The sequence below is a fragment of the Chrysemys picta genome, chromosome 24 (genome assembly GCF_011386835.1).
Source record: "Chrysemys picta bellii isolate R12L10 chromosome 24, ASM1138683v2, whole genome shotgun sequence".
Classification (NCBI taxonomy): Eukaryota; Metazoa; Chordata; order Testudines; family Emydidae; genus Chrysemys; species Chrysemys picta.
Genome location: NC_088814.1, coordinates 14,769,563 through 14,891,458, shown reverse-complemented (window position 1 = coordinate 14,891,458; position 121,896 = coordinate 14,769,563). Strand labels below are relative to the sequence as shown.

The 121,896-nt window shown below is 52.0% G+C and overlaps 3 protein-coding genes across 24 annotated transcripts in view; 2 read left to right on the top strand and 1 right to left on the bottom strand.

The window, feature by feature from the left end:
• The first annotated feature begins 8,536 nt into the window (after positions 1-8,536).
• On the top strand, positions 8,537-52,362 carry GJC1 (gap junction protein gamma 1). 20 transcript variants are annotated; one of them, XM_065577904.1, is made up of 8 exons: positions 10,085-10,364; positions 12,627-12,817; positions 14,768-14,879; positions 19,663-19,791; positions 29,168-29,352; positions 32,557-32,632; positions 32,763-36,907; positions 49,649-52,362. In XM_065577904.1, the coding sequence occupies exon 8, from the start codon at positions 50,232-50,234 to the stop codon at positions 52,038-52,040; it is 1,809 nt and encodes a 602-aa protein (XP_065433976.1). In that variant the 5' UTR covers positions 10,085-10,364; positions 12,627-12,817; positions 14,768-14,879; positions 19,663-19,791; positions 29,168-29,352; positions 32,557-32,632; positions 32,763-36,907; positions 49,649-50,231; the 3' UTR covers positions 52,041-52,362. The 20 variants fall into 20 exon arrangements, 19 of the variants coding, with proteins under 19 accessions (XP_005282929.1, XP_065433977.1, XP_065433976.1 ...); XR_010594817.1 differs by lacking the exon at positions 49,649-52,362 and having other exon boundaries at positions 10,039-10,364; positions 12,803-12,817; positions 32,763-34,895; XM_065577911.1 differs by lacking the exon at positions 49,649-52,362 and having other exon boundaries at positions 10,160-10,364; positions 32,763-34,348.
• Positions 52,363-83,512: 31,150 nt separating this feature from the next.
• LOC135977343 (uncharacterized) overlaps positions 83,513-121,896 on the top strand; it is a 371,747-nt gene continuing 333,363 nt past the window's right edge. The window contains exon 1 of the mRNA XM_065577762.1: positions 83,513-86,909. Coding sequence (XP_065433834.1) covers positions 83,594-86,380 — 2,787 coding nt within the window. The 5' untranslated portion in view covers positions 83,513-83,593 and the 3' untranslated portion in view covers positions 86,381-86,909. The remainder of the gene's footprint in view (positions 86,910-121,896) is intronic.
• The window catches only part of ADAM11 (ADAM metallopeptidase domain 11), a 65,379-nt gene continuing 40,895 nt past the window's right edge, over positions 97,413-121,896 (bottom strand). For 2 of the 3 annotated variants that reach the window (XM_065577763.1, XM_065577765.1), the window contains exons 12-26: positions 120,832-120,916; positions 119,717-119,807; positions 118,925-118,976; positions 112,996-113,095; positions 112,236-112,307; positions 111,578-111,670; positions 110,987-111,067; positions 110,606-110,656; positions 108,758-108,821; positions 107,106-107,205; positions 106,508-106,627; positions 105,142-105,310; positions 104,456-104,570; positions 103,182-103,272; positions 97,413-101,486 (exon numbers count right to left, since the gene is read on the bottom strand). In XM_065577763.1, the coding sequence (XP_065433835.1) occupies positions 101,438-101,486; positions 103,182-103,272; positions 104,456-104,570; positions 105,142-105,310; positions 106,508-106,627; positions 107,106-107,205; positions 108,758-108,821; positions 110,606-110,656; positions 110,987-111,067; positions 111,578-111,670; positions 112,236-112,307; positions 112,996-113,095; positions 118,925-118,976; positions 119,717-119,807; positions 120,832-120,916 (1,333 nt within the window). In that variant the 3' untranslated portion in view covers positions 97,413-101,437. The remainder of the gene's footprint in view (positions 101,487-103,181; positions 103,273-104,455; positions 104,571-105,141; positions 105,311-106,507; positions 106,628-107,105; positions 107,206-108,757; positions 108,822-110,605; positions 110,657-110,986; positions 111,068-111,577; positions 111,671-112,235; positions 112,308-112,995; positions 113,096-118,924; positions 118,977-119,716; positions 119,808-120,831; positions 120,917-121,896) is intronic. The other variant, XM_065577764.1, reaches the window with a different exon arrangement.

Here is a 121,896-nt window from a genome sequence, read left to right as displayed (position 1 = left end):
GCGGGGTGTGAAAGGGCTTGAGGGTGCCCCACAGGGAGGAATTTCAGAGTGCGCTTTCTGGGTTCCAAGGGGTTTTGCATTTGGGTGGTGGCAGCATCTGCCCATCCAAGGTCAGAGAAAAGCTGTAACCTTGGGAGTTTAATACAAACCTGGAGTGGCAAGTATTAATTTTTAGAATCTTGGCAGGCCCCACATTCTGCACTCAAAGTGCCCGAGTGGGGAATCAGCCTTGACAGGTACTGAAGTTAAGATGACTGGTCTGTAATTCTTCAGATTCCCCTTTTTATAGATGGGCACAATATTTGCCCTCTTCCATCCTCTGGAATCTCTCTCGTCTTCCATGACTTTCTGAAGATAATCGCTAATGGCTCAGATACCTCCTCAGTCAGCTCCTTGAGTATTTAGGATATATTTCATCAGGCCCTAGTGACTTAAAGACATCTAATTTGTCTAAGTAATTTTTAACTTGTTATTTCCCTATTTTACCCTCTGATCCTACCTCATTTTCACTGGTGTTCACTATGTAAAATGTCTGATCACTACTTCTAGTAAAGATAAAGAGGTGTTAGTACTGTTATACAAGGCACTGGTGAGACCTCATCTGGAATATTTTGTGCAGTTCCGGTCTCCCATGTTTAAGAAGGATGAATTCAAACTGGAACAGATACAGAGAAGGGCTACTAGGATGATCCAAGGAATGGAAAACCTGTCTTATGAAAGGAGACCCAAAGAGCTTGGCTTGTTTAGCCTAACCAAAAGAAGGCTGAGGGGAGATATGATTGCTCTTTATAATTATATCAGAGGGATAAATATCAGGGAGGGAGAGGAATTATTCAAGCTTAGTACCAATGTGGACACAAGATCAAATGGATATAAACTGGCCATCAGGAAGTTTAGACTTGAAATTAGATGAAGGTTTCTAACCATTAGAGGAGTGAAGTTCTGGAACAGCCTTCCAAGGGGAGTAGTGGGGGCAAAAGACATATCTGGCTTCAAAACTAAGCTTGATAAGTTTATGGAGGGGATGGTATGATGGGATAGCCTAATTTGGGCAATTAATTGATCTTTGATTATTAGCAGGTAAATATTCCCAATGGCCTGCGATGGGATGTTAGAGGGGGTGGGATCTGAGTTACTACAGAGAATTCTTTCCTGGGTGCTGGCTGGTGTGTCTTGCCCACATGCTCAGGGTTTAGCTGATCGCCATATTTGGGGTCAGGAAGGAATTTTCCTCCAGAGCAGAATGGCAGAGGCCCTGGAGGTTTTTCGCCTTCCTCTGCAGCGTGGGGCACGGGTCACTTGCTGGAGGATTCTCTGCACCTTGAGGTCTTTTTAAACCACGATTTGAGGACTTCGATAACTCAGGCATAGGTTAGGGGTTTGGGTGGGTGAGATTCTGTGGCCTGCGTTGTGCAGGAGGTCAGACTAGATGATCATAATGGTCCCTTCTGACCTTAAAGTCTATGAGTCTACTAATCTTTTTGGTGAAAACTGAAACAAAAAAATCATTTAGCACTTCGGCCATTTCCACATTTTCTGTTATTGTCTCCCCCCCCCATTGAGTAATGGGCCTACTCTGTCCTTGGTCTTTCTCTTGCTTCTTAGGAAGGAAAAATTGAATGCACAACTACAAACTGGGGCATAACTGGTCAGGTGGTACTGCTGAAAAGGATCTGGGGGTTATAGTGGATCACAAATTAAATATAAGCCAACAATCTGATGCCGTTGCAAAAAGGCAAATATCATTCTGGGGTGTATTGACAGGAGTGTCATATGTAAGACAGGGGAGGTAACTAATCTTCCCTCTAATTTTTTCCATCCATGTGCGGAATGAATTTTGTTATGTGCACCGATATCAAGGTGATGTGCGGATGTGCGCCACCAGTAGAAACAAAAAACCTAGATATAAATCACCCTCACATATTATATAGTATAGTTTAGCCCAACTGTTTTTTTTCATTAATGGTAATGCAGCAATTTAAACTAGGGCCAAAGTCTGTGCTCCTCACTTGAGCAGAAAGCCCATGGGGGCTTTGCTTAATTAACGATGGCAGAATTTGGCCCTGGAGGTGAATACTTTCAAAAATCTACAATCAGCAGCATATTTAAACCTGGATTGTCACCTTCAAGTTCAACACATTCAGAAATTCAGTCCACCCGCTGTCTGGCAACATCAAATGTTCAAGCTGTCAGTTTGAAAACAAAACAGCTGGAGTATAATTGTGCAGTGAAGTATTTATACACGGCATTCTATTAATGTGAAATCTGAAAACAAAATTCAAATCTTTATGTACAAGCTTCATAGCTGAGACCTGCTAGCAACGCAGGCAATCTGAAAATTAGAATCCCTATTAGTCCTCTTTAAAGCGAGTTCCACACAGAGCATATATTTGAAAGGAAATTACTCCAGTACAGTACTAACAGCAGTAATGCACCGTTAAAGTGTTCTCTTCATCTTAAAAAATACATAGTGCATTTATAATCCAAAGGAGAAAATTACCTGAGTCTAACACAGTGGATTGTGAAACTACATGGAGCTTATAGAAACGCAGTATTGATTGTTACATTATCTCAGTGGGTTGCTATTTCTACATATTAAGCTAATGGTCAATATTTGCCAATGTATTCAGCACATTAGAGTTCATGGGAGTTTTTGCAACAGGAGCAGGAGTTAGCATACAATGAAGAACCCAAATAGATTAATACTAAACCCATTTATTTAGGAAGGGTTTTGAGGAAAGTTTAAAGAGTCAAAATTAAACAACGTACGTACCACAAAGATCAGGCTTTCCCTGCAAAAATTCAGAAGAAACCACTTTCTTTGGATGTGCAAGTTGTTTATCTCGACCAGGGGCGGCCAAACTATGGCTTGTGAGCTGCAGGCTGCTCTTTTACAGTTGAAGGGTGGCTCTGTGAGCCCCCCATACCGGCCCCCCGATTCTCTGCCTACCTGACTGTTTTGGGGAGCGGGGGGGAGAGAGGGGTAGGCTTCAGCCTGAGACCTTTCAACCCGGCAGAAGCCCCTAACCCCACCACAGGGCTGAAGCCCTGAGCCCCGGCAGGCGTGCCCTGGCTCTCGAACTTCTGAAGATTGTCGTATGTGCCTCAGAGGGTCAGTAAGTTTGGCCACCCCTGCTCTAGAAAGATTATCTACAGGTAGCCCTGAATTCGTTTCCAGCTGGAAACTTCCAACTATACAGCAAAGGGCATCTTCCGTTTCTTTTTTTTCTTTTAATTCTTCATCTTTAAAAAAAAACACAAAAAACCCTAGTTGCATGATTTTTAAAAAGCACAGACTTGTGCTACTAAAATCTACACAGAAAATAACTGCTGGGGTTTTTTTTGTTTTTTGTTTTTGGAAAAGCAACAGTTGAATCCTTTTTTTTTCAGACTATGTTGCAGCCGAATTCCTGATGAAGTGGATTGATTGATTTATAGCCACTTTTTTGTTAAAGTACTTGATAACAACTCTCTAAGGAATTGCAGGAGCTTTAACAGAAAGAAAGCAGGAACGAAAAAGGTGGGGGGGGGGGTCGAGGGAGCAATGCAATGTCCAGAGTTGAAGAGCAATTAACATTTTGCTTTAAAAAACATCATCCCCAGCTGTTTCAGCAACCTCCCTCCACTTCTGCAGAGTGCAAACCGCATTGGTAGCCCAGAATCAGACCCAGGCCTTTGTGCCCAGAGAAGTCGCTCACTCTCTCCCCAGATCCAATACCCCTGAGCCCAGGATTCCCAGCTCGGGTTCCCTCGTGTGTGCCAATCACATGCTGGTGCTACTTGTTGCTGGTGCTACTTGTGACACTCTATACCTTGGGGGAGACAGAGTCCTGGAACCCCATATTCCTCATTTTTGTATGATCATGATCTCACATATAAAGCAGGCCTTGAAATGTGTCAGGGGAAAGGTTATGACCTGCTGAAAGTCATTTCTCTATCCATAGGTGTGTATCATTAATGCATATGAAGTTATGAGAATTGTGTTGTATGGTGGTCACTAAAACATGCTGTAAATTGGGGAATCAGACAGACATTAGCTCTCCAGAGGCAACAGCAAGGAAAGTAACCAACATCCGGGCGGGTGTCAAACAACCATCACCAGCCATTGTCCAGCAAGGGAGCTATGATGCAATGACTCACTGCCTAAGGTCACACCTGGGAATTGCTCAGCCTGGCCTGGGGACTCAGCAATGCCCCCGGACAGGCCTGGACTTGTGTTCTCCAAGCACATGGACTGAGGGTATAAAACAGACCCAATGGCCACGTGCTGGGCCTTCTCCTTCACCCACTACGCTTCAAGCAACAAGGACATTCTGAAGCCAACTGAGGGGACTGGCCCAGATTTCAAGGGTGAAATCTGTGTACTATGGACTGCAATAGCCAGTGGGGAGAGAAAAATTGCCTAATCTAGTTGCTGCCCAGTCTAATAGGGTGGAGAGTTTAGACTGGGTGCTTATATTTTATTCTTTCGGTAACTAACTCTGACTTTTTGCCTATCACTTAATATCTGTCTTTTGTAGTCAATACATTTGTTTTCCTGTTTATCTTTACCAGTGAGTTTCATTTTTTCATAATGGAGATATCCCATCTCCTAGAACTGGAAGGGACCTTGAAAGGTCATCGAGTCCAGCTCCCTGCCTTCACTAGCAGGACCAAGTACTGATTTTTGCCCCAGATCCCTAAGTGGCCCCCTCAAGGATTGAACTCACAACCCTGGGTTTAGCAGGCCAATGATCAAACCACTAAACTATCCCCACCCTTCATACAGTTTGTATGAAGTGTGTGGCAAATCTGTTCAGGTTTTGCAAAGGCTGGTGTATATCCACTTTCCATTGATGAGGTGGGGAACCAATTAATAAATCTGCATTGCTCGTCTTGAGCAGTGCACAATGGTATATTCCTGAGTTACAAAGTATCAGGGGGTAGCCGTGTTAGTCTGTATCTACAAAAACAACAAGGAGTCTGGTGGCACCTTAAAGACTAACAGATTTATTTGGGCATAAGCTTTCATGAGTAAAAACCTCACTTCTTCGGATGCATAGAAGAAGTGAGGTTTTTACTCACGAAAGCTTATGCCCAAATAAATCTGTTAGTCTTTAAGGTGCCACCAGACTCCTTGTTGTTCCTGAGGTACAGTGCTGGGAGCTGGGGAGATTTGGCTCTGGTGCCTTTCTCTGCGAGACTCATGAGTGGCTCTGGGAGCATTCATGCAATAGAGCTGGGAATGGGGCTCCGCATGCTGTGGTGCTGAGTAATCACAGTGCCTGGAGGGGGTTGCTGCTTGTCACTAGCAAGGCATTGTGAGAGACAGCCCAGGCTGGAGTGTTAAGGGGGCACAGTGGTCCCACAGTCCCAGGCTGCACCCCGGGGATCCCATCACACTACTCACTTGGGGTTGCAGCTGCGCTAAGCACGGACCGGGCAGCTCAGCCGCTTGTCTCCTGGTCCCTTTGTTACTACCCTGAACTCCCAGCCACTTCGCAGCCATTCACAACTTCAAGCCTCTGCTCTCGCTGGTTCCTTCTCAGCGAGAGGCCCGGGAGAGTAGATCATATCCATCCCGGCAATGCAGCACCGCCCGGGGGAGGAGGATGGGAGGATGTTATGCAAAAATCAGAGGGCAGGGTGCTGTGCAGCAGCCCCGCAAGTCCTGGGGTGGGGCGGGATGGGGGCCCGCCTGGCGCTGAGCCCTACCTGCTGCGGAGAGAGGTGCCCCACCACTGCCACCTCGCCATGAGCCAGGGTGATCGGTGCTCCCCGCCGCGCAGTTCCCCTCCAGCTGCTCGGCCCCAGCTGGCCCCCTACCGCCCCCTCCACGGCAGCTGTTCTCCAGTCCCGCCCCGCTCCCGGGCGCAGTCCTCCCGCCATCGCTGGGGATATGCAAGCCTGCACGGCACTTGAGAGGGAACACAGGAGGTAACTGTCCTGTCCTGAGCTGCCCGGGCCGTGCTTAGCGCAGCTGCAACCCCAAGTGAGTAGTGTGATGGGATCCCCGGGGTGCAGCCTGGGACTGTGGGACCACTGTGACCCCTTAACACTCCAGCCTGGGCTGTCTCTCACTGCTCTACTCAGCACTGCTAAGGCCTCAGCTGGAGTACCGTGTATTCCGGGTGCCACACTTTAGGAAAGATGTGGACAAATTGGAGAGATTCCAGAGAAGAGCAACAAAAATGCTAAAAGGTTTGGACATCCTGACCTATGAGGAAAGATTAAAAAAAACTGGACATGTTTATTCTTGAGAAAAGAAGACAGAAGGGATCTGACAACAGTCTTCAAATACATTAAGGGCTGTTATAAAGTGGACGAGGATCAAGTCATCACTGAAGGTAGGACAAAAAGTAATGGGCTTAATCTGCAGCAAGGGAGATTTAGGTTACATATTAGGAAAAACTTTCTGACTATTAGGGTAGCTAAGCCCTGGACTAGGCTGTTACCTGGGGTGCCTGGGGCAGCCCTGACTGAAAATACGAAGGTCAGGGCAGGCTGCAAAAGGGAGAGCAGACACGCCCCAAACTGGTGGTGAACAGTAAAGATAAACTCGCCGACCAGTCACAAACTGTGCTCCTGATTCCCCACACTGGTTATCAAGGTTTCAGAGTAGCAGCCGTGTTAGTCTGTATCCGCAAAAAGAAGAACAGGAGGACTTGTGGCACCTTAGAGACTAACAAATTTATTAGAGCATAAGCTTTCGTGGACTACAGCCCACTTCTTCGGATGCATACGAAGAAGTGGGCTGTAGTCCACGAAAGCTTATGCTCTAATAAATTTGTTAGTCTCTAAGGTGCCACAAGTCCTCCTGTTCTTCTTTTTACTGGTTATCAAGAAGCTGGAAAAGGAATCACACAGCCCCCTCTACTGCATTCCAGTTCTCTGGCTCCCAATCAGCACATGGGACCAGTAAAGTAAGGAGTTATTTATTTCTGTTCACTTATACAAAATGTTCATTACCAGGCCAGTATGAGTTTGGATCTTACCCAAAATACCACGCTGGCAGCCAATCCTTTAGTGTTTAAAACTAAAAGTTTATTATAAAGAAGAAAAAGAAAGAACAAGAAGAGAGTTGTTAAATGGTAAAGTGTTCAGATACATACAGAGGCTTCAAAGTCCACATATCAGGTTCTTAGCAGTACTGGTGAGTGTGCTGGCTTGAAAGTCCCTCTAGAACAGAGCCACAGCTTGGATGGGTCATTCAACCCTTTGTTCAGAGCTTCTTTGGTGGAAAAGTTATTCCAGAGGTAAGAAGCAGGAATGAAGACAAAATGGAGACGATGCAGCTGCCCTTTATATTCCTTTTGCTGTGCGGCTTGTATTTCCTTTGTTCCAAAAACAAGCTGCCCAGCACATAGCATGGAAAAGGTTTAGAGTTCTCTATCCACAGGCATGCCACATGCCTTGCTGACTCATAAGGTGTATCCCCTAGTTCCTTTCAATGGGTTCATTGTACAGTTGATGACCATTGATGATCATCCTTGGCAAATCATAACATGGCATATCAGGTCAGATTCCTTGCAATTTTATAATATCAGTATCACTAATATTATAAATGGTCTCCCATCTTCCATACAGCGTCACATAGGCTTCCAAGGGAGGTATTTGTATATCCTATCTTTGGGTTACACCAATACCTGTCTGGGATGGTCTTAGTTTACTTGGTCCTGCCTTGGTGCAGGTGTCTGGACTTGATGACCTCTTGAGGCCCCTTCCAGCACAACGTTTCTATGATTCTGTCTTTCACAGAATTAAAGCTGAGAACTGAACCCCAGAGTCCTGCCACCAGAAGTCCTAATTTAAACACAAGAGGTGACATCCTGGCCCCACTGAAGTCAATGGGAGTTTTGTCATTGGCTTCGATGGGGCTGGGAATTCACCAAGAAAACACTGCACCTTCTTATACATCATTATACATTGATTAAAATGTCATGTTATTTATTCGAGGGAACAGTTCCTGGATATGACAAATGCTTATTTATAGATGTGAGGACAGATCCTCAGCTGGTGTAAACGGTCCTAACTCCATTGAAGTCAATGGACCTGTGAAAATTTATCCCTGTGGAGGATCTACTTGCTCCCGGTATTTTAAAGCATTGCAAGGAATGCTACTTGAGAGCAGAATGGGGAATACGAAATGTGGATTCTATTCCCAACTCAGATATTGACTCCCTGTGAGAGGTTGTGCCTCAGGTTCCTCATCTGTGAAATGGGATTAATGATACTCCCCGACCTTTGTAAAGTGCTTGAAGATCCTCGTATAAGGGTTTTTTTTCTAGATGCATAATTTTTAATATTTCAGATTGACCAACTATTTAAAGAAGATAGTTTATTTTAAAAATTGCCTTGAAATTAATTTGAAATGAACGAGACTGACTTTATAAATGAGACTTGTATCTCATATTGATGTAATAAGCATTTTGAAAAAAGGAGTTACCAATATTACTCCAGTGTTCTGGCAGCATTCTGACGTAGGTTCTACATTCTGCCCTCTCACACTGTGCCTGTAATTTCAATTGGATATACAATTCTTCTGCATTTCCTGCCCTAAAGTGTGGTATTCTCTGCTCCACAGCTGCCTCTGTCCTCTGCAGAAATGGCTGTATTTCTGTGTGGGCACGCTTCCAGATGAAAGGAACTATACATAAGGTACTAGTCCTGTTTTGTTGTTATTATTATTATTGCTGTTTCATATTTAGTTTTCAAAATGTCATAAGTAGAAAGATGCAGTGTAGTTGTAGCCATGGGGGGTCCCAGGATATTAGAGAGCTAAGATGGGGGAGATAATAACTTTTATTGGACCAACTTCTGTTGGTGAGAGAGACAAGCTCTGTGTGGCTGGAAAACTAGTGTCTCTCCCTAACAGAAGTTGGTCCAATAAAAGATATTACCTCCCCCACCTTGACTCTCTGATAAGTAGAGAGAAGCTAGTATAGAATAATTACTTTTTAAAATGTTTTATATATTTTGGAGTGGGGGAACACATATTTTTTTAAATGTTGTTTTAAATAAATTGCTTTCTGGATTAGATCTGGGATGCCAGCATCTAACCAGAAATGAATGTTCAAAGCAGAACAACAGACCCTGTTGCATTCAGTTCTGAGCCCTTATTACCAGAAAGATATTGACAAACTGGATGGAGTTGGGAGAAGAGCAATTCAGAAGTGGCCAGGGAGCTGGGGAGAATGATTTAGAACAGTGGTTTTCAACCTGTGCTCCACGGACCCTGGTGGTCCACACACTATGTCTAAGATTTCCAAAGGGGTCCGCATCTCCATTTAATATTTTTTAGGGGTCTGAAAATGAAAAAAAGGTTGGAAGCCATTGATTTAGAAGATCAAAAGAGCTAACTATGTATAGCCTGGCTAAGTGATGACTAAGGGGATGTGGTACATGTCTCAGCATTGAGAAAGGATGTTTTGGACACCCTTCAAGGCTGGGGAATAGCTGTATTGGGGTGTGCCGGGGTATAACTAAGAAAAACGGGATGAAATTAACAGAGATTAACACTTTAGAAATTAACACCTTAGAATCTAACTAGCATCAGGCAAACAACTTGCAATGTGCAGCTGGCATCAATGTGTAACTGGCGTCAGCCAGGAGCTTACAATGTGCAGATGACACCATATACAAAAACACATGCATCAGGCATCCTGTGTGCAACCACTCTGTGCTATGCAACTGGCATTGTGTGTGCAAACACCTTGCACGGTGTGTGCAAATGACATTGCATGTGCAAACTCCACCTTGCACTGGGCAACTTGCATTGCACTTGCAAACCCTTTGCACTGGGCAACTGGCATCACGCGTGAAAATGCCTTGCACTGGGCAACTGGCATTGTGCATGCAAATGCCTTGCGCTGTGCGTTCAAAGGGCACTGCGTGTGCAAACACCACCTTTCTTTTTTAATGGAGATATCCCATCTCCTAGAACTGGAAGGGACCTAGGTCATCGAGTCCAGCCCCCTGCCTTCACTAGCAGGACCAAGGACTGATTTTGCCCCAGATCCCCCAGTGGCCCCCCAAGGATTGAACTCCCAACGCTGTGCACCTGGCATCGTGTGTGCAAACACCTTGCACGGGGCAACTGGCACCGCGTGTGCAAACCGCTGCAGCCCGGCAGCCGCTGTGCGCCCCGCGCCGTGCACCGCCCGAGTGTGCCCGGAGCGCAGCCCGCCGCCCCCTGCAGACCGAGGCGGCCGGTGGGGAGCTGCGCATGCGCGCCGCTGCCCTCCCCTGGCGGGGGGCGGCCCTGGGAGGCTCCGAGCGCTGGGTCCGGCCGGCTGGGGAGCGATGTGGGGCGGCTCCCGGGCCCCTCCCCGGGCACGGACCGGCCAGAGACCCCGCCCGGGCCGCGCCCTGGAGCCGCCGGCCGCGTGAGTGAGCGGGCGGGGGCAGCGCCGGGGCTGGTGGGGGGCACTGGGGCTGGCTGGGTTGGGGGGCAGTGGGGTTGGTAGGGCGCAGTGGGGCTGGTTGGGGAGCACTGGGGCTGGCAGGGTTGGGGGGCAGTGGGGGCAGTGGGGCTGGCAGACGGTTGGCGGTACTGGGGCTGACAGAGTTGGTGGGGGGCAGTGGGGCTGGTTGGGGAGCAGTGGGGCTGGCTGGGTTGGTAGGGGTAGTGGGGGGCAGTGGGGTTGGTAGGGCACAGTGGGGCTGGTTGGGGAGCACTGGGGCTGGCAGGGTTGGGGGGCAGTGGGGCTAGTGGGGGCAGTGGGGCTGGCAGGGTTGTGGGGGTTGGTGGGGGGTAGTGGGGGCAGTGGGGCTGGCAGATGGTTGGGGGTACTGGGGCTGGCAGAGTTAGTGGGGGGCAGTGGGGCTGGTTGAGGAGCAGTGGGGCTGGCGGGGTTGGTGGGGGGTAGTGGGGGCAGTGGGGCTGGCAGATGGTTGGGGGTACTGGGGCTGGCAGGGTTGGGGGGCAGTGGACATCAAGTGTGTGTCAGGGACTCAGGGTGGTTTACAAGCTGCCTCCGTCCTGTGAGTTTTGAAGCATTGAACTTCCCAGCGGTTCCCCGGTCGCCCGGGTCCTGTGGGGCTGCAGCTCAGCAGAGCCAGTGCTGGGCATAAGCAGACCAGGCAATTACTTGCCCTCCCCATTAATGATTAGTGTGTGTTTTATTGGGGGGAGAGAATATTCCTGTTTAGGCCCCCCAGTGGGCTAGTACCGTCACTGCAGTTACAGGAAGGACAGAGACCCCCAGGTGATGGGCAGGGGTAGGGCCCTGTATGGCAAGTAAATACCCTGCTGATCATATGGATGAGCTTCATGCAGGGAGTTGGCCCTTGTCAGAGAGAGGACTGAAGAGAGGGAGGGAAAAGAGGGGACCCTCTTGTCTCTTATAAACGTGTATAGTTTGGAAAATACCCAAATCCAACAAATTTCAAAACCCTTTTAGAGTATTTATTATGAATCCTATAACAAAAGAGGGTTATAGATAAAGTGTAGGGCTACGAACAGTCTTCAGCTAGTTAATGCAAAAGAGGGGGAAGGAATGTACACCGGCAACGGAACGACAAAACTTTTGTCTTATAGGGGTGTTAAAACACACCCACACTCCCGAAAGACAAAAGTTTTGCGGACGACAAGCAGCAGTGTGAAAAGCTCTTTTGTCAAAGCTCTTTTTTGACAACGCTAACACCGCTCGTTGGCGGTGGAAGTTTTTTGTCGGCAGGAGAGCCGACAAAAAGCAACTACCCCGTGCTCCTTTTAGTGACACGGCTGTAGCGACATAACCCCGTCGCTAAAAGCGGCGTTGTGTAGACATAGCCAAAGTAGCAAATTTGGAAGAACTTTCTGAGAGCAGTAGAGAGCCAAGCTGGAGTTAGTGTATCCAGACTGAGCGTGGCAGAAGTATAGAGGGGAAACTCTTGTGATGATGGAGCAAGCCATCTCATTAGGAAAACAGTTTTTCCTTCTGGGTACTCCCCATTATTTTCTGGGGTTCCATTCAGTCCATTCAGCGAGGATCCTGTCCCCCTTTTGCTTTCACGCTCAAGCCCCAGTGAGACCAGGTGAAGTGAGTGCAAGTTTGTTTTGGTTTCTTTTTTTGTTTTGGCTGCTTTTAGGATAATAAAAATGTTTATAATTTAAATTCTTATTTGAATTGTGGAGGAGGGGTTGTGCTTAAACGAAACCTATCAAGCCACCTGCAGTTACAAAGAGATTGTGCTTTTGGGTGAGGGTTGAATTTGTTAGGGTGTGGTGTGGTGGTGGTGGTGGGTTGGCATGGTTTGGTGATAGGCATTCTTTTTTTCAACAGCTTTGTTTCAGTGTCTCTGTCATGGTTGCATTTTGCTTCCCAGTAGCTATGCCTGCACACATGGAGTCTGAGATATCTGCTATAATTAGAGGGGAGGGAAAAGATTAATGAAACATTATTGCCTGAACTACTTTGCTGAAATAATTGGCTAGGAGAGGATAGAGCTAGAAAGAGACTGGAGTTCGCTTTTCTCATCATTACAGATTATTGTCATAAAGGTTTTCAGGCTCCAGTATGAGAGGAAAACCCATGGTATCCCCCTGGAGTTGTTCTGACTTGCATTGCAATTTGTCTGCACAATATAGGGGGAGGAGGAAGGGGGCTGTGCTAGGAGGTTTTCAAACAATAACAGTGTTGGAAAATGACTTTCTTGTGTTTCAGCTTCTTCTGTCAATATTTTTTTTCAAGAGCACTTTAAGATTCACCCTAGCTGAAATAGATGCTCACAGATTATTATTTCTACACATTCAACAATATAATTTTGAGTATCTTGTCTTTGTCCTTTTGGTACAACACTTGACGTCTCCTCGCATTGAGTCTAATATTTTTTCCACTAGGAACCAGTGAACCATGTGAGTAAATTTTAGCAATAATTCTGTGCTGCTTCTGTCTTTCCCCTCTCTTTCGGTTAAAAAATCCAATCCGCTTTTCTTACTTTGTGAAATTTTGGTTTCAAGTGTGCTGCAATTTCAACAATCTTGTGATCACAGAGGTAAAAGGGAAGCTCTAACAATATGTGTCTAGTGAAATCAGCCCTGTCAAAGCTATTTTTATAGATCATGCTCTTTTGTAGCAGAGTTCAAAAGGCAGGCTGGAATTTGCTGTTTTGAATTTGTTCTTCATAATTATTATTTAAAAGGAAGTTTTAAAAGTAACCTTAGCTGATGAGTGTGGGCCAGATACAATACTACAATCGTTTTTCTAGTTTGAAAACTTTCCAAAGTGAAGCAAAGAGCCCTACTTAGCTGTTGTTGATGTAACTTGATCATTTGAATTGTCAACAATTTAGAGGTTATTTTACCAAATTAATTCTCTGGGCCATTACAAATTAACTATTAAAATTTACAAAAAAATTGGACGTTGCAGGGAGTAACGTATACTAGATTTAGGGGAAGATTTTCAAAGGCACCTAACTCGGTAAAAATCAATAGGAATTAAGTGCCTAACTGCCATTTGAAAATCTTTCCCTTAGGTTTTAAATGTGAAAAAGGCTTGCTTAGTGAGCAGACAGAAAGGATTGCATGGAAAACCTAAGCAGCTGATGCACATTAAGACTAAATGTGTATATATTCCTGAGCCAAAAAGTGCAGGAGTCTAGAAAATTTAATTGTGAAATGTCTTTTGTTATCAGAGCTGTTTTTTTACTAAGAACCAAGACTGTAAATCTTTCCAAGTAGCTATTCCATAGATGTGGGCTGTTTTTGTTGGGCAAAGCTACAGTTTTATAGATGAAAAAGGATTTTAGATATTCTTTTTGAAACTAAATGGGATGTTTGGCCATCATGGGAGGTGAAACTTCTGTGTTAGCATTAAGTATTTGTATCAGATTATGGGGGGACAATGGATTGGTGCTCAGGACGTGTCCCCCATAAGTACCCAGTTGCAGCTTGTCTGTGGTCTGGGGAAACAGACAATCCAACTAGCAGTGCATATGCCAAATAAATATCAGATTATGGGCATATAGACTTTAAGCCTTGAAGATCTCTGAATTAGTTGTAATGCAATCTCTTCCTTTTCTAAGTAGAACAAAATTTATTTACATATATATGTTTTGACATTGGAGGGAATATGTTATAAACTGGTAGTGTAAGGATTGGGTAATGTTAACACAGCCTTCAGCATTAGCACTTGCTTTTTTGCTTGATAGAGAATATTGGCCCCAAATCACAGGGTTACTTTCTCTTGGTTTCAAGATGTACCAAGGAGTCTATAATTTCCATCGGAACCGCGATAAGCAGATGGACCTTTAATACGCTTTCATTTAAGGATGCACTTCTACAAGCACATCTATACTGTTTCTCCCCATCCCCACCTCTGCCTTCCAAAATAGCCTGCAAGCATTTGGTGCAAGTACAAATCCCAGTGTGGGAACTTGATCTCATGACCTTTTGGCCCCAAATTTTAAATTCTACCAACAGCACCAAAATGAGGTTGCAAATAGCTACCTTAAATCACCTTATCTTACTACATTTACGTAAAACTGTTAAAATGGTGATAGGCTAAGACAGTGGTTCTCAAACATTTGTACTGGTGACCCATTTCACATAGCAAACCTCTGAGTGTGACCCTCCCCCTTACAAATTAAAACCACTTTTTATATATTTAACACCATTATAAATGCTGGAGGCAAATCGGGGTTTGGGGTGGAGGCTGACAGCTCACGACCCCCCACGTAATAACCTCGTGACCCCCTGAGGGGATCCCAACCCCCAGTTTGAGAACTCCTGGGCTAAGAAGAGAAGAGACTGTTCCCAACCTGGGTTTAGCGACAGAGGCGCCGTCTGACTTCTCTGTGTGCCTAGACAGGAAATGTGGAAGTACACAGCTGCGTACGCTCTGCTCTGAGGTGCAACCTCCTGAAGGACTGGTGTACGGACAGTCTGTCCTGTTCTCCCCAAAATTCATTGAACTGAGGTAGGTATTTGATCTGACTTCTAAAAAGCTTAGTGGAGTAATTTAAAATGCAAGCTGGAAAAAGTTGTATTTCTGTATGCAGTACAGCACATATGGGGCTGGCCAGGAGGTGTAGATTTGGGGTGGTCAACTTTTGTTTGTTTGTTTCCTTGTAATGAAACCATATGCTGTACCCATGAGAGCTATATATTCTGTGGTCCAGTTGCAAGGATGGGTGTGTGGGTGGGGGGGGGGGGGGCGGAGGAGATGAAGAAGGATATAAATATGCTAGCAGCTGTTTTAAGACTTTGAAACATCACTAGCAGCAAGTTTTGCTTGGGCAGATCAGAATGGGTTTAAGCCAGCTATGGCCTAGTAGTTGTAAAGCACCCTGACAGTACTTGGAATTGAGTGCTAAAGGCTCTAAAGCAGTGGTTCTCAATCAAGGGTATGCAGGAGGCAGAGGAAAGGTTCAGGTGCTGTTCATGAACCAAGTCAGCTCTACATTCAGACTGATCACCATTTTAGAGTCTTTTGGCTGAATTACATCAAGTTTAGGAAGGTGTCTTTTACAAATATATCTACAACTCCTGTGAAAGGAATTCTTTTCAGTTTTCAGTATCTTTTATATTTGAGTAGCTGTAATTTGACTGTAACATTTTGCTCTGAATTGAAATGTCACATGCAAAGTCTTGGTCCAACAATGAACTACTTTTTATAGGTTTGAGAAGTTGTTTTTGATTTGATTATAGAGAAATCTGTTTTAAGAGACCATCAAATATTCCAAACATGTTGAGTACAGTTTTGATATTAGACCTACTTCTGCTAAGCCACCCGTTTCTGTCAGTCTTGTGAGTGGTCTTTTAAGATGGTTTTCGCTGTGTTTCAAACCAATCCAACTTTTCAAAACTTATGAAGAGGAATTCTTTCTTAGACAAAGACTGTGTATGGCTGATAAGGATTGAATTCTTGCACAGGGTTTTGCTAAGTTGTGGTGTGTGTTTGTGTGTTCTGGGTGGGGGCTAGAGAACATGTGGCTCTAGGTGAGAGTTTGTCCTTTAGACTTTCAGAAGGCTTTTGAGGTTCAGAAAACAAATTAAATGAATCATGAAATCAGCTATTGCAAATACTCTAAATTTAATCACAAAATGAAAAATAAGGGCAAAGGGCCACAAAGTCTTTATGAACTATTTTAAATTACCATGCTGCCAAGTGTGTTTTGGTAACAGAGCACAGCGACATTCTAATGAAGTGATATTTTCAGAAGTAAAACTTTTTGGAGGGAGGATTATGTGTGTAATTTAAAGTTCAGAGCTTTTCTGCAGCAAGCTACAATACTTACCATTGCACAGTAGTAAAAAGACCAACTGCATTTTACCTGCTGAAAATGTATATTGCTTAGTTAAAGGCTAGCTATAAAACATGTTGGACTATGGGCTAGTAGATATTTTTTAAGTAGTGGTGATGTTTAAATTAACATCTCAGGATTTATGTGATAAAATGAATTAGAAGCTTCTTTTTTAACTCTATAAATAAGAAGATATATTTGAAATAATGAATGGTGTATTTATGGTCATAGCTGTATTAAGGGAAATGCAATGAAAACTTTGAGTCAGCTGAGCTGATGTTTGAGGCATTTCCCTATGGAATCATTGGACTGAAAAATGTTTTATATGCTTAAATTCGAACAGATGCTTCAAAACACAGATACACAGTCTATTCCAGTTCAAGTTTAACATTAGCAGTTCCATTCACACCACCAGGATTAACTTGTGAACACTTCCATTTTAAATACCTATTTTCAGTGTCTTTTAGTTCACCGCCAAGGCCCAAAGTCAGGAAGGTCTTTAAGCATGTGTCTAACTAAGTAGCCCAATTGATGTCGGTGGCTTAAAGTTAGGCATGTGCTTAAGTGACTTGCTGAATTGGGATCTAAATTTCCACATAGGAAATGAGGGTAAATCCTGCATTCCTTTCTTAACAGAAGTTTTGCCTAAATAAGGACATGGGATTGGTCTTCAACTATAACAGAAATTAGTTCCACCTTTTTAGATACAGGTTCGTCAGACAACAGAATTATAACAGCTCATGGTACTTGTCTGGGCTCCAGTACTCAAAAGGAAATGTAAACTTCAAAACAGGCAATCAGCAAGTCTTACATACCAAACTCTTTTATGCAAACACCACATATTTGGTGCTGCTGAACAGGTGATACATTGCATGTTGTCATTCACCTTTGCCCCAAGTCTCACCTGTACTCTAAACACTAATCCTTGCCCCCTAGGCCTATTTTAAAACTTCTCAACAGCTTCAGACAGTTGCCATTTCTCATTCAAGAAACAGCCTGTTGGAGTATTGATTCCTCTTTACTCCCCAAGTGTGGACCCTTGTACTGGTAAGAGGAGCAGAACTGGTGACATTCAGCACTGGATTAGTGATAGGGTCTAACTGATCGCCATATTTGGGGTTGGGAAGGAATTTCTCCCTGGGTCAGATTGGCCAAGACCCAGGGGGGGTTTTGCCTTCCTCTGCAGCATGGGTCATGAGTCACGTTTAAACTAGTAAAAAGCAACAGAGGGTCCTGTGGCACCTTTGAGACTAACAGAAGTACTGGGAGCATAAGACTTGCATCTGAAGAAGTGAGGTTCTTACCCACGAAAGCTTATGCTCCCAGTACTTCTGTTAGTCTCAAAGGTGCCACAGGACCCTCTGTTGCTTTTTACAGATTCAGACTAACACGGCTACCCCTCTGATGTTTAAACTAGTATAAATGGTAAATTGTCTGTAACTTGAAGTCTTTAAACCATGATTTGAGGACTTCAGTAACTCAGCCAGAGGTTATGGGCCTATTTCAGGAATGGGTGAGGTTTGGTGACCTGAAATATGTAGGAGATCAGACTAGATGGTCACGATGGTCCCTTCTGACCTTAAAGTCTAGGAGTCCAATATAGTTCAATGGCTGATGAAGGGCTGGACTTGGGCACTTTGTTATTTGAAAGGTTCCTGGAAACTCCTGAGACATTAGACTTTAGTAGTATGATACTATATTAGGAGGATCAATTTTAGGTCACTTTTTTAGAGGATTCTTAAATTTATTACATGTCTTTTTCCTCTGTCTGTGCAGTTGGATTGATGTTACTAAAGGACCTGGGCTTTACAGGTGAAGGGATGTGAAAAATAATCATGCTTTTTTTTTTTAAAAAAAAAAGAGAAATTAAACTGTGAAGTATTTCTGAAATATGTGGCATCTACAGAATAAATGATAGTACCGTTTGGCGTAACAGCTTTATTGGCACTCATTTGGGGAGCTCTGAATAACTCACCCATGACTTGGCCACTTGTGAATAATGTGGCCATTGCTAACTCGTTGATAAAGCATCTGTGTATCTAATCACCATTTATAAAGTGCTTTACATCACACCATCCTGTATTCTCATTCCCTCTCTTACCGTAACCCATGGTATGTGTTTATATAACAGTTTGCTATCCAAAGGACCTGAATGATGCATTGAATTTCTGGTGTGGGGGTACTTTTTATTTTAAGGGTTAATGGTGACTCCTGAAAACCTTACTTGTTCAAGTAGTCAGCATTACTCAGGTGAGTAAGGAATGTAGGATCAGAGCATTTCATTGGAAGAGGCACTTTTAGGGGGTCAGGGCGATGATACCACTCCCTCCCTAGTTTGAAAGGATGAGTACAAAGTTAATACCGACCAGGGTTTACAGACGTGGAATACATTTGTCTTCAGGGCTGAGCTCTCTTGTATCAAACAACTTCCTTTTCGATTGTATTAAAGTAAAAATAATCTCCCTGTTCTCACTTCAAACATTTTTCAAGTATTTTTAAAAATACATGTACACTTTTGGTTAAAAGCAGACATCCATTTAAAACAGATACCCAGGCTAATGCAAAGATACTGAGGTTAAAACATGTTTAAAAGTGGAAATACTCTTACAATGGAAAGCTTCAACAGAACTCAAATAAAAATACTTTATTAAAAAAATAAATTCAAGTGTACAAAAAAACTGTGTGCAGGTATCTTCACTTTCACTCCATCAGTCTGAAAATTATCTTGCCTAGTCCTGCTCCCAAATCGAGCCTTTTTCTATGTTCCTGCTGCCCCCTTCACTGGAACTTTCCATCTCTTCAGCTCGACGTTGCCATGCCGCAATTCAGCTTGTTTTACAGAATGGCCCGATCCTACTCCCGTTGCAGTCCATGGCAAAATTCTTACTGATCTCAGTGTCAGCAAAATGTGGCTATTTTCAGGGCTGTGTATATATTACCTTGAGCGAATCCATGAGCTACATTCTGGAAGAGGAGGGAAGTGAAATTCAGCCGCTAAGCAAACTAATCCAATAAGCGTGACTCGTCTACCAATAATTACCAGTGGCACAATTGTTTTTACTTTATTATTGTCTTACTCCAGCTGATTGGTTTGGGTATGTTGTTTTCATGTCTAGCACATGCATACTGAGGAGGTGCTGTCTTTTGTGATCTACTTGTGACTTGTTCCATGTGCACTAGGAAATTAACCCATTGCTGATAATGGTTATCAGGATCCCCCTGAAATGGTGGTCAAAACAGCTGCCCTGGTAGCATAGATGAAGTGATGGGAAGGAAACTGTATTCAGCACCCGTATACAATTGAGACCTGATTCCACCAAGTCAGGCAAGGGGAAATTTCCTAGTGTAGATGGTGCCTTAGAGATGATAAACCAACAGATAATCAGTGCTTCCTTGTTCCCACACCCTGCTGGCAGCCATTATGGATGAAGAGCTCGCATCTGTCCTCTCTTTCAGAGTGAATGAGGCAGAAAATGTGGCCGGGGCTCAAATCGTCGTTGTATTAAGCAGGCTTGCTGATGTCTCAATCAGAAAACAATTACATCAGTTTGGACAGACCAATGCTGCTACTCTTCCAAATTATTGGTAAATACACGTGTGTTACATCAAATAGTATGGATGTGTGTCGAAGCATTTAGAACAAAAACTAACTTGTCTAGAATGTTTTAACATTTTTCTCTATCTTTACAGTTTCCTCTTAAATTTTTATTGTTGTAAAGCAAGTGGGAGATTATTGGGATCCATATTTCATAGTGTAAACCTGCCCAGTCTTGGAAATAAAGTGTCTTGTCCAAGGACAACCTGGATCTCAAGTTTGGTTGTCTGACAAGAGAATGTATGTTTGCCACCATTTTTTTAAATACCCAAATTGATTTTTTTAAAGATTTCGCTGTGTTCTGGGTTGTATGTTTGTGAAGTCCCTCTTGTAAGGACAAATTGCTAATCTGATCTGGCCAGCACTTAAAATTCTGTGCTGAGGCTGAAGTTGAATAATAATCTTTCTAAGCAGTAATTCTGTTCCATGTTGCGTTCAAGTAAAGTGTGTATACACAAGCAAAAACTTAATTTAGTGAGTGTTAAGCTTGTATCAGGATACACCCTACTCACCCAAACTCTTGAAAGCATGGAAATAAGAAATTAAAGGAGTCTCTTGGCTTCCGTGACATTTTCACATTACCTACAGTGCTGTTGGTAACACACTCCAGCATAAAGCATTCCCTTCCCACTCCTAAAAGTAATATGTCCCCCGGCTTGCACTCTTCTGCAGAACCTTAGCAGTGACTTCATATGCTCTCGTATCAGCAGATCGATGCATCTAACTGGCTCACATTCTGTGCAGTTGGGAAGTTAATATGCATTAAGGTTTTGGAGGTTGCTGGTAGGTTTCTTGGCCTTAATAATAAGGGTGGTGAAATACATGGCAATATAAACTGCAGTTAATAGAGGCAAGGTTTGAACTCCCACGATCTAGGCTCCTAGCTTAATGTAGTTTTCTCCAGGCTACAAGATATGGTCCATGAAGGTCTTTTTCCTTCTTCCCCTTCTAAATACAACTGATTACTCTGTGGCACTTTTCTTTTCGGTTATTTTAAAAAGTGAAAAATCATTAGACGAACAAATACAGCCAAAGCAAAACCTATATTGTAATAATTAGCACATGAAGAACAATATATGGTGTAAAGCCTAGGATTCCAGATTTGTTGTTAAAAGGGTCCACAAAAGATCAGACGCTCAATCAAATTTTTAGAAAGTGGTAATTTTGAAATTTTTGTTCTTAGTCTCCACCCATTTTTCATCAACCTACCATAAAAATTCGAATATTACTCAAGGCTTGCGTTCCATATTTGGGGGGGTTTTGAGTATTTTTAGAAAATAAAGGTTTTTAAATTCCTGTTAAATTGAAATGTGTCCCCCAGCATTGACTATACTCCAGCAACAGCTCCAGCTTACGATATTCGCTTTTCCCAAAACAAAGCAAGTGACGCAACTGATTTAGTGGCGCTGATGCTTCAGTTAATTCTAGTAGTTAATAGCATTTACAAGGAAACTGAGGCTAATCTTTTTGCAGAAGGAATGGATGATTTGCTTGCCCAACCTGCTGTTTTGCTAATCTCTTCGTGTTCCACTACATTATTTGCACCTGTACTGAACTTTGGAAAGGGTGCCCATGGCTAGACACAGGGTGTCCATATAGTGCTGTATGGCACCCACCGGTTATGTGTGTAGGATACAGTGTGGTTTAGAAAACTCTGCTGATGGTTTGGTAGGACAGCATAGTCACCTTGAGCACAGATGACCCTTCCCTACAAACGCTGCTCATAAGTCATTTTGGTATGCAGACAACCTGCAGCAGATGAAGCAGTTGTGAAGAAGGCCATTCAGCTCAGCTCAGCTCACTGGTGGCAGGCGTCCTGCTCAGAGTTCAGTGCTTGCTGTAGAAGGAGTCTTGCGGTCCTGTGCTGTGCTAGACGCTTAGAAAGTTTTCCTTTCCTGCAAAGCCTAGACCAGCAGGGATTTCAAAGTGCTGCATAGCCTGTTAAATCCAGGCTGGCTGCTCAGATGCAGTCAAACTTCTCCACTACAATTTGCAGGTAAATTGCCCCTTTTTAGCACCCGATTAGCTGTCTTTGTGGGAGCAGGATCTGATGTAGGAGCACCAGTGATCTGTATGTTATGTATAACCTGTATGCTCAAAAGGTCTGTTACACTCCCCCCCTCCCCCTCCCTCTTTGAATACCTGTGAAGTGCCTTTCCCCCTCCCACTCCCTCCTGGAATGCTTGTGAGATGAATGGGCTGGTTGAACAGCTGGAAGATCAGAAGAGCTTCTAGGTAGACAAGGTGTCTGGGACTCTAATTAGGCAGCACTCACACACCCACTGCATGGACACTGCCCGAGGTGGCGTGTGACCAACCAGATGTGGCCAAGACATCTCTAGTCGCAGGCCATGAGGAGCAGGTCCTTAAAAGGGGAAGGGGCCATGTGCAATCACAAGCTTGTACCTCCCATGAAGGCCCTTCGCCCGGACCGCTGGCCAGTGGTTCGCCGCGTTGCATTCCATCTTGCCTCGGGAAGACTTACCTTCATCGCACCATCCATCGCTGCGCTGTGGGACACTTACCTTGAAGGATCCTGACATCTCCAGTGCTGTGCCTGTCCTGGGAGCATGAGTATGCGAGTGTGAATTTGATCTCCCCTCCCCCTTCTTTTGAGCTTAGCTATCAATATAATAAACGTGCTGCTTTCTGCCAAACTCTGGTGGGTTATGAGTCCTCCCTAAGCTTACTAGCTGGCCCAATTTCAGGTAACAGGATCAGGCTAAGAAAGCACTCGTATGTCAAAGCAATGACTGTGGTATAAGTGCTGCAACCTGATAGAATCCTTGTGTGACGGGTTGGATCACAGAAACCCCCTTGGGAACTGCCAACTGATGTGTGAAGACTACTTCCGTCCTTGCTTTCCCTGCCAGCCTGGGACCCCAGCACCTGTCTTGTTGAGCCAGACACACCAGTCTGCTCCAACACAGACCCAGGGTCTGAACCAGGTGCCCCAAAGCTGCAGACTTAACTGAAAGCAACTTACAGAAGTGTTCCTGTCTTTAACACTCAGATGCCCAACTCCCAATGGGGTCCATACCCCAAATAAATCCATTTTACCCTATATAAACTTTATACAGGGTAAACTCATAAATTGTTCGCCCTCTGTAACACTGATAGAGAGATATGCACAGCTGTTTGCTCCCCCTCCCCCCCAGGTATTAATACATACTCTGAGTTAATTAATAAGTAAAAAGTGATTTTAATAAATACAGAAATTAGGATTTAAGTGGTTCCAAGTAGTGACAGACAGAACAAAGTGAATTACCAAGTAAAATAAAATAAAACATGCCAATCTACGTCTAAGAAAACTGAATACAGATAAAACCTCACCAGTTCCAGTAAGCTTCCTTTTACAGACTAATCTCCTGCTAGTCTGGGTCCAGCAATCACTCACACCCCCTGTAGTTACAGTCCTTTGTTCCAGTTTCTTTCAGGTATCCTTGGGGGTGGAGAGGCTATCTCTTTATCCAGCTGAAGACAAAATGGAGGGGTCTCCCACAGGCTTAAATAGACTTTCTCTTGTGGGGGGAGACCCCCCCCCCATGCAAAGTCCAGCTCCAAGATGGAGTTTTGGAGTCACATCGGCAAGTCACATGTCCATGCATGACTGAGTTTCTTGTCAGCTAAGCCACATTCCTGGGAAAGCTCCGATGTGGATTGGCATCTTCGAGTTCATTGTTGGCTTAAGTGGCTCTTGATTGGGCATTTAATTTGCACATTCCTTTCTCAATAGAAATCAAGCAAGTATACAGCCAATATTCCTAACTTCAAGTGCAAAAATGATACATGCATACAAATAGGAGGAATGTATTCAGTATATCATAACCATTACATAGATAAGTTACATGACATATGTAGCATAAAACATATTCCAGTTAGATCATATATATATATTCATAAGCATATTCCCATGAAGACTTATGGGGTACACCTTCACATCTTATGCTTCATGGCTGGGGGGATTTGGGGTCTACAACTCATGGATATTCATAGAGAGGATATGAATAATAATCAGGATATCTGCTTCCCTCAGCTGAGCAATCCCAAGGGCTCTGCTCAGGGAATCACTGCTTGAATTTGGCAGTTTTGTCAGTTATCTGTCAGATGTTCCCTTTATGGGGAAGGTGGTTGAGAACAGTGTGGTGAAGCAGCTCTGGTCTCTTGATTTTTCTCAACACACCGTTCTTGCCAATCAGGCTTCAGGCCTGTGTGTGGTTCAGAGACTGATTTATTTGGCCATCATGATCTGGTAAGAGATGGGTCAGGTTTCATGCCAATGCGGTTGTCTTTAACAGTCTTCTGACAGTTGACCATGAGGTGCGGTTGACTTGCCGGCAGACTGGCAAGAATGGACAGGGTTGCTCTTCTGTGGCTTCTTTCCCTCTAGTGAAATGTCCCTGAGGGTGATATTTGGCTCAGCTGCCTTGTGGGGTGGATTTCTGCAGGCCTGTGTCATCACCAGTACTTAACACACAGGAGGGTCCCCTTTGGGAGATAATGAGAGGGGTTTGGGGCTGTAGTGCACTCAGTGTGCTGCGGTCATTTCGCTCTGTCTTTTATCACATCCAGCCCGTGCAGTCTCCTTTTCCTGGTGCATGACTGAGACAGGGCATGGATGCAGGTTAGCTGACTCAAGCTTACTCTGCGAAGATGGAGATGGAGATGAAGCTGCTGGGTGCTCTCAGTTCTCTCTGCTGAGAGCATATGGCCATCAGAGAGATTTACAGTCTAGGCATTCTTTTGAACTCTTCTCCACTCCTCGATTGCCAGGTAGCAGAGCTTTTACCTATTTTTGCTTGGCTGGGAGAATTTGACCTTTTCTCTGGTTTCACCAGAGAAGATCTCACCATGGTTCTCTGTGCCTCTGCCACCTCTAGGCTGGACGGTGGCAACTTGTGATCCTTGCATCTACCCTCAAAGACCATCCAGAAGGTTCAGCTAAGGCACAACTCTGCAAGCTGCTTTCTGAGTGTGCAGACTTTCTGAGTTCATTACAGTTGTGCTTCACTGGCTTGCTGTTCACTTCTGAATGCAATTGGCGATGGCTTGTATAAAGCCTGACAACTTAAATGATACCACCTTTTGTCCCTGTGTAACTTCCGACGTTTGGGATCTTCTACAGCGCTGACAACTGTTTGGGAGACTGGAGGCAGGGGGTTGTCCATGTAGGTTCCTTCAGATTGGAACTTGCATGCTTTGTCAGTTAGCTGTTTGCTGACTAGCAGACTTCTTCCTGAGATGGTCTGGATGTGAAGGACTTGTTGCTAAGAGTTTGGGTTGGGGACATTCATCCGAGTGTGTCCAGAGGCTGGGCTGTGAGCTCGTGTTGCCACAATCAAAATACAAATGAATGAATAAAATAAACTACTGTGGGACAGCAATTACAAAGAAACTGAGGGGAAAGATCAGCTTCTGTTTTCTGCCTCAAGTCAGATTTACCAGACAGACAGTAGATATACCCAGAAGTTTTAGGTGCTGGTCAGTAGTTACTGGCAGGCAGCAATACTTCATCTTCACCATGGGTTTTCTTCTCCCAAGTTGCTGGAGAATTGGATTCTTCCTAGCCTGATAACTAGATGTGAACAGGTTTCTGTAGAGCTTGTTCCTGTGCTGTTGAAATGTGCTTGTTGTGTAGGCCCGTTTTGGGAAACTTGCATTCTCTGTGTGTGTGCATAGCACTGTGATAGGCGCCTTAGAAAGCAGGGTTTTGTTTTTTTTCTTGTCATGTGGGGAGTCCACAGCAGTTAGATTGGGTGGAGGAACGAAAAGAACTGATTTACACACACACGCACACGCACACTCGCTCTCAGAATTAATTGCATCATGATGGACAGGAGTCTTAGATATTCAATTTCTTTTTGTTAGTGGGAGTTGTTATTCTTCCGCACACATTGCACTGGAAACCACCTTTTTGGACGTAATGGAGTATGTAATGCTTTCATGTGAACTGTGTTACCTGAGCTGTAGGGGAGCATTCCTAAATTGAAGGCCATTTTTGCATCTATATTAGTTCACCTATAGGGCACAGCAGGCTACTTGGAGGTTCATTCCTTAGCTGTACATTTAGGTTTGTGTTCTAATCTGATTTATATAATGTGGATTGTTCAAAAAGGAAAGACCTGTACTTGACCTCTTCATTTTTTTGACATTACGAGTATTTCATGGTTCTATCTAGGCTTGGCAGAATTCGATATTTATTTTTTTTTAAAGTTTTGACAGATAATATTGATTTTTATTTTAAAGCATTTCCCCCTATTTTTATCAATTTACATTTTCACAGTTGCAGCAAATTATGGAGGGTCAGACAATGTGGGGAGTTAGACAATTATTGAATGACAGTAGAGAATAGCCAAAATTAGAAAAGTTAAAGCTTTAGAACGGTTAAAACACAAATTGTCAACATCACATGTCAAAATATACAAAGTAAATATCCTTAAATCAAACTCTAATAAGTTCTCAATCAGCATTTTTCTGTCTGTCTTTAATTTTCCATTATTATTGTTGGAAATACTTTTTATCTCTTGGTGCGTGTACAGTGAAATTGACGTTTACAAACATTTATTCATAAAAATCTATTCCTTGCCAAACCCATTTATCTCCCGTTTTAAAGTCTTGTTTATAGGCAGGATGGGATCTAAGGTCTCATAATCTAACATACAACTTTAAACTCTGGGGAAATGATGTAGGGAATCAATAGAACCTTGTTAAAATGCCCAAAATAGGAGGACAAAATAAGACTAGTTGTCAAATGTCTGTTCAGGAATCTTCTCCAAATAGACATTGACAGTGTGGCTTTTTCTGAACCCTTTTCTGTTTTTTACATGTCACATGAGACTTGCAAGATAGACTGAATAGCCCAGCTATTTGAAAAACAGTTTTTTTTTTTTAAAAGTAGCTGAATCCTCAGTCAGAAATGTTATATAAGCACATAGAAACAAAGCATTTTTATCCAGTGCTACTGGTTTTACATGAATCTATTTCAGCTGTGTAAAATCATAAACTTTAATTAACAACTCTGGGATAGGTGGCGCCAGGGGTGAGTGGAGAGTTGGGATCAAATCCCATTTCATGTCACAAGTTTCACTAGGAGGGTGGTGAAGTACAGGAATGGGTTTCACTAGGGAGGTAGTGGAATCTCCATCCTTAGAGGTTTTTAAGGCCCGGCTTGACAAAGCCCTGGCTGGGATGATTTAGTTGGTGTTGGTCCGGCTTTGAGCAGGGGATTGGACTAGATGACCTCCTGAGGTCTCTTCCAACCCTAATCTTCTCTGATTCTAAGTGAAGGAAGCTTAATAATATTACATCGTCTCATCCCAGTCTCCGTTTGTCAGCATTGCAAAACTCCTACACAGTTCCGCTTGTCTAATTCAGGAGGGACTCGGAACTGAATTGCAGGTCAAGATAGATGCCTGTTGGCCGTGCTGTGTTGGGGAAGCTTGCACAGTGCCTGTATTGGGTTCAGCACAAGCCAATGACTTTTATTCTCTCTTTTCATGAGCAATAAGATCTTGCTAATTTTTAAATGAAAGAAAAGGAAGCTACTTCCCTTCCTCTCAAGCACTTGTACATCTTGTGATCTCTGATGTTTGAATAGAAATGAGATTTGAATGAATAGTCATGATTAGTCATTTTAATTGGCCTATGGGGCCTATTAAATTTCATTCTGCATTTCTTGGAAGCTCAATTGGTTACCAATGAACTTACCAAATGTTAACTCCCACGTTCTTCTCAGCACACAGCTGCTAAATTGTTTGAAAGCAAAATGAAGTGAGTATGATTTGAAGAACATGAATGGACCTAATTTAATTGGAGAAGATGTGATAAGATGTGGGTAGTGAAGGAATCCCCTTAGTTGAGTGCCTTCCTCCTAAATGATTGCTTGTTCGCGATGCAAATGAGCACACGCCCATACTTACTATTTAAGGCTGAACTTTTCAAAGTAGTATAAAAGAGTTAGGTGCTAATATCCTATTAAAATTCAGTGGGAGTTGGCAGTCAAACGCCCTTAGGCTCCTCTGGAAAGTCCAGCCATAATACACAGGGAGATCCACCAACCCTTGTGGTCAGGTAGGCCTCTTGGTCACATATGGCTTAGAAATCAGGGGACAGGAGGCTGGATCTGGTGAGGTCCACATGAGGGCCGTACCTGTGTCTCCCCAGGTCCATGGGACCTCTGTACTCCATATACAGGGACGGGTTTGACCATGTAGATCTGTTGGCTGGACTCCGTACATAGGGACATGTGTGGAGCAGCTCTACTTCTACTCCATAGCTGGTGAACTGGGTAGATTCCATTCCCTGCCCGGTTGCTGCAGGACCCCTTTGTTCCAAACCCATTTATTCAGGCTTGGACAGGGCAGTGGATTTGGCCCATAGAGTGTTGACTCCTGACCAATTTCTCCAGCAAACTCTGCGAATGATGGAGCTAATGTTATACATCACTGCAAACAACCAATGAGTGTTACAATAATTCATCCCAACTCTGAGTCAATGTTTATGCCAAGTCCATTTTTCAGTTCCTCCTTAGAGTGCCATCTGAAAGCAGATAGGCAAAATTTGATTAATAAAGGTGTGGTCGGGACCAATTTACAGCCAGAGAAAAAGATCATGCTGTTTGTCTTGTCTGCTCTGCCTGCTCTGAGCAGCCTTTGCTGCTCTAAGTGGTGTTATGGACTTATGACAAATATAAGGAATGAAGGTCTCTCTCAAATGCCTTTCGTGGCATGACGTAAATTAGTGGGAATTGCTGACAATTTGCCTTTTTCAGATGGGTGTCACTGTCCATAAGCCTTTGTTTCAAACAATAGAGAGTTATTAAGTTAAATGTTCCCAGAACAGCAAATCTGGGAAGTATTAAGTGTACAGTGTGTATGTGAAGGTTATTGTTATAGCTGAGTCCTGCAGTACACATGTTGTAAAGGCAGAGACGTATTCTGTAGCTGCAGCCAGTTTCATAAGGCTATTAAAGGATACCATCAACTTAAAAATCACACTTCTATCTGTAATTTTTTTATCTCCTGTTATTTGTCACACCTGTGATCACTGTAACTGACAGATCATAGAGAGAGAAATTTTCATTGTGCTTGCATTTAAAAGCACTGGGTGCAATTAGTCTGTTTCCCATGTTGTTTGTGGTGTTTTGGCACACAGCAAGATGAGAATTTTTTTTTAAAATGTGCTGTAAAATCGCAAAAAATTGGCAGTTGGGGGGAGGGTTCACGGGTAGGAAAAGCAACGGAAGGGACTTTTAACTAACATAAACTTGCTAGATTTCATGACAAATGTCTTCTAAAACTAATGATCCAATTTCCTCTGTTGTACTGTAAGCTGGTCTGTTTTAAAAGTTGGCTTCTCTGTTTTCAGCTCTTGGGAACTTGGAATGAACATTGATGCAGTCTGGAAATTAAAGGCCAAATTCTGCTTGTGCTCCACATTTACACGGGTGTAGCTTCATTGAATTCATTTCAGATGTATATTGTGGCTACTTAGAGTAAATTTAGGGCCAAACTTTGCTCTGAGTTGAGATGTCATCAATTAAAAAAAAAAAAGTAAGTACATTTTGTGGCTCACTGGCCAACTACCAAGATATTAACTAGCATCATACATGGTCCATCTGTACAGTCAGAATTCTCAAGTAACTAGATTTGCATGGTTTAAAGCCAGAAGGGACAATTAGATCATCTAGTCTGGCCTCCTGTGTGTCTCGAGCCATTACATTTCATTGTTACCCTGTGTTGAGCCCAATAACTTGTGTTGGACTAAAGCATATCTTCCAGATAGGCCTTTAGTCTTGATTTGAAGACAGTAAGAGATGGAGAATTCAGCACTTCCCTTGGTAGTTTGTTCCAGGGGTTAATCACCTTCACGGTTATAAAATTGTGCCTTATTTCTAATTTGAATTTGTGTGGCTTCAGCTTTCAGCCACTGGTTCTTGTTGTGCTTTTCTCTGCTAGATTAAAGAGCCCTTTGGTACCCTGTATTTTCTCCCCATTTTCTGCATATTCATTGTAATCAAGTCACCTCTCAATCTTCTTTTTGAGAGTCTAAATAGATTGATCTCTTTAAGTCTCTCGGTTGTAAGACATTTTCTCCAACCCTTAAACCATTTGTTTGGCTTTTTTTCTGCACTCTCTCCAACTTTTCACCAGTGCCATATGCAGAGGTAAAATCTCCTCTGTAATCCTCCTCATTGGTCCTCTGTATATACATCCCAGGATTGCTTTAGCCCAGTTTGCCACAGCATTGCACTGGGAGCTGATCTTGAGTTGCTTGCCCGCTATGACCTCTAAATCCTTTACAGAGTTCCTGCTTTCCAAGATACAGTCCCCCATTCTGTAGATGTGGCCTGCATTTCTTGCTCCTACATGTACAGCTTTGCGTTTGGCTATATTAAAGCTAGAACTGCATGAAAATATTTAGAAAAATAGTAAATTTGCCCAAAAAATGCATTTTCAGGGCATCAAAACTATTCGCAGATTCAGATCAGATTTGGAAATAAAAAAAAAGGAAAAAACATTTAGAAAAAGTTGAAATGGTTCATTTTGACCATTTCAAAACTAAATGTCTTTTTTTTTGACTTTTCATTTAGAAATGTTTGTTTTTGGCCATTTTGAAATGAAATGGGGTTTCATTTTGAAATATAGCTCATTAAAGAAGGGTGAAAAACCACCTGAAAACCACCTGAAACAAAACAAAATATAGTTTTGGGTCAAATGAAGCATTCTGTTTGACCCGAAACAGAATTTTTCCGTTTTTGTTTGTCTGTTTCAGAAAAATGGGGGGAAAAATCCGTTTTGGTCAAAGCCAATTTGAGAGGTTGGAGGAGAGGTTAGGATTGGCCCCGAACCAAAAAACCAATTATTCACTCTAATTAAAATGTATTTTGTTTGAATGGACCCACTGACCATGTGAGCCATGCCCTGTCCTCATCATTATTTACTGTTCTGCCAATCTTTGTGTCATCTGCAAATTTTAATTCGATGACAATGTTGAAAAGCATAGTACTGATTCCAGTGGGACCCAATTAGAAACACCTCAATTGATGAAGATTCCCCATTGGTGACTGCGTTTTGAGATCTGTTATTTAGCCAGTTCTTAATCCATCTAACATGCACTCTCTTGGTATTGTATAGTGCTAATATTTTAACCATAATGCCATGCGGTATAAAGTCAAATGCCTTACAGATTTCTTAAGTATATTCCATCTGCGCAGTTACCTTTATCAACCAAACTTGTAATCTCAACAAAGAATGAAATTACGTTTATCTGACCTGACCTTTTTCCATAAAACCATGTTGACTAGCATTAATTATATTCATATCCTTTAATTATTTATGAATTGCATCCTGTATCAATTTTTTCCCATTATTTTTCCCAGGATTTATGTCAGACTAGCTGGCCTGTAGTTACCTGGGTCATCAGCTTGTCCTGTTTGTATATTGGCAGAACATTCTCATTCTTTCAATCTCCTGGAATTTCCCCAGTATTTCAAGATTTATTAAAAATTAACATCAGCAGGGCAGAGATCTCCTCAGCCAACATTTGTAGGACTTTTGGGTGCAGGTTATATGGGTCTGCTAATTTAAATGTGCTTATCCTCAATAGATATAGTTTAACATCCTTGGTTATCTAAAGAATAGCTCTGTGTAGCTTGATGAAAGCTTGTCTCTTTCACCAAAAGAAGTTGGTCCAGTAAAAGATATTACCTCACCCAGCTTATCTCTGGAAATACTTTGTCATCCTTGTGATGTGAGTCTATTATCCTGCTGCTTTCCAAATGCAGAACAGAAATATTTATTGAACACGTTGGCCTTTTCTCCATCTTTTCTCCATGCATCTGAAGAAGTGGGTTTTTTACGCACGAGAGCTTATGCCCAAATACATCTGTTAGTCTTTAAGGTGCCACCAGACTCCTTGTTGTTTTTGTGGATACAGACTAACACGGCTCCCCCCTCTGATACTACTTCATCATTGTTAACAGTTTTATCATCTCTGTCTAGTAATAGGCCTGTACCATTGTTAGGATTTCTTTTGGTCTTAAAATATTTTAAAAATTCAGTAATTTTTACTGATTGCTATTGATTTCCCTTTTTCCTATTTGTTGCATTTTCCTCCCCCCCCCACCCCCCTGCCCCCCCACTAGCACTGCCTATTAATCTCATGGTGACTCCTATCAGAGTAGGCACTTCTTAAATATCTTTTGTGCAATGAATGGAAAATGTTACACTTACGTTAGCATCACTAGGAGCCTAATTCAAAATCCACTGAAGTCAATAGAAAGACTCCCATTGACTTTATTAGGCTTGGGAATAAGGCCTTGGAATAAAATCCTCCTTGAGGAAAAGGTGCAGTTATGTTTCAGTTATGCTACAATTTCTTGTCTGTAAGGATGTTGTTACTAGCGTTACTCACTTTCTCTGTACTGTATTTTTCACAGTTCAAGGACAAAATGGATGGAGTTTGTTAAATCTTTTTTTTTTTAATGCAAGTGTACAAGAGAGTTGATGAAATGTTTTAGTGAGAGTACACATTGAGTTCTGGATACTCCATTCCCATTACCTTTCATCATAATTGGGCTTTCGTATCCCATAGGTTGCTATGAGAATCTCAGCCTAAATGTGTAAACAGTCATTTTTATTCAAATTTGAGGTACAGAAGCATCAGCATGTTTATCCCACCTTTTTGTAATAACCTTGGAAACAGTTGTTTGTGGATTGGGACTTAAGGACTTTTTTCTTCTTCTTTGTTTGTAGTGGCTTTCTTGAAAACCTACAAAGGAAACTTAGATTCTTCAGGCAAATTTTGGCTGGTAGAGATTCTGGATAACAGGTGAGACAGCAAAAGAGTTTAGATGTAGAATTTTTGTATGGATGATTAAATTCCCTTGCTCTCTTGATTAAATGTTGGCAGTGTTGGGGCTGAGTGTTTTAAACTCTTAACGTGTGTCTCTTTTTTTAAGATAAATCGATTTGACCACCATGAGTTGGAGTTTCTTGACTCGTCTGTTAGAGGAAATCCACAATCATTCAACATTTGTTGGCAAAATCTGGCTGACCGTTTTGATTGTCTTTCGGATTGTCCTTACTGCTGTGGGAGGGGAATCCATCTATTATGATGAACAAAGCAAGTTTGTGTGCAACACGGAACAACCAGGATGTGAGAATGTTTGCTATGATGCTTTTGCTCCCCTTTCGCATGTGAGATTTTGGGTGTTTCAGATCATTCTTGTAGCCACTCCATCGGTGATGTATTTAGGCTATGCCATTCATAAAATTGCCAGAATGGTGGAACATAACGAACCTGACAAAAGAAGCAGGAGCAAAACCTTTTCAATGCGCTGGAAACAACACCGTGGCTTGGAGGAGACGGAGGATGACCACGAAGAAGATCCAATGATGTACCCAGAAATAGAGCTAGAAAGTGAGCGGGAGAACAAGGAGCAGCCAGCCCTCACTAAAGCAAAACACGATGGCAGGCGGCGAATTCGAGAGGATGGGCTCATGAAAATCTATGTGCTGCAGCTGCTGTCTAGGACTATGTTCGAAGTTGGCTTTCTTGTTGGTCAATATTTTTTGTATGGGTTCGAAGTCAGCCCCACATTTGTGTGTAGCAGGAAACCATGCCCACACAAGATAGATTGTTTCATTTCAAGGCCTACTGAAAAGACCATTTTCCTTTTAATAATGTATGGCGTAAGCTGCCTGTGTTTACTTTTGAATGTCTGGGAGATGCTCCATTTGGGATTTGGTACAATCCGAGACACCTTAAACAGTAAAAGAAAAGAGCTGGAAGACTCTGGTACTTATAACTACCCTTTTACTTGGAATACTCCGTCTGCTCCTCCTGGCTATAACATTGCAGTCAAGCCAGATCAAATCCAGTATACTGAATTATCCAATGCCAAAATGGCCTACAAGCAAAATAAGGCGAATATCGCTCAGGAACAGCAGTATGGGAGCAACGAAGAAAACATTCCGGCCGACCTAGAAAACCTGCAGAGGGAGATTAAAGTGGCTCAGGAACGTCTGGACCTTGCAATCCAGGCCTATAATAACCAGAACAATCCCAGCAGTTCCAGAGAGAAGAAATCCAAAGCAGGCTCAAACAAAAGTAGTGCCAGTAGCAAATCAGGGGATGGCAAGACCTCTGTGTGGATTTAATGTTCGCTGAACTTGTACTTTTTTTCTTAGTTAATGATAACCAGCAATTCACTGAATAATTACTTTCATTAAGTAAACATTTGACTCTGTTTATCTTCAGGGATACTGTCGACTAGCGATCCAAGCTCTCAAAAAGTTTATGCACATGCCCTAGAGTTACAGAATTTTATTCTTGTGTCTTCCAGGTCAGGAGAAGAACAGGTATATTTAAATCATTCTTGTTGAACGGTTTACACTGTATGTACAGTATTATGGTGCATTTATTATGCACAATTTTTTGTATTTGTACGTTGGACCTCTGCAGTTATACTTTTTATATTAAAGAAAAGAAAACAATACAGATAGTGCTTAGCATTTTGCTAGTTCTATTACTGTGGTCAACAGACTTATTTTTCTCTTTTTTTGTTTTAAATGTGAAGCTGTCTGTGCTGCATTTCAGAAGTGCCTTGTACATGCGCACAAGACAGAGGATACTTCAGTTACCTAGGGAGCCTATTTAGTGTTGACTGCTTATCAGCAGAGCAGTCAAGGGTTTGGAGAATATTTAATGGTGCCACTGGTTACATCTTTATACAGTTATGTGCAGCTCACAAAATGGAAGTGTCATATACTAACCAGAAGGTGCCAGAATGTTCCACCCTGTGGTTTAAATTATTTAGACAAACATATGCAGGTTGGAAGGCATCAGTTCAAAGCAAGAATGCCATACATAATTGGGGCAGGCAGGGTTTTGTAAGCTTTATCCAACAGGGGAAAGAGAAACTTAGAACTACTATAAAATGTTCTAAAAAAAATATGGGTAGAAATTACTGTGTATTCAATAATTCCATGACATTTATGTGAAATCCATGATAAGGTATTTGTTTCGTAAGGTCTTATTATAACACAAAAACCAATGAGGGCATTAAATTGTTACAGTAACTTCTGGATAACTGGTTTTTGTTTGTTTATTTATTTATTTTTAACAAAATGGTCTGACTTTGAGTAGTCATTGTAAACTGTATTTGTTGTGTATTACATTAGAAGGAAGCTTTTGATAGTCCCCTCCCAAAAAAAAACACAACAAAAACTTGGTTTATAGGAATATATTGAAAACTTGACAAAGATGCCTCACCCCCAAGCCATCTTTCTTCCATCGTGTCCTAGGAACTCAGCTCAAACAGAGCAATATGTAAATATTCGATTTCTGCTTGAGAGACTAGTTGGATTTAGCATTCTGAGGGTTTGGCATTAAAGTTAAATTTATAATTAGAAAAAGGAGAACGCAGTATTACTGCCTTTGGCAGTGTCTTTTTGGCAAGGGTAAGCATTAACGTTTGAGAGATGCTGATGAGTTGTATATGCTTTTAGCTACTATTTATAATACAGTCAAGGCCATGCTCTGTTTTCTCTTCTGTGAAATTTTAGTCCATTTAATAGATTTTGGGGGAAAGTATTAAGGGGAAACTCCTGTTCTATCGTGAGGCTCCCTCATTCCCACACCACCCTGGATACAGTTAATGAGGAGCACATTTCCAGAGGTCAGAAAGGGAATCCTTAAGAAAGCGATAGATAATACGACAGAAAATATCATATTGCCTCTATATAAATCCATGGTACACGGCGTGCAGATGTGGTCGTCCCATCTCAAAAAAGATACATTGGAACTGGAAAAGGTTCAGAAAAGGGCAACAAAAATGATTAGGGGTATGGAACAGGTTTCGTATAAGGAGAGATTAATAAGACGCAGACTTTTCAGCTTGGAAAAGAGATGACAAGGGGGGATATGATAGAGGTCTATAAAATCATGACTGGTGTGGAGAAAGTAAATAAGGAAGTGTTATGAGAAGGAGTAAATAACGCAAGAACTAGGGGGTCACCAAATGAAATTAATAGGCAGCAGGTTTAAAACAAACAAAAGGAAGTTTTTCTGCACACAACGCATGGTCAACCTGTGGAACTCTTTGCCAGAGGATTTTGTGAAGGCCGAGACTATAACAGGGTTCAAAAAAGAACTAGATACATTTATGGCGGATAGGTCCATCAATGGGTATTAGCCAGGATGGGCAGGGATGGTGTCGTTAGCCTCTGCTTGCCAGAAGCTAGGAATGGGCGATGGGGGATGGATCACTTGATGATTGCCTGTTCTGTTCATTCCCTCTGGGGCACCTGGCATTGGCCACTGTCAGAAGACAGGACACTGGGCTGGATGGACCTTTGGTCTGACCCGGTCTGGCCGTTCTTATGAGGCAGTAAGGGAGCTCAAGCCCGAGTGCAGCAGAATACTTAAGTATACGTTCATTCCTGTTCCCAAAGCACCTAAGCATATGCTTAATGTTAAAAATAAATTAATGGGACATAGGCATATGCTTAAGTGCTTTGCTAAGGGATGATTTGCTGAATTGAGCCCTGAAAGTACTAGTTCCATGGAAAGCCACACTGTTCCCCCTTTAATTCCCTCCTGAGCATTATTAATGTTAGGGTATGTCTGTATGTCAAAAAAAGACCCACAGCAGTGAGTCTCAGAACCAGGTCAACTGACTCAGGCCCATGCTGCCGCTGCGGGGCTAAAAATAGCAGTACAGACATTCCCACTTAGGCTGGAGCCTGGACTTTGAAACCCAGCGAGGCGGGGGAGAGTCTCCGAGCCTGGGCTGCAGCTGGAGTCTGAACATCTATGCTGCTATTTTTATCTCTGCAGCAGGCGCCCCAGGAGCCCAAGGCAGTTGACCCAGACTCCAAGGCTTGCGGGGCTTTTTGTTGGGTTGGTTTTTGCTGTGTAGATGTACCGGCAGGGCCTAGTCCGGCTCTCCTTGAAGTCAGTGGCAAAAGTAGCGTTCATTTAAATGGGAACAAGATAGAGACCTTCTTCCAAAGAGCAGCCCAAGCCAATACAGACTCCTTTAGATGCACATTGGTAGGCTGCTCCAGTCCACTTCAGGCAGCAAGATGTTCCATGCTACAGGTATAAAACTTGCTTTCCCGCTTCTTCCCTTGCAATACGCTCATCCTCTGTTAGTCTGAGAAGTGTGTCTGAAGTCTGTATTTTAGCACTTAATCCCTACATGTTAAAAGTTCTTGGGGAGGTCTATTTTATTTTAAGTGCAGAATAGACCAGGTTATGTTGTCATCTTTAAAACAGCAAGTGAAATTCCAGACCGTCTGGCCAGCGAGAAATGGGTTTGTGTCACTAACTTTGTGTTGGTGAGACAGAATGTCAGTGATTGTCTAGTTAAGAAGCAGGCGTCTGAAGGGAAGACTACCGAGACGGAGGATGGACAGAAGGGATTAGGTTAGCCAGAGGGAAGATATGAGAGTGATGGGGAGGCTGGGTGAAAAGCAGTGATGTCTGAAAAAACTGTGGAAAAGACATTTGGAGCCTGGAGATAAACATTATCCACAAATGCTGCAGCTTGGTTGTTCTCTCCAGCTTCCCAAGAGGGTTATATTGCTCTTAACCCCTTGTAGTTTCTTTGAATGCTGTTTAATAAGCAGGACTGCAGTAATTTAAAATCCTTTGCCCCGGCTATTGTTTACATCCCCTGTACCCGTGTACCACACCTGTAGTTTAAAATTACCTGACAGTCAGTTACTGCCAGCTGCTCCATATGCTTTCTGTATTAGTCATTACTGCTTACTTTGGGGGGCAAGTCATCCTTCCATTTGACCCTAAACAATTACCTGTTTAAAACCACTAGCTCATGTTAATCCTGTGAGATTTCCTTCAAAAACAGGAAATAATTCCATTACTGTACTGCAATATTTTGTTTAAAATATACATAATTATTCCACAGTGTGCACTGAACTCATTCCAGAAATGCAAAGTAACTGAACTCAGATTTTTGTAGCTATTTTGTATTCATTTCAGTTGTGTAAAAAGTGCACATTTCACTTTGAAACTGAGTCTTTGCTACTCACTAGGTGGGTGTCTTTTAAAGCTGTACATTTTCATGTTTATGACGATCAGTTTCAAAGTGCATTTTAATTTTCCCTTTGAAGAATTTTCACATGTATTGCTTTAAAATGGTGTCCTCTTCGGAAGAGAGGAGGCGGCTTTGGGTTAAATCTGGGCCATCTGAAATAAATATTCAGAAGAGACTTTAAACAAAAAACTGAATATAACTTGGATTTTTGTTGGCATTATCAGAGTTTTCTATTTTTGGACACTTTTTTGAAAGAAACTATCTAGCATTTGCTAAAAATCCACTCTGGATTCTTTTATCAGTGCTGAGTTACGGTCTGTGGGTATATGGATGTGCATGTGTGCCGTGATGCTTTGTCTTATAGCTCATAGACCCAGATCTTGTAATTTTTCATAAACTTGACCTGGGGTTATTTAAAGTCACGTAGACTGCGCATTAGAAACTAACAGTGCCTTTTTGCAAATGATTCACTCTTCAGTGACCAGTGGAACAATAGCACATTTAAAAAAAAAAAAAAAAAGGCAAACTGTGTGAGGGCATGTCTACAGTAGAAACTTAAGTCGACCCATGTTAGGTAATTCCTGCGGTGGTTGATGTCTACCCTACCCTCCTTCTATTGGTAGTGCACATCATAGAATCATAGGAGATTAGTGTTGGAAGAGACCTCAGGAGGTCATCTAGTCCAACCCCCTGCTCAAAGCAGGACCAACCCCAGCTAAATCATCCCACCCAGGGCTTTGTCAAGCTGGGCCTTAAAAACCTCTAAGGAAGGAGATTCCACCACCTCCCTAGGTAACCCATTCCAGTGCTTCACCACCCTCCTAGTGAAATAGTATTTCCTAATATCCAACCTAGACCTCCCCCACTGCAACTTGAGACCATTACTCCTTGTTCTGTCATCTGCCACCACTGAGAACAGCCGAGCTCCATCCTCATTGGACCCCCCCCCCTTAGGTAGTTGAAAGCAGCTATCAAATCCCCCCTCACTCTTCTCTTCTGCAGACTAAATAACCCCTGTTCCCTCAGCCTCTCCTCATAAGTCATGTGCACCGGCCCTCTAATCATTTTTGTTGCCTTCCGCTGGACTCTCTCCAATTTGTTCACATCCTTTCTGTAGTGGGGGGACCAAAACTGGATGCAGTACTCCAGATATGGCCTCACCAGTGCCGAACAGAGGGGAATAATCACTTCCCTTGATCTGCCGGCAACGTTCCTACTAATGCATCCTCACCAGGAGCACTTCCACCAATTTAAGAGGGGAGCGGGGGAGAGAGGATCTCAGCTCTGCACGCAGTCCCTGCTGGGAGCCCAGGTGCCCCCTTCCAGAGAACCTGGACCCAGGGGGCAGCTGAGCTCTGAGTGGGGCAGGTGCAGCCCGGGTGGAAGCAGGGAGCTAGGACTCGGGGGACAGCCAGGTGGGGAGTGGTGTGGGTGCAGCCTGGATGGGAGCAGAGGGCACAGACCCAAGGGGTGGCTGGGTCTAGCTGGAGCCCCCCTACCGTCACCCCAGTGACAGCCCAGCTTTCTTGTCAATTTCAATCCTTTCTGGAGACAAGAATGACAGCAACCAGACAATGTAAGGAACGCAGCATCTACACAGACACTGCGTCACCCTAACTACACCGACATAAGCCCTACGCCTCTTGTGGAGGTGGAGTTATGTTGTTGGTGTAGTAGGACACTTATATCGGCGGGAGCAAGGTTGTCGTGTGTACACTGACATAAGATGCCTTACATCGACCTAACTGTGTAGTGTAGACCAGGCCTGAGGGTCTGTCTTGGACAAGACCGACATACATGGAAATGTTTGCCTGCTGAAACCTGCGTTTGTGTATATGAATGGGCACGTTGAGATCCACTGGTGGAAAGTGCAGAGTTAGCTGAGACTGAGATTTCGAAGGCGCCTAAGGGAGTTGGGTGCCCAGCAATGTTCCCTTTTATATTTTCCATCCATGTGCGGAGTCAATTTTATGTGCACCAAGGTACGTGCAGATGTGCGCCACCAGTAGAAACAAAAATCCTAGATATAATACATATTTTTAAAAAGTTACCATAGGAATAATTACTCCAGCCAGGACAGGTTAGGCATTTTAGAACTCACTACTCAAAGAATTAAATTTAAGCATAAGAAAAATAAAATTATGAAATGCACAGACCAGTCAAAAAACTAAAATAACAGCACGGTGAAAGAATAAAATTACACATCTGAAAGAATTTTTTGTGAGTCCTGAACAGAGTTTTTAAAGATTTATCTTGTGGTTTGTGCATCTTTTCCCCCCAAATTGAAACCAGCTGAAATCAGCTACAAGAAAATGTAGAATACTGGCAATGTATCCTGTCCTGTATGGCTCACATTGCTGTTATGCACTTACATTAAACGTAGCACTAAATATTTACTGTATTCTAATGCTTTTGGATTGACCTGACCACTCTGAACATTAAAGATCTCCTGTCATTTTTGTAAGAGGTGGGGGATCTAAATCCCTGTGTCCTGGATTTTAATTTGAGTAATTACATTTTGCCAACCTAAATTCCTCTTGCGTTTTAACTGGCTAATAGTGGTATTCATTTCCTGTCTGAACTGCTGGCACATGTTGCTAAGCAGTGTTAAAAACCTGGCATTTCAGTGGTGGATGAAGTGATTACTATATATTGCTTACCTGCCTCACAGGGATGTTGAGAGCTAATACACCAAATTTATCCCTGAGGTAGGTCCATTGACTTCAGTGGAATTACCCCAAGGATAGGTTGTAGACATGTTGAGATCCTCTGGTGCAAAATTCTGTATAAGTGCAAGGTGGAATTTTCTGCAGGCTCACGCATGTTTCCTGGAAGTCCGTTTAAAAGGGTGATACGGGCTGGAAAAGCCTGTCAGCCCTTTCACCCAGCAAGTGCTGCACTGTAGCTGGCTATCGTGCTTGTGGAAATGCAGGGAGGAGAAGTTAAGGTGAAAGCTCCATGACCCCATGCTCAGATCAGCTTGATTCCAGAGTCCCTTGCCTTAGGGAGAAGAGAGGAGCACAAGGAGAGAAGCTGCAACTGGACATTTTGGCCTATGGAAATTGTATTTACATGAGCTGGTTCAGGAAAATACTCCTTTTCGTTAACCAGTTCCCTGGCTAATTTGAAGACCCATAAGACAAATTAAGTGTGGGCAGGGAAGTTTTGTGTGTGAGAATCTGGCCTCTGTACAATGTCCTTTAAATCTTCTCTTGAGAATAAAATCGCTTTCCACTGAGCCGAGAAAGACCATTCACGCAGAACTGACAGACCCCTTTGTCTAACAAGAAAAGCCTGAATCAGAAAAAGTCAGATGAGTCAACCATATTTGGTAATAAAGTTGTTAAGAGTTCAGACAGCTTTTGAAACATTGAGACCTTTGGATTACATCAACTGCATGTAGATTCTTCTGTGGGTTTGCAGTTGAGACAAATCCACAGTCTCCAAGATTAACGCCAAAGAAACTTACGTATCTGTCTGTATCCCCATCCTTTATGTTCCTCTAGTAACTGCAAAGCATGATTTATGCAGAAACTTGAAATAACCAAGGCTGTAAAAGAGTGAAGTGGGTGGGTGAGGTTCTGTGGCTTGCAATGTGCAGGAGGCGCAGACTAGGTAATCACGATGGTCACTTCTGACCTTAAAGTCTATAAATCGGAGACCCCTGCAGAGAAAGAGGATGGTCTTGTGCAGTGGCTCTCAAACTTCTTTACTGGTGACCCCTTTCACATAGCAAGCCTCTGAGTGCAACCCCCCTTATAAATTAAAAACACTTTTTTATATGTTTAACACCATTATAAATGCTGGAGGCAAAGCGGGGTTTGGGATGGAGCTGACAGCTCACGACCCCCCATGTAATAACCTTGTGACCCCTGAGGGGTCCCGACCCCCAGTTTGAGATCCCCTGGTCTTGTGGCTAAGAGACTGAACTGGACTCACAAGATCTGGGGTCAGGTCCCACCATTGCCATAGACACCATGTGCAACCTTGGGCAAATCACTTAATCTCTGGGCCTCAGTTCCCCATCGGTTAAATGGGCAGAGTGGTCCTTCCTTTGTCGTGTCGTCTCAGATTGTAATCCCTTAAGGGCAGGGGCTTGCTCTCACTATCGAATGATACAGCAACAGTCTTGGCTCTGGATGCTACTGTTGTATGAATAATGATATGGGGCCAGTGTGAATTAGCTAGTGATTTATCCTAGCGAGACTATGGAAACGGGGCAGATGTTTTCCCTGTGTGCAGTACGGAGCCTCTTACATTGCAGAGGTGAATGCAGGCTTTCTCCATTTTAGCCATGTCTGCTGAATCCTACTGCAGGTGTCTGTATACCTGGGTTCAAAAAAGAATGAGCTAAGTTCATGTCAGATAGGTCCATTAATGGCTGTTAGCCAAGATGGGCAGGGAGGCAACCCCATGCTCTGGTGTCCCTAAACCTTTGACTGCCAGAAGCTGGGACCAGACAATGGGATGGATCACTCGATAATTGCCCTGTTCTGTTCATTTCCTCTGAAGCACCTGGCATTGGCCACTGTCAGAGACAGGATACTGGCCTAGATGGACCATTGGTCTGACCCAGTCTGGCCGTTCTTATAGGCGTCTCTACACTTAAAACGCTACAGCAGCCCAGCTGTGCCATTGCAGTGCTTCAGCGTAAACATTGCCTACCTCAGGGGTGGGGCCAGTTGTTCTCCATCCACCTATGTCAGCAGAAGAATTCTTCTATTGCCCTAGTACTGGATACATGAGGACTTAGGTCGGCTCAACGGCATCGTTGAGGGGTGTGGATTTTTCACACTCCTGAGCGTCACAGTTAAACCGACCTAATTTTCTAGTGTAGATCAGGCTATGTTCTTACCTCTTGCCTTCTGGCACGTTAAGGGAGAGAACAAAGGGCAGTTAGCTCAGGACATAGGTTTTCAAACTTTCATAGCATGGCCCACATCTTACCATTCACAATCCGAGGTGGCGAGATATATGGGCCTGTGGTGCCCGTACTCCACCAATATTCAGAGCACGGGGGCCCGGCTCCACCAGTGTTCAGGGCCAGGCCTCTCCCCCGGCCCTGCCCGCTGCCCCCTTGTGCCTCGCCCGGAGCTAGCTGCTGCTCCCTGTCCCCCTCCCTTGGCCAGGGCCACAAGCCCCCCGCCCGAAGAAGCCCCGAGCACCCACACAGACCTGCACAGAGGAGCCTCAGGGCAGCCGCTGCCGCGGCGCATCAGCCCAGCCTGCTCTGGGGTAAAAGCCGCAGCATCTCTTGATGCAAAGACGCTTTTGATATGCCCCATGCAGGTTCCGGGGCGACTGCGGCAGCAGTATTTGCTACTCCGCTGCCTTAGCCTCCCCGGAACCTGCATGGGGCATATCAAAAGTGTCTTTGAATCAAGAGACGCTGTTCCCCAGAGCAGGCAACGTCTGGGGCCCTGGGACCTTTTAAATTGCCCGGGCCCCTGGGCAGTTGCCCCCTTTACCTCCCCGTCGGCAGACCTGGCTGGCGTGGAGGGGGGCCCCTCCCCTGGAGCTCGCTGCTGCCGGCGGGAAGAGGGCTGGGGGGGAGTCCTCTGGCCCCAGCCCCGGGGCAGCCTGCCTGCACCCCAAACTCCTCATCCCTGGCCCCACCCCAGAGCCTGCACCCGCAGCCGTAGCCCTCACCCGCCCTGCACCCCAACCCTCTGCTCTAGTCCTGAGCCCCTCCCACGCCCCAACCCCCCCAGCCAGAGCCCTCATCCCCCACACATTGTGCACTATAGGGAACCTGTTAAACGCTTACTGTTTCCAGTCCATTTTTACAATATTTTAAAAAATATATATTGGCTTACAAGGCAGGTGTGGAGGGGTGGGACTTGGACCCATTCTGGGCATCACCAAAAATTATACAAAGCTGGTGCCCACGTTCACAATCCCATAATGCTGCTGTGGCAGTAACAGTAACACTAGGAGTGTTTAATACACTTTTACCTTTGGGTGCAGTTTAGCCCCTGGGAATGAGGAGGCAGATTATGTGCGCAGCTAGCACTCCACAGACCATCCGTGGTCCATGGCGACCGATGGACTTGAGAGCTGATGACTTGGAATAACTCTTGGATTCTTGCCAAGATAATTCTTTTATCTGTGCACTGAGGTAAACGAAATATTTTGTTTTGAGTAGTTATTAATGGGGATTGAATTATGTCAAACAAATTATTTTGTTGAGTGAAGCACACTAGGCAGTGTATGAACAGGAAAACATGACTCCTGCTCCAACACGTGTGCAATCTGAATGCAATACAGACTGTGTGGTTCAAATACTATGCTAGTGATGTAGCTCCAGATGTTTAATTTTTATTCCTGTTACTATTTGTGGTAGCATCTAGTGGCTCCTGCTGAAATTGGGGACCTATTTTACTAGGGTGATGTATAAACACATAGTCAGATACCGTCCCTGCCCCAAAGAGCTTACAAACTAAAATAGACAAGACAGGAAAAAAGTGGGTAGGGTAACTGAGGCACAGAGAGGCAAAGTGGTGTGCCCTTCGTGTAAAATCCAGTCAGAAGAAGAGCTGAGAATGGCTCCCAAGGCTGCTAACCTGAGGCTATCTACTAGACCAGTGGTTTTCAAATTGGGATATGCGAGAAAAACCTGTAATGGAGGACAACGCATTTTCTTTAGTAGGATTTGGCAATCTAATCAGCGTTTAATAATCTCCTTTCAGCAGTTAAAACTACAGCCATATTCGTGTATGTTTCCTTTCTGCAGTGTGAGTCAGAGTCAGAGGTTTTCAAACCGGGGGTGTGGAGAAACTTGGGGCGGGGGGAGAGAAGCAATGCCCAGGTGGTTCAGGCAGGCCCCACATGGTGGGGCTCAGAACGCCACCTGCACCCCCTGACTCACTTCAGTGGGCCACCCAGCCTGTCTGGGTTGTGGGGCGCAACCAAAAATTGTAACTCAAAGGCGGGGTGGGGGTGGCTCAGCTCAAAAACTTTGATAACTTGTGTCCTGTGAAATACTGGCTGCTGTTTGAAGTCCAACTCAGGTAAAGCCACAGTTGTTGCAAAGAGACAGTCGAAGTGCCAGGAAGCTGCAGGTGTTCTAGACAGTGAGGCTTAGGGCTCTGGGAGTCACATTAGCTCTCCTCCAGTCATTGGTACAGAAGTTGATTTAAATGATAGGTTACAGACTATAGTTACTAGTTCTGCAGTTTCACATTTGAGTTCCTTCAGAACTCTTGGGTGATACCATCCGGTCCTGGTGAGTTATTCCTGTTTAGTTTATCAATTTGTTCCCAAACCTCCTCTATTGACACCTCAATCTGGGACAGTTCCTCAGATTTGTCATCTAAAAAGAATGACTCAGGTTTGGGAATCTCCCTCACATCCTCAGTCGTGAAGACCGATGCAAAGAATTCAGTTAGTTTCTCTACAATGGCCTTATCGTCCTTGAGTGCTCCTTTAGCATCTCGGTCGACCAGTGGCCCCAATGGTTGTTTAGCAGCTTTCTGCTTCTGGTGTACATAAAAAAATATTTGCTATTACTTTTTGAGTCTTTGGCTAACTGTTCTTCAAATTTTTTGGGGGGGCTTCCTAATTATCGTTTTACACTTCACTGGTCAGTGTTTATGCTCCTTTCTGTTTTCCTCATTAGGATTTACCTTCCACTTTTTAAAGGATGCCTTTTCATCTCTCACTGCTTCTTTTACTTTGTTGTTTAGCCACGGAGGCTCTTTTTTGGTTCTCTTACTGTGTTTTTTAATGTGGGGTATACATTTAAATTGAGCCTCTATTATGATGTCTTTAAAAAGTTTCCATGCAGCTTGCAGGGATTTCACTTTTGACACTACCTTTTAATTTCTGTTTCACTAACCTCCTCATTTTTGTGTAGTTCCCCTTTCTGAAATTAAATGCTACAGTGTTGGGCCGCTGTGGTGTTTTCCCCGCCACAGAGATGTTAAATTTAATTATATTATGGTCACTATCCTTCCTGTATAGGCTCCCCCTTTCTGAAAAGTGTACCCAGTTCCTAATAAATCTAAACCCCTCCTCCTACACCATCGTCTCATCCACGCATTGAGACCCTGCGGTTCTGCCTGTCTAACTGGCCCTGCGTGTGGAACTGGAAGCATTTCAGAGAATGTTACCATGGAGGTCCTGGACTTCAATCTCTTACCACTGTACTCAGCTCTGCTTAGGCCTCAGCCGGAGTACTGTGTCCAGTTTTGGTCACCAGTGTATAGAACGGATGTGGGGAAACTGGAAAGGCTCCAGAGGCAAGCAACAAAGATGATCAAAGGGGTGGACTGCAGCTGTACGAGGAAAGGCTGAAGGAAATGGATAAGTTTAGTTTGGAAAAGAGATTAAGGGGGGGGGGGGCATGATCAATGTTCCCTCTAATTTTTTCCATCCATGTGCGGAATGAATTTTGTTATGTGCAGCACCAATACCGAGGTGATGTGCGGATGTGCGCCATCAGTAGAAACAAAAAACCTAGATATAATACATATTTTTTAAAAGTTACTACAGGTATGGAAGAAGACAGAACATTAAAACAAGGAATAAATAACAAGGTGCACTGCTTGAGATATTTATTTAGTATGAACCCTAATACCTGCCCCCATAAATGCAAAAATGTCTCTTTTTAGGTAATGCTGCTCTGAGGTGTCTGGATTCTCCAAATACACTCTAATGATGGTGCATCCTCAAATGCTAGGGCTAAAAGTGAAGGGAAACGGTGCTGTATGCCAACAGGTGAAGAAATCGTTCATTGTAATGCAAGAGATTTACAGCTTTTAATGTTACTGATAACAGCAATATCAAAATAAAGACTTTTTACATTTCGATTACTGAGTTTTGAGTTGTTTTACTGCAAGTTCTCATATTTTCAACGTTCAGACCAGCAGCTAATGCCAGCCATTTCTCATCACTAAAATCTTTTAGCCACCTTCCTCCTCTGTTTCACCCTCCCACAGGTCAATACCATTCACTAGACTCTAAAACCGCAAGATTTTTATGAATACTTTCGAAGTTTTCCATCACTTGACTTTTAAACTTTTAGGCAAAATTGTATACACGTAAAACAAAAGCCATGCAAAAGACAGAAGCTAGTTAGAGAATGTTACTTAGAAAGCTTAACTTTTTAAAGCAAAGAGGGGGAGAGGTGTCTCTCCCGTCCCCGCCGCAGCCCCGGAGCTGTGGGAGAGGTGTCCCTCCACGCTGCAGCTCTGGAGCCAGGGAGAGGCATCTCTTCTGTCCCTGTTGCAGCCCTGGAGCTGAGAGAAAGGCGTCTCTTCCTGCCGCAGCTCCAGAGCTGGGGTCAGGGAAGAGGCGTTTCTCCCGTCCCTGCTGCAGCCCGAGAGCTGGGGCCTGGGGAGAGGCGTCTCCCTTGTCCCCACCGCAGCCCCGGAGCTGGGGCCGGGAGAGGGGCATCCTAGATATCTCCTCTCCTTAAAGTTCTAGACAACCCCGGAGCTGGGACTAGGGGAGAGGCGTCTCTCCCGTCCCCACCGCAGCCCGGGCTTGATCAGGACCTTTCCACCAGTCATTAAATCTACAGCTCAATGGCACCTTAACCTTGTCATATCAGCACTCAAAGGTCTGCCCTTCAAGCCTATGGCAACGTGCCATGACCCACCTGTCTATGAAGGTGGTGTTCTTAGTGGCCATAACTTCGGCCACAAAGCCAGTGAGCTAGGAGCCATGATGGTAACCCGCCGTATAAAACATTCCACAAGGAGAAGGTCTCCCTTAGGTTATACCCCAAATTCCTCCCCAAGATTGTGTCTGAGTTCCATATCAATCCATCGATTCACTTACCTGTATTTTTCCCGAAACCCCCTTCCTCTTCCACAGCCAAGAGGCTTCACTCCCTCGACATCATGTGTGCCCTGGTGTTCTGCCTGCCAAGAACCAAACCCATTAGAAAATCTCTCGGACTCTGTTGGTCACGTGGACAGGAAGTATCCTCACAGAGGATTTCTATGTGGGTTTCAGGATGCACATCAGAATGCTACAAAATAGCAAAGCTTCGTGGTGGTATTACAGATCACGCCAGGCGAGCACAGGTGGCCTCTACGGCATCCTTATTTGACTTTCCGCTAGACGACATGTGCAGAGCGGCAGCTTGGAGCTCTGTCCACACGTTCGCGTCACACTCCGCTGTCACTCGAGCTGCAGCTGCGGATAGGAACGGCAGTACTACAAGCATCCCTGCTACCAACTTCCTCGCACCCTCCTCCGCTCTGAACACCGCAATCCAACAGGATCCGGAGCAGAGGGGAAGGAGTGCGGGTAATGGAATACGCAGAGAGACAAACACTTGTAACTGGAGGAAATGAGTGCCAGCAGGCCCGGACTCCTTGTCTGCCCTTGCTTGGAGGCAGGAGGCGCTGCTCTGTGCAGGCCTGGCCCCCCACACTCTGCTTTGCCTTCTCCGATTGAGCGCGCACAGGTGCGCATGCATCGCATGGTGGAGCACACACAGGGACAAAACATCTTGAAGGGCTCAAGTAAGTAACCTCTCCTTACTGATGCAGCAGCATTTTGACAGAGAAGCTGATTTTGCCCGTAGCACAAGTATGTCCCACTTTGGAGTCGTACTCCTGAGGGATCAGACAGGCGTTGACCCTCACTTCAGTCCATCAGGTTGCTGCTGCTTGACTGTGTTATACAAGCAGTAACGCTGGATTGTGAGAGCTTGGATCCTGCTCCCATTTGGACTTTTGCTGCTGCTTTCAGTGGGCTCAGCTGAGCTCCAGAGAATGTGCTCCCAGTTTTGCAGAAAATGTGGTTTGCTCCTCAACCTTTTTTCACTCCGCGACCCTGTGTTACAACAGTAAAATGTGTCAGGACCCTCCTCCCCATGGAACCATAAAGAGAGAGAGGGTAAAACCTATTTGTAAGCCCTAGTAGTGTGCCGCGCTACTTCAGTGTCTTGGAGGCAGCATGAGACAGGGAGGCAGGGAAACCCTGGATTTTACTCCTGGCTCTGCCCCAAATAAGGTGACCAGATGTCCCGATTTTATAGAGACAGTCCCTATTTTGGGGTCTTTTTCTTATATAGGTTCCTATTACCCCCCCCCACCCTCTGTCCCGATTTTTCACATTTGCTGTCTGGTCACCCTACGCGAATCACTGTGTGATCTTGGGAAAGTCATTTAGACCCAAATGTTCAAAAGTGGCCTCTTACTTAGGGAGCCTGGGAGCCTGACTTTTCAAGGGCATTGAGTCTGTACAGCCTCCATTGACATCAGTGGGAGCTAAGGCCAAGGATGCTTGTTTGTTATTCTAAATGTGTGTGACTAAGAGAAAATTCAGAGGATGGGCTCCAGTCGCTTTCTAACTATGACCCATTGTAACTGAGAAGCTGCTGTGAACATTCATCGAGATTCTGCAAGCACCTCACACTCCCCAGCTTCGACCCAGCATACAGCTGGAGCGAGAGGCCGTCCCAGCATACCCCCGATTCTTAACAGTCACCGGACACGCGATACATAACGCCCTGTTTCAGACGTTTCATGCTTAGTAAATTAACCCCGATCTCGGCCTGGAGCTGTACCCAACGTTCAGGGCAAGGCTTCTGTTGAGCATACGTGCTGCAGACAGCAGCAGCCGGCCCGAAGTGTGGTTCAGACTGACAGTGCTGTGTGCGCTGCTTGACCGAACCGAACCAGCTTTTCCCCAGGCTGCCGCCTGCCTGTGCCTTGATTTCTCACGCTTGCAGCTGGAGCCTAATTAGCAAATGTCCCACAGCCGGGGGGAAAGAAATGAATCTGCTTTTATTTTAAATCCCCGTCTTGCTTTTGTTCCCTTTGCAGCTGTTTGACTGCAAACGCTCCCTGGCCCCAGGGAATGTTCCCAAACTTCCCCAGCTGGACAGGAGAAATGAAGGTCCTGTTCAGGCGTCTTTCCTCAGACAAGCAGCCCGTGCTCAGCTATGTAGAGAGGAAGAAGAGTCGTGCAGTTAAAGCCCTGGGCTGCAACCCAGGAAATCGGGGCTCTGGTTGTGGTTCTGCCACAGACTAGGGATGTGACGTGGCCCAAGTCACTTAATCCCGCTAGGCCCCGATTGCCCGTGTGTAACACGAGGAGAATGAGGCTTCCGTTGGCTGTCTTGCCTTTCCAGAGTGTGAGCGCTGCGACGTAGGAACCACCTCTCACTATGGCACATGTGTCAAACTCAAGGCCCGCGGGCCACATCCGGCCCGCCATACAACTATATCCGGCCCGCGAAATCGTTTTATATATCTGTTTTTAATGGCCCTGTGATATGACGCCCCAATAACACACACTACAAATCCCATGATGCAGTGCAATTGCCGCCAACGGCAAGCCGCGGTTCAAGTTCGCGGTCTGTTGATGTATACAACGCTAATATCAAATCAAAGCTAGACCCCAACAATGGCCAAGAGAAAACTTGATTCTGAAAACCGAGGCTTTCAAAGCCGGTGGGAGAATGAGTATATGTTTACTGAAATTGCAGGTAAACCAGTGTGTCTCCTTTGCGGGAGTAATATTGCTGTAATGAAGGAGTATAACCTAAGACGGCACTACGAGACGAAACATGAGAACAAATTCAAAAACCTGAGCGCAGGACAGAAGCTACAAAAAGTAGAGGAGTTGAAGAAGAATTTGACATCCCAGCAGACGTTTTTCACCAAAGCAAAATCACAAAGTGAAGCTGCTGTGAAAGCAAGTTTCATTGTGGCCGAAGAGATCGCCAAATCAGGACGGCCGTTTACCGAGGGGGAATTCGTAAAGAATTGTATGATGAAAGTGTGCGACGTCCTTTGTCCAGATAAAACGCGAGCGTTTGCAAATGTAAGCCTCAGCAGAAACACTGTTGCTAATCGGGTTTGTGAGATGGCGACTGATTTGAAAACACAGTTGATTGAAAGAGCAAAAGATTTTGTTGCATACTCCCTTGCCGTGGATGAAACTACTGACGCAACTGACACTGCACAGCTGGCGATATTTATCCGTGGTGTGGATTCCAATTTGTGCGTAACAGAGGAAATACTGGACATTAAATCGATGCACGGGACAACGAAAGGAGAAGACATCTTTGGAAATGTATTTCAAAGTGTAACCGACATGAAACTGCCGTGGGAAAAACTCGTTGGACTTACAACAGATGGCGCACCTGCTATGTGTGGTGAAAAAAATGGACTGGTGGGAAGGATGCGCTCAAAGATGCGGGAGGAGAACTGTGCCGGTGAGTTGACAGTGTATCACTGCATCATACACCAGGAATCGCTGAGTGCTAAAGTCCTAAAAATGGATCATGTGATGAACACTGTAACACAAACCGTCAACTTTATCAGAGCCCACGGTTTAAATCACCGCCAATTCCAGTCTTTTCTGCGGGAAATAGATAGCGAGTTTGGCGATATGCCATATCATACGGAGGTCCGGTGGCTAAGTCGGGGAAAAGTTCTCAAAAGACACTTTGAGCTGCGAGAGGAAATCTGCCAGTTCATGGACAGTAAGGGGAAAGACTGCACAGTTCTGCGGGATGAAAAGTGGAAATGTGAGTTGGCGTTCCTGGCTGACATAACGTCGCATCTTAGCGCTTTAAACCTTCAACTCCAGGGACGGGAGCACATAATAACCGATATGCATGATGCAGTGAAGGCATTTCAAGTGAAGCTGCGCTTATGGGAGACACAAATGCACCAATGCAACTTGTCTCACTTTCCCTGTTGCCAAGTAATACGGAACCAAGAAAGTGCCACAGTTTTCCCAAATGCCACCTTTGCTGAAAAACTCAGCGCGCTGCGCACTGAGTTCGCACGGCGCTTCAGTGACTTTGAGGCACAGAAAAGTAACTTCGAGCTGCTTCGCAACCCATTTGCAGTCGATGTGGAAACCGCACCTGTAGAAATGCAGATGGAGCTGATAGAACTGCAATGTAACGGGACACTGAAGGCAAAGTACGACACTGCGGGGCCAGCACAGTTCACTCGCTTCATTCCTGAAGCGATGCCGCAGCTCCGCCAACATGCGGCTCGAATCCTGTCCATGTTTGGCAGCACATATCTGTGCGAGCAGCTGTTCTCTGTGATGAAAATTAACAAAACGTCACACAGGAGTCGCCTCACTGATGAACACCTGCAATCGATCCTGAGAATCTTCACAACACAGAACCTAACCCCAAACATAAACGAACTTGTTGCAAAGAAAAGACTCCAAGTATCAGGCTCTGACTAAATAGGACAAGAAAATGGAATGTTATGATTTGTTATGATTATACTTTTGCTTTAAATTCAATTTTTTATTTATATTTTCAGATTTTTTAATATTCCAGCATGTACAGATTTTGAATGTATTGTATTGACAGGATATTTTTTTATGAAGAGCAAAATATTTTAAGTTGAAATGTATTTATTTTGGAATGATATCCTGTATTTTGGTTCATATTAATGGTTAAAAAACATAAAGATTTAGTCTGTTAAATAAATGGTTATACTGTTCGGCCCGCGAGTTTTGAGTTTTGGCCCCCTGTGCAATTGAGTTTGACACCCCTGCACTATGGGAACGGGGTCCCACTCTCGGTGTGGGCATTAGGTGCTACTCGAATGCACATAATAATGATGGACGGTGCAGATGCTTAGCTTCCGGGCAAACTGAGGGCCTAAGCCGTTCCCTACAGCGTGGCCCACGCTTACTGCACCTTACAGGGGGGTTTGGAATTAGGTCTTGATTCTGCAATTCAGTGCACACGTGCAGACTGCTGCAGCCCTGTATCCGGGAGCCCTCCTGCCTGTGTGCAGCAAAGGGCATGACTGAGGCTGTGAAGGTGCGAGACTGCAGGTGTTAACAGACCAGGCTCATCAGCTGATCTATTACCTGCACTCCCCAGGCACTGGGTGGAAATGCTTCCTGCTACGGCATCCCTCATCCCAAATGCGCTGCACTTGGGGAGGGGATTGGCAGCTGCTCCCTGCAGGCAAAGAGCATCTGCTATACTGAGTCCCAAAGCTACTGACCTGTGCGTGCCCTTTCCTAGATGGCAACGAGGGCACAGTTTGTGAGTGCATGAGGGCTGGGGGTGTGATGTGATGAGGGCTGGGGGTGTGATGTGTGAATTAGAGCCAATGATTTTAGTTTATTATCCATTTATTGTGTGGTATTATGATTAATCAGTGTGTTATATTACAAATATTCATTGTATGTTAATTACAGTTAATTTGTAGGATTATAAAAGTATAAGATTGATCAGTATTTAAAGGAACCAAGTATTAGACATGAGTAAGACAAGCTGAAACGCAAGACCTGTAGGTTGAGGCCTGCAAAACTTCTGCTTAGCTATTTTAGGCCTTGGAGACAAGAAATGATGATTTAAGCCAATGACCGAGAAATAACCCAATGCCCTGAGATTATGGGAAAAGAGGTACCAAGTGGTAATATTGCGTAAAATTATCCAGAAGATTAATATTAGATCATAAAAATACTCTAAAGGCACATCTGTCTCAGACGTGTCTTAAACCACAGGATACAGGTTGTGCACCAATGGTAATGAGAACCAAGGGAACTTACACAGCTTATAGAAAATTGGGGGCCCCCTAAGTTTCTGGGGGACACAGACCAATAAGAGAAAAGAGGGCTGACACTTTTATGAAGATGAGCAGAATGTAGGTATAGACAGAATCACATTATATAAAGGGGATGGCCAGAATGGGAAAATTGAGCTCCTTTCGGGAGACTCCAGCAGGAACCATCCCTCTACTGAGAGACCCACCAGCCACTACTGGTGTAATACTACATTACAAAATTCACTTTAAATAAAATAAAAGGCCTCAGAATCCAGCCTTCATGCTTTTAATGGCCTTTGCCTGGGACTGATGCCTTAAAGTAACACGAACCGCTGCAATTCCTGGGCAGCCCTCCTCTTGAGGATGACATCTAGCCGTTACATTTCCCACTGCAGCATTGTCTTCTGACCATTTGACATCCTCTTCAAGCCCGGCATGAACGTGCGTTGTAACAGCTGACTGACCTTTTTAGTTTGTGAGACAAGGGGGGTGAGGTAATATCTTTAGTGGGACATCTTCAGTGGTGAGAGAGACAAGCTTTCAAGCTCCACAGAGCTCTTCAGGTCTGGGAAAGGCATTCAGGCTTGGTCTATGCTAGAAAATTAGGTCAGCATAACTACGTTGCTCAGGGGTATGAAAAATTAACACCCCAAGCGCTGTAGTTAAGCCGACATAAGTCCCTGTGTAGATAGTGCTAGGTCGACAGAAGAATTCTTCCATCAACCCAGCGACTACCTTTCGGATAGGTGGGTTACCTACCCCGATGGGAGGTCCACCTGTGCCACTGTAGCATTTTAAGTGTAGACAAGCTCAGAGTGTCACAGCTAAATCCAGGGTAGAACAGATTGTTTAGCATAAGTAGTTAACACACATTGTAAGAGACCATTCAGAGTGAAGTGTTAACACCTTTGCAGTCATACCACAATAAAGTGGGGGGTTAGTGGGTTACAGATTGTTGTAAAAGCCATAAACCCAGTGTCTTTATTAAGACCATGATTTTGAGTGTCTAGCAAAGTTATGAATTTAAGCTCCATTATGGGGTATCATCAAACAATTATAACACATAGTTGATGGGGACCCCCTCCTGAACAAAATCCTTCTGAACCTCCTCTTCAGGCCTTCAAACAACCCCCCAGTCTGCCAAGCTCTTCATCAGGAACAAGTTCCCCCAGACCAGGGCACACCACCTCAAAGTGGCACCAGACCCTGCCAGAACAATAGATGTAACCTGCAGACGTATCTCCACTGCTTCGATGATCATCACCCCCCACAACACACCTTTCAGTATCCATGGGTCCTACACACATGCCTATCTCATGTGGTGTATCTCATCCAGTGCTCTAAATGCCTCAATGACAACTATGTGCGTGAAACCAGACCATCACTGCACTCTCGAATGCACTCTCAGAGACAAATGATAAAAAACAAAAACATCTTCTTACCCGGGGATGAACACTTTTCACAAAGTGATCCTCTGTATCTGACCTCTCAGTCCTCATCCTCGAAGTCTACATCACACTTTCAAAAGATGAGCCTGGGAGATAAAAATTCATAACTTTGCTAGATGCTATAAATCATGATTTTAATAAAGTCATTGAATTTATGGCTTATTACAACAATCTAACCCACTAGCCCCCCTTTTGTCCTATGACTGTAGGGGTGTTAAGGGGCCACTTCACTTTGAAGGGTCTCGTACAGTGTGTGTTACCTACTTATGCTAAACAATCTGTTCCACCATGTATTTAGCTGTGATGTTCTGAGTACCTTAGAATCATGGAATATTAGCGTTGGAAGAGACCTCAGGAGGTCATCTAGTCCAACCCCCTGCTCAAAGCAGGACCAACCCCAACTAAATCATCCCAGCCAGGGCTTTGTCAAGCCGGGCCTAAAAACCTCTAAGGATGGAGATTCCACCACCTCCCTAGGTAACCCATTCCGGTGCTTCACCACCCTCCTAGTGAAATAGTGTTTCCTAATATCCCACCTAGACCTCCCACACTGCAACTTGAGACCATTGCTCCTTGTGCTGTCATCTGCCACCACTGAGAACAGCCGAGCTCCATCCTCTTTGGAACCTCCCTTCAGGTAGTTGAAGGCTGCTATCAAATCTCCCCTCACTCTTCTCTTCTGCAGACTAAATAGAATCATAGAATATTAGGGTTGGAAGGGACCTCAGGAGGTCATCTAGTCCAATCCCCTGCTCATAGCAGGACCAATTCCGAACTAAATCATCCCAGACAGGGCTTTGTCAAGCCGGGCCTTAAAAACCTCTAAGGAAGGAGATTCCACCACCTCCCTAGGTAATCCATTCCAGTGCTTCACCACCCACCTAGTGAAAAAGTTTTTCCAAATATCCAACCTAAACCTCCCCCACTGCAATTTGAGACCATTACTCCTTGTTCTGTCATCTGGTACCACTGAGAACAGTCTAGATCCATCCTCTTTGGAACCCCCTTTCAGGTAGTTGAAAGCAGCTATCAAATCCCCCCTCATTCTTCTCTTCTGCAGACTAAACAATCCCAGTTCCCTCAGCCTCTCCTCATAAGTCATGTGCTCCAGCCCCCTAATCATTTTTGTTGCCCTCTGCTGGACTCTCCAATTTGTCCACATCCTTCTTGTAGTGTGGGGCCCAAAACTGGACACAGAACTCCAGATGAGGCCTCACCAATGTCAAATAGAGGGAAACGATCACGTCCCTCGATCTGCTGGCAATGCCCCTACTTATACAGCCCAAAATGCCGTTAGCCTTCTTGGCAACAAGAGCACACTGCTGACTCATATCCAGCTTCTCGTCCACTGTAACCCCTAGGTCCTTTTCTGCAGAACTGCTTCCTAGCCATTCGGTCCCTAGTCTGTAGCGGTGAATGGGATTCTTCCGTCCTAAGTGAAGGACTCCGCACTTGTCCTTGTTCTTTTGGCCCAATCCTCTAATGTGTCTAGGTCCCTCTGTATCCGATCCCTGCCCTCCAGCGTATCTACCACGCCTCCCAGTTTAGTGTAATCTGCAAACTTGCTGAGAGTGCAGTCCACGCCATCCTCCAGATCATTAATGAAGATATTAAACAAAACCGGCCCCAGGACCGACCTTTGGGGCACTCCGCTTGAAACCGGCTGCCAACTAGACATGGAGCCATTGATCACTACCCGTTGAGCCCGACGATCTAGCCAGCTTTCTATCCACCTTATAGTCCATTCATCCAGCCCATACTTCTTTAACTTGCCGGCAAGAATACTGTGGGAGACCGTATCAAAAGCTTTGCTAAAGTCAAGGAATAACACATCCACTGCTTTCCCCTCATCCACAGACCCAGTTATCTCCTCATAGAAGGCAATTAGGTTAGTCAGGCATGACTTGCCCTCGGTGAATCCATGCTGACTGTTCCTGATCACTTTCCTCTCCTCTAAGTGCTTCAGAATTGATTCCTTGAGGACCTGCTCCATGATTTTTCCACGGACTGAGGTGAGGCTGACTGGCCTGTAGTTCCCCAGATCCTCCTCCTTCCCTTTTTTTAAAAATGGGCACTACATTAGCCTTTTTCCGGTCATGCAGGACCTCCCCCGATTGCCATGAGTTTTCAAAGATAATGGCCAATGGCTCTGCAATCACATCCGCCAACTCCTTTAGCACCCTCGGATGCAGCGCATCCGGCCCCATGGACTTGTGCTCGTCCAGTTTTTCTAAATAGTCCTGAACCAGTTCTTTCTCCACAGAGGGCTGGTCACCTCCTCCCCATACTGTGGTGCCCAGTGCAGCAGTCTGGGAGCTGACCTTGTTTGTGAAGACAGAGGCAAAAAAAGCATTGAGTACATTAGCTTTTTCCACATCCTCTGTCACTAGGTTGCCTCCCTCATTCAGTAAGGGGCCCACACTTTCCTTGACTTTCTTCTTGTTGCTAACATACCTGAAGAAACCCTTCTTGTTACTCATAACATCTCTTGCTAGCTGCAACTCCAAGTGTGATTTGGCCTTCCTGATTTCACTCCTGCATGCCTGAGCAATATTTTTATATTCCTCCCTGGTCATTTGTCCAATCTTCCACTTCTTGTAAGCTTCTTTTTTGCGTTTAAGATCAGCAAGGATTTCGCTGTTAAGCCAAGCTGGTCGCCTGCCATATTTACTATTCTTTCTACACATCGGGATGTTTTTTCCTGCAAACTCAATAAGGATTCTTTAAAATACAGCCAGCTCTCCTGGACTCCTTTCCCCCTCATGTTATTCTCCCAGGGGATCCTGCCCATCAGTTCCCTGAGGGAGTCAAAGTCTGCTTTTCTGAAGTCCAGGGTCCATATTCTGCTGCTCTCCTTTCTTCCTTAGCCAGTCGGTCCCCTGCCTGTAGTAGTGCATGGGATTCTTCTGTCCTAAATGCAGGATTCTGTACCTGTCCTTGTTGAACCTCATCATATCAAAATCTGTTCCACTATGTATTTAGCTGTGACACTCTGAGTACCTTTCCCAGTCCTGAAGAACTCAAAAGCTTGACTCTTTCACCAACAGAAGATGGTCCAATAAAAAGTATTCCCCCCCCACACACACACACACATCCTTTGTAACTCTAATAGATTGGAACCAACATGGCTACAACAACACTTTTTTGTGTGAGAGATGAAAGATGTTCGAATATGTCTACGCTACAAGCACCACAGCAGCAGCGCCGCAGCTAGGTAGTGGAAAGGGTTTTTCCATTCCTGTAGTGACTCCATCTCCTTGAGAAGTGGGGCTAGGGAGATGGAAGAATTCTTCCATTGGCTTTGGCTCCAGTGGGGAGTAGGTTGACCTAGCCTTGATGCACTAGGCCGCTGATGTCACCGTCCTAACGGACTCCCTGGGATTTATGAGACTGTTGGGGAGTCTCAAATAATTTTTCTTTTTCCATGTGCAAGGCCAGGAAGGGAAATGGATTTTGCTTTGCTTGCTCCATTCAGTCATGACTGAAAAATTGCATCCAGATGGTCTATAGTAACTTCTGGAATCAGAGGAACAAAGGAGTTGCCAAGTTCAGAAATTTCTCATTACGTAGTAGCAGGGATCTGCATGGTGCTAGCTAAGAATAGGGTTTTTTCCCTATAAATAAGACTTTTTTTTCCTTCTAGGAGGTTTTAAATTTGCTCTGGATGCTGCCATAACTGTTAGCAGCTACTTAGCCTGCTGTTCTCAATGATCAGAAGGAAGGGTGGGTGTCTGACCTTATACAGGGTAAAACAGTCACTGCTTTGATGAATGTGCCCATGGAGAACGTGGGACGTTTGTGTTATTTTTATTAAAAGTCTGTGTGACTCTTGTCTGGATGTGAAGGGTTTAACCTTGCTCCAGAGACAGGGGCTGAGCACAGACTGACTGACTGCAGGCCCCTGGATATGTCTGGGAGGGTTGGACTACTCTTCCTAGCGGATGCGGAGCTCACCAGGCCAGTTTGCAGCAGCCTCATCTGCCAAGTGCAGGGCACTCAGCCCCTCCTCGAATCTGGTCAGAGGCAGTGACGTTGCCTGTGGGAGCCTCTTGCTGGCCCACGTGTGACGCTGGCTGCACATTGACCCTGGCCCAGTCGAACTCGGGGCAGGAGGGCGGGCCCATGGGCGGCGTGGCAAATCCGAGCCAGGTGCATGCTATCCAGCCTGTCTTGCAGTGGCTCAAGAGTGTGAGTGCCAAGCTTAGGGGCCGGGCAGACTGTCAAGGAGCAGGGCACAAACGCCAAACTGGCTGTGAGTTCTATACTAAGGGTACGTCTACACTACCCGCCGGATTGGTGGGTAGTGATCCCCGATCGCTCTGCCGTCAACTCCTGTACTCCACCGCGGCAAGAGGTGGAAGCGGAGTCGACGAGGGAGCGGCGGCAGTAGACCCCGCGCCGTGAGGACACGAGGTAAGTCGACCTAAGATACGTCGACTTCAGCTACACTATTCTCGTAGGTCGATCCCCTCCCAGTGTAGACCAGGCCTTACATTTCACCATCAAGCGTAAACTCACCAGGCACTGTAACAGCCTTAGCAAGGAGTCACAGACAGTCCCTTGGGTGCTCCATGTCTTGCCACCAGTAAGCCTACGTTTGTGATAGATGGTCTCTCGTACCAAGAATCACAGCAATGGTCAAGTTACCTCTGGACGCAAAGGACCAGTCACTTACCCAGGTCAGTTGCACCGTAGATCTCCCAATCCCATAGTGTGCTATCTAAAGATTTATTAATAGGAAAGGGAAACAAGAGTTATTGATAAGGCTAGAGCAGGTAAGCCTGGATACACACAAGTTACGATCTTAAATTTTAAAAGATTAGAGAAGCTTCTATAATAGCGTCCTGTAGAGCAAACCCAGACTAAGCAGCTGGGATCCCTGGCTCTGGCTAGAAACTTTGCCTCCAGAATCCAGGCAGCCTAGAGAGCCAGTTCACTTCTTTCTTGTTAGGGGGTTTTATTCTCTTTCCTTTCCCTCCCTCCCCCCCACCCCGCCCCGCCATGTGCAAACTCAGCTGATGGGAGAAATCCACTTGCATGACTCATCCCCATGGGAGGAACAGCTGAACAACAAAGTCCTTTGTCCCACTAGTCTGGTGGTCTGGTGTTGATGGCTTTTTCCTGCTGGGAAATCAGCATTTCACACTAGTTAATCTCGCTCTCCTGTTTGGTGATTTACACAGTTACGTATCACCTGACGATCTGGGATAGAGATGTGCGCACCCCCCCATGCACGGCTGTCGGATAGTTTTCTCTTAGTGGTATCTGTAGGGCTGGCTCTGGAGCCCCATGTGAGGCGCCATCAGCCCTGCGCCCTCTCAGTTCCTTACCGCCCATGATGGGTGTTGAAATGCTTCTTTCTCTTTCAAGCTCCCATAGTGGTTCTTGTTCTGGACTCTCCGAGTTATTCTTATTGTACCTAGTTAGCTAGCTGGAGTGTATTTAGTTAGTTGGCATGCCCCGGTCCCCAGGAGTTAAGATTTGAGATAACTGGCTCCGTGGATATGGGGAAAGCAGTGGATATGATATATCTTGACTTTAGCAAAGCTTTTGATACGGTCTCCCACAGTATTCTTGCCAGCAAGTTAAAGAAGTATGGATTGGATGAATGGACTATAAGGTGGATAGAAAGCTGGCTAGATTGTCGGGCTCAACGGGTAGTGATCAATGGCTCCACGTCTAGTTGGCAGCCGGTATCAAGCGGAGTGCCCCAGGGGTTTTGTTCAACAACTTTATTAATGATCTGGATGATGGAATTAATTGCACCCTCAGCAAGTTTGCAGATGACACCAAGCTTGGTGGAGAGGTAGATACGCTGGAGGGTAGGGATAGAGTCCAGAGTGACCTAGACAAATTGGAGGATTGGGCCAAAAGAAATCTGATGAGGTTCAACAAGGACAAGTGTGGAGTCCTGCACTTAGGGCGGAAGAATCCCATGCACCACTACTGGCTGGGGACCGACTGGCTAAGCGGCAGTTCTGCAGAAAAGGACCTGGGGATTACAGTGGACGAGAAGCTGGATATGAGTCAGCAGGGTGCCCTCATTGCCAAGAAGGCCAATGGCATAGTGGGCTGCATTAGTAGGAGCATTGCCAGCAGATTGGGGGAGATGATTATTCCCCTCTATTCGGCACTGGTGAGGCCACACCTGGAGTATTGTGTCCAGTTTTGGGCCCCTCACTACAGAAGGGATGGGGACAAATTGGAGAGTCCAGTGGAGGGCAACAAAAATGATTAGGGGGCTGGGGCACATGAGTTACGAGGAGAGGCTAAGGGAACTGGGGTTATTTAGTCTGCAGAAGAGAAGAGTGAAGGAGGATTTGATAGCAGCCTTCAACTACCTGAAGAGGGGTTCCAAAGAGGATGGAGCTCATCAGTTCTCAGTGGTGGCAGATGACAGAACAAGAAACAATGGTCTCAAGTTGCAGTGGGGGAGGTCCAGGTTGGATATTAGGAAACACTATTTCACTAGGAGGGTGGTGAAGCACTGGAATGGGTTACCTAGGGAGGTGGTGGAATCTCCATCCATAGAGGTTTTTAAGGCCCGGCTTGACAAAGCCCTGGCTGGGATGATTTAGTTGGTGTTGGTCCTGCTTTGAGCAGGGGATTGGACTAGATGACCTCCTGAGGTCTCTTCCAACCCTAATATTCTATGATTCTATGATTTAAGCCATGTGACAATGTCACAAACCCATGCCAATTAGTGACCCGTACATGAGCTGTTTGAAGTACCTCAGTGAGGCCCATATTCAACAGAAGTGCAGGATCTGTAAGAACTTTAGACCCCGCATGCTTAAAGACAGGGACATTTGGCTGACGGCCCTGTTGATGGAGGCCACCCTATACCCTGCATCGGAACCAGATTGTTCCGACTCGGTCCTGAGCATGTCGGCATCAGTGCAGGGTGCTCCTCTGGCACCGGGCGCCTCCCAGCACCGCTCTCCCTCTCCTGTGCCCAAGAAAAGACAGAAAAAGTCACGGTCACACAGGGGTCGCTCTCCGACACTGCGCATGGCAGCATGGGAGTCTCCAAGCAAGCTGATACCCACGCAAAGCACCACCAACTCCCAGGAGCCGTCAGACCTCTTTACGCCTCCTGGCCCCCTCGACATTGGAGGCTTTTCAGGCCGCAAGGGACTTAATGTGTCTCCCTGTTCGATCCACGCCTCAGGACTGGGCCCAGCTTTGAGGGAACCCTCCAGAGCACTTCCCTCTAAAGGAAAATCCACAATGGGGCCCATCTCCTGCGTGGCACCGATTACCATGGCAGCACTGGTCACCACCTCGACATTCCCCTTCACAAAGACTGTGTCTGCTGGTTCACTGGTCCTCACCGTCCCAACACTGCTCCCCAGTAGCTCGCAGCATGTCTCTAGCGCCGTGATGGCAGTCCCCAGCACCACACAGCGTCACTCTGGCACTGCGGCATTGGTCACCAGCACCGTGGCACCGCTGCCCAGCACAGCACGCCACAGTCCTCAGGGTCCGAGAGTGAGCCTAGCTGTCCCCCAAAGCATCAGTGCTACTGATCCTATGGACCAGAGTCCGCAGCAGGCCTGCCATCGGGACCCTGGCCACCCGCCCAACGGCCACCCCAATGGCAGTGTTGGACCCCTGGGGGTTCCCTCTTGTGCTGGGCACATACTCCCAACAAGCGCCCTCCGTGGTTTCGGAAGTTCACACACGGTCTATGCAGTGACCAGTACCAGAGACCGACTCAGAGATGGACTCAGGCACCGAGGCCCCAGCGGCTCCGGTGCAGCCAGCTCCAACCACTGAGGAGGAGCCAATCACCGGTGTTGCGGCTGGCTCCTCCTCTTCCCCCGACAAGGCGGTGGCTGGTCCAGCCACATTATTGTCACCTGACAACTTCCGTGCCCACCAGGAGCTCCTCAAGAGGCTGGCCTCCAACGTAGGGCTAAAGATCGAGGAGCTTAAGGAGCCGGCCGACAGCCTTTCTGATATCTTGGCTGTGCTGGCCCCATCCAGAGTGGCCCCATGGCGTGACGGGTGCTTAAACTCATGAAGGCACGGTGGCAAATGCCATCAACTTCAAAAAGGTCAGAGAAAAAGTACTGTGTCCTGGCCCCGGCGTCTGAATATGTGTATCCTTCTGGGTCTCTGGTGGTCTCCACCACCAATGAGCAGGACAGACGGGGCAAACTAGTGCAACCCCCCAAAAGTAAAGATGTGAAGAAATTGGACCTGTTTGGCGGAAAGATTTATTTGACTGCCAGTTTGCAGCTGCGTCTTGCCAACCAGCAAGCATGGTGAGGCGGTACAATTATATCATTTGGGACTCAGTGTCCAAGTTCAAGGACTCCTTGTCCCAAGAGACCAGGCAGGAGTTCTCGGCCATAGTGGACGAGGGTAAGGCAGTGCCAGAGCCTCTCTCCAAGTCACATTGGATTCAGCAGCACGCTCCATGGCCTCGGCTGTCGCCATGCAGCGCAGTTCATGGCTGCAGTCCTCGGGGCTCTCGAATGAGGTCCAGCTCCCCATCCAGGACCTCCCCTTTGAGGGTGATGCTTTGTTCTCCCAGCAGACGGACACCAGGCTGCATGGACTGAAAGACTCGAGGGCTACCCTGCATTCTCTTGGCCTCTATACCCTGCAGGTCGCAAGGCGGCACTTCCAGCCACCTCCACCTCCACCGCCCCCCAGGTCCTCAGGTCCTCCCTGGCAAAGCTCCTAGAGGAGGAAAGACAGATGGGTTAAGCAGCGCCCCTTGACCCAGTCTTCCTCAGCCCCTCAGTCAGGCCCTGCTCGCCAACAAAGGGGCCAATGACAAGCATTTTGAGTGTGCGCCCGAGGGCGATGCACCGGGACTCTTTTCAGCATCCAGCCCCCGCTCTCTTTCTGGACCGGTTATCCCCAGTTTCTTACTGCATGAGTCCAAATGACCTCGGACTGTTGGGTGCTCAGCACCATAACATCTGGCTACACTCTGCAGTTTTCCTCCTTCCCCATCCCTCTTCAAGGACCCGTCTCATGAGCAGCTTCTCACCCAGCAGGAAACTCTCCTACGACTATGGAGGAAATTCCTCAGGACAAGAGGAGAAAGGGATTCTATTCCTGATAGTTCCTAATCCCGAAGGCCAAGGGGGGCCTCAGGCCCATCCTAGACCTGTATCGCCTCAACAAATATCTCAAGAAGTTGAGGTTCCGCATGGTCTCCCTGTCCTCCATCATCCCCTCTCTGGATCCGGGAGACCGGTTCACTGCCCTCGACTTAAAGAACCCGTACTTCCATATCTCCATTTTCCATGGACCCAGGAGGTTCTTACGCTTCATAGCGGGTCATGTCATTGCCAGTTCATGGTGCTGCCCTTCAGCCTTTCTTCTGCCCCAAGGGTGTTCACGAAATGTATGGCAGTAGTGGCAGCTTATCTAAGGTGCCGGGGTGTTCAGATCTACCCGTACTTCAACGACTGGCTGGTCAGAGGCTGGTTTCAAGCACAGGTTCAGTACAGCCTCAGTCTGGTGTGGGACATCCGTCAGGATCTGGATCTACTTATAAACGAGCAGAAATCAACTCTGACCCCGGTTCAGTGGATAGAGTTTTTAGGGGCAGTGCTCGACTCTACCCAGGCCAGGGCCTTCCTACCAGTGTCATAGTTCAGGGCCATTTCAAACCTTATCACCCATGTAAGAGCCCACCCCCTCACAACCACCCGGGTCTGCCTCAGTCTGCCGGGCCATATGGGCTTATGTGGCTACATCTCAGACCCCTGCAGATGTGTCTAGCATCGGTCTGTGCTCCCAACAGGCACCATCTGGACCTAGTTGTCACAGTTCCGCCACACATTCTGCCATCCCTGGAGAGGTGGATGGACCTCCAGTCAGTGTTGGAAGGAATTCCCTTTGTGACCCCATCTCCTTCGGTGACGTTGGTCTCCGACGCTTCGAACCCACCTCAACAACATCAGCACGAAAGGCTCTGGTCGCAGGAAGATCGTTCCCTCCATACAAACGTCAAGGGGCTCAGGGCGATCCATTTGGCCTGCCTAGCGTTCCTTTCCTACCTAAGGGACAGAGTAGTCCAAATCCTGATGGGCAATACCGCCATGATGTTCTGCATCAACAAGCAATGCGGAGCCTGCTCATCGGTCCTTTGCCAGGAGGCTCTCCGGTTATGGGACTTCTGTATTCAGCATGCCATTCATCTCGTGGCTTTGCACCTGCTGGGTCTCAGAAGATCCTTCTCATCTCGCCACGAGTGGTCACTCCACCCAGAGGTGGTGAGTGTGATCTTCCAGAGAAGGGGGACTCCCCAGGTGGACCTGTCCATATCCAGATGGAACAGGAAGTGCCACCAGTTGTGCTCAATCCATGGGCACAACAGAGGCTGCCTGTCCGACGCCTTCTTGTTTCCAGGGTTGGGGGCGCTACTCTACGCCTTCCTGCCAATACCACTGGTGCACAGCGTACTCTTGAGGATCAGGAGGGTCAGGGCAAAGGTTGTCCTGATAGTTCCAGTGAGGCCACCCCAACGCTGGTTCGGCACACTGTTGCAGCTCTCGATAGCAGCGCCACTAGAGCTCCCACTCCAGCCGGACCTACTGTCCGAGAACCACGACCGTGTCCTGCACCAGAACCTAGATCCCTACACCTGACAGCATGGCTGCTGCGTGGCTGAATGTGGAGGAGGAAGCATGCTTAGTCCAGCAGGTCCTGATGGGTAGCAGAAAGCCCTGCACCAGGAAACGTTTTTCATGTTGGGCCTTGGACCAGTATCCGTCTCCTGACCAGATCTCACTACAATCCATCCTAGACTACCTGTAACATCCCAAGCACCAAGGTCTAGTGCTGTCATCTATCAACGTTCATTTGCCAGTCATCTCAGCCTTCCATCCTCTGGTTCAGGGCAGATCTGTTTTTCCCCATGATATGACAATAAGATTTCTGAAAGGCCTGGAATGATTTTATCCTCAAGTTTGTGACCCTGTCCTGCCTTGGAACCCAAACCTGGTAGTGGCAAGGCCCACGGGCCCCCTTCAAGCCGTTAGCTTCGTGTTTGCTGTCACTTCTCTTGTGGAAGGTCTGCTTCCTGGTTGCAATTACTTCGGCCTGAAGAATTTCCAGTTAGAGCACTTGCATCAGAACCACCCTACATGGTGTTCTACAAGAATAAGTTCCAGCTGCGACCTTCTTACCAAAGGTGGTGTCACAGTTTCACATATTTCTTCCAGTGTTCTTTCCCAAACCTTGTCAATCTGGTGAGGAACGCAGATTACACACCCTGGATATTAGGTGGGCCTCAGCCTTCTGCATCGAGAGGACCAGACCCTTCCGCAAGTCGACGCAGCTCTTTGTCGCTGTGGTGGATAGGTTGAAAGGTTTATCGGTCTCTTCTCAGAGAATCTCTTTGTGGATAACTGCCTACATCAAGTTTTGTTATGAACAGGCAAAGGTGTCACCACTGGCGATTGTAACCACCCATTCCAACAGAGCGCAAGCCTCAGCAGCAGCCTTCCCGGCCCAGGTGCCGATTCAAGACATCTGTAGAGCTGCTACCTGGTCGTCTGTCCCTACCTTTGCGTCCCACTACGCCATCACCCAGCGGCTTCAGCAAAGCAATGTTGCAAACTGCACATCTGTGAACTCCAACCCCACCTCCTGGGATACTGCTTGTGCGTCACCTAACATGGAATCGACATGAGCAAGCACGCGAAGAAGAAAAGATGGTTACCTACCTTTCGTAACCGTTGTTCTTCGAGATGTGTTGCTGTGTCCATTCCATGAGCCACCCTCCTGCCCCGCTGTTGGAGTTGCCGGCAAGAAGGAACTGAGAGGGTGCAGGACCGGTGGCACATAAGCAGCTCCAGGGGTTGCCACAGCCGGCCCTATGGATGCCACTAAGGGAAAAATTTCCAACAGCCGTGCAGATGGGCGAGCACACATCTAATATGGAATGGACATGAGCAACACATCTGGAAGAACAACAGTTACGGAAGGTAGGTAACCTTTTCTTATAAGTGAGATTAATGCAGGCAGCGGCTCACAAGTAAAGTCTAAATGCTAAACAAATCTGTATAACCCTGATACCTGGTTTAACAATCCTAACACATGGTAGCCAGCCTGATGCCAGCTGTGTGTTTGTTAGTGTTCAGCTGAGACATGGGGACCTTGGCATGAGCGTCACACCCGCAGTGCAAAAACAGTGAAGGAAGGTGGCTCTCCTGAATGTGCCTCGGGCTTCCCCTATGCTAGATAAGGCATCTGTCTCCAGAGTGCCTGTCAGACCAAGCTTTCGGACACCTGATCCTTCCAAGGCTCTGAGCCGCTAAGTCCACCGTCCATACTCTCCTCCGCACTGTCCTGACTCTTCTACACTCCCCCTCAAGAGCCTCAAAATAAAGCTAGGGGGCCCCTCTCCTGCCAAGTAGATGAAAGGGGGGCAAACCCCTAGACTTTTGGGGAATGCTCAGGAGTGTCAAAACCTTCCTAAAAGTGGGGGGCCACCCGCTCCTGAACTATGGTCTCGCCTCCCTATGTTGCCCCTTCTCCCTGAACCCCCACCCTTGCACCACCTCTTCCTTTGAGACCCCACTCACGTCTCCCCCAGTTGCTCCCCCTTACATCTGGTAAAAAGTGGTAGGGCCCTGGTCTCCCCCTCCCTTGTTCCAGTGCCCCTGGGTACACTCCTGTATGCAAATAACTAATAAGGAAGCCGCCCATCCTAGTCATTCTCTCTCTGGGTAATGTACATCCTCAGCATAGACTTCAAAGCCCCATTGAATCTCTCTACCAGACTGTTAGTAGGAGGTGGCCTTTATATGTCTCACTTCCGATAACTTTTTGAAAACTACCGACATGAAATTTGCACCATGGTCTGACAAGATTTCCCTTGGAAAACCTGCTCTGGTGTAAAACTGGAAGAAACCTGGAATGCCCCGGGGTGCAGCAAAGGGGAAGGACAGTGGTGATTCCAGATCTGCTGTATGACAGATCATTCTGCACAGCCCGAGAGCAGGGCTGCCCCATCTCCCCATTCTTGCAGCAGCTGCAATTTCACTAGGCTCCTCCTGGCTTTCCTGTCGTCCCTAATCTTCCACGCTGTCTGGCAGCATCTTCCCAACCCCTCTGCTGCCATCTGAAAGGAAGCAGCTGAAGGGGACAGAGCACGCGGATGAGGATTATTGCTTTAATAAGCCAGGGCTGACCTTTCCAAAGCCAGGAGAAATGGGGGCTGCTTTCGCCACCTCAGATAATCCAATGAGATTTCCCCACCTGAAGTGTGCCATGGGGCCCTGGACATCCTACTGGGAGCAGAAGCAACAAGGATGGCTGGGCCTGTGGGTTCTAAAATTGCTTGAGCTACGTGACTGCACCAGGAAGGTGAGCGTGCGTGCACAGCGGGGACTCAGCTCTGCGGTGCGCAGTGAGCCAACTGCACATGGAGAGACCCTGGCCTGAACACATGGCAGTGTCTTTTCAAGAAAACAAGAGGATTGTATGGGGGGGGACCAATTTCTCCCACCTTCCCGCGGCATTCGCCACCAGGAGGATTTGGTTACATGGGCCTGGATATCCAGGCACTGAGCACTGGGCCCCTGAGCGCTGGATTTCCAAGTCGCTCAGCCCCTGATGTGCTGTGGACGCTAGGCCCTTTTGGGACTCCTGGCCTTGGTGCCGCTATGCCCAAGTCCCGCACTTTGGTTTCCAAGGTGTTGCCATATATAGCTGCAGTCCAGCCCTAAGCAGGCCAATGAGCCTAGTAACAAATCCCTTAGTGCCAACCAAAACTCCAAGCAAATGCCCCGATCTGCTGTGTGAGATCCTTCCCCAGGCCAGAGTCTGTCGTCGTTCAGAACAGGCCTCCCCCCTTGTGCTGTATGGAAATGGGCCTTGATCTTCTGCTTCTCTCCTAAGGGTGAGACAGGTGCCTTTGGGAACTCCTCAGTGCCTTACAAAGCTGCCTGCCCTGTGTGGAGTCCGTGTTCCAGGCTGCGCTGGACCAGCAGGGAATCTACTGGGAGTCTGGGCTTCTAGCACCACCCTGAACTTGAGAAGCCCAAGTCTTTGCAGTGTCCAGTCATCCTTAGGCTGAGCCGTGCTCCAAGTCTCTGCAGGATGTAAGTTGGGGATGTGTTACAGCTGCAGGAACAGTGATAGTGGGAGGTCCCTGCTCACTTCCCGGACCCATTTTCTGGCTACATCGGCACTGGCTACGTTCTGCCAGTGGCATTAGCCTCAATGATCTGTTTGCCTGCCTCTCTCACAGCATCTTGGCCTTTTCCCATGCAGCTCCCTACGCAACTCTGCCGCGGCTCATCTCACTCACCCCGCGCCAGCGGCTCACTCCTTCCCCCACGCCCAAAGGATGCAGAAGAAATTGTGATAGATTGAACCCCCTGTCCAGGCTGTCACCTGATGTGCTGGGGTCTCACTGAACCCGCCCTTTCCACCAGCCTGGGTTTCCTCACCCTGTTCTGCTGAGCCAGGCCCTCAAGCCTCCTCTGGCACACACAGGTAGGGACACACCCAGCTGCAAATGGACACAGAGACACTGAGATCAGCTCGGTGTGAGCAGAATCAGCTCGGGGATTCACCAGCACTCATGTGCACACCTCCTTTGGGGGATAAACCCAAAATAATATTGTCTTGCGCTGTAGAGAAAAGTCTGCACAGCGCAAGCGCATAAAAATTCACCCTCTCCCTCAATGTGGAGAGAGAGATGCACAGGTTCCCCCCTCCCCCGATAGGAATTGCACAAACTGGGTTCTGAAATAAACAACAAATAAGTTTATTAACTACAAAAGGTAAATTGTAAGTGATTATAAGGGACAGCAAACAGAACACAGCAGATTACTGAGCAAATAAAACAAAACACAGAAACTAATTACACACAGTCATTTCTCACCCTCAATGTTGTTTGGGCCAGTTGTAGCGTTTCTGCAGCTCAGAGTTCCAGTTATGTCTCTTTACAGGCTAGAACCCTGGACTCAGCTCTTGCCTTCCTCTAGCTTAGTTCCTTCCTTTCTTCAGGAGCTTTCAGCAGCCTTCCTTCTTGGGCGGGGAGGCAAATGGGGGGCTCTGAATGCCTTGCTTCCCAGCCCTACATAGCATTTACATGAGGCAGGAAGCCTTTGTTTCCACTGGGAAAGTACCAGCAGTGTCCAAGGTGGTATTTTGTCTTTTCATAATGGCCCAGTAAGGCTGATTGCTTACTGTCTGGGGGGCGATTCCCAAGAACATACCCACAGCTCTAATTGTTACAGAGACAATATCCCTCACTTTAGAAACAGAGATGATACACGCGTACAAATTGGATAAACACATTCATAGATCAGAACCTCTTCAATGATACCTTAATGACCCATCTTGCATAAAACATGTCTTAGTTATACAATATTGCTATGCAGAATAGGGGTGTAACGTCACAGAGATTGTCGGAAAACCCAACAGACCTTGACCCACTGAGGAGCACACGCTGTGCGGAGTCCGCCTGGTGCTGTACCACAACCACCTCCTATTCTGCTCTTCTCGTGCAACATCCGCACCGAGAGTCCGGACCTGCGCTCTGGGCCCTTTGCACTGGGCACTGCTCAGACACAGGGCAAGACGGGCCCTGCCCCAACGGGCTCACGGTCTGAACAGACAATGGATGGAAGGGGCAACAGGCCCAGAGCAGGGCAGGGACTTGCCCCCAGGCCCAGAGCAGGTCAGTGGTTTCTTAGGTTCTTTTTCCTTCCTCATCACTGTGTATCTAAGTGCCTGGAGGAAACTTTGTCTTTCTTCAGCCCGTCCCCTCCTTGCTTCCCCCCAACTTCTTGCATCAGTTGTTAGCTGGGGAGCTCTTGGAGGCCATGGGCTATGGGCCTGCTACCTCCTTTTGGTACGTACTGGGGTGACTCCACTGAACTCAAGGGGGGTCGAGATTAGCACTGGGTACTGGGGCTGCCTGTTTGTTCTGCAGAGCTCTTACCACGCTCTTGGATGCTGTAGAATCAGTTCTTGTAGGCCTCAGCCCACTTACCCCGTCCATGTCCCCGCCTCCTAGATCCGCGGCCTGGCTCCCGGCTCCAGGGGGGACCTGGACAGGGTTGGGGGGGGGGCGTGAGGTAAAAAGTTTGGGGACCACTGTTGTAGGCAGTGGGGTGATGTGTCCTTGTTTAATCTGGAGTCTTGGGGTCAGTTGGTATTAGGGGCCGGATTCTGCTCCAGTGCCAGCGTGCCCTTCACTGAGAACCTTCCATGTTCACTCTGGCGTGAACAAGAGGAAAATCTAGCCCTGGACATTCCTTGTTTTCAGGGAGAAAAGGGTGATGGGGGCAAAGCTGCAAGGCTGGCCCATCAGAGCGTGGGCTGGGGGAGTTGTGATGCTGGAGTGATGGGAGAGTGTTTCCCGGAGGGTGGAAATTGAGGCCCTGGGTGATCTGGCGTCTGTTAATAACGTAGATGCGCCATAATTCATCCGCTTCCTTGGGCGCCTCCTGCCTCACCAGCCGCAGCACTAGTCGGTGCTGTCGCTAACAGCCCGGGGAGTCCGCTGGGAGCCAGGGAGGTTCAAACGCCTATCACCGCGTTTCTCCCTCCCTGCCTATCTTCCGCAAGGGCAAAGGACGGAGAAACGCCAGCCTGATAGAAAGTGACCCACGCAAGCTTGCAGCAACCCAGTGAACCCCCACATCCTTTGCCCCCACCTGCAGAGCATGTGCCAAAGATGGCTTCCAGGAGTCCAGGGCTGAATCGACCTAGGGTTTCCATACCCCGGGGCAGTGAAGAAGCGAGGAAGCCTGTAAACGTAGCCATTGGTCAAAGGCAGGTGAGAGCACCAAGGGGCCTGGAACAGGCCTGGATCCCCATGTCCAAATGATGAGCCAAGCCTGGGCAATACACACGGCAGGGTCTTGCACTGGCCCGTGGCTCCCAGGGATGGGCTAAGGAGTCGCTCCTTCCCAGCGCTGATTTCCATGATTCTCCGCCTTGATGGCCTGTCGTCACCCTCCTTCCTCCCAATTAAACTGGCTAATGATTTCCCCCAGCTCAAAACTTCTCTGTTCAGCATCAGAAACAAACCATGGGCTCGCTCACTGAGAGGCCAGTAACAAGAGCCTCCAGGCCTAGCTACGGCGAGGCAGAGGGTCTGCTGGCAGGGTCTGGGGATTAGAACCCGGGTCTGCAGAGCTGGGGCGGGGGGGCGGGAGTGGTGGTCCCACAGTGCCAGCAGGAAGCTGTGTATAGCCACCTCCAGGAGCGCTCTGGGGAGCAGGCGCCGCAGGAAGTACCGCCCCAGGGAGCCAGAGTGACAGCATCCTGCCGCCTTCTGATTGGCCAAGCACCCTATTTAACCCCAAGGGTTGGCACAGGAAGTTGTCTGGGCAGCCACACAGACTTTGGCCTGTCGTGACTCCAGACCTCACCTGATCTCCGGTCTCTGATCTCAGCCTGACTCTGACCCCGACTCCAGCCTGGTACCTGCGACCTCCGGTCTCTGACCCCAACTCCAGCCTGGTACCTGCGACCTCCGGTCTCTGACCCCGACTCCAGCCTGGTACCTGCGACCTCCGGTCTCTGACTCTGACCCCGACTCTAGCCTGGTACCTGCGACCTCCGGTCTCTGACCCCGACTCCAGCCTGGTACCTGCAACCTCCGGTCTCTGACTCTGACCCCAACTCTAGCCTGGTACCTGCGACCTCCGGTCTCTGACCCCGACTCCAGCCTGGTACCTGCGACCTCCGGTCTCTGACTGACCCCGACTCCAGCCTGGTACCTGCGACCTCCGGTCTCTGACCCCGACTCCAGCCTGGTACCTGCGACCTCCGGTCTCTGACCCCGACTCCAGCCTGGTACCTGCAACCTCCGGTCTCTGACCCCGACTCCAGCCTGGTACCTGCAACCTCCGGTCTCTGACTGACCCCGACTCCAGCCTGGTACCTGCGACCTCCGGTCTCTGACTCTGACCCCGACTCCAGCCTGGTACCTGCGACCTCCGGTCTCTGACTCTGACCCCGACTCCAGCCTGGTACCTGCGACCTCCGGTCTCTGACTCTGACCCCGACTCTAGCCTGGTACCTGCGACCTCCGGTCTCTGACTCTGACCCCGACTCCAGCCTGGTACCTGCGACCTCCGGTCTCTGACCCCGACTCTAGCCTGGTACCTGCGACCTCCGGTCTCTGACCCCGACTCCAGCCTGGTACCTGCGACCTCCGGTCTCTGACTCTGACCCCGACTCCAGCCTGGTACCTGCGACCTCCGGTCTCTGACCCCGACTCTAGCCTGGTACCTGCGACCTCCGGTCTCTGACTCTGACCCCGACTCTAGCCTGGTACCTGCGACCTCCGGTCTCTGACTCTGACCCCGACTCCAGCCTGGTACCTGCGACCTCTGGTCTCTGACCCCGACTCTTGCTCACTGAACCTGGCTCTTGAAATTCCTCCGACTTCTGCTCAGCGACTGCTGTCCCTGACGTGCAGACATCAGCTCAGATGGGACTGCTGGGGTTGCCAATTTTGGTTGGACATATTCCTGGAGGTTTCCCCACATGACATCATCTTTAATTAAAGATTAAGCTTTAGTTCCTGGAGACTGCAGGACAATCCTGGAGGGTTGGTAACCCTGGTGGCCGCTAGGCCAGACTGCCTATGCCTGGGTCCCTTACCTCAATCTTGTTTGAACACTTAGTTCCAGAGTATCCTTCTGCACCGCTGATGATCAATGCCCCAGGCCAGGAGGCAGGAGACGGGGGGTCGCAGCCTGGCCCTGCAGCTGGGCAGTGTTTTCCTGCCAGGGAGTGTGTGATAGGTCTCCGGAGCACACTGCATGACCTGTGCAGTAGAAGAGCCCTTTGTCTGCAGTGAAAGCATGTGCTGTCTTCTTTGGGGAATCGCCTGGGGTTCATTGTGTAGGGGCCAACAAGCTGTCTCCTGAATGCTGGGCTGTGTTGGACACACGCCATGAGGGGCCGTTGCTGTGGGCTGATTTAATACCCTGTTTTCAAAGGCCTGGCTCTGCTGTCTCACAGCTGCAAAGCTGATTCCCCCACCCCACCCCACCCCTGCCCCCAGCTGACTCTCTGGGACAGAAGGGGGAACTTCCTTGCACTGCTCAGCCACGGCGTGCTCAGGGCGCGCTCTGCAGACAAGTCAGCTCTAGCGCGAGTGGGCACCGCCCTCCTTCCGTGGCTGGCAGGCCCACCTACCCCAGTGCTGCAGTTGGACACGGGGGTCCCATCTGTATTTGGAATATCGAGCTGAGTGTCACATGTAAACAGGACTCCCAGCCACTGGCCATCCAGAGGAGATAGTGAGACCCAGCTCGGCAGGAAATGGAGCAGCAGCTACGGGCAGGCTCCATTCTCGGTACAGCCTCTTCCAGGGCGATCGGGGCCTGCTTGAGCTGGGCACTTCCCCGGGCGAGACGGGCCCTGCCCCCAGAACTCAAAGGGACGACTGGTTCCCGGGGCACAGATAGTATTGCAGATGGAGGGAGTTAGAGGCTGGAATCTCAAAGTTGCTCAGCCTGTTGGTGTCACAGTTCAGGGCAACTGCACGTCCCCCTCCATGGTCCAGCAAGGCACCCACGCTATGCTCCAGACTCAGCGGGCACCTCTCTTGGGCAGAGACCTGCCGCTCTCCCTCGACCACAGCTCCCTGCCTACACTGAGTTTCCCAGCGGGTCAGATGGTCTCCGCTGCCTGCTTTGCCTTTCTCTCAGAGGCTACAAACAGTCTAATTGCCATAGCTGCTTAGAAAGACTGTAAAAAGAACAGGAGGACTTGTGGCACCTTAGAGACTAACACATTTATTTGAGCATAAGCTTTCGTGGGCTACAGCTCACTTCTTCGGACGCATGTAGTGGAAAATACAGCAGGAAGATCTATATACACAGAGGACATGAAAAAATGGGTGTTGCTGTACCAACTCTAAGGAGAGTAATCAGTTAAGTAGGCTATTATCAGCAGGAGAGAAAAACCTTCTGTAGTGATAATCAGGATGGCCCGTTTCCAACAGTTGACAAGAAGGTGTGAGTAACCGTAGGGGGGAAAATTAGCATGGGGAAATAGGTTTTACTTTGTGTAATGACCCATCCACTGCCCGTGTTTATTCAAGCCTAATTTAATGCTGTCCAGTTTGCAAATTAATTCCAGTTCTGAATGCCTGGCCCAGCTGTGGGTGCTCAGCCCAGCTGTGGGTGCTCAGCCCAGCTGTGGGTGCTCAGCCCATGAGTATCTGGCCCCGAGGGCCCTGCCCGACATCGGAGTCTGGCAGAGCTGGCACTGGGCCACCGCCAGTGTCCTTCCCACAGGCCCATCTTCCCTCTGGCAAAGAGGGCACAGTGACAGTCTGTGTCTGTGTCCCCTCTAGCCCGCCCCTCAGCGGAGTCCCCCCTGGCATTGCCTGGGCTGGGCACGGGGATCCTGGCTGACAGCGTGAGGGCTGGTGCTCTCCTAGGAACTCTTGGGCAGCAATTGGTGAATCGCTCGCAGCAGCAGCAGCTGTTCCCAGCCAGGCTTTCTCTCCAAAGCGCTCCCTCCTGACCACTCCTTGGCTTCCTGCTCGCTCTGCTGGGCCCTCCCTTAGCCCAATGCTCTCGGGATTTCCTGGGAAGAGACCCGTGTTAATGGGCTGTCTGGGAAGCCAGCCACCATAGGTGCCAACTCTGTGGGTGCTCAGAAAAAAAATAGTGGGTGCTCAGCACTCAGCAGTCCCAGCCGATCGGGGAGGGGATTGGAGGAGGGCAGAGAGCGGTGGGCGGGCAGGGGCATTGTGGAGGGGGCGGAGCCAGGGCAGGAAGAGGCGGAGCGAGGGCGGGGCCTTGGGGTGGAGCGGGGTTGCTCTTGGTGAATGAAATCGGACATCAGCTGGAAGATCCGTCACGGCCACTCGAGCCCTGGGCCTCTTTGCGCATCTCCCAGCGGTGACATGAGCAGGGCCAGGACAGGGCAAACCCGCCTCACGATCAGTGTGCTAACTCGTCCGTCACTCTGCAAGCACGTTGAGGAGAGAAGGGTCACCTGCTTCCTGGCTGCCGACTCCCTGGCAGGGATGAGCCATTGCTGGGGTTGGGGCCAGCGTATGGCTGGGGACGCTATAGGACTCAGAGAGGATCAAAGATGGGGCCTGTGCCCCTCCCGAGGGCCAGCCCTGCTGCCGCCTCTTTGCTCTTTGAGAGGGGTCAGGTCAGAGGGGCCTCCCCCAGGAGATGGGCTGGCGTCTCATCCGTCACCCAGCTGCCAGGGAATGCCAAGGAGGGCTGGTGATGGAGGGGCAGCAAGAGGCGCTCAGCAGCAGGGGCGAGACCTCCTCTCCAGCCTGGCAGGGGATCCTGCGGCAGGTACGTAACAATCTGTGGGGGTCACACTGGGAGGGGCTGCCTGGTGTACCCGCCACGCAGGCCCCTGCTGTGGGGGGTGCTGGAGCGGCTCCCTGACCCCGCCCCCCTGCCTCTAGGGGACTCCCCGCTGGGCTCAGCAGCTCTAGCTCCCTCCTGCTCTGGGGGTGGAGGGGTCTGGGTCGGCTCCCAAATACACCTACTGTGGGAGCATGTGCAGTGCCCCCAGGGGCCTCTGTGCAGAGAGGAAACCCTCAGCACCGGAGGATTTGGGGGCTGCCCACTGCCTAACTGGGCCCAGGGGGCTCTGCTGGCAGGGGGGTCTGTATCCAGCTTCCCAAGCGGCTGCTGGGACCCAGAGGCCCACTGGTGTTTCACTGCTTTGTGTCAGCAGCTCCTATCAGGCCTGACACACTCACTACACCTAACACCCCGGTTTCACACTGTTTATCCAAGGAGTGTTTTGTAAGGTGTCAGCCAGAGGCTGGTGACGCCCTGGGCATTACTGTCCCTGGGAATGGTTCTCTCAAGTCTGTAATGAGGCAGAGTTGACAAACAGGTCTGCTGGACAGATGCACGTCTATTCACCCATCCCTGGGCTACTGCACATTACCATTGGGAGACCAAATACAAAGGGCGTGACATTTATAAATGAAGTAAACAGGAAAACAAGTTAACGGAGATGTGGAGGCAGAAGGGTGCCAGCAAACAGGAAAGGAGAGTCTTATCTGGGGGCACATGGCCAAGGATGCCTGTCAGAGGCTGGCTGGCCTACAGGAAGACGAAAAGAGAATCTTTTGGGATACGTTTCCTAAGGGAACCCCTTGGAGGGGGCAGGGGAATCATGAACATCTGGATCCTGCTGTGACTGAAAACTAGCAACTCTCAAAGACGGACTCCTGGGGAGAGTAGGAAAGGTGGCCAGGGAGCTATGTAGGGCAGGTGTGTTGTATGGTTTGGTTGATGTGTAACAATCTGTGATGGGGTGTACTTGCCCCACACTGGAGTGCCAGGGTCAAGGCAGCCCCACCCCCTCAACCCTGCTGGACATGCTCCAACTGCTGCTGCAGTATAAAAGGGAGCAGCCTAGCTCAGTCTGGGCTGCCCGCCGAGGAGGAAGGACACACCTCGCTGGCTCCAGCCGAGAAGTAACCAGGACCCCGGACCATGGGAGCAGGAGATGCTGAGCTCCAGGCAGGTGCCTAGTTATCTGCGGATGCCCCAGGGAGATTGCAGTTGTCGCCCAAGGAGCCCAGAGACTACAAGGACACCCCGACTTTAACTGCAAGAGTCATGGTAGGAAGTAGCCTAGGGAGGGACTAGCAGTGTCCCTGCAGCAGTCGACGTGTTGTGGGCGGATTCCCTGCCAACTTAGTGGTGAACCCATTCGCCACTACCAGGGTCCTGGGCTGGGACCCAATGGAGCAGGGCTGGCCCGGGTCCCCCTACCCCGCCTGCCACCTTTGAGGGGCGGCCCACAAAACCCTCTCCTACTGACTCTCGCCATTGGGCCGCACTTCCTTGTAATAGCGGAGTCCTACTGACTGTGGCCATTGGGCCTTGCTTCCCTGCAGCCAAGGAGTTTTCTATTGAAGCCAGCCCTTGGGCCACACAGCCCTGAGGCTGAGGGCAGCCATATTGACGTTAACTGCAGGGCTACCGTGCCCTTGCCCCACCCCAGGATGTACATGCCCCGCAACACGTGGTGGAGAATGGAGTTAATGGTCGGGACCTGCGAAAAGGACCCAAGCGAGGGTAGAGCGCCTAAAGTAAGCTCAGGGTTCTCCCACTTGTTAACTGCTGCAAAGCAAGATGGAGCCCGACAATCTATTGACGTGGTTGTTAGAGAACCAACAACTACAGGTGACTGAGCAGCAACAGTGCCAAGCACAACTGATGCAGCAGGTCGCCGTCCAGCAGCAGTAGCAGCTGATGCGTGAGCGGGCCGACCAGCACCAGACTCAGCAGGAGAGGTTGGTGCAGCAAATGGTCCATGTACCAGAACCTAGACACCCTAGATGCCCTCAACTATGGGAAGATAAAGGCCACTATCCTAGATGAAGCAGGCATCAGTCCCGAGACCTACCACCTGCTTATCACCCCTTTCCCTCCAGAGCCCAATCTAGGACTGCTATTCGATGGACCCGTAGAGCCAGGGCCGGCCACGATGGCCCTTAACTAAGCCCTGAGCAGCGAGGACAGCTACAGCGGATCTTACAGGCCTTCCCAGAAGTCTTATCCACCTGCCTTGGGCGGATGGAAGTCACGAACCACCATTTAGCCACCCTACCAGGCCAAAAGATCCATGACGCCCACCGACCCCTTCCGAGGAAGATGTGGGAGGCCCTCTGGCAGGAATTAGATACCATGTGACATGATCATGTTAAATATGCCCATGTAGATCATTGTTGCTACCACTGTTATATAATGGCAACAAATCTTCTACAAATGTGGCGTGTGAGCAGTCTATGGAAACGTTACGATTTGGTATTCTCAGCTGTGACCCACATGGGACAGTGCCACAGCGAGCAGGGTCAGATGGACAGTGTGTTGATCTGAGTGAGATTGGCACTTCAGACACTGGTGGTGATTTTACGTGAGTTTTAAGTGTGATGGCTTGAGATCAGTCAAAGAGGTGACCAGTTTGTTATATTCTGTTTGCTTATTTCGGGAAAGGGAAGTAGGGACAGAAAAGCAGCAAAATGAGGGAAAGTGAAACTAATAAGAAGCTGGAGCTGTGCAGATTGCAGGCAGAAGAGAGTGGAAAAGAACACAAAAGACTTATGCAATTAAAGCAGATGGAAATTGATGTGTGTCATAACTATAAAGGGAAGGGTAACAGCTCTCCAGTGTACAGTACTATAAAATCCCTCCTGGCCAGAGACTCCAAAAGGGTTAAGAAGCTCAGGTAACCTGGCTGGCATCTGACCCAAAGGATCAATAAGGGGACAAGATACTTTCAAATCTTGGTGGGGGGGAAGGCTTTTGTTTGTGCTCTTTGTTTTGGGAAGTTGTTCGCTCTTGGGGAACTGAGAGAATCATAGAATTATAGAATATCAGGGTTGGAAGGGACCTCAGGAGGTCATCTAGTCCAACCCCCTGCTCAAAGCAGGACCAACCCCAACTAAATCATCCCAGCCAGGGCTTTGTCAAGCCGGGCCTTAAAAACCTCCAAGGAAGGAGACTCCACCACCTCCCTAGGTAACGGATTCCAGTGTTTCACCACCCTCCTAGTGAAATAGTTTTTCCTAATATCCAACCTGGACCTCCCCCACTGCAACTTGAGACCATTGCTCCTTGTTCTGTCATCTGCCACCACTGAGAACAGCCGAGCTCCATCCTCTTTGGAACCCCCCTTCAGGTAGTTGAAGGCTGCTATCAAATCCCCCCTCATTCTTCTCTTTTGGAGACTAAACAATTCCAGTTCCCTCAGCCTCTCCTCATAAGTCATGTGCTCCAGACCCCTAATCATTTTTGTTGCCCTCCGTTGGACTCTTTCCAATTTTTCCACATCCTTCTTGTAGTGAGGGGCCCAAAACTGGACACAGTATTCCAGATGAGGCCTCACCAATGTCGAATAAAGGGGAATGATCACGTTCCTCGATCTGCTGGCAATGCCCCTACTTATACAGCCCAAAATGCCGTTAGCTTTCTTGGCAACAAGAGCACACTGTTGACTCATATCCAGCTTCTCGTCCACTGTGACCCCTAGGTCCTTTTCTGCAGAACTGCTACCTAGCCTTTTGGTCCCTAGTCTGTAACAGTGCATGGGATTCTTCCGTCCTAAGTGCAGGACTCTGCACTTGTCCTTGTTGAACCTCATCAGGTTTTTTTTGGCCCAATCCTCTAATTTGTCTAGGTCCCTCTGTATCCTATCCCTACCCTCTAGTGTATCTACCACGCCTCCTAGTTTAGTGTCATCTGCAAACTTGCTGAGAGTGCAGTCCACACCATCCTCCAGATCATTAATAAAGATATTAAACAAAACCGGCCCCAGGACCGACCTTTGGGGCACTCCGCTTGAAACCGGCTGCCAACTAGACATGGAACCAATGATCACTACCCGTTGAGCCCGACGATCTAGCCAGCTTTCTATCCACCTTACAGAGGGACCAGACATCAATCCAGGTTCTCCAAATCTTTCTGAACAAGTCTCTCATATTTCCAACTTGTAAGTAAACAGCCAGGCAAGGCGTGTTAGTTTTTATCTTTGTTTTCTCAACTTGTAAATGTACCTTTTACTAGAGTGTTTATCTCTGTTTGCTGTACTTTGAACCTAAGGGTAGAGGGGGGTCCTCTGAGCTCTTTAAGTTTGATTACCCTGTAAAGTTATTTTTCCATCCTGTTTTTACAGAGAGGATTTTTACCTTTTTCTTTAATTAAAAGCCTTCTTTTTAAGAACCTGATTGATTTTTCCTTGTTTTAAGATCCAAGGGGTTTGGATCTTGATCCACCAGGAGTTGGTGGGAGAAAGGAGGGGGATGGTTAATTTCTCCTTGTTTTAAGATCCCAGGGGGTTTGGATCTGTATTCACCAGGGAATTGGTGAAAGATTTCTCAAGGCTTCCCAGGAAAGGGAATTAGCTGTGGGATGGTGGCAGCGGACCAGATCTAAGCTGGTAGTTAAGCTTAGAAGTTTTCATGCAGGCCCCTACATTTGTACCCTAAAGTTCAAAGTGGGGAAGCAGCCTTGACATGGTGGCAGAGCGGTGGGATCATTTTAAACCAAAAGCCAGTAAGATTTTTTTTTTCTCCTTTCTAGCTGCTTGGAAAGCAGAGCTGAAGGTAGATGCATATCTTCTCTCTCCTTGCCTGAAGGCAGAGGTGTTAAGTTTTTTTAACAAGGGTCTTTGTTAAGAGAAGGGTTCAATCAATGAGCAAACAACTGGTAAAAGGAATTTACAAGCTGAATTGCTTTTTTTTCTTTCTACTCGGGGATAGCCAGTTAGAAAGTCTCTGTTACCTCAGCAGCAGCCTGAGCTGAGTGCATCCCAGTTTCAGTCAACTGCAGAGGGGTGTGGCCCAGCACAAGAAAACAGGAAAATGACTACCAAAGAAGTAGCTAACAAAATAGAACTGGCCAGACTAGAAGCAGAAGAAAATGAAAAAAAAATTAGAGATTGCTTCAATTAACAAAACTCGAGAAAGAGCAGGATGAAAGAGAAGAAAAAGCCAAAGAGGAGGCCCACAAGAGAGCTATGGAGCTGAGAGAAAAAGAGATGAAGCATGAACTGGAATTAGCACGGGCTAGGCCGGATATACCAGCCAATCCTAACAACCCCTCTCCAGGTACCACTTCCCATCCCAGAAAATTCCCCACCTACAAGGCAGGCGATGATACTGAGGCCTTCTTAGAAAATTTTGAAAGGGCCTGCCTTGGATACAGCATCACTCCAGACCAGTACATGGTAGAGCTGAGGCCGCAGCTCAGTGGACCCTTAGCAGAGGTGGCGGCTGAAATGCCTAAGGAACACATGAACAGTTATGAACTTTTTAAAAACAAGGCCAGAATCAGAATGGGGCTAACACCTGAGGATGCCCGTCGGCGGTTCAGAGGTGGAAGGCCGCTCTCCAGCCACTACCCATAATTGAAGTCCCATTTCAGCGAGTAGCTGTGGATATTCTGGGTCCTTTCCCAAAGAAGACCCCCAGGAGAAAGCAGTACATACTGACTTTCATGGATTTTGCTACCCGATGGCCGGAAGCAGTACCCTTAAGCAACACCAGGGCTAAGGTGGAAACCCGATGTGTCATTTACCCGACATGCCTACCACATTGGGAAAAATTGGGATGCCTGGATATCAGAAGCAAATGTTAAATCTACGGAAGAGTTGCCCTTCCTAATGCAAATGGAGCAGTTTTTAGAGTGTGTTCCTGAGGAAATAGAAAGGTACATCCTAGATGGGAAGCCCAAAACTGTAACCGAGGCGGGAGAGATTGGAGCCAAATGGGTGGAGGTGGCAGAAAAGAAAAAAACTAATAGCAGTTGGAGCGAATATCAGAAGGGGCAACCCGAAACCAAACCTTACCACCGGGGACAACCCCAGGCCCCACCCACATTCCAAGGGAAACCCCAGATGCCTTCTCACCCCACCACACCAGTCTCCACCAACCAACATCGTCCCGGTGATACCTTAGCAGGGCGATGTTTTAAATGTAATGAACTGGGACATATAAAGGCTCACTGCCCCAAGAACCCCAACTGATTACAGTTCATTACACCCCAATCACACCAAAGTTCCCCAGACCCAGATGCCTCTCTCATACCCTCAGAGCGAAGGGAAACCTTGAGAGTGGGCGGAAAGAAGGTTATCGCTTGGAGGGACACTGGGGCACAAGTGTCAACTATCCACCAATCCCTAGTGGACCCCAAACTCATCAACCCGGAGGCTCCAGTGACAATTCAACCCTTTGTGTCACGGTCTGTAACCTTGCCTACAGCCAAGTTGCATGTCCAGTACAAGGGCTGGTCAGGAATGTGGACTTTTGCAGTCTATGACAATTATCCCAGCCCCATGCTGCTGGGGAAGACTTGGCCAACCATGTGAAGCTAGCCAAGAGGGTGGGAATAGTCACCCGCAGCCAGGCTAAGCAAGCTTGCACCCCAATCCCTGTTCCTGAGCCATCCACCTGGGCCCTGTCTGTGTTACCAGAGACCCAGACAAAGGTGGTGGAACCGGATCCCCTGCCAACGACTGCAACAGCCGTAGTGGATCCAATCCCAGAGACCCAGCCAAAGCCAGTCCCAGAACCGGAACTGGCAACGCGACCAGCAACAGACCCATTGCCAGCACTGAGTCCAGCGCTTGCAAACCCGTCTATAACTCCAACGCCAGAGGGCACCAGCGAGCCTGACCTGGCGGAAGCAGCAGATAACCCTACCAAAAGGCTCAGCCAGAGCCTGAGATACCACATGGTGCACCTGCGGACAGCGGTTCACAGTCAATGGAAACAGCCCCTGAACCTGCATCGCTTCCAGAGGGACCAAGCCCCAGTCCACAGTCCAAGGAGGAACTGATGTCTCCAGCATCAAGGGAACAGTTCCAGGCCGAGCAGGAAGCAGATGACAGCCTTCAGAAAGCTTGGGCGGCGGCGCGGAGCACCCCACCGCCTCTCAGCTCTTCTAACCGATCCCGGTTTGTTGTAGAACAAGGACTTTTATACAAGGAAACTCTTTCTGGTGGGCACCAGGAAGACTGGCATCCTCAAAGACAGTTGGTAGTTCCCACTAAGTATCGGGTAAAGCTCTTGAGCTTAGCCCATGATCATCCCAGTGGCCATTCTGGGGTGAACAGAACCAAAGACCGGTTGGGGAAGTCCTTCCACTGGGAGGAAATGGGCAAGGACGTTGCTAATTATGTCCGGTCTTGTGAGGTGTGCCAACGAGTGGGAAAGCCCCAAGACCAGGTTAAAGCCTCGAGAAGGGCTGGCACACTAGGGGTCCCCCTGGGAACCGTGGGGAGCTGTGAGCACACAGGCCGGTGAGTGGCCAGCAGGAAGATGTATGCCAAGCGGCTTAAGAGCGACCTGGTGGAGCTGTGCAAGCAGAGGCAGCTGCGCATTGGGAGGCTCACCAAAGAACAGCTCATTGCCCAGCTGGAGGCGGAAGATCGCGCGAATGAACTGATCCCTGTGTCTCAGGGAAGCAGCCTGGCAAATGCAGCGCAGGCACCAGTGTCTGTCCCAGCTGGGAGTGGTCAGCCGGCTGCTGAGGGCTTCCCGAGACCCCTCCTTCCTATGCCTAGGGGAAGGGTGGGGAGGAGCCCAGCAAATACCGAAGGCGCCGTGACCCCCCCGGCCAGCAGGGGGTCCCCCCGGCGAAGCCCGCCGGCCAGCAGAGGATCCTCCCGGCGACGTTCGGCATCCGGGGAGCGGAATTGGCTGGAATGGGAGAAAGAGCTAAAACTGAGAGAGCTGGAGGATCGTGAACGACAGAGACAGCATGAACGGGAGGAGAAAGAGAGACAGCATCAGCGTGAAGAGAGACAGAGACAGCATGAACGGGAGGAGAATGAGAGAGAGCATCAGCGTGAAGAGAGACAGAGACAGCATGAACGGGAGGAGAATGAGAGACAGCATCAGCGTGAACGGGAGGAGAAAGAGAGACAGCGTCAGCATGACCTGGAACTGGCGAGATTGAAGGGCAGCGAACCCCCGGCTGCGGTGAGTGAGGGGGGACCCAGGACTGCACGGGGCTTTGATAAGTGCATCATGGCCCCATACAAGGAGGGGGAGGACATGGATGACTTCCTGGAGGCCTTTGAGACGGCCTGCGAGCTGCACCGGGTTGATCCCGCGGACAGACTCCGGGTCCTTACCCCCTTACTGGACCCCAAATCCGTGGCATTGTACCGCCAACTGGGAGAGGCAGAGAAAGGGGACTACGAACTATTCAAAAAGGCCCTGCTACGAGAGTTTGGGCTGACTCCTGAGATGTACCGGGAAAGGTTCCGGAGTCAAGATAAAAACCCTGAGATCTCCTATTTGCAACTAGCCGTCCATATGGAAAGATACGCCAGCAAGTGGGCTGGTGGGGCCCAGACGAAGGAGGACCTGATTAAACTGCTGGTACTGGAGCAACTGTATGGGCGGTGCCCATCCGACCTGAGGCTGTGGTTGGTGGACAGAAAGCCAGAGAACCCGCGACACGCCGGGCAGCTGGCCGATGAGTTCGTAAAGAGCCGGTCAGGAGATAAAAGGGAGGAGTCCCAAAGGAGCAATCCCACCACAACGCAGGGAGAGAGTCACCATGGGACCTCCCCGTGGGAAAATACAGAAAAACCCCATCAGAGGGGAACATCCGGCATCAGGACCATCCGACCCACTCAGGGGGACCCATGGGACATGGGCTGCTACCACTGTGGCCAAAAGGGCCACATACGGGCCCAGTGCCCCAGGCTCAGGGACAGACTGAGCAGGCCGAACCCACAGAGGGTTGACTGGGTAGAGACCCAGCCCGGCGAGAGGCAGCATTCCCAGGGAAGGGGGGCTGGCAGAGTACCTCCTGCTAAGGAGGGAGGAGAGCCCCAGGCTAGCTTCTCTGGGGGGTCAGATGCCCCGGATTCAAAGTTCTCCGTTTACAGGGTTGGCGCGGGGCTGTCCCTGCGGAGCGAGTGCCTTGTTCCCCTGGAGGTGGATGGGAAGAAAGTTTATGGTTACTGGGACACGGGCGCAGAGGTGACACTGGCCCGGCCCGAGGTGGTGGCCCCAGATCGGGTGGTGCCCAACACCTTCCTGACCCTGACCGGGGTGGGCGGGACCCCATTCAAGGTTCCCGTAGCGAGGGTACACCTGAAATGGGGGGCCAAGGAGGGCCCCAAGGACGTGGGAGTGCACCACCATTTGCCCACTGAGGTGTTGATGGGGGGGGACCTAGAGGACTGGCCAAGCAGCCCCCAGACCGCCTTAGTTGTGACCCGCGGTCAGAGCCGGCGAGGGGCACTGCGCCCTGGCCTTGGGGGGTGTGCCTTGCCTGAGGCGCAGGACCCTAACCTGGTGGGGAGGGAACGCCCAGGGACGCGGCTCAGGGAGGCTGCAGCTTCGGACCCAGCGGGCGAGAAAGAGCAGGTGGCCATCCCCGTCCCAGCTGCTGAGTTCCAGGCCGAGTTACAGAGAGATCCCTCCTTGCGGAAGATAAGGGACCTGGCCGACCTCAATGCGGTACAGACCATGGGACGAGGCGGCCGGAAAAGGTTCCTGTGGGAGAAGGGGTTCCTGTACCGAGAATGGGCTCCCCCAGGGAAAATGGAGTCAGGGGGGATCAGGAGGCAGCTGGTGGTACCCCAGAAGTATCGCCGCCAGCTGCTGTGCCGGGCCCATGACATTCCCCTCTCAGGGCACCAGGGAACCTGGCGTACCCAGCAGAGGCTGCTACGGAGCTTTTACTGGCCTGGGGTCTTTGGTACTGTCCGACAGTACTGCGGATCCTGTGACCCCTGTCAGAGGGGGAGGAAGGCCTGGGACAAGGGGAAAACAGCTTTAGGACCCTTGCCCAGCATAAAGGATCCTTTCCAGAGGGTGGCCAAGGTTAAAAGGGCGGCTCTAAACCAAGAGAGCCCAAAGCACAGACCTCCAGACTGGAGCGCTGGGAGAAGACCACAGCCCAGTTGGAACCCCAGAGGTATGGGGGTGGGAAAAGGGCACAGGCCGCATAAACCTTCCCACATGCGAACTGCGAGTGCCATCAAGCACCCCCGACCTAAGGGGGGGCGTGAAACTGGAGGGGCCTGGTGTAATTCTCACCAAGGAATGGGAGGGATGCGGGGGCATCCATGGGAACGGGGGTAGGTTCGAACTTCCCCAGGTCACTGGCTAAAGTGACCCTGCTCAGTTCGGTCTCGAAGGGGGGAGAGATGTGACGAACTGGGACTGTTCTCACTGTGGTCTGTGAATGCTGACAGGGGAGTGTGCTGGGATAGTCTGCATTGGGGGATGGGAGTTTCCCCAGGCGCATACCTGAGTGTGTAACATGAGAACCCAGGAGGGGGTTGGAGGTCAGGTGACTCCAGGGCCCGGGAAACTGAACAAAGGCTGTGGGAGGGGTCGCTGAAGGCAGTGTGCTGGAAGCAGGCTGGAGAGATGGCTGGGAGACAGAGATGGCTCTGACCCCCCTTGAGGGGGGGGGTGGGCTGGAATGCCCTGGGACCCCAAGCTGGACTTAACTGAGGGGGTCCTGTTGTCTGCGCCTGCAAGACCTGTCTTGGACTGTATTCCTGTCATCCAAATAAACCTTCTGCTTTACTGGCTGGCTGAGAGTCATGGTGAATCGCAGGAAGCCGGGGGTGCAGGGCCCTGAGTTCCCCAATACTCCGTGACAGTCTCCTAGCAGGATTGGGAGAATCTGCAGTTGCCTACCTTGATGATGTGGCCATTTTTTCTGATTCATGGACAGAGCACCTGGAGTACCTGGAAAAAATCTTCGAGCGCATTCGGCAGGCAGGACTAACTGTTAAGGCTAAAAAGTGTCAAATAGGCCAAAACAGAGTGACTTACCTGGGGCACCAGGTGGGTCAAGGAACTATAAATCCCCTACAGGCCAAAGTGGATGCTATCCAAAAGTGGCCGGTTCCAAAGTCAAAGAAACAGATCCAATCCTTCTTAGGCTTGCCGGATATTATAGGCGATTTGTACCCCACTACAGCCAAATCGCCGCCCCGCTGACAGACCTAACCAGAAAGAAACAGCCAAATGCAGTTCAGTGGACTGATGAGTGTCAAAAGGCCTTTCACCAGCTTAAGGCAACACTCATGTCTGACCCTGTGCTAAGGGCCCCAGACTTTGACAAACTGTTCTTAGTAACCACAGATGCGTCCGAGTGGGGCGTAGGAGCAGTTTTAATGCAGGAAGGACCGGATCAAGAATTCCATTGTGTCGTGTTTCTCAGTAAGAAACTGTCTGAGAGGGAAAGCCACTGGTCAATCAGCGAAAAGGAATGCTACGCCATTGTGTACGCGCTGGAAAAGCTACGCCCATATGTTTGGGGACAGCGTTTCCAACTACAAACAGACCATGCTGCGCTACAGTGGCTTCATACCGCGAAGGGGAATAACAAAAAACTTCTTCGGTGGAGTTTAGCTCTCCAAGATTTTGATTTTGAAATACAACACATTTCAGGGGCTTCTAACAAGGTGGCTGATGCACTCTCCCGGGAAAGTTTCCCAGAATCAACTGGTTAAAAATTGTTCTTGGAATGTGGAACATATTGTTAGTTTTTATATAATCAGTAGTATGTCTAAAGGTGCATGTGTCTTATTAACTCTGTGTTCTCTTAGAGCTCCAGGAAGAAATCACAGCCAGTGTGGAACCGGATGTCCAACACTATCTGTGATTTGGGGGGCGTGTCATAACTATAAAGGGAAGGGTAACAGCTCTCCTGTGTACAGTACTATAAAATCCCTCCTGGCCAGAGACTCCAGGTCCCACTTTTGCAAAATGCTATTTGTGATGTACTTATCACAGCTAACTCTGTCTCTTTAAGGCAGGGTGGGAATCTTACTAAAGACCTGAGTGTCAGTGAAAAGGCTAATGACCCATCTGAAAAAGGGGAGGAGGAAGCAATTTCCCGGGCAGGTAAGATCCACCAAGCAGCTAAGGAAAAGCTGCTGAAAGACCACAACCCCCTAGGAATAGGGGAAAGTCCCAGTGCTGGGAGTGAAAATCACAAGGAAACCCTGGGGGCAGGGGCATTTTTTGCATGGGTATAGCCCCGAAGAGCGAATGCAGCTCCACGGGGGGCCAGGCAGTAACATGCAAGGTCCTCTCACATCCTTACCTCTCCAAAACCCCAAAGACATACGTGAGCTGAGGAACAAAGGCTGAACTGGGGGAAGTGCTGGACCCACACTAAAGGGATTTCTAGCCTAATAATAGGTATATCTCCATATGTTATCTCATAGAGCTGGAAGGGACTCTGAAAGGTCATTGAGTTGAGTCCAGCCCCCTGCCTTCACTAGCAGGACCAAGTACTGATTTTTGCCCCAGATCCCTAAGTGGCCCCTATCAAGGATTGAACTCACAACCCTGGGTTTAGCAGGTCAATTCACAATGCACAGAGCTATCCCTCCTCCCTGTGAATGACACACCTGGGCACTCTAAGCAAGTGCAGCTTGGCCCCTTAAGGCCCTGCATCCTGCTTGTATCATCCCTTAGATGACAGAGCACTGTTGTTAGGACAGACCTGCCCTGAGTTGGACCCCTCAGCTGTGTGGACCCAGCTCTCTGGAGACCGTGGCCTGGGTATTTCCTGGGAGTGTCCAGGCCCGGGGCTGGACCCCACAGGGAGCCGAGGCTGAGGTGCGCAGGGCCAGGGCACACCCAGTGCTCCCTGCAAGGTGAAGCGAAGGCTGGCACAGCCCGAGGAGATGGGGGGAGTGCCTCTCTCTCCCGAGGCCGGGGTAACATGGGGACGCGGTGCCCCAGGAAGCTGTGCCAGGCTGCTCTTGTCCGTCATGCAGGGCTGCTTTGTTTCTTCTTCCAGCCCCAATGCAGCTCGCTGTGCAGGCAGGTGGGCGCGCAGCCCTGGGCCATCCTGCCGCTGCAGGAGGCGGCATGGGGGGGAGGGAGAGGCACTGGCCCTGGGAACCGTTCGCTCTTTCCTGTAGCTCCAAGCGCTGGAACCGTCTTTGCACGGCCAGCTCCCGCTGCCCCAGGTTTGTCATTTCAAATCCGTCCTTGCGGCTGAGTGAGCTTGGCTTGTCCTTGGCAAGGTTCGATTGGCGGCAAATGGGAGGACCCCCCGGTTGGTGCTGTGCTTGGCAAGGCAAAGCTGGCAGAGCCAAGCTGCCTCTGATGCTGCCCCTCTCCCTGATCCAAGCAGGGAGACATCCCTCTGCCTCTGCCTCCGCAGGGACACAGCTGGGGCTGGGAAGCCTTTGATTTCATTCCCCCCAAATACCTCCTTGACCTCAGAGGATATTCGGTGCCCAAGGATTTTGCAGCTGAAAGGCCCTGAATCGTGGGGGCTTGCAAGAGACCAGCCCTGGTGGCTGTGCCTGTGTGGTTACTGGCTCTCCTGATTGCTTTACGGTGGATAGAGGTAGGGCAGAGGGCACAAAATGCCCTGGCTGGGTCCAGCCCTCCCCCCCTTCCTTCATAGGTCCAGTTTTCTGCACATTAAAGCCCAAGTCTGGGCAGGGCAGAGGGGGCAGCTCAGCCAGGGGCCTGCCCAGGCCCGAGCCATCCATCACCCTCGCGTTGCAGAGGGGGACGAGCTGCTGAGCTGGGGCGATGTGGTTCATGGCTCCGAGCAGGAGGGCAGCTGCATTCGGCAGGGGCTGCAGCTCCCACGTGTAGCCCTGGGCCGAGAGGACGGGGGCAGCCAGGCTGGCAGTCCGAGGCGCGTGGGCTGCTGAGGCCAGGACTGGCCTTGAGGGCCAGTCACAGCGGGGAGGGGGGTTGGCCAGCATGCAAGGAGCTTCGGCCTCGGCTTGCCAGCCTGGGGCCTGGCTCTCCGCTCACTCACTGTCACCCCACAGGTGCCCGCGGGACGGCTCCTGCTTTCCCCGTGGAGGGCCAGGCCCTGCGAGTTTCATGGGCTGACACTGCCAGCTTGCCTCAGGGACCCCGTGCCCAGCCTAGGGGCCGTGCGGATCCCAGGGCCTGGCAGAGGAGGAGCAGAGGGCTGCGGACCCGGCTCCTGGAGGAGTTTAGCTGGATCCAGAGCCTGGCACTACCATCCTGCCCCAGAAGCGTGGTCCCAACACAGCTCCTCCCCCACCCCTCGCTGCCCCATGGAGCCCCTCAGACTCAGCCCTCCAGGGACCCCTCTTGCCAGTGTGCTACGTGGGAGGTGCGAGAGGCCGAGATGGGCCGTCGCTGCACACCCTGAGCTCCGAGAGCCCCTGTGGCTGAGTGGCGTGGGGTGCCATAGGGCAGGGGGCTGTGGGTTGTGCAGTTGTTGAGCACCGTTACACAGCTGCCCTTTTCCAGCCCAGAGGTGGTTCGTTATGGAGGTTGTTGGGCAGCTGCCAGACTGACGGTTCTGGCTTGTGCTATGCAAGGTGGGATCCCCCACCAGACCTGGCCTGGATCGCTTGGGGCCAGCAGCGCGTTCGAGGCCCCGGAATCGCAGGGCTAGCAGGGACGGCAGGGGTCAGCTGGTCTCTCTGGAGGAACAGTGATTCCGGGCAGGGCCGGCTTTAGGCCAATTCGACCAATTCCCCCGAATCGGCCCCGCGCTTAAGAGGGCCCCGCGCCCAGTGGCAGGGCCGCCCAGAGTGGGGGGCAAGTGGCAGAGAATCCCTTCCCTGGCTAGAGGCACCTTTTTAATTTTTACTCACCCGGCGGCGCTCCAGGTCTTTGGCAGCAGGTCCTTCACTCGCTCCGGGTCTTTGGCGGCGGGTCCTTCACTCACTCCGGGTCTTTGGTGGTGGGTCCTTCACTGCCGTCGAAGACCCGGAGCGAGTGAAGGACCCGCCACCAAAGACTAGGAGCGCGGCCCGGTGAGTACAAGCCCCACGTGTTTTTTTTAACGTGGGGTTTTTTTTTTTTTTTTAGTCATCCCTGTCGGGGCCCCGTCGAAACTGTTCGAATCGGGCCCCGCACTTCCTAAAGCCGGCCCTGGTGGGCTCCCCAGGAACCGCTCCCCTTTTCCGGATTGGAGGTGCTGAGCTGAGAGCTGGCTCAGGGCTCTGCGGGGTGGGACGTGGCTGGGCAGCTCCCTGCTCACCCCCAGGTGTCTGGGCTGCCTGCCGACCCAAGGGGAAAGCTCGGGATCCCTGGCAGGGTAACGGAGGGCAAGGAGCTGCATGGAATCGGAGCCCCCCCTTGTGGTGGCCAGTGGGCGAAGCGCGTCAGCCGTTCCAGCAGCTGCTTCTCGCTCCGGATTCTGGTCAGCGCAGCCCCAGCTGCTGGAGCCGGATCAGGATCAAGGCCTGGCAGGGGCTGGAACTGCTCAGCCCCAGGTCTGGCTTCCCTTCCGCCCATTGCGAGAGAGGGGAGAGATCAGTGGAATTAACCCCCTTCTCAACTGCCAAAGGAAAAACACTGTCACCCCCGCAGAGCTGGGAGTCCCCTTCGCTTCCTGCCCTACACTGTTGTGCAGTTGTTGAGCACCGTTACACAGCTGCCCTTTTCCGGCCCAGAGGTGGCTGCTTTTCAGTGGTGGGTGACACGATCTATGTGCATCAGTTTGCAAAACCCTATGGCAGCGGTTTTCAAATGTTTTCAGCTGAACCCCTCCCCTTCGAGTGACAGTTTTCGGCTGTGTCCCCGAACCCAGACCAAAATAGACACATGCAAAAGTGTGCTCGATAGCCTGTGCGTAACCCTAACAGAACCCTGAGCACAGCTTTAATTCACCCCCCGACACCGTCTGCTTCAAATACCCAGATACAGACCAACGGCGCAGCCAGGCCTTCCCCAGCAGCGGCTGCTTCTGCCTGGCAGCCAGGCTGCACCACTAGGGCAGGGCCAAACCCTGCCCCTCTGCCGCTCCCCCCTCGGGTTTTCAGGGTGGGGGAGGGCGTGTGCGATGGTCTCTGGGGGCAGAGTCAGTGCTGGGCGCGGGGACTGCTGGGAGTGGAACTTGGCAGATGCTGACCCACAGGTTGGGGGGGTCCACTGAAGTGAATCAGAGGGAGGAGGTGGTGCTCCTTCCCTGCCCCCCATGGGGGCTGGCCCAAGCCGCCTCTCGCCCCTGCTCCTCCCCGAACGTTCCTCCTGCCCGTCCGTTTGCAAACCTCTGCCCGATGGGATAAAAAGGAGGAGACGGGGCACCAAGGGGGTTCGTTATGGAGGTTGTTGGGCAGCTGCCAGACTGACGGTTCCGGCTTGTGCTATGCAAGGTGGGATCCCCCACCAGACCTGGCCTGGATCGCTTGGGGCCAGCAGCGCGTTCGAGGCCCCGGAATCGCAGGGCTAGCAGGGACGGCAGGGGTCAGCTGGTCTCTCTGGAGGAACAGTGATTCCGGGCACTTTGGCTATGGCCTTAGCTGACCTTGCGGTTACTCTGCCACCTGCCCCGCTCCCTTGGAGCTGCGAGCGGACGGCGCACCCCTCCCGCCCAGAGCAGCGCGCCGAGCTTGGCTCTGACTTATGGGGCGTGACTCACCTGAGCTGCTCTGGGGCCCTGCCCATGGGCTAAAGCTCCGCTCTCCTTCCTGCTCGGCTCAGGAGTGGCTGACACACCCAGGCAGCTGCCGTCTCCTGCCTTGGTTCGGCAACAGGAGCAAGTGCGCAGTCCAGCCCGTGGGGCCCCTGGAGTATGCTGGAAGCTGGCCTGTCCTTCGCCGTGCTGGGCATGGGCTGGGTGCTTCAGGCTCAGGTTTACGTATCCGGTGCTGTGAACCCAGCCATGGGTTGGAGCTCAGCACCCAGGGAGGCTAAGCACCACGCGTGCAGTGCTAGTGCTAGACCTCTGTCACCGGCCTGTGTGCACTAGAGTGTGCGAGGGGGGCGTGTGCAATGCTGCCCTCTGCTGGATTGAATTGGAACTGCATAGCTGCATATCATAGGGCCTATACTGCTAGTGGAGATTCTCCTTTAGCTGAGGTTTTTTGAAGCAGGAGGATGGCGTTCTGAGCAGCCGGGGCATGCAGCAGAGTAATATTAGGTGCCCACAGATTTGTTCCATTTTCTCCCCCACGGTGCCACACGAATGCTAGTGCAGTAACCTCGGCTCTGGCAGGAGTTTTGCCTTCAGCCCCGGCTGCCTTGGAACCGGAGCCAGAGCCCCTGGTTGGGCTAAAATGTGGGTTCAGCGGCTTCTGAGCAAAGGGACATCGTTTTTCAAAGACATTTTACTGGGAATGACATTTGAAGAATCCAGGGAAGCTTCTCATCACCTCCTCCCCATGATCCTGACACTCCCAGACCCCCCCACGATCCCGGCCTTCAGCCGTCTGCATGTGCAATGCCGGACAATGGGGATGTCCAGCATCCACATGGGGTACGCACTGAGCCCCTTAAAAATCTCCACACCAGCCCTGGTGCACCAGCCCCGCTGGGCCCCTCTGCCGGGCTCTGGGAGCCCCAAAGAGTGTGGGGAAGCGGGGTGGCCGGTGGGCCCAAGACACGGGGGGGGGGGGGAGGTCAGCTATGGAAATGACCTTCGGGGGCAGGGCTTCCAACCTGGCAGGTGCAGGGGATCGGGGGGGAGGGGCTCCCTCTACCTCATGCTCCAGCTGGACGCCTGGCAGTTCGGGGGCTGCTCCTGGGTAATGTTAAAGGATTCAGATTGCTCCCGGTGAGCATGGTGTCTGTTAGCCCCTCCCCCCGTGGTGCAGTCCCACCCCCATGGCCATACACCACCCAGCCCCCCCCACAATCTGTGCAAGGCATCACCACAGCAGTGCACGGGGGCGTCCTGCCCTGGAGACGTGACCTGGCTCTGGGCCGGCAATGCTGCTACAATCAGGTGCCATTTTGCTGCCAGGGTACGAACCTCTGGCACGGAACAGGGCACCCTGGTTTTGTCCAGGAACCAGCAGTGCAGGCCGGGGGCGGGGTGCATGGCCACAGGTGGCACCAGCCACTTTGGGGCATATTGGTCCATAAGCACCACTTGGCCTCTGAAACTCCCGGGTCTCCATTGTCAAAGGCTGGGGTAGCTGCTGCCTCCCAGCCTGTGTCGGGGGCGCGTCCCTCCAGCTGCCTTAGCCCTAGTCACTAACCTAGGCCGGGCCACCCAAACCCTCTGCACCGGCTCAGGGCAGGGAACAAGGTGGCCCCAGGTGACCATGCTAAGGGTCACGTAGGCCCCCAGAAGAGTCTACAGCTGAGCGCAGGGCAAGGAAGTGCAGCCACATCTGTCTGCCGAGCTGCCAGGCCTCCCTGCTGCTGGGCCATGGAAAGGTCACGGCCTTCAGGGTGCAGGTCCCATGGCCGAGCCCACGTCCAGCCACGGAGAAGCTCTGGCTTCTGGTGGAAATTGAGGCCAGAAGGGCAGCACAGGAGGTGGCAGTAGGAGGCTTTATACCAGTTTTCTACCTCCAGGATCTTGGGTTGGCTGCTCAGCAGATGGGTGATGGCAGGACCCACCCCGTTGCCAGGCAATGGCAGGATCTGCCCCATTGCCGGGCGATGGCAGGACCTGCCCCGTTGCTGGGTGACGGCAGGATCTGCCCCATTGCTGGATGACTGCAGGACCTGTCCCATTACTGGGTGACGGCAGGATCTGCCCCATTGCCAGATGACCACAGGACCTGCCCCGTTGCCGGGCAATGGCAGGATATGCCCTGTTGCTGGACAACCACAGGACCTGCCCCGTTGCCAGGCAACGGCAGGATCTGCCTCATTGCTGGATGACCGCAGGACCTGTCCCATTACTGGGTGATGGCAGGATCTGCCCCATTGCCAGATGACCACAGGACCTGCCCCGTTGCCAGGCAACGGCAGGATCTGCCTCATTGCTGGATGACCGCAGGACCTGTCCCATTACTGGGTGACGGCAGGATCTGCCCCATTGCCAGATGACCACAGGACCTGCCCCGTTGCCAGGCAACGGCAGGATCTGCCTCATTGCTGGATGACCGCAGGACCTGTCCCGTTACTGGGTGACGGCAGGATCTGCCCCATTGCTGTGTGTATGCAATAAGGCCATCTGGCAACAAGATGGCTGCTCTGAGCACAGATCTCTGGCCTACATTCTCCCTTCAGCCCCAGGTGATCAGCTGAGTGGTAGGCCCATAGCTGAGGTCAGGATTTGGGGCTGTGTAGCTTAACTCCTGACTCAAAGCACTGAAGCAGGGACACCATCACCCCCATGTTGGGATCTCGTTATTTGCCCTGTGGTACTAACAACCCAACTGGATTTTAACACCCCACATTTCCTCCTCCCCCCCCAACCCCCGCTGCTGGTTTACTGCTTTCTGTCATTGCGCTGACAGTACATAGAGACTGGGCAGTTTTACCTTCGGTCAGGTCAGTTTCACTGTCTGGTTCTGCACCCTCATCCTGCCCTTGGGTTTGCAAACACTGCAAGGCTTTGCCTCCCAAACCCCCCCCCCCAGCAAACGTGGCCTCAAGTTTCGGTTTTTCAAATGTTTCTGTAAGCAGAGTCAGGATGAGCTCTACCCTGACATCTGGTGGTGAATTATGGTGAGTTGTGGAAAAGAACTTCAGGGGCTGATCTTATTTGCATAGGCACACCCACCCGCCTGGCATGAGCCCACAGCAGCCCAAATGTCACTTGGGCTGCTGTGGCATCCCCAGTTTCTCTGTTATTGGTGCAGGAAGAATAAAGTGTTGTTACCCTGATTATGTGACTCAAGAACAATGAAACGGTTTTATGACAGAGGGACTCACCATCAACTAAGTAGCACTCGCTAGACAAGGGACATGGGTTCCAGCACCCAGTGAATTGCAGGAAGGAGAAAGTTGTATTTGATAGCTTAGTTACTTTTTGAGGGTTTGGAATGCCAATTGTGACTTTTCCTTGCTGTATTGTGGAATATGAGAGCTAATAATAATTCTATTAGGAGTCTAGTTACAGGTTGCTGAGCTGAAGTCACTTTGGACCAATAGTGTACCAGCACTGAGGCTCCCCTACTACAAGCTAGAATCACTGAGTTCGGGGGGGGGGGCTGAAGGTATGTTGTTGAGCAGCTGGTAGAGTAGAGTAGTTTACAGGATGGCTGGAGTGGCTTGTGGGACACCTGGTGGAGTAGAGCAGCTGGTGGAGTGGCTTGTGGTGAAGGCTGCAGCAGAACCCCATGGAGAGGCAGGATAGTCAGCCTCGGACCATGTAAGGTGCCCCTTAACACCGCTGCACACCCCCACCCTCCCAGGCTGAGAGGTAAAACTATGCAGATAAACTTTTGAACTCTGGGGCTGCACTGACCAGGGACAGAGACTTTTGGGTTGTTGGTTGTTGGACTTAAGACCATGAGGGGAAAAGGATACTGCCAAACTTACTTGGGGGGGGGGGGGGTCTTTTGCTCATGGTTTGTGTTATGAATCCTGTTTGTGGTGTTTCCCCAACATAATGCTGCATTGTTTCCCTCCTTTATTGAAAGGATTTTGCTACGCTCAGATTCTGTGCTTGCAAGAGGGGAAGTATTGCCTCTTACATACCATCCCCCAGGTGCCTCTAATTGTCCCAGGTCACTGGGTGGGGGCTCGAGCCGGTTTTGCATTGTGTTATTGGAAACAGAACCCCTAGATACTGAACCCGGCCCTTGTTGGTGCCAGCTCAGATGGGCAGAAGGGTTACATTTCCAAGAACCTTTTTTTCCCCAAAAGAACCCCCCCCCCGACCCCGCCGAATTAACAAACTGGCTGTGTGCTGTGTCTGCAGCCCAGCCGCAGGTGCCGCATTTCACTGTCCCAATGGCCTGAGATGAAGAGCCTGGAAGCAGGCTGACTTTAACCTCTGCGGTTCGCATTGAGCTGAGGTCGCTGGTTCCTGAGGACACTGTTCCAATGCGCCCTCATGTGAAAAGTTGGGAGCTTCAAGTTAAGCAGCAAAATAAACGGAGTCTCCGTCCAGTGGTGCTGAGTCCCCGCTGGCTGCAGTGGGAGCCGGGGGTGCTCTGCACGCTTGATAATCAGCCCGTTTTAGGCACCTCACTATGGCTTTAGGAACCAACCTCAAGGCTCCTACGGCTGAACATTTGGGCCAGATGTGCCGACTGGGCTGTGTCTGGAATGAACCGTTCTGGCCTCAGAGCAGGGGCTTGCTGTGGTGATTGGCCCCACGTACAGATCCCTAAACCAGCCAGGCCACGGAAAGCCATGTGGAGGAGTGGGACTTCTACACCAAACAGAGGCGGCAACACACTATTTCCGGGCCAGATCCTGCCGGGTGGTGTAAAACTGGCGTTACCCCACTGACGTCTATGGTGCTTAGGCCCCCTTCACACCAGCACAACTGAGAGCAGAACAAAGTGATTTTTTTTTTAATGCTGTAAGTAAAACCTCCCCAGTCCAAGCTCATGGGAAATGCAATGCCCGCCGCGGAGAGCAGGGTGCCCTGCCAGCTAGAACCAACTCACGAGCAACCCACTGTCCAGCTGGGAGGAGGCCTGGCTTTTACTAGGGCCAGGCTGCCCCAGGCCAAAGGGCCATCAGTGGTTGGCAGCATCTGCCCCCTGCCGCAGCCCCAGCTGTCACTGTGTGAGCCCCTCGCTCACCCGCCCAGGCGAAGGCCCCTTCTGCGGCAGAGCTCGGCCTTTGGGGGCCAGCAAAGGCAGCTCGAGCCCTTACGCAGGTGAGGCCAGCACAGGCTGTGGAGCGTGTGCAGGGGGCGGTTTGGGCTGGTGGGGCTGGCCAGGGCTCTGGGGAATGGAGCGCACTCCGCTCAGCCCTGCTGCATGGGGTCACAGCCCTCCTCGGCTATTATCTGGTTATTCTACCCAAAGCCACCAGCCGCACCCTGGGGCTGGGGCTGGGGCTGGAAACCCCACCAGACTCCACTTGCCAAGCCAAGCAAGCCCCGTTCCAGGGGCCAGTGAGGGCGAGGAACTTTGCAGGGCTGCTCCCGTGGGGTTCTCCTGTGGCCAGAGCAGCGGCTGCGAAGGGCCTGGCTGGGCTGGGGGAACACTGGCTCCAAGGGGCCTGAGGCCCTAGGGGCCCTGCGGAGGTGTTGGCTGCCCATGGACCTGCTCAGGAGGCAATTCACTGTCTGGCATTTTCTCCCAGAGGGAGCAGGGAGGAGGCAGGTTCCCGGCCCTAGCAGCAGAAGCTCATCCCTGGCTGATGTCCCCCCCCCGCCCCGGCCTGCTTCACTGCTAACCTCACAGCCTGCAATGCCAGGGCCCCGCCCGCACAGGCCATCCCTGGCCTGGAAAGAGCTGTGCCTGCAGGGTGTGGGATGGGGAGCCTGGCTGGGCCTCCAGCCTCACTGCTCCCTGCCAGGAGCAGGGGCTGAAGCGGTGGGCGCTTGGGCTCAGAGGAATGACTGTAATGGCTGGAGAGAGAGCGAGCCCTGGGCAGGGATAGGCAAAGCCAGCACAGCAGCACCACACCTATGCGTCCGATGGGGAAACTGAGGCACGAGAAGGGGAAGCGATTTGCCTGAGGCTGCACAGTGAGTCACTGGCTGAGAACCCAGGAGTCCTGACTCGCAGTCGGGCACAGGAGCCTGAGAGAGGGTGGGATGTAGTGGTGGACGGGCCAGAGGAACCCAGCGGTGCAGAGCATGGGCTGTCAGCCCAGGGCTGGTTGTGGCCGGTGGCAGTTTGGCGGCAGTGGTGTAGCCGGGTTGGGCCCAGGAGTTAGAGAGACGAGTTGGGGGAGGGGATCGCTGGGATTGGCCCAGCGTGTGTTGGTGCGAGAGCAGCTTTGGCGCTTACCGGCGCAGATGCTGGGCCATTCACACCGTGCCCACCCCACCTGGGCTCTCCATGGCAGTTTGGGTTTGGTTTGCCTGTGGGCTTGGTCCCTGTTCCTGGGGGGAAGGGGAGGCGCTGGGCGCCCATGGGAGCAGACCCCTGAGTTGATGGGGCTGGGCAGGTTTGAGCTGGAGGCCAGGCACAGGTGTATCTTCACCTCCCCACTGGTTTGCAGCCGTTGGGTGGGGTGAGCGGGCGCCGTGAGACCAATGTCCAAACCCTCTCCCTGCCGCCCCCAGCAAACACCCAGCTCCATGCTGCCCCCCGGCTACATTCATTGTGTTGCTTTGCATTAAAAAATATCCCTGGCAGAATCCCAGCCCCATCGGCACGGCCGGGCACCAAGCCCCCAGCAGCTGGGGCGGGCAATGGGTCATGGTGGAGACGCACTGAGGCCAGGCCACGCGAAGGATGGGAGCCCAGGCAGCCCCTAGATCACGGGGTGGCTCTGACTCCATTCCAGCCGGCTCCTCGCCTGTCCCCTGCGCTCCTTTGCCCGCTGTTAGCTGTGCCACCCAGACTCCGCGCAACAGGAAAGTGAGCGTGTCTGCCCGCGGGCGGCAGGTGGGTGGCGTGCCGTGGTCTGTGGGGCGGCGAGCGGGTACATTCATTGGTGATAGTACAGTGCGGTGGGGGTGGAAGCTACATTCAGGCAGGGACGGGCGGCAGCCGGCCTGTCAAGGAGACAGAGAGCACTTGGCCAGCTGGGCACAAGGCTACGGGGTCCACGCAGAGTCTGTGCCATCTGGGTCCCTCCAGTGCAAGGTTGCGTGGCCCCCTCCCGGCCTCACCCGGTGCAGCCAGGGCCACGCCAGGTGCCAGGCAGCAGCGGAAGACGTCACTGATTGTTCACCCTCTCGTCACATCATTATTTGGGGCTGATTTGGTTTTTAGGAGATTTCTCCCCTCCCCTGTGGAAGGGCAGCAGAGAGCCACCAGAAGGGGGTGGCCGGGCTAGGCCCCTCCCGACCTGCAACACAGAAGCGAGGGGCATGTTAGCGCTGGCACCGGCGTGCGGGAGATGCGGGTGACCCCAGCGCGGTCCAACAGCCAGTGCAGACACAGCGTCGGGGGCTGGTTAGTCCCAAACCAAGGGAGTCGCACAGGGCCCGGATGCCTACCCAGGCCTGGGGTGCTTGGGCCTCACCTGGGAACCCCAAGACTTGTCTGAGCACTACGGGGGGGGGGGCATGTCTGGGGCCCACCTGCCGGAGCAATGCGCCAGCTGGGGGGATGGGGCGGCACTGGGGGGCTGGGCAGACGCTGTGCTCTTGCCCCCCCACTGGCTGGGACACTCCTGGCCCCACTGCTGCAGGCCCAGGCTCTGCCACTCCGGGTGCAAAGAGCCGGCTGGTTGGGGTGCTGGCTCAATGGCCTCTGCCGGCCAGCCCCCCCGCAACCTGCACGCTGTCTCCACTGCCCGGCCCCCCGAGCGCCTGATGGGCCCCAGGCTCCGCCTCTGGCGTGGGCCCAGAACAGGAACCTGCTGCGAATGGGCCGGGGTGGGATTTGAACTGGCCACCTCGCGGCAGAGGCTCCGTGGGCCATGGCCAGGCCCAAGCCCAACTGGAGCGCACACGCGTTGAGGCACTGGCCTGGCCCTGCCCTGGGCCATCCACACATGCCCGGGGTGCCCTAATGCCCGCTAGCCTGAGGAACAGCAGCCATCGGGGACACCTAGCCCGGGATAGCTCAGGCCTCTAGGCTAGTGACCCTGCTTCCCCACCTCCACCCCACGGGGGGGGGGGGGCAGTGCCCTGCTTCCCCACCTCCGCCCCACGGGGGGGGGGGGGGCAGTGCCCTGCTTCCCCACCTCCGCCTCCCGGGGGGGGGCAGTGCCCTGCGGCAGGCGGGCTGCCCCTCAGCAGCAAGCTTCCCAGGGACGGTGAGTGACGCAGGCGCAAAGACGGGCCCCAGGGGGCGACGAGATGGACACACAGACAGTGACAGGTGGCGGGAGGTTCACATCAGGGGCACGATCCCACACCCACCCACCCAGTCCCTGCCCTGGGGTGCCCAAGGAGCAGGCTGCTCTGCTCCCTGCAAACGCTGGGCAGGGCTGGCGTGGGCACCTCGCCGTGTGAATGGGGCGCAGCGTCAGGGGAGCCGGAGGGAGAGCATCAGCTGCCAGCCACGGCTTGGGGCAGGGAGCCAGCTGACCGCTGGAGCCGCTGCTAGTGCGGGGTCCAGCCGGGCCTGGCCCCTGGGCAGAGTGCCCCCAGCAGGTCAGGTGCTGCTGGCAGCAAGGGGCCAGGCTGGATGGCCCAACCTCTGCTGCCTGCCCCTGCGCTCCCTGCCGCTCCGGCCCAGCCCTGCCCGAGCCCCCAGGACACACTGGCAGTGGAAGGGCTCTCCTGCCATCACCCTCTCGCCGGCCCGAGAGAGCCCCCAGGCCTCCGCCCAGGGAGGGGGACACAGCCCCATGGAGGAGGAGCAGCGATGGTCATGGCCTGTGCAGCAGGCTCCAGGCAGGCAGGCGCAGCAACCAGCAGGAGGCGACGGTAGCGTCCCAACAACCGGGGCCGAGCGAGGGGAGGGGATGGGATGGTGATGGGTGACAGATGAGTGATGGGGGCTAGCCCAGCCCCGGCTGAGCCGGGTCATACCTTCCTCTCCGGATGTTCCTGGCGAGGCGAGGAGAGAGGACACAGAGAGGGGGACGGTTAGCGAGGCCTCCGGGGGCAGCCCTGCTTGGTGTGTCGGATCCTGCCCGGCTCTGCCCCGACTCCGCCAGGGCCCCGCTCTGGGTGGCATGTGGCTGAGTGCCAGGAGCCAGCCCCAGGGCCTTGCAGGCCTGGCCTGGTGCGCTGGGCTTGGGCTAGCCAGGCAGGGCTCACTTTGGGGGCTGCTGGGGGCTGAAAAGTCTGGCCCTGGTGCTAGGGAAAATCTCAGCCCCACTAGGGCGGAGGGGCTGCCCCCTGCCAGTGGGTGCCCCCCCCTTTCTGCCAAGTGTTTTGGGTGCATCTCTGGGCAGCACCAGTGCGGGAGGGGGCGAGAACGTGACACCGGGCAGCAGGGCCGCACTGGGCCAGTGCAGGGGCCTGGCGTGGAGAGGGAAATGCGGGGCAGGTTTTCCCAGGGAGGGGGCATCGCAGCCTCTGCTCGTGGGCCATGGCGCGTTCTCCAGCCCCAGGAGCCTTTCCACTGAGCGCGCCCCCCCTCCGGAAAGCCGTGCTCTCGCTCAGCCCAGCGCTGGTGCTGCCCCAAGCGCCGAGCCTGGATACCGGCTGCTCCCCCCTGCGGCTCCCCCAATGCACAGCCCCCCCCAGCAGCAGGGCTGGGACCGTCAGCCGCGCTCAGCAGACCACACACCAGGAGTGGGGCAGCCAAATAGCAACAGCTGGGAGGGGGACAGGGGTGGCAGCAGCCCGGCCTGCAGGGCCCCAGGGGCTGGGCCCAAGGCTGCCCAGCGCGAGAGCCACCCCATGCCAAGATCTGGTCCCTGCAGCGCCATCAGGCAGGGCTGGCCCAGGGAGCAGCTCCCTGTCACAGCCCCAGGGCGGGGGCCTCCTGGCCCTGTGCCTCACGCTGCTGCCAGGCCTGGAGCTGGTGTGTGGGTTCGGGCCCGGGGTCTCACCACCCCTCCACGCGGGGCAAAGCGGAGGACACCACTCCGGTCACGCGGGCCCCACACCGCGGGGCTCCCTCTACACATGCAACTGCCACTGCCTGCAGGCTGAACGCCACCCTCCTTGGGCCGCGAGGGCACGGCCGAGGGGGCACCCCCACCCCAGTGCCCCTTGCCCCACACCGGGGACATTGTGTGTGTGTGCAGGGGGCAAGCTCCTCCCTGGGTTAGTTCTGCCTGTCTCCCTCCTGCCCCGGGGGCCCAGTGTCCCTCTGCCCCCCTCCCAGCTCCATACTGCTCCTTCTGCCCCCCAGTCTGCTGCCCCTTGCCCAGAGCCCTCGTCCGCTGCCTCCTAGCTGGCAGGGCCCCGGGCAAACCCCCGGCGTGACGTGCATTGCGGCCTGAGAGCAGTGCCCCCAGAGCTTGCACTCAGGCTGGGGGAAGCCCTGTGGTACCTCACTCCCCTTCCTGAGCCCAGCTAGGGGGCAACTCCCAGAGGACAGGGCTGGGGATTAGCAGTGTGGGGCGCCCCCCTCATGCCCAGTCCCCTCCCGCCAGGAGCCGTACTGCCCCACAGCTTCCTGCCCACGGCTGGGTCAGACTGGCCAAGCCCATGGAGTGCAAGGGCTGCCCTGGCCTGGGAAATGCCTCCCTCCCGCAGCCTCTGAGCAGGGCAGGGACTGTGGCCCGGTGCCCAGCCCCGGCCCAGGAGAAGGATGCACTCGGGAAGAGGCACGCGGCGTTCGCTTACTTAAATCCCCAGCCAGTTCCCCCCAGGACAATGGCCGCCACCAGCACGGCGCCTGCAATGGAGCCGATAATGATGTTGGTGCCGCTGGGACCTGCGACAGAGAGAGGGGAGGAGAGCTCAGGTCAGGTGCGGGGTGTGGGCACTGGCTTGGGGAGGGGCATGGGGCAGGCAGGGCACAGCCCGGACTCTGCGGTAGCTTTGCCCCCTGTGGACGCTGAGCCAGGAGCGAGGGGTGCCATGGCGAGCCTGGCACAAGATCAGCTTCTCTGCAATGCAGGGGCCACCCTAGGAGGGACCATGGGGAACGGGCACCACAGGGTCCCACCCCCACCCTGAGGGCTCAGCAAATGGACCCCCCAATCCCATCCAAAGCCCGGACGCCCGGCCACTCACGGAGGCGCCCTGACCAGAGCCCAGCTCTGCTGTTCCTCGGCCTGTCCACACCACCCTGACTCCCTGCAGCCAGCAGGGCAGAAGGATTCCACCAGGTGGCTTCAGTCAGCAGGGGGCGCTCTCCTGGCTTCCTGGCCCACACCCTTTGTAAGCCCAGCCATGGCCCTGCGGGCTCTGCAGCGGGGCCTTCCCGCTCCTCCGGGACCCCAGCAATAGCTCGTGGCTCTAGACTCGGGGGCAAGCCACAGCCACAGGCTCTCCTGTGGAGGCGCCCCTCTAGTTGGGACCCCCCAAGCCCGCCCGACAGACCGGGTGGGTGGAGCGGAGTGAGCGACAGGAATTTGGATCTACGGGGAGAGCTGGGTGGGCTGGGGCCAGGGAGCGCCGGAGACAGAGCAGCCCCAGCCTTGACCCACTGGCCCAGCTGTCCTGCGGCACATGGTGCCATGGCTTGCAGGGGAGGGGGACGGCTCCTGGCATGGGTTCGGGGGCTCGTGTGTGTGGGGGGGGAAAAGGAGCATGGGCGGGGTGGGGGGGTTCCCGGGCAGGGGATCCCAGGGGGTGTGTTCCCGGGCAGGGGATCCCAGGGGGTGTGTTCCTGGGCAGGGGATCCCAGGGGGTGTGTTCCCGGGCAGGGGATCCCAGGGGGTGTGTTCCCGGGCAGGGGATCTGGGGGGGGGAGTTCCCGGGGGGCGGGGGGAGTTCCTGGTGCAGTGCTGGGTTGCAGGACTGGAGTGGGATCAGGCTGGGCAGGGAGGGGGGCGGGGATGTGTCACGGCTCTAAGGGAGGGGGACCATGGTTCTGGGCAGGGCTCCACGTCTGGGTTCACACCGCCTGGCCCACGCAGGGAGGCGGGGGCTGGCAGCTGCGGGACACGGACCCTTGTATCTCTCGGTTTCGCCGGTGGGCCTGGGCTCCGGGATGGGGTCGTAGACGCTGCAGTCCTTCCCCGTCCAGTCCGCCTGGCAGATGCACTTGCCCTCGTTGCTGCAGACCTGAGGCAAAGGAACGGGAGGCGGGTGAGCGCTGCAGGGAGTCGAGTCCGTCCCCGGCCAGGCCCGGTGCTGGCCGGGCCATGGGGCCTCCCTGGGGCTGCGATGGGGGCGCTCTGGCCTTCGGCAGCTCTGCTCCTCAATGCTGGGCTCCCCAGGGAACACCCCACAGCCTGAGAGCCCTGAGCAGTGGGGCTGCGGTCTCTTCCACAGCCCAGGCTCCTCCCACCAGGGTTCCCCCCCTGCCCCATGCTAGCCATCCAATCAGTCTAATCCACTGCCCTGGGGCAGCGCCAGGAGCAGGCGATTCACGGTGTCCAGGCAGCGCCCCCCTCAGGCAGCAACGTGCATGCACCTCGGAGCGCAGGAGAGGGGGAGGCCAGAGCTCAGCACAGGAAGGAGACCAGCTGCTCCCTGCGGGGTGGAAATCAGGTAGTGAAGGTGGGAGACGCTGGGTGCCCCTGGGCAAGGTGTCACCTCTGTGCTCCCATGCTGTGAGGCCGCCTGCCCCGCAGAGCTTCTCCCTGTGGGCAGAGGGAGGCCTGGCACGTCCCAGCCCCCAGCAAGGACTCACCCCATGGTCAAAGCAGATCATCCCGTCCCAGCTGCTAGGGCAGGCGCTGAAATTGAAGGCTGCCGCGGGAAGGCATTTGTGGTCAAGACACAGCATGCTGGGGCCGCAGGGCGTGCCGTCCTCCACGTAGCTCAGATCCGAGCCGTCCACCAGCTGGACGTGCCCACCTCTGGGGAGGGGAAGAGCAGCTGAGGGAGGGGGCAGGTGACACTGTCCATGCCCCAGGGGGTGGCTAACATGCCCCAAGGCCCAATGGGGGAGCAGGCTGGGGACGGATCTGTGTCAATCGTGAACCCCATCCTGCACCACAGCCTCCTGGGAGGATCGGAGCCTCTGCGGTGGAGTTATTGCAGAGCTCGGCAGGGCCAGCAGCGCTGCCTGATGCCACCAGGCGCTGCCTCTGAACAGCTCTCCGCACCGCAGCAGAAACGGCCCCACTGCCATGCGAGAACAGCTGCCTGCCCACAGACGCTGGCCAAACCCCGCTTCGCCGGCGGGCCCAGGCCAGGGCGCTGAGCTCAGGCCAGTGCCGGTTCCCAGCGAGCTGTGAGGGGGAAGCGTCTGTGGGTAGGAGCCTGTTATATGAGTCCAATGAGCAGAGGTCGCCAGCGGGACGTTTCCATTTCCGGGGAGGTGGATTAACGACAGCGATGGAAGACACTCCTCCCCCCCCCCGGCCAGTGCTGTAGGAAGCCTCTGCACCCTGGCACCGAGCGGGGCGGCTGTAGCGGGCACATACCCTAGTCTGTCTCCTCGCTCGCCGCACACTCGCTCTGAAGGGCGTGATTGAGACCCCAGGGCTTCCAGAGCCAGGGCCCTTGGGGACGTACCGAAGGGACTGGGGCTCTGAACAACTGAGGCCCTGCTTCCGGGGTCTGCCCCTGGGGCCAGGAGCTGGCAGTGCCCAGAGCCAGGAGGCCGAGCAGCACAGGGGGCCCAGGATTGGGGTCGGAGAACCACAGAAGAGAACTGCCGGGGAACACTGGGCTCCGGGGCAGCCGAACTGACAGGCTACAACGGAGTTCTCTCAAAGCCCAGCTCCGCTGCTCCCCTTCCCCCATCCCACAGTGCCCTGGGGTAGATGCTCCCAGCATGCACTGAGGGGGTCACTTGGAATCAGAGTCATATGGGATGCGCTGAGCCAGAAGAGGGCAACGGAGCCGATCTCACCGTGGCCAGTCCTGCGTCAGGGGTTTCCTGTTGGGACACCCCCCAGCCCTGCCCTGGAGCAGCGATGAGACGCTCCCCAATCCCTGGTCTCACCAGGCCCCCGGGGCTGGGGAGCTGGCCTGGCCCAGGAGGGCCAAGGCACTGAGTCCCGAGCCAAGTCGGGCGGTTGGCCCTGGCCCGGGGCAGCCCTGCCCACCTGCAGTCGACGTATCTGTTCTGGTGGTAGAAGGTCATCGTGGTGATCTCCCCGCTGAGCTCGCCCAGCCGCGGCACGCCCGTGATGTTGGTGCACAGCAGGTAGCCGCACAGGACGTCTCTGCAAGACAGACACAAAGTGCAGAGGGGTGGGCCCAGGGTACCCACTCCCGCCCCAACCCAGCCCCAGCCCCAGCCCCAGCCCCAGCCCCAGCCCCAGCCCCAGCCCAGCCCAGCCCAGTTGTGGGATGGGAGAGTGGGTCAGGACAAGGAGCACCAGCAATACACTTGGTTTGACAGCTGCCAATCACCGCGTGGCCATGCCCCGCTGCCCTCGCTGGCCTGGCAGGCTGGTTACAGGGGCTGGGCCTGGTGGCAGGAGAGGGGGTGGCATTCCCTGGGGGTGGTGGTAAGACCCTCCCCCCTGGCCCAGAGCAGGTGCCGAGCAGATGGTGGCAGAGCGTGGAGGGTGGGTGGGAGGAGGTGGAGGAAGGCCAACGCTGGGGCCGTGTGCACTGGGGCTGCGGGCAGCAGCTGGCATGGACAGAGGATGCTGCGATGCCCACACCTCACCTGGCAGACTGGGCCCCAGCACTTACTGCTTGCTGCACTGCACCCAGGCTGGGCCCTCGCGCCCACAGTTCCCTCTCTCGGTCCCTTCCACATTCAGCTTCTCGTAGCAGAACCTGTCGGCAGCCGCTGTGGGGGAGGGGAACAAGAGAGGGGGTTACCTGCAGACATGGTCCTGTCCTCCCCCTGTGCCCCAGGCAGGGCGGTGTGGAAGCAGAGGCATGTGCTCTGGCACACAGGCCAGGCTCAGCCCGCCAATGCCAAGCGCCTGCCTGGCAGAGCCCAGCCGGGAGCACGTGGGCCAGGCGTGTCCATGTGGGATCACGTGGGAGGACCCGGCTGTCACGCTCCTGCTTTACACACACGTCCCTTAGCGGTGGGGCAGGGAGCGTTAGCTGAGTCAGTGCCGGAGCCACGAACAGAACCCAGGAGTCCCAGACCCCGGAACTGCCCAGGGTGCCTTCCTTCAGCCCTGGGCTGTAGCCCGGTTACTGCCCACAGATGTGCAGCACCATAGCTGGTCCCACAATGGCTGCATTCACAGAGCCCCGTGGCTGAGCATGAACAAGGCCATGTGGGGGGCTCAGCCCCAGTGTTACAGGTGCGGCCGGCAGGGCCGTTTCCTTCCCACACACTCCAGTGGCACCCGGGTTTCTGCAGAGCGGGGCAGGCTGTGAGGCACTGGGAGAGGGACTAGCTGTGCGTACGACAGGTGATATGCAGAGCACCAGAGAGCCTGAGCCGGGACCACTGCTCAGCCAGGCAGCGTCTGACCAGCCGCAGGCCGGTCCCTGGCTCTTCCACTGGTGTGTGTCGCTGCATGGGAGGCAATGGACCGACTGGTGGGAACGGGAGGGCAGCCAGTCCTGTTGGGGTCCATGGGGGCGTAGGCAAGAAGAGAACTAACCCATAGGGATGTCTGGCCTCACTCATTTCAATGGGCCTTGACCCTTAACATCCATAGTGTTTATTGCAAATATCTGGGCCAGGTTCTCCATTGCCCTCACCCCGTGCCACCCGTTACGCTGGTGCCAGGGGTCCTGTTTGAAGCCAGGTGCATCACGCCTCCTCGGCACTGATGCGCTGACAGTGTGAGGAGGATGGGGGCCATGATGTTTCCTTTGGCAGGTTCCCTTTAACTGAGGGCTTCCAAGCGGCGTCTCTGCTGGCCGAGGAGAAGCCGGCCGCAGGGGGATCTGCAGTGTGAAATCGCTGGAAGCGAATCAGGGTTTGATGTGGTTTTGCTTGAGAGTAAGCAAAGGGCCCGATTCTGCTCTCACTGACCGTGCGGTAACCTGGACGTGACTCTACGGAAATGTGGGGAGCGAGGCCAGCAGGCAAGGAGGGACACAGGCACCCAGGGAGAGCCTGTAGTCTGTCTGCGGCTGTCGCAGAGGGTTAGAGGGCTGCTCTGGGAGAGAGGCGGCAGTGACGTTGCCGGGGGCAGTGCACCCAGAGCGCCCATGGCAGAGATGGGCTCACAAGGCCTCAGACCCCGGAGCTGCCACCTCACACTGCGCAGCGCTGCACTTATCGCTCTGTGGGCCTCACCAATGGGGCCGCTGAGTCCTTGGTCGCTGGCGTTCAGCCTGCTCTGCACCCCTGCCCTGTGCACGCGCTCTCTCATCTCCCTGCAGCTCTGCACCCCCAGGCCAGCTGGAGAGCTCAGCCAGGCACTTACCACGCCCCCAGAGTGCATTGCACTGTCTGTCCCTGGTTTTGCACCTGCCCCCATAGCACCGGCCCTGTGGAGCAGAGAGAGCCGATTTCACACAGCGACACTTGCAGATGGGCACACACGTGTTGACATGCTCCCAGGCCTTGGCATGGGGACTGCAGCCAGACAGCCTGAGGCAGGCATGAAAGAGTTCACTGGAGCAGCAGTGTCCCTGGCCGGCCGGCTGGCTGCCTCAGGGCGTGCGTCAGGCCGGGCTGGATATGGGAGTCCCTGGGAGCCTGTTTAATGGAGCAGGTGTGCCAGTGTGTGTGCACAAGCAGCAGTGTCAGGCAGTCTGTCTGCGGGAGCAGGCACGTCTGCCAGGCCAGGGGAGGGGGAATGGGGCCGTGCCAACCAGCCTGTCCGGGGAGTGGGCGTGGGGCCATGCCAACCAGCCTGTCCGGGGAGTGGGCGTGGGGCCATGCCAACCAGCCTGTCCGGGGAGTGGGCGTGGGGCCGGGCCAACCAGCCTGTCCGGGGAGTGGGCGTGGGGCCATGCCAACCAGCCTGTCCGGGGAGTGGGCGTGGGGCCGTGCCAACCAGCCTGTCCGGGGAGTGGGCGTGGGGCCGTGCCAACCAGCCTGTCCGGGGAGTGGGCGTGGGGCCGTGCCAACCAGCCTGTCCGGGGAGTGGGCGAGGGGCCATTCCAACCAGCCTGTCCGGGGAGTGGGCATGGGGCCGTGCCAACCAGCCTGTCCGGGGAGTGGGCGAGGGGCCGTGCCAACCAGCCTGTCCGGGGAGTGGGCGAGGGGCCGTGCCAACCAGCCTGTCCGGGGAGTGGGCGTGGGGCCGTGCCAACCAGCCTGTCCGGGGAGTGGGCGTGGGGCCGTGCCAACCAGCCTGTCCGGGGAGTGGGCGAGGGGCCGTGCCAACCAGCCTGTCCGGGGAGTGGGCATGGGGCCGTGCCAACCAGCCTGTCCGGGGAGTGGGCATGGGGCCGTGCCAACCAGCCTGTCCGGGGAGTGGGCATGGGGCCGTGCCAACCAGCCTGTCCGGGGAGTGGGCATGGGGCCGTGCCAACCAGCCTGTCCGGGGAGTGGGCGAGGGGCCGTGCCAACCAGCCTGTCCGGGGAGTGGGCGTGGGGCCGTGCCAACCAGCCTGTCCGGGGAGTGGGCGTGGGGCCGTGCCAACCAGCCTGTCCGGGGAGTGGGCGAGGGGCCGTGCCAACCAGCCTGTCCGGGGAGTGGGCGAGGGGCCGTGCCAACCAGCCTGTCCGGGGAGTGGGCGTGGGGCCGTGCCAACCAGCCTGTCCGGGGAGTGGGCGAGGGGCCGTGTCAACCAGCCTGTCCGGGGAGTGGGCGAGGGGCCGTGCCAACCAGCCTGTCCGGGGAGTGGGCGTGGGGCCGTGCCAACCCAGCCTGTCCGGGGAGTGGGCGAGGGGCCGTGTCAACCAGCCTGTCCGGGGAGTGGGCGAGGGGCCATTCCAACCAGCCTGTCAGGGGAGTGGGCAAGGGGGTGTGGGGCCGTGTCAACCAGCCTGTCGGGGGAGTGGGCCTGGGGCCGTGCCAACCAGCCTGTCTGGGAAGTGAGCATGGGGGTGTGGGGCCGTGCCAACCAGCCTGTCCAGGGAGTAGACACAAGGCTGTGGGGCCATGCCAACCAGCCTGTTGGGGGAATGGGCAAGGGGGTTTGGGGCCGTGCCAACCAGCCTGTCTGGGAAGTGAGCATGGGGGTGTGGGGCCATGCCAACCAGCCTGTTGGGGGAGTTGGTGCAAGGCTGTGCCAATCAGCATGTCCAGGGGAGTGGGCACAGGTGAGCCCATGTGGGGGCGGGGGCGAGCGGACATGCCTACGCTCTGCAGGGCTGTTACCTGCTCGTGGTCGCAGAAGTAGCCGTCCAGCTTGTGCAGGTTGGGTGGGCACTGCAGAGAAAGAAAGGGGGTCTCCATGGGCCCTGCTTGCACACAGCTCTGCCAGTGCCCCGCCGCCATCCCAGCTCTGCCCCCCACCCCACAGCACACCCCACCAGTCCCCCTCAGTCCTAAGCCAGCACCTGCCCAGCAGGCACCCCCACAGCTGCTCCAGGGCCAGGATTGGGGCTCTGGCATTGGCCAGCTGGGAGCAGCGCCGCCAGGGGCAGGGCCGGGCGCAGCACAGCCTACGCGCTGGAGACAGTTTGCTCCAACGCCACCGCAGAGCTGCCAGGCGGGTGTCCTGACTGAGCTCCCGCCCCTGCCCCCAGCCCCCCTCACCTGGCTGGAGTCCCCAGTGCAGCTCTCCGGGATGTCGCACTCATTGACAGCTTCCCGACACGGTGTGCCCCGCGGCTCGTACTGAAAGAGACGGGAGCGAAGGTCATGACCGACGGGGTCCAGCATCTGCACTGCCGAGTCCCCGAGGCAGAACTCCCCCCTCCAGGCTGGCTGCAGCACCCGCACCACGTCCCGGCCAGGGCATGTACTCAGCCCCTCGGGGGCGACCCATATTGCAGCCCAGCGCTGTGACCTGGGTCCGGGCTCCTGGTGCTCTGCCTCCGGGGGGTCCTTTGGCGACTCACTCCCTGTGCAGGGAGGGGCCCGGGGGCTGGCTCTGTCCCTCCCCGCCCTGCAGCGGAGCCAGGATCCCAGCTCTGTGCTCTGCGTGGGAAGGCCAGGGCAGGGACTGGCTTTGGGTTGGTACCTCTGGCACATGAATGGTTCATTAATAACCTGTCCTGCCCCTGGAGGGTGCTGCCCTCTGCTGGAAGGGCCCTGCCCAGGCGCCTGTGACTGCGTCGCCCTCTAGTGCCCGCAGTCTGCATTAGCCGCTGGTAGGCCCCGGTCAGGGCCTCTCGCCAGTCTCACCTGGCAGCCTTTGCAGCAGAGCCCGTCGCTGCACATGGCATTGTGGGTCAGGGTGCATTTCTTGCAGCAGTTGCCGCCGCCCTTTGCACACTCCTGCCAAGGAGAGACATAAGCAGATGCCCGTGATGCCTGTGCCTAGGAGCGAATGTCCCGGGGTGGTCAGTGTGAGACACCACATCCTCCGGCTTGGGGGCTGTGGGGTTAAGGCTGAAATCCTCCGAGCAGCCAGCAATGCCTGCTCCCGAATCCCCCCCTCCCCGAGGCCCAGCACTCCCACTCTGACCTGCCCCGCCCCCCCCTCCCACTCTGACCTGCCCCGCCCCTGCCTCCCCAGTGCCTGAGCCCGACGGGAGCAGCAGGGCCAGACGCGGGAATCCTCCATTGCGTGTGACGTGTGTCTTCGCTCCCGCTGCACTGCAGGGGGTGGGGGCAGGCCCCAAGACATGGTAACAGCTCCAGCAGCCCCGGCCTCTCCCCACCTCTCCCTCAGCCCCACGTTACAACACCTGGTCCCTGATCAGGGTGGGGGGCAAGTGCCCAGCCCCCAATGTCCCCATCCCACAACTGTGCTCCTCCCCCGATGCCCTCCACCCCAGTGGCTCACGGGCAGACTGGGGGAACTGAAAACAGGCACCGCCCCTCCTGCGCAGCCCCTCACCGCAAGCGAGCCGCAGTCACATTCCTCTCCGGCCTGCACAAAGCCATTGCCGCACTCAGGGGGGTCCAGCAGCTGCAGGGGAGAAGAGAGAGGGGGAGATGGTTCCTGCAGCTTTCACTCCCTCCCTGGGCCCTGCCCAGGGCTCCCCATGTGACCGGGCAGGAGGGAGCCAGGCAGCTGGGGTGCAGGACCTGCTTCCAAGGCCTTCCTGGACCCGCCTCTCCTGTGCCGGGAAGCTGGGCTGGGCTCGTCCCCGGGAGCTCAGGGCCCCTTGGAACGGGAAGGGGCTGTGGCCACGGGAAATGCAGTCTGGGAGACGAGCAGCTGGCTCCTTTGCTGCCTGAGGCGAAGGCGGCAGGCTCTGGATACCACCCTGGCCCCACATACAGGAAGGGGGAACTCTCCACTCCAGCTCCCCGTCTGCTGGGGGCTTGGCAGGCTTCCAGTTCAGGAGCAAAAACCCTACCCTGCAAACCAGCACTTCTGGAGCCTCCGTAGCACCAGCCCAGGCACCCGCCCTGCCCTAAGGCGACCCCGCTCCTGGGGCCCTTTCAGACCTGGGCCTGTCTGCTCGGCCAGCTGGCCAGGGGCTCGTGTTCGGCTGTGGACACGTGTGGCCTAGGAGCTGGGAGGGAGCCCACGTCCCCCCCGCCCAGCGAAGGGGAACAGCTCTCGGGACTGTGCCGCCCGGGCCATGGCAGAGCAGCGCTGCCAGGGCAGGCAGGAGTCCAGCCCACAGGCCTGGCCGGGGGGGCGTTACCTTTAAGGGTTTGTTAAAGAGGCAGCTGCCCCCACCCTCCTGCAGGAACTGACTGTACTCCTCGATGCTGCAACGGGAGAACTTGCGCGGGAGATAATACCTGTGGGGAGGAGCCAGCAGTTACCGCTGCCATGGTCAGAGCAATGTGCTACGCTCCCTTCTCCTCCCCCACCCTCCGCCCAGCCAGGGCTATGACACTAAACTGGGAGGAGTGGTAGATACGCTGGAGAGTAGGGATCGGATACAGAGGGACCTAGACAAGTTAGAGGATTGGGCTGAAAAAAACCTGATGAGGTTCAACAAGGACAAGTGCAGAGTCCTGCACTTAGGACGGAAGAATCCCATGCACTGCTACAGACTAGGGACCGAATGGCCAGGCAGCAGTTCTGCTGAAAAGGACCTAGGGGTCACAGTGGACGAGAAGCTGGATATGAGTCAGCAGTGTGCTCTTGTTGCCAAGAAGGCTAACGGCATTTTGGGCTGTAGAAGTAGGAGCATTGCCAGCAGATCGAGGGACGTGATCGTTTCCCTTTATTCGACATTGGTGAGGCCTCATCTGGAATACTGTGTCCAGTTTTGGGCCCCACACTACAAGAAGGATGTGGAAAAATTGGAAAGAGTCCAGCGGAGGGCAACAAAAATGATTAGGGGGCTGGAGCACATGATTTATGAGGAGAGGCTGAGGGAACTGGGATTGTTTAGTCTCCAGAAGAGAAGACTGAGGGGGGATTTGATAGCTGCTTTCAACTACCTGAAGGGGGGTTCCAAAGAGGATGGATCTAGACTGTTCTCAGTGGTGGCAAATGACAGAACAAGGAGCAATGATCTCAAGTTGCAGTGGGGGAGGTCTAGGTTGGATATTAGGAAAAACTATTTCACTAGGAGGGTGGTGAAGCACTGGAATGGGTTCCCTAGGGCGGTGGTGGAATCTCCTTCCTTAGAGGTTTTTAAGGTCAGGCTTGACAAAGCCCTGGCTGGGATGATTTAGTTGGGGTTGTGTGACGAACTGGGACTGTTCTTGCTGGGGTGTGTGAATGCTGACAGGGGAGTGTGACTAGGATGGTCTGCATCGGGGGATGGGAGCCGGCCCAAGGGAACATACCTGAGCTTGTAACATGAGAACCCAGGAGGGGGTTGGAGGTCAGATGACTCCGGGGCCCGGGAAACTGAACAAAGGCTGTGGGAGGGGTCGCTGAAGGCAGAGTGCTGGAAGCAGGCTGGAAGGAGGCTGGAGAGATGGCTGGGAGGCAGAGATGGCTCTGACCCCCCAAGGGGGTGGGCTGGCATGCCCTGGGACCCCAAGCTGGACCTAACTGAGGGGGGGCCCTGTTGTCTGTGCCTGCAAGACCTGTCTTGGACTGTATTCCTGTCATCCAAATAAACCTTCTGCTTTACTGGCTGGCTGAGAGTCATGGTGAATCGCAGGAAGCCGGGGGTGCAGGGCCCTGAGTCCCCCAATACTCCGTGACAACTGGTGGCAGCGGCGGGATCTACTGCACCCCGTGGACGGCGCTTCCTGCAGTAAGTGACTGGGGAGCAGTAAAACGAAGGGGGATTGACGGGGACCAGGCACGCTGAAGAGTGGGAGAGAGACGGTTATTACCCCTGGGAGTGTGTGACCAGCGAGAAGGACTTTTGCAGTAACAGGGTCCCCTGGGGGGATCGCAGCGAGTGGTCCCAGGGGCGGAGGAGTCTGCAGCTCGACCCTGGCAGAGAGGTGGTGACCTCGAGAAGGGCTGGCACACTAGGGGTCCCCCTGGGAACTGGGGGGAGCTGTGAGCACACAGGCCGGTGAGTGGCCAGCAGGAAGATGTATGCCAAGCGGCTTAAGAGCGACCTGGTGGAGCTGTGCAAGCAGAGGCGGCTGCGCATTGGGAGGCTCACCAAAGAACAGCTCATTGCCCAGCTGGAGGCGGAAGATCGCGCGAATGAACTGATCCCTGTGTCTCAGGGAAGCAGCCTGGCAAATGCAGCGCAGGCACCAGTGTCTGTCCCAGCTGGGAGTGGTCAGCCCGCTGCTGAGGGCTTCCCGAGACCCCTCCTTCCTATGCCTAGGGGAAGGGTGGGGAGGAGCCCAGCAAATACCGAAGGCGCTGTGACCCCCCCGGCCAGCAGGGGGTCCCCCCGGCGAAGCTCGCCGGCCAGCAGAGGATCCTCCCGGCGACGTTCGGCATCCGGGGAGCAGAATTGGCTGGAATGGGAGAAAGAGCTAAAACTGAGGGAGCTGGAGGATCGTGAACAACAGAGACAGCATGAAGAGAGACAGCGTCAGCATGAACGGGAGGAGAAAGAGAGACAAAGACAGCATGAAGAGAGACAGAGACAGGAGAATGAGAGACAGCGTCAGCATGAACTGGAACTGGCGAGACTGAGGGGCAGCGAACCCCCGGCTGCGGTGAGTGAGGGGGGACCCAGGACTGCACGGAGCTTTGATAAGTGCATCATGGCCCCATACAAGGAGGGGGAGGACATGGATGACTTCCTGGAGGCCTTTGAGACGGCCTGCGAGCTGCACCGGGTTGATCCCGCGGACAGACTCCGGGTCCTTACCCCCTTACTGGACCCCAAATCCGTGGCATTGTACCGCCAACTGGGAGAGGCAGAGAAAGGGGACTACGAACTATTCAAAAAGGCCCTGCTACGTGAGTTTGGGCTGACTCCTGAGATGTACCGGGGAAGGTTCCGGAGTCAAGATAAAACCCCTGAGATCTCATATCTGCAACTAGCCGTCCGCATGGAAAGATACGCCAGCAAGTGGGCTGGTGGGGCCCAGACGAAGGAGGACCTGATTAAACTGCTGGTACTGGAGCAACTGTATGAGCGGTGCCCATCCGACCTGAGGCTGTGGTTGGTGGACAGAAAGCCAGAGAACCCGCGACACGCCGGGCAGCTGGCTGATGAGTTTGTAAAGAGCCGGTCAGGGGGTGGCAGGGAGGAGCCCCAAAGGAACAGGCCCGCCGTGATGCAGAGAGAGAGTCACCCTGGGACCTCCCAAAGAGGGAATATGGGGAATCCCCTCCCACGGGGAATGCCCAGCGTCAGGGACAACCGACCGGCTCGAGGGGACCCACAGGACATGAGCTGCTATTACTGCGGCCGAAGAGGCCACGTTCGGGCCCAGTGCCCCAAGCTCAAGGACAGACTGAGCAGACCGAACCCGCATAGGGTTAACTTGGTAGAGGCCCAGACGGACGAGGGGCAGGCTTCTCACGCAAGAGGGGCTGGCAGCTTATCAACTGCTCAAGAGAGAGAAGGGCCCCAGGCCAGCTCCTCTAGGGGGCTGGATGCCCCAGACTCAGGGTTTTTGGTTTATACGGTGGGCGCGGGGCTGTCCCTCCGGAGAGAGTACCTTGTTCCCCTGGAGGTGGATGGGAGGAAGGTCAATGGATACTGGGATACGGGCGCAGAGGTGACGCTGGCCCGGCCCGAGGTGGTGGCCCCAGATCAGGTGGTGCCCAACTCCTACCTGACCCTGACGGGGGTGGGCGGAACACCAGTCAAAGTGCCCGTGGCAAGGGTACACCTGAAGTGGGGGGCCAAGGAGGGCCCCAAGGATGTGGGGGTACACCCGTATCTGCCCACTGAGGTATTGATGGGGGGGGACCTGGAGAACTGGCCAAGCAACCCCCAAAAGGCACTGGTTGTGACCCGCAGTCAGAGCCGGCGAGGGGCCCTGCGCCCTGGCCTTGGGGGGGGTGCCTTGCCTGAGGCGCAGGACCCTAACCTGGTGGGGAGGGAACGCCCAGGGACGCGGCTCAGGGAGGCTGCAGCTTCGGACCCAGCGGGCGAGAAAGAGCAGGTGGCCATCCCTGTCCCAGCTGCTGAGTTCCAGGCCGAGTTACAGAGAGACCCCTCCTTGCGGAAGATAAGGGACCTGGCCGACCTCAATGCGGTACAGACCATGGAACGAGGTGGCCGGAAAAGGTTCCTGTGGGAGAAGGGGTTCCTGTACCGAGAATGGGCTCCCCCAGGGAAAATGGAGTCAGGGGGGATCAGGAGGCAGCTGGTGGTACCCCAGAAGTATCGCCGCCAGCTGCTGTGCCGGGCCCATGACATTCCCCTCTCAGGGCACCAGGGAACCTGGCGTACCCAGCAGAGGCTGCTACGGAGCTTTTACTGGCCTGGGGTCTTTGTTACTGTCCGACAGTACTGCGGATCCTGTGACCCCTGTCAGAGGGGGAGGAAGGCCTGGGACAAGGGGAAAAGAGCTTTAGGACCCTTGCCCAGCATAAAGGATCCTTTCCAGAGGGTGGCCAAGGTTAAAAGGGCGGCTCTAAACCAAGAGAGCCCAAAGCACAGACCTCCAGACTGGAGCGCTGGGAGAAGACCACAGCCCAGTTGGAACCCCAGAGGTATGGGGGTGGGAAAAGGGCCCAGGCCGCATAAACCTTCCCACATGCGAACTGCGAGTGCCATCAAGCACCCCGACCTAAGGGGGGGCGTGGAACGGAAGGGGCCTGGTGTAATTCTCACCAAGGAACTGGAGGGATGCGGGGGCATCCATGGGAACGGGGGTAGGTTCGAACTTCCCCGGGTCACTGGCTAAAGTGACCCTGCTCAGTTCGGTCTCGAAGGGGGGAGAGATGTGACGAACTGGGACTGTTCTTGCTGGGGTGTGTGAATGCTGACAGGGGAGTGTGACTAGGATGGTCTGCATCGGGGGATGGGAGCCGGCCCAAGGGAACATACCTGAGCTTGTAACATGAGAACCCAGGAGGGGGTTGGAGGTCAGATGACTCCGGGGCCCGGGAAACTGAACAAAGGCTGTGGGAGGGGTCGCTGAAGGCAGAGTGCTGGAAGCAGGCTGGAAGGAGGCTGGAGAGATGGCTGGGAGGCAGAGATGGCTCTGACCCCCCAAGGGGGTGGGCTGGCATGCCCTGGGACCCCAAGCTGGACCTAACTGAGGGGGGCCCTGTTGTCTGTGCCTGCAAGACCTGTCTTGGACTGTATTCCTGTCATCCAAATAAACCTTCTGCTTTACTGGCTGGCTGAGAGTCATGGTGAATCGCAGGAAGCCGGGGGTGCAGGGCCCTGAGTCCCCCAATACTCCGTGACAGGTTGGTCCTGCTTTGAGCAGGGGGTTGGACTAGATACCTCCTGAGGTCCCTTCCAACCCTGATAGTCTATGATTCTATGTGCCCTCCGCACAGTCTATTTCCTACACACTGCGTCCTGCCCAGCTCAGCAGGAGACACGCACTAGATGCCTAGAGTCATTCGCAGCCCTGGAGTGCCGGGGGCTGCAGGCCAGTCCCTCTGCTGAGGCTCCTGCAGCATCAGCCGTGAGAGCAAGGCAGTGGATGCCCCATGGGGTCAGGCTGGACTGCCACATCCTGGCTGCTGTGGGCTTAGCTCGGTCCCTCAACAGCGCATAGCGAGGGTCACACACCAGCCCAGGGCAGACTGTAGGCTGGGAGGAGGCTCTCTGAGCACAGAACAGGCGAACTGAACATGTGGCAGGCCAGCCTAGGAGCCGTGCTGGCCAGGAGCCGCTCTGCACAGCAACACCAGCGAGATCAGCTAGTGAAGCGGGCGGTCCCGGCCTCACCAGCCAAGCCGAGCGTCTCTCTGTGCTTCAAGAGTGACCTACTCTTGGACAGCAGGGGGTGCAATGTGCAGTGTACTCTGGGGCACTGCCCCTTGTGTGCCCCATGCCAGCAGAGGTGCCCTTCATGTACCTTCATGGCAGCAGCTGGTGATCAGCAAATGCCCTGCCCAGGGCTCAGAAATGGCTGGTGCCACCCATATGTTTTACCAGCACATCTGTGAGCCCACTGCCATCTTGTCCCACCCCCATCGGCTCCAGGCGCCAATCAGAGCTGCTGTGCATGCCGATGGACAGCTGGTCCCTGCTCTCACCCACTCCCTCCTTGGCTCAGATTCCCGGGACGCCAAGCCCCCCCTCGCCCACTGACCAGAAGGGAACTCACCCCGTGTCTTCCATGATGCAGCCCAGCCAGGAATCTGGACACCGGCAGTCCCCTGCGGAGAGACGGGACAGCGCTTTAGGGAACCCCAGCCCTTGCCGTGCCGTCATGGGGCCAAAGCGCAGGCACTGAGCCCCCCGGTAACTCCGCCGGAGGCATCTGGAAAGAGCCTCCCCCCTGGCGCTCCCCAGGCCGTACCTCAGCAATGGGGACACGTCACCCCCTTCTGTCATTTCAGGATGCAGCCCCAAACTGGCTTCCTAAATCCTCAAAGCCAGGATTTGCGAGTTTGCTGCTCGGCCTGGGACACTGCCCCATCCCGAGCGCAATCTGACCCCCGCCCTCAGGGCTGAGCCCCCCAGAGTGTACATGCTGGCAATGGGGCCATCCCACCCCCAGCTCTGCAGCCTGTTCCGGAGGCGCCTTGCACCTTGGAAAGAGTAGTGGGCACGTCTCACTGCCCCTGCGCCTGACCCTCCAAACCCCTGCTTAGCCCCATCATCCCAGCCACCCGCCCCAACACAGCCTGCTTTGCCCCTAGTCAGTCACTTCTAACCCCCGCCACTCCCCGGCCCACCGCACACCCGCAGCCAACCTGTGCCCACACACTCCACCTGTACCCATCCACGGACTGGCCTAGCTGTGCCCTGCTTCGCACAGGCCCAGCCCCTGGCAGGCCAGCAGCAGCCTGTGCCCTTGCACACCCGCCGACTGCACGGCAGTGCCGGCTGCTCTTGGCACCCCGTGCCCGTGTCAGTGCCAAACATTCAGCCCTCTGCACGCTCGGCGCTGTACCTGCGGCACGCCGCTGCTTGTTCCACATCATGCCGACGTTCTGCCCGAGGGTCTGAGCGAGAGTCACAGCCATGGCACCGACGTTCCCGTACTGCTGGGGCGGCGAGAGAACGGCAAAGCCATCAGAGCTGCTGGGAGGGGAGAGACACCAGCAGCCCCCGTCTGTGTGCTCGTCCCCTGGGCTCCCTGAGCTCCCACCAGCCCCTTCACAGCCCCGTATCCATCAGGTTCCAGCCCCCCTGCCAGATCCTGCAGCCCCACAACCTCCCAGAACCCTGCCCCACAATCCCATCCTCCCCTCCCCCGGATCTTGCAGCCCCACAACCTCCCAGAATTGTGCCCCACAATCCCATACCCCCCAGATCCCACAATCTCCCAGAACCCTGCCCCACAATCCCATCCTCCCCTCCCCCAGATCCTGCAGCCCCACAACCTCCCAGAACCCTGCCCCACAATCCCATACCCCAACCCCCGGATCCTGCAGCCCCACAACCTCCCAGAACCCTGCCCCACAATCCCATACCCCACCCCCTGGATCCTGCAGCCCCACAACCTCCCAGAACCCTGCCCCACAATCTCATACCCCAACCCACGGATCCTGCCACCCCACAGCCTCCCAGAACCCTGCCCCACAATACCATTCCCCCCCTCCCCCGGGATCTTGCCACCCCACAACCTCCCAGAACCCTGCCCCACAATCCCATTTGTCCCCTCCCCCAGATCTTGCAGCCCCACAACTTCCCAGAACCCTGCCCCGCAGGTCCCAATACCTCCCAGAATCCTGCCCCACAATCCCATACCCCTCCCCCCGGATCCTGCAGCCCCACAACTTCCCAGAACCCTGCCCCACAATCCCATACCCCTCCCTCCAGATCCTGCAGCCCCACAACCCTTTACAATCCTGCCCCTCAATCCCATGGCCTCCCAGTGCAGTCCACAGCCCCTCAGTATCCTGCTCTGTAGCCCAACACCCTCCCACTGCTCCCCACACCTCCTATCTCCAAGGGGGAGGCTGTGTTTGGCTGAGGGTCAAAGCTGCATGCAGAGGACCATGTTCCCTCCAAGCCCCTGGACTCCTCTGCCCCAGAACAGGCAGGACTCTCTTCCCCACCCACCTCATTGACACCCCCACCCCGGGTGAGGGAGCAGATCCCTCCCACGTAGGCCGTCCCACTGCGGCTGCTCTGGAACGTCCTCCCGCTGCAAGGGAACAAGGAGAGAGGAGGTGAGTGGTAGCAGCCCAGCTGCATGGCTCTTAGTGTCACTAGCACCCAAGGGCTCAGCCTTGGCTGGGCTTGTGAAAGGAACCTTCCACGGAGGAGGGAATGGAAAGACAACACGACTCTCCTGTCGAAAGACAGGCCTGGGAGCCAGGACTCCTGGGTTCTCTTCCTGGCTCTGCCGCTGACTAACAGCTTCAGGCTTCCCCCTCCATGTCTCATAGACCCATACACTTAAGGCCAGAAGGAACCATCATGATCATCTAGTCTGCCCTCCTGCACATCACAGGCCCCAGAACTTCACTCACTCACTCCAGTAACAGACCCCTAACCTCTGGCTGAGTTACTGAAGTCCTCAAATCATGGTTTAAAGACATCAAGCCAAATTACGGAGAACCCACCATTTACACTACTTCAAACCAGCAAGTGACCCGTGCCCCATGCTGCAGAGGAAGGTGAAAACCCCCCACTGTCTCTGCCAATCTGACCGGGGGGGAAATTCCTTCCCAGCCCGATATGGTGATCAGTTAGACCCTGAGCATGTGGGCGAGACCCACCAGCCAACACCTGGGACAGAATTCTCTGTAGTAACTCAGAGCCCTCCCCATCTAGTTAGTGTCTCATCACCAGTCATTGGAGATATTTGCTAATAACAGGTGCACATGGGCCATATGCCACTGTAGGCAGTTTCATCATCCCCTCCCCTCCATACACTTATCAAGCTCAGTCTTGAAGCCAGTTAGGATTTTGCCCCCATTGCTCCCCTTGGGAGGCTGCTCCAGAACTTCACTCCTCTGATGGGTAGAAACCTTCGCCTAGTTTCAAACCTAAGCTTGTTGATGGCCAGTTTAGAGCCATTTGTTCTTGTGTCCACAGTGGCGCTTAACTTAAATAATTCCTCTCCCTCCCTGGTATTTATCCCTCTGATATATTTATAGAGAGTGATCAGATCTCTCCTCA

Bases quoted from the DNA above. Each gene is read 5' to 3' on its own strand.
- GJC1 (XM_065577905.1), top strand. From the start codon at position 50,232: ATGGCCAAGAGAAAACTTGATTCTGAAAACCGAGGCTTTCAAAGCCGG.